This window comes from Macrosteles quadrilineatus, unplaced genomic scaffold, assembly GCF_028750875.1.
Source record: "Macrosteles quadrilineatus isolate MER2022 unplaced genomic scaffold, UCM_ALF_1.0 Scaffold_9__3_contigs__length_116548681, whole genome shotgun sequence".
Taxonomy (NCBI): domain Eukaryota; kingdom Metazoa; phylum Arthropoda; class Insecta; order Hemiptera; family Cicadellidae; genus Macrosteles; species Macrosteles quadrilineatus.
Window position 1 is genome coordinate 69,495,479 of NW_026542602.1, and position 117,142 is coordinate 69,612,620.

Sequence of the window (117,142 nt, forward strand, 5' to 3'; positions counted from 1 at the left end):
CTATAAAGATTAGTCATGTAAAGTAAGGTATTCTTTCTCTTAGAAAGAAATTATATTATGTCTTGTCAGGCTTTTTGCTTGTATCTGTGGCTAATGTTTAATACTGTATTTTGTAGTGTCAATTAATTACTAATCTCATTCAAGCTAAGCTCTTAAGTACCCATAGACAAGCAAGAAATATTTACTATTTTACCTTTGTTTATAGGTACCCAGTTTATTAAATTTGAAAAATCTAAGTTAACTCCTTGGTTGTATACAATTAAATAAAAGGATGAAATTGTATGATAGGTAAATCAAACAGATTTTAAAATTTAAAACATAAATTTATGAAAAAAGTGCTAACCCTACTAATGAGGAGTAGGTAAAAGCACTTTACTTTTATCCAAGTTTATGAGCCTTCCAGCTTGTTGATCAGTAGACTTTTATTTATGCTTCTTCATAAACTTTCAAAGGATGCACTAAAATATTTATGGTTTGGGTAAAGGTCTGTACTGAAAAAGATTTGTAGATTATGTTTATGGTTTTACTTTATATACCTATTTATTTATTATTTTGAGAAATTTTTTGTATATTTAAAAAACTACTAAAAGAGTGAATGTTCTATTGGCTTTTGTTACTATTTTGCACTATTGATGTATATTCCTAATGTATTTATTATTGGGAGCGAGATATCTAGTTCAGAGCTCGGGCTTTGGAGCCTAAGGTCCTGGGTTCAAATCCTGCCAATCGCCAGTGGATTTTATCTATGTATGATAATGCCGCAACCTAGGACTAGTCTGAAGTAATGTTATACAGTTCCGGGCTAGAACCTAGCGTCCTAGGTTGTGAAGGTGAGATATAAAAAAATGTTTTTACTATCATAAAATCATTAATTATTAAAGCTTGCACATTTTTAAACAATGTCTAATCTTCATAATCACATAACAACAAAAGGTACACAAATTACATAATACTAATAGAATGAGAACACATTAAAACGTATATAACAAACAATCTTTGTTCAGTCTGAAGTTAGACAGACTTATACTAATACTTAATCCTTAAGATTTTCCAAGAATCGACGGTAAAATATCAAGAAACGCTTCTAAAGACGCGCTTGTGCTTGTGTTAATCTACTTTTGTAACATATTTAATCTCATTATACCCAAGGGATGAGCCTTTCAAAAGCCAAGTGTTATGAAACCCTTTGTAAACCTAAAGAGCTTTTAGATTCTTGATTACGTACTTAACAAGTTTGTCAATTTAACACAAGTGTGTATCCTTTGTTGAAATTTTAATTATGAAACTTAGTAAATAGTATTATACCAGTACAATGTTATTATCATTTTGTTGATACTTTATGGTGTAAAGTTTTCTCTTAAGTGATAGTAGAAAAGTATTATTACCTAATAAAGAAAAACAGTGTAGTTTTTTTTTTATAAGCTGTTTATTTTCAGTAAAAATACCAATGAAGTACTCTTTGTTCTAAATGCATAACAGTATAGTTTTTAGCAGACAATTGTATTGAACTATATATTTAACATTCTCCCCTTTAAAACAGAGTGTCCCGGAACTCTCTACCAATATTTTAGGGCATTGTTCCTGAGAAAAAACATATCTAAAGATTATATTTAAATTGCCCTGAAATCCTTTGGTTATTCACACAGCCGCAACTTTGTTTTTCCACTTATTTTTTTTCTAAAAAGTGGTTATAGATACAAATTTGAAACTTTGCAAAAACATTTATGACAACTGACAACTAGACAAACCTACCAAAAAAATATGACAATTTGTCTAATTCATAAAACAAAATCACGGCTATTTAAAACATTTGTAAAATCAGTTTTTGAGTTATTTAAGAAACAAAATTTTAAACAGCCGCCATTTTGTTTTATGTATTTGAAAAATTTTCATAATTTTGTTAGCTTTGCCTAGTTGTCATAAATGTTTGTCCAAAGTTTCAATTTTGTTTCTTTAACTACTTAAATAAAATAATAATAAGTGAAAAAAATAAAAAGGCGGCGGTGAGAGTAACTGAGGACTTTCGGACAATCTAAACATGATATTTAGATATGTTTCTTACTCTTCTTGCATCTTACTGTATATTGAGAAATTGGGTTATTTGTTAACATTTTCAAAAATGAGTTTTGGGTGGAAATATCTGTTTTTGGTCTCCCTGAACCCAAAAAAGTGTTTTTTTTATGTCTGTCTGGGTATATGACACTGTTTATTTCTTAGCTGTTTTAGATTTTCTCCGCTGCAAACTTTTCTTTCCTGAAGAGCTTTGCTTTCTAGCTCGCTCAAGACTGACACTTTTCCTGCGGTCTAGGCTCTTCTTTCTCTCGAGAGACTTGCTTTTTGGCCTCTCATAACTCTTGCTCTTCCGTCTCTCTCTGCTTTTACTCTTAGGTTTTGCACTCTTTCTGCGGCTCTTGGACCTCCTGGGCCTTCGACTTTTTGATCTTCCTCGCTCTTGAACGCCTGCCTTGGCCTCTCCTGTGCCTAGGAGACAGAGTTGGATTTATGCTAATGAAAAACTAACTAAGAAGTCATAAATCAACTTACTTCAAAAATTGTCTTAAAGATCTTATAACTGCAATGTTTGAACATAAATGAATTTAAAACTTGTCAGCAGTTAATGAAAAATTATGAATTGTAACATGTACATTTATTACAGGACATAGGATGTAATAATAAAATGTGATCAAAGAGGACTTGGAGAGAAAATCTAAAGTCTCCATACACAACAAGACAAATCAAAAACAATAAAGAATAAAATTGGATTAAATTGGAAACAATAAAATTTGATGCAGAAATGGGTGCTGAGATTTCAGAAGTATGGGAGCACTATGTCAGGTAAGGGTCAACGGATCAGTGAGAAAATGAGAAGAGGCTGGAAACCTATTTGATGTAAGAAGCCATAGTTCTTTTTCATTGAACTTAAAAATATGGAAATATTCTTGTAACACGTATAACATAAGAAAATAGGGTGGTGGCCTCTTTTATCTTGTATTTGCCTGTCCACATGGGCCACAGCTGCCTGTGAATAGAATGTATATTCACCATAGCAATGAGTGAGCCGGTACAGTACAGTGGTAAATTGTACTGAAAAAAGTAGTGGAATACTGGGGAAACCAAAATCCAAACCAAGAACATCGCAGCCTTGGGCCCAAAGTCCAAGCGCTACTGACTGAGCTACCAACTCACAAAAAACTATTCTAAAGGAACAAGATGGATGAAATTTAACAGCAGTTTTAGCTCTAACTAAATATGGTATAAGAGTTTACCTGGTCCCACCAAAGTTTTGTTTTCCCTAAGCGACGCATCGTACATAAAGTCGCCGCAGAGTTCTCCTGAACAAAATTCTTCCCCACACTCTGCACAAGATACCAGCCTTGTTTCCAAAACTCCAGCTCTGTTCTTCATTTTACGAATGTAGTCTGAATCATTCACTTTCCTTTCCCGTTCTTCAGTTTGCAGTCTTAACTTTCCCAGTTCAACCAACCTACAAGAGACAGAGATAATTCAAATCATCAATAATTTGGTAATAATTACGCTTGCCTTGTTGTTGGTAAGGAAAACAATTTCAAGCTCTAAAACTATAAGAAAATTTATACAGTATGTAATTTGCTACTTATCCAACAAATGTGTGGCCGTGACCGATGGATGAACTTCAAAAAGAGTAATGATAACAACAATATATATTTTTGTTTTTATTTTCAAACGACTAGGCCTAATAGGATGTATTAGATTCTTTAATCAACCCTTTTTCACTGGATGGTGGAATGCAAAAGCCCGTCAAACATTTCTTATAAATGTAGAATGTTAAAGGACCTCTACCTGGTGAACAACTCCTCATCCTGCTTGTTCTTCGGTCGCAAGGTGGTCAACATTTTCCACTGGATGTTGACACAACTGAGATCTTCCAGCTTTACACCTCTCATCTCTGGAGGAACAGGATCAGCAAACTGATATTCTCTTGATGGCCGCAACTCTCGTTTGGGAGTCTTGAATGTGAAGTCCTTCTCTTTGATTTTAATTTCTTCTGGTTTTACCTGAATTGAATTTTTACATAGGCCTTGTACAAAGTTTTTTGAATTGACACTACTTAAAAAGATCTCAACACCTTGTATTGAAGCAATAGATGTATTACTTGAAGTAGCCGGGGATAGAAGAGAATAATCAGCGCTGGCTTTGGGTAGTATGGAGCCCAGTGCAACCAATCAGAGAGGGGGTTCCATACTACCAAAAAAGTAGTATCAGAACACAACAAAAATTTCAAGAAATAATTTTAGAGCCCCCTTTTTTTCATAAATGACATAATTAATGTTAAATTTATAGACATTTAAAATTGTTTTTGTATTTTACACCCAAAGGACAACTGGCTGGTTCAAGTCTATCTAGCCTTACACCTTAATGCCAAATTTCATTAAAATCGGACAAAAGTTACTCAAGTAAAAAAATCATTTTAGCAACACTGATTTAGGATAGCTAATTAAAAGGTTCACTAAAAAAAGTAACAAAATGAAGCTGAAAGGAGCATTTGTAATAAGCAGGCAAATGGAGTTTAATTAAGCCTTAATAGATCCCAGGGGACCAATTTTTATAACTATGTTGACATCCAATTCAAATCCTTAAGTGTTTCTGTTTCTTACAATCTTTACTTCTATGGTAAGCTATGTTATTTTATATCTAAGTTATTGATCAAATACAGTAGATCAACACGAGTATTTGTAACTAATAACCAATAACTAATATGCAAATCCAAAAATCAAAACTCTATTACCATTAACCTACTCTAGGACTTTTGAATGGTTTATGCTCATTGCACCTAATTCCTTCACTATGTATTTAACACGTTCGCTACCACAATTATATGGAATTTACGTTCGCATAGACCAGCGACGCAATTGTGCGTCGACTCGTTTCTCACAATAGACCACCGACGCATATTTGCGTCAGCTGGTCACATTGAAATGGACTAACGACGCACATTTGCGTCGGTATTCTAATGTTATTAAACAGCGTATTTCTTAGCAACGGTCTATTTTAAAACCCGGATTTTATCGTATCGGTCTAGAGGGATATCTGCCGCAAATGTGCGTCGCTTGGTCCGTGGATATGACGATTGGTTACGTCACACAACAGTTGGCAACATTGTTGTTTACATTGTGTATTCCGCGACATCACAGAACAGATGTAAACGTTATAACCTTTGCAGTTTTGGCTAGTGTTTAGTGGAGTTTCTTTAGTTGTTTGTGTAAAAGTTTGAAACAACCAAATTTACAACGACGCTTACGTGCGTCACCTGGTCTATTGAAACGAAAATGTAATATTTTTAACTGGATTTCGTTAAATAGACTGACCGACGCATATATGCGGCGTTTTAAAATTCGCTCTTAACGAATAATAAAAACAATATTTATTGCTTACTAATTCACTTAAGGTTATTATGAAGTCAATTAGTCCATTTAAACGATATTTCTCTTTTGGTCTGTCGGCAATGTTATTCCTATATCACTTGGTCTGTAAGCAACGTCATGATCATTCCTTTTAGTCTGTAAGAGTGACCGGACCGACGCAAATGTGCGTCGCTCGGTAGCGAACGTGTTAAATGCCTCCGCCGCAGCAAACCTGCAGACTAAGCAAATTTCTATTTCCTGATTGGATTTTGACAAAAAGGTTCCCCTAAAAAGTTAGGTTTACTCTGTATTTACAGGGAAGGTAAAGGTGTGTTTCTTTTTAATGTTTATAGCTTAGCATGAAATAAACCAATTTGAAAAATTACATCAAACTATGGGAAACCCCCATTTTTACCCAATAAAACCAATCCCGTAGTTCACATGCTGGTTCGCGTACTCATTAGAATGAATGTAGGTTTACACATTTTTAGTTTTTACGAAATTACCTACAATAATAACTAATAACTTAAAAAATTAGTTATCAACTTACTTTTTCTGGTCGTATTTTATATTCCGGTACTTTCTCCAACAGTCTTCTAAACTCCTCTTTTGTGTTCGCTGTAGCTTTCGACAAGTCGAGAACTTGAGCGGGTTCTTTCTTTTTGGTAAGAAAATCATCTAATTTTAAAGCCATGGTGAAATATAACACAATATAAAGTTGAAATGGCTTAAACAGTAGTTAACTAGATGGAAACATTATGAATGGTTTTTAAAAAATATTCTGGTAATTGTGAATTCAAAGTTCTATTGTACAACAGATTAAACAAAAATATCTTTGTTACATGGAAATATTGTTTCATCTTGATAAATTGAAACAAGTCTTTTTCCTTATAAATTTATAATGTATTTACATGCAATTATTTCAACTGCACCTGCTCAAAGAATCTCATCACTCTGTTTCCCCCGCAACCGAACTCCGTTTCCATGGAAAGTTTATAACTATCACCATAGCAACAATATCCTGTGATTGGCTCTAAATGACCCTAGTAACGATTTCCTGATGAATCATTGTTGTTTAAGAAATCCTTCATATTTTTAACAAATATATTTTCAACAACTAAAGGACAACACCATTTTTAAATTTTCAGCTAAACTAACTATGCATAATTCCTTCAATCTGGGAAATAAACTAGACATTTCTTTGAAAAAATATTTTAATATTATTAATATATTTTAAACAAATCATTACATCTCTAAAGGTTTTCAGATCAGGGTAGAATCAATCAACATCAATTAATTATTTAAACTTCATAGGATTCATATTCTATATGTTATTTTTTATTAAACTAACCATTGACTAATTACTTCAATTTCAGTTGAAACGGATCTGTTTGACTTTTTTGTACAAATAATAGGTTTTAAAACCATAACTAAGCGAAAAATAAGAAATGCTAACATTTTGTGTTCTGACAAGTATAAAATTCAAAATTTTTATTAAAAGTTTAATTTTATATTCATTGGGCAAGATTCACATCACACAATCATTAGAGTATTTTTAGTAATATAATTAGTTACCAGTAATTAATTTTTAAACGTATACGATGGCATGATACCACGTTTCTCCCAACTATTTACTAAAATAAATTCTATAACCAATATTTATAATTTAAAACAATAAAATATTAGCTTAGCTAGGCCAGTATGTAGTATTTGGTTTGGATTTATAAGTAATATAATTTAAATAAAGGCATAACCATAAATAGATATAAACAGACATAAATATATAACTTTAAATAACAATGAGTATAATAAGAAAGACAATTTCAACATAACGAAAATCACACAGCTATTACACAAAAATATTTTATTTAATTTTTATCATGCTGTATGCTTTTGTATAAAAAATGTATCAAAAACATTAAATATGAACTATAACTAATAAATTTCAAAAGAATGCTCGCATTATTTCATCTCCTATGAGCTGGAATGAAAAAATATTTTATCAAGATCTAAGGATAAACACAGTTTGTTAGGATAGAGAGAGAACTTTAGATTCTATTCTTCAGAGATTATTGAGGTAGTTGGTCATAATAGTCAAAACGATCTCCAGACTTGTAACCTCTTGAGGTCAACAGGGCTATCACCTGTAAAAAATTGAATTGAAGTATAAGTATATAAAACTAATAGGTAAACAGAAAAAATAATGAATGGAAGCTAATGATATGAAAAGTTATCCTTGGTCAGGCTTCACTTTAGGTAACAAGTAACACTGAAGAAAATTAAACTCCTTTTGATATTTTGAAATTTCAGATCTCAAAACTGGAAGAATATTAAATTTTAAAATAGAAACCTTCCAAAGTTTTGTGGTTTTTATACTTAAGATTCGTTTTTAACACATAACTAGTATCCACTAATGTTAATATCATAACATCCCATAAGACCTGCACTCCACAGGAAACATGGGAGTTGAGTATATGGTGATAGACAATTTTCATTTGTCTGAAACCTATTTCAACATTTAAATTTTTAATTCCTAATAAGAGAAGCCAATAACTGTGCAGTCCCCTTTTTAACCCCCCCCCCCCTCCCTTTTTTGGCTTTAATGGCAAGGGATTCATAACTTTGTTAAATAAAAAAGTAGCATTCTTCATTCTTATTATGGATCCAAAATGAATAATTTAAGGGATCTAACCAGAAGAGCTTTCTAATTTTAAGACAAGCTCGTCATAAATAATATCCAGAGTCGTCTCACTTGCTATAAACATAATATTGTATAATAAACTAGTATTTATGAGTCAATACAATAAAAAGTATTTACCTTCTGAGTTGTTTGCTCAACTGTCACCAGAGTCTTTGTACTTTTCATTGTGATGAAAGAAGATTTTGTTTCTTCATCTTGGACTTCATTAATAAGCTGAGAAACCATGTCAGTATCCACAGGTCCTAAAAATATATTTAATGAGAGTTGCTGACAGTGAACATTAATCAGGTATAAAATATAATGTACGATAAAATATTAACAGATTCAATAATAAAGAAGTATTAAGTTTATGTGAAGTGAACCATATTCCAAATTTGCGATTGTACTTCCAAATGTAAAATACAAGAAAACTGAACAACATATATTCTGTTGTGTATCTTGAAAGAGCTATTCACGCGCAGATTCACAAATAGAAACATGTTAGAAATTACTTATAAAGATGGACAGGTTTGTATTTTTAGTTCGAGACGGGATTTGACAAACTTTTTATTCCCTTCCAGAATTTCACGACAGGATAGGATTTCCCTCCAAATATTTTTCCTCTGGGCAAAAATGGTTTGTGTTAAAGTCAAGTAAACATTCTTGCAGATGAGGCCATCATTAACATGTACCATGTAGATAGGAGCATAAACATGAAAAATGTTGACTGCAGAAAAACTTATGGTGGTTTGGCGCCACAGACCCTTAGACCTACAGGCCCTTGAAAATGATCAAATCTTTACTTTGGAAATCTTAACCAGTTCAAAAATGGCTCAATAACCTACCTGGAGAATAATTGATGATGTCGAGGTCTGGGTTTTCATCAGCTAGGACTTTGAAGTACATCTCTCGAGCAGCTTTACCGACGCAGTAGTAGCCCATTGACTTGAATGGTTTGACAGCACACAGAGATGTTACATTGACAATGCAACGATGTCCGGAGGGGAAACTTCGTAGAAACTCTGCCGTTAGAGAGGTTACGTGGTACAGATTCAGGGAAAGATATCTAGAAAACATTTGTTTGCTTCAAAACTCAACTCTAGTTCTGGTTCTGCTACTTGGCTGGCTTGAATTGTGTTAATTTTATTAGCGATTTTGTTAAACTTTGTTACATTTAACTACCTATATCACTGAGTAGCTGTGTGGTGCTTGTCCAATAAACAGGTCACATATTTGATACTGAGAAAAGTTAGTTAGCTTTTTGGTGGTTTGAAAATTGCCTAGCTGCTATTGATCATTGGTTTTTTTAAGGTTACGGCTAAAGAATGGCTCAGGTAAAAATGCTATCATATTCTGTTTTAGTGCTCACTTGGCCAAAAAGGTAGTAAAAAATTGCAGGATCTGATAAAGATGTTAATAGTTTTCCTGCAAACTACGGAAATTGCTCAAAATTGACGTACCAGTTGGTCACGACCTATGGTTTGGGAACCTCTGCCTTGGTGTGTAACCAAATTACATATTTTTGCCATTACTCTACTTTAACTGCGACCTACAGTTTCATTCAGGTCTAGTTAAGTAAGACACAGCCAGTGTGTTAGGTTATCAAAATTAACTTAATTGTTTATCTGCAGCAAGTTCCTGATATTTTTTGTCTGAATTCATCACTAAGTTTGTAAGATGCCCTCTCCTGAGTTACAATTCTTTATGAAAACACCTTTCAAAATATCAAACCTATATTTTAGACTATCTTTTAGGTTTTAAGTACTTTTCAAAGAAGTTTGGTTTTCGCAGATCTTGAAAAATCCCCTAAAGAAGCACCAAGGTTATGCTGTTAACAGCAACATTAAGCCTATGTTGAAAAATATCTTTTCAAAGCATTTTTTCTATTTAAGAGAGAATTGGATAACTTGAAATGTTACATAACTGAAGATCGGAACAGTGAAGGCTCTACCGTAGCTAGATTCATTCTTTGAATTGCTTCCTACACATGTCAACACGGTTGGTTTTGATCTCAGAGGTGTGTAGTACTTTACCTGTTCCACTCATGATGGTCATCCATGTCCTTGCTAAGAGTGTTGGCTTTGCCTACAGACCCAGCGTTGTGTACAAGTAACTTCAGATCAAAACTCTCTCCAGCCCAGGCGTCGCTGTTGAGAATCGTCTTGTACAACTCGACATCTGGATCTCCCAGATCTACTGAATGGATCTAAAATAATATCACAAAATCAACATTGATCTGCAAACAGATGTAGTGTTATTGCAAGCCTATTAATGTATGTCAACAGCGTTTTAAATAAGGGTTTTTTTTCAAATAAAGGTTCTAGGCCAGGATCTTGTATTGTAGAATAAGGAGGGTAGCAGCTAACTAACCTTAAAATAAGTGCATGTAGCCCATAGAGCACATAGAAGATATATAAAACAGACAATTTTTCATTCCCAGGGGGGGGATTATCATCAGGGTGTCCACAAAAAATTTGTCATTAATTTCCATGACTTTCCATGACTATCCATGACCATTTACCATTGATTTCCATGACTCACGAACTTTACACGCAAATTATAATGTAACATACACACACAAATATAACTGCCTGGGCATGTTATTTTGCAGAAAATACTGAAATATGTAATAACAGATAACAATGGAGTACAATAGGTAAACAATGAACTAAAACAAACCGAAAACTCATAAAATAATACAACTGTAATAAATTGAATTGTCGAACATTTGTGAAAAATCCTGAAAAATGCTACAACAGTCCGGGTTACAGCTGACTAGAGCATTGAATGGTCCCCTCAAATCCATCCATAATTGGAAATTTCCATGACTTTCCATGACTTCTTGCCTATTTCCCTGACTTTCAATGACCAACATTTTTTTCCATGACTTTCCATGACTATCCCTGACTTTCCAGAATGTGGACACCCTGATCATGTATAGAGAAAGAAAGCCTTCGGAAGGAAGTCAATTGAAGTTGTATGGATTGACCCTTGGAAGTAGGCTTACATGGAAGCCGACTTGCCTACACAAATAGGTCTAGTTGAATTTTGTCATATGATTTTTTAAAGTTGAAACAACTTACTGAAAATGTAGTATGATGAACCCCTTATTCCGAACCCACGACATTGTTACCTTGAGCCCGAAGTCTGTGCAACCGACTCACCAAACCTAGCTATGTCTTTTAAATTATACCAATCCTGGATATTTTTCTCATACTACCTAGTTTCAAAGATTGTTCAAAAATAGTTACTAATGAATTATTGGAGCTCTTACATGAACAGTGACTTGAGGATTGGCAGATTTGATCAAACTGCGAGTTTGCTCAAGACCAGAAGTAGTACGAGCGAGCAGCACGAGGTGAGAGCCAGCTCCGAAGTTGCGAGCAAACTCAACAGCAAAGCAGCGGCCAATCCCTTGGCTAGCTCCCGTTAACAGACAAAATGTCTTCTGACCCCAAAACTGAGCTGGCATTTTGATTTATTCTGCAACAGAAGTAACCAAGTACGGTCAGTAATTGTTTGTAAATTTAGCCTTAGAATTGCTTATCAGTCATTCCAAGGCCAATCAGGGGCCTTCTGTAGTGCTATCGGTCATAAAATGGCCGATCCAGTATTTTACTTGTATTCAATATCACAGTTAACGAATTGAGTAAAATGGATGAAAAATTAAAGACGTTGGCTATCCTGTTAACTCGCCCGTAGCTCTGAATTTATTTTAAGATCCAGCCATTTCTTTGTTCACTGACTTGCGAATTCAAGATCAGCTGATGAGCCATTTTATAAACAAACATTTTTATGGGAATTTACAACTAACAATACTTGTTTCCAAAAAATAAGCTAGATAACAGTTCCTATAACATGTATATAATGACATCTATACATCATTTATCATGTATTTTTTACCTATAAAAATAAAGGATATCTTAGAATGAAGTTTTTGTTGTACAATTTATAAACAAATGTAATAAATTGTGGTAATATTACTACATATACAAATAATATTATATTTTCTGTTTCTTGCTGACACAAATTATGTACCAGTAGGTGGTACTAGTAGGCTACAAAGTATAAAATATAGCAGTATACAATGTAGTATTTCAATTATTTTGTCATTTTTTAACTGAACTAGGCAAACTAGGCAGTTCCTGGGTTATTTTTTACCTTTGGTACACGGTATTTATTTTTTTAACTTTACATACAAATGCCTATTATTTCAAATCTAGTCTTTTTACCATTCAAGGTTGCTATTTAACTATTTAAGTTTTAAATGATTATTGTAAGCCTATAAGTATAAAATAAGTACAAAACTATAAAATAAAATGATTATCATTTAATCATTATGTAATACATTGAACACTGAAAACGATAAATGATTTTTATATTTTAAATAGGCCTGGTTACCAAAAAGAAAATAATTTATAAACTTTAATGTATTTTTTTACTCTGAAAATTTAAATTTCCAAAAAATTGGTATTCCTAAAATGTAAAAAAGCAATAAGTTATGCCCAAACAAGTTCAATTTCAACCACATCCATAATCCCAGCACACTACAAGAGTACAAGATAATCAAGGTTACATAACCTCAAAATGTGCACCAACCTTAATTAGAAGTGTTGTAAGAAATAATAAGCATTAGAGCCTACTCAATATAGATTAAATGTACTTAAACCTTAACTAAATAACGTAAAATGAGTGAACATACCTAATTTCCTCTTTATCTACTTTAACCTAGCCCGGTGTGCTTGCAAGATCAACTAGTTAGATGGGGAATGTACTGACTATCCCATGCACAAACTGGTTGTAAACAATATTGACCACAAGAACACTAACACCAGCTATCATCATTATGTAACTCCTCAAACTGGTTTGAATAGCTGAGGTTGTAACTGGAAGACTACAGTGTAATAACCCAAGCACAAACGTTATTCGGATATTTTGGTAGATAGTTAAAAAACTGACTTGGCTTAAAATGTGTTTATGAAATTAAGTTTTTCTTCACTAAGTTAGTACCTATTTCGGCAATAATTGAAGATGCTCTTTTGTCAGTTTATTTCTCAGAAAGAAATACATATTTTAGTCAATTTAGTGACAGTGATAAATTTTGGTTGATTATTTGCCTGTAATAAATTCAGGTTAGACTTCTTTTATTTAGGCTACCTACTTTATTATTGGTTTAAAATCATTAAGTTGTTTGAAACATTATCCAAACCCGAATGCACTAAAAATATGATACAGAATGCCAGATGAATATTCCAATTAGGTTGTTACTAAATATTTCTCTTTTTTACAGGTTTTTTATTGACCAATTAACTGTTGCTAATCATAAACCAATCATAATTGAGGAAAAATGCTACATTTTTTATAGCTCCCTGAAATAATACCCAATATGTAAACTGGTTTTTATTTTTAATTTGAGATTACCTTACCATTACATTTAATATTAGCATAAATAATTGTTGTTAGATATTCTCATGATCAAATTTTTATAGATTGCTAGTAAATTTTTTTTTTTTTTTATTTTAACGAGGTGTTAGCCCCTCCTACGTACGGGAATTCAGTAGTCAATTAAAACCGTGTACAATTCAGATCAGCTAGTTTAGGTACACATATAAAGACAAAGTTTCTTGCAGTTTTAATGTGAAAAATCATCTTGTAAACAAATGTTGTGTGACCAAATATGTTTTTATTCCATCATAGGCCTATACGATATGCATTTTAAATCCGATAATTTTACAATAAAACAGCAATTCTGCAATTTTTACGATGTGAAAAGCGTTGAAGTGAGATTTTCAGCCGATTCGCACAGACGCACACTGATTATAAGTAGCCTACAGTAGAGAGAGTAATAGTCAATTGAGAAGTGTATAGACTTATAGCATAGACTAAGCAACACAAGTAGACTCCTCATCCCATTGTAAATTTTGAAGCTTGTTTTTTGCGTCTAGTTCATGTACGTCCACACTGATCGCTAGTGTAGACAACATTTTGTTTCTATTATTTTAGGGTTTTTTTCATAATTTGTGCTTTACTATTTGGTTATATAACTAGGAGACCAGTTATTAATTATGATTATATCGTTTTATTAAGTTAAATGAGGTTTTAAATGACTGCAATAACAAGAAACAAATTGTAAACAAAACATAACCTCTATAGTTGGACGTACAGAACTAACAATAAAATTGGCTTCAGCTATTCCATTAGGATGACTAATCTACTAAGGGAGTATGTTTTATCTATGCTTATAGTCAACTTCCATAGCATACCTGCCTCTTCCATAATTATTATCACCACAATACAACTACTATACACAATTTCCAGTAGGTCTGAATAGAAACGACCTAAAATAAAACGATAATATCCAATAAAATTCACAGTACACATAAATCGTCACACCTATACTTTATATCAATTTCAGTGCATTAATTGCTAAAAATAAATAAGTGTAAACAAAGAAAAGTAAAAACAATAACAGTTTGTTTTGAAACAGCTGTTTGGTTCAAATAACATTCATTTGAGAAAAAAAAAAAACTTACGATTACTAAAAGAACTGGTCACATGTAGCAGGAATATAAAAAGTAAACTCGCTAGTAAAGCTAATGACGTAATTGTTAATGTTTATTATCCATACCGTTATCAGTTCTATCCTTGATAATTACCCACCCTCATTGAATAAATGTAGGCCTACATCGTAATTTCCCATATTAGTTAATTTAAACTACAATATATTCATAGTTGATAAAAGTGATATTTTCACGTTTGGGGGCGCTGATAGGCACCCCCAAACTTAACCACAACTGAACACGATTTCATAAAAGGATGGTTTGTCTAATTGCAGTATCCTAGGTCAATGTTGACGTTGTGTTCAATCTATGTCATCCATCTGTTTATCTTTGTATAAAACCCGGCTGAGGTTGTGGTGGTAATTTAAAATCGTGATTCCTGATTATTCTTGATCTTTTTTTTATGACATTGATATTTCCGGGCCTAATCCAAACAAAGTTAAAGCAGACAAACATTAATTGTAAACAAAAAGCTACCACGAAGAATTAAAACATGTAAACATTGTTATTTTTCTATTCTTTCCTTGAAAAGTGGAGTAGTAAAATAATTTGCATTTATCTTTTTTATTAAGACTCGTGTACAGAGCCTCGATTTGTACTGTGGTTTAATTAATTTTGGTCTAAACTATTTTAAACTGTGGTCTAATTATCTCTACATTATTTCCTATATTCAATGACAAAATAAGAGTAAATAAAATAACCTCATAGTTCCATAGTTTATATTTAACCAGCTGTTAGTTAAAACAAATTATATTGCTCTAAAACAAATCGAAGATTACAAAGATTGCTTTAAAAAAATAATTTGAACATCCTAGTATTTTGGTATGTATAAATTAATCTGTCATCCTCTTACAGAAGAATTGAACGTATCAATGATTAGCATTACACATAGTATAAATAAGTCAACCCTAATTATGTCTTTAGCCTACATTTTTATCCAAATGATGAATTTGTGACACAAATGCTGAATGTTTACAGCTGTTATGTTAAGCAAATTATTTTATGCCAAAAGCTAGTTTAGAATCTTAGCGTCGGCTGCTAGACTTTAAAAAAATTAAAACTTAATTTCTAAAAAACTGGGACCCTAAACTAAATTTATGGCTTCGACATTCCCTAGTTCTCAAAACTATCTTTCTTTAAACACAAAAATCATGAAAATCCGTCTAGTGGTTGATTCAGAATATCGTGAAATAAAAAAACACTGTTTCGTTTTAATATTATAGATTGTTATTTCATAATGACAGAGTTGTAACTAAATCTAGGATGAAAGTAATTTTTTCAAAGTTTTTAGTGTATCACCATACTTATACTTTACGTAAGATGCCACCCACGTAAGATGTATAAGGAACAGAGATGTATGGAGGCAGTGTGTTGGGGAGGCCAAGTACCATTTAGGGTACCAGTGGCCACAGCAGTAAGTAAGTAAAAAAGCAAGGTAAGTGTGTCTATATTTTTTTTATGTAGCCTATCACATTTCTTTTTAGGGCACAAGTAAGATCCAATTTTTCAAAGGAATCAAATGTAATACGGTAGGCATATTGAAATTTCAAGAAAGAGCTTTTAAGACTTCTATTGTGTCAATTCATATAATGTACTTACAGCATAAGCCAGTTTACACTTTATTTCTTAGAAGCATGTTTTCCAATCAACAAACTCCCCAAAAACAGTTAGGGCCTACTCTAATTATTTTTCCGCTCAATCCCTGGCAAGCCATCAGGTCTACAGGGGCGTTATTGCGACCACTGGTAATCACATATTGTGAGGTTCAAAAGCAGAAAAATTTTTTGTATTTTTTCATAGTAATTTCTTATGAGATTTTAAACTTACCGGTACAGTTCTCCTCTGTTTTATCTTCTGAATTGTTCTCACAGCTGGCCTGAGCTAGATAATCTGCGTTCACCAGTTCAACAAGCTCCCCTACGGTGAGAGCTTGCTCCGGGTTCAACCACTTGCTTGATAGTCTGAGATTAGTTGGAGTATCAAGCTGAAGATCTTGGTCTGTGATCGAATAAGAGTCGCCAGAGATCAATCTGTACATGCATGAATCATTGCTTTCTTCCAAGGACTTCAACAGCTCTTTCCCTTCAGTTTTTTTATTCCCTTTGCCACTTTTGATTCTAGCCAACTTCTTTTCTGAAATCATTCCATTTCAATTTAATTAATGGTATAATAACTAAAAGTTACGTCATCTAGCAAGATCATTTGACCGGGTTAATTTGAGGTTTCTACCTGAACAAAAGAGAAGGTTTCATGTTATTGTTTGTTTACAAAACACCTGTTTGCAAGAATATAACAAAACTGGAATATTTTAACACAGTACAGGTGCCTATTTTACCTTACTATAACCACAGAGAAGTATGGTATATTGGAAACATTAAATGGTACACTTAAGTGGTGTCTAGAGCAAAGTCCAACACCGCTTCCCTCATGTACTACAACGCTCACGTGGAGGAAGACCCTGTACCCAGTGTGATAGGAATTTCCGCACAGTGCTTGCTGTGCGTACTCTTCCTTGCTCGCCAGAAGTATATTTCCGCCTCTTAATACCAGAGCTGAAAGCTCACGATTTAGTTCCTTTAGCTCAATAAAATTATTGACTCATTCTTTCTTACGTAACAAATATCGTTTGGTCATTGGTCCAAGAAAAATTAAGGCCAACACCATTTCAGGTTTGAGAGGATACCCAAAATAGGCCTACCTATTGAATGCTCGTAAAACTTTGATATCCAACTCCATCGTATTATCCAGGGATCTAATCAACCAATAAGAATAGGTAAAGTTAAACTTAGCTTACTGTAACCAAAATCCAAATTTTTAAGTAACCTAGCCTATCAAGCAATTGATAATTACAATGTAGTAGTAAGTTTGGCCAGATGTTATAAATATAGGCCTACTACTTAGACCTATGTTATGAAGGCTTAAGTCAGAAACCCGGATTTACCACTAGACTGACAAAGACCTGATTTAGGGACACATGCAAGAGGGGACTGCAGCAATATTGTAGCTACACATTATTCTTAGAATAAAAATTTAATTTTAAACAATCTAATCTGCCGCATTGCGACCAATGATGACGCTATCCAAGCTATCGCAGGAAATGTTCACAATTTCATGCCAATCGCTAGTAGGCCTAACCAAGATGATGTCCCCTGGATTGCAGGTTTATGATTTCACCGCATTTGCACGTGCCTACGATGCTGTCTCTTTGATTTCACCATGATGGCAGTTGAAGATGATGATGTCTCTTGATAATGGAGAATTCCAAGATTTCTCTAAGTGTTTGTGGGTGACGATGATGATGTCTCCTCGATCCCAGGAGATATTCTCCATTTTGACGCAAGTGTGGTTGGAAGCCTATGGCATTAGTTAGGGGATGTAATTGGGCTACCCTAAATCCAACAAAAGGCTACAGTTTGCTAACATTAGGTCTGTTTAATTTATTGCTAAGCGGCCATTTTATAGGGTAGGTAACTTAAGTTAACTTAGGTACACAGACACAGTTGGAGGTACAGACTCTAAGTTAGTCAATGTTAGACAAATGTTATTTCTGATTCAGTGTACAAGATACGGTTATAGCTTGGATATTAATAAATAAAAAATATGAGTGGCAGCCTATATGACATAGGCCTACTGCACAGCTACCAAATTCGATAGTAGTTTGACTAGGCCTAGGCCTGGCCCTTTCTTGATTCATCTTAAATCAGTGAGACTATCCTTTGGCAAGCCTAACTAGGGCTTTAAAACTATACAAATGAAATGGTAATGGAATAACCAACCACTTACCCAATGAAGCTAAGTATGCATCCGAGTCTGGCAATTTTTCAATAGTGTTTATTTCCGCAAAGTTATCTTCAAACTCTTCGGAGGTATTCTCCTGGACTTTTGTTGAACTACTCCAAGGATCACAGGAAGAATTCATAATATCTACTTTATCCAAGATTTAACATAACTTCGAATTTCAAACCACAAGATCAAAACCGATACTAGAACCGAATTGAGACGCAATAGTCAATTAATAAACATTAAACAACCACAAATCACAACATTATTGACATGTCTGTCTGTCTATGCTGTGTTACTTTGTTAAATAAAATCAAAGTCAGCTGTCAGCAATCAGCATCAGCAGGTTTAGTCAGCTGTTGAGCAAAGGCTGGCGAAACTTTCATGGTTTAGGAGGTTTAGGAGCCATGCCACCGCACGGTTGATTATAAAACTAAATTATGTACTATATAGTTCGGCCTAATGCTAAACCAATGCTGGAGGAGGTCGCTTTCTAAGCGGCCGAACTATAGTCGTTTTATTAAGACAAAATTACTTTGTTAGGAAATTCAAAGCATATTGAACCATCCAACTGTTTAATTGATTTAGTTTAAATGCAAAATGAGCTAGTTACAGTTTAAGAGTGGGCGGGCAGTAGCAGTCGGCCATATTGGATTGATGCCCCATAAGAACAATGTAATCTTTTGAACCATATAGCGCCGTTATTTTTTTACATAGAACTACGTTTGATGTGTCATTGGAAAGAGAATTCAATTCTACAGGGGGTTTGCTTTTTATTTTTTTGATTAAAGAAATATTAAAATAACTATAGCAAAAATATTCTTGTTTAAGTTTACAAATTTGTTGAGGATTTTCTAAAGGAATATTTGAAATTCGAAAAAGCAAACCCCCTACAAAATTTAATTATCTATCGAATAAAGTTTGTTTCAAGAAGATCCGACGTAAACTGTGCACGTGATATGGTTTAAGAAAATGCATGTTTTTGCTGCCCATCGCGGCGGTAATTCGGCGTAGTAGTCTGGCAGTTCTCCGTGAGATAGCAGCACGCTCGCGCATTTGGCGGGAGTTCAAATCAGGTTATTATGGCTCTACATTCATCATGCGCTGCTAATTTTATAGCTTTTTTTATTTAATGTGGAACAAATATTGTTACGAAATTATTGTTATGATTATTGTTGTCATAGTTATAGTTATTGAAAGAAAGGAAATGAACTGGGGACAGTAAGAAATGGTGTGGTGTTGAATACATTTTAAATTTGAATACAAGTATAAAATATGTTGTAAATTTATCAAATACTATTTCTTAGTTCAATACTGATATAAGTACAAAACCAACATGTGTACAATCAATATAAATGATATGCCAGAGCCTTCCTGTCCCACGCAATGATTGGAAATTAGATACAGTTTAGTAGAAATATAAAATCTTTTAATACAATATATACATTTAAGGCATTAAATTATATTCGTTTTATGTGATAACGGGCAAATTTCATAATTTAACTAATATTTACAGATGTATTTTTGAACGAATTAGTCTGCTGGTATAAAAAATTGTTCTGTTTATAAAATAAAATTTTAAATGCCTAAAATTCAATTAGGTCTACATAATTTATAATTATAAAATTAAACTGTCATAACCTATCCAAACTATAAACTATAACGATAATGAAGAAATCGAATCAAAAAGTTTGTGCCTCCGGAGGTTTCGAGCCGGTAACATCTAGATCGTTTCTCCGGTGCTCTAACCACTACACCACCGAGACAAGTTGTTATTAATAGGGAAGGAAATCTCCTAAACCTCTAGGTCGATCACAGCACAGATAGCCCCCTCCCACCTTGGCCGACGTCTCGGCCGTACACACTGTAACCACGAGACACATTGCACTCGCCCCACCCTTACACCTTGTATTTCTTACTTTCGCAAGTCACGTGATAATGTTGAAAAAACGTGCCAATTCCATCCCAGACATTATTGTGAACTGTGAGGTTATGTTCTAGGCTAGCAACCTATTTGGTCTGCTGTGTCCACAAGTCCAGTGACGTTTAGAGTTCCCTAGTAATAATTCGTAGTGCTACTTACTTACAAATGTAGAAAGTCATTTCGTGTGCTTCTTTTTATTTACGGGTGTGGTATTATAGGAAATAAAAAACGACCGTTGCGAAGAAAGGCGAAAAACAGAGGTGGTGAAAGGTTGGCTGAGTGGAGAGTATTGAGAGATTTTGGTGTTGTGGGAAGTAGAAAAAGAAAACTAAGGCCTCGGGTACGATACGAGCGGCGAGCGGTGAGCGGCAAGCGGCGAGCGGCAACCTGAGCGGCACGTGAGCGGCGGTGGTGGCTACGATACAAGCGGCACATTTATAACGCTCATCAAGTTTCCCAAGTTTTATGAGTTAGTTTAGTATAAAATGGTAAACTATGCTTACCTGCAAGACGTATTTCAACTTTTGTTGCTATCTGATAATTGTTTGCCTTTAAAGAAAAACTAAGTTTTTAGAAAAAAAACCTTAACCCAAATTTTTTCCCACACTTTTCTGGTGACTGAAGTGTTTTAATACTTCCTTGCTGGTCATTCCACAAACATTAACTGAACTGCATTTCACGTATCGACTCGTATCGCATGTTTGCTGCTGTTTCCCTGTCATTTTAGGCCGAACTGAAGCATGACTCACCTGAGCGGCGAGCGGCGTTTTCGCGAAAATCGGTTTTGACTTGGAACCATGAGCGGCGGTGAGCGGCACCGCTCAGCAACGCTCGCCGCATCGTGGCCACCCTCAACAAATATACAGTACACGCAACTAAATGAGACCCGATGTCAGAGCGGCGCCGCTCATGCCGCTCGCCGCTCGTATCGTACCCGGGGCCTTAGTAGTGATGTTGAGGAGCTGATTGCTGATGAGGCGATGAGCTGTGGGGAAGAGGATGGAAATTTGTTACCTCTAAAGGCCCGGCGCATATTGAGACGCAGTCGGAGCAGCGCAGCGTAGTGCCGCGCAGGACAGTCTTTTGTAAACCACATGTTCGCTAGGAAACGCGCATATTATGGCGCAGCGCAGGGCAGGGCAGTGCAGTCCCGCACGTGGACTACGCGCACTTGTGGTCGAGTCAGACCGCATTGCTCGCCTGCGCCGGGTTTACGCTTTACTAGTGTTTTGTGACGGATCTAGAGGATAATTAATAGAAATTGTGCATTTTAATCCAGTTTTTACGTTACCAGTCATAGTAAGTGTATAAATAGTAATTAATTACAAGAATTAAATCTGGGAGAAAATACGAAAATCACTAAACATTGCAAATTTTTTCGCCCTTTCTTTCTTGTTCTCTTGTGAAGAATTAACAATAAATTTAGATCAGCACCTGAATCTGACTCAAAACTCAAATCCTAATATTTAACAACATACAACAATACACAATAAACTGTATCACTCCTATACGAGAACTGCACGACACTGCTTCCCAATTTGCGATGTCAACTGTGCAACACAGACTTTTTGCCCAATTCCGCCCTGTGCTGTGCTGCACTGCCAGTATCGTGCCACACAGCTCAATACAATATGCGCCTGGGCTTTGTAGACAATTCCACGCTATCATCTGATCCTACTGACTGTTTGGGCAACTGTGATATTGCCGGTCGTAGAATAGTTGACATTAATTTGTTATTTAGTTGATCAATTTGTCCAACTAAACATGCGCCTCAATTCGGCTGTTCCCTCAGAAACCTGAAATTAGTTAGTGAAATAAAAAGAGGGCTTAGGAGTGGGTTTGTGTTTGATTGCAACATGTGCCACATCAAACAGACAATATGGAGTGAGCCTGGACCTCGGGGAAATGCAATGTCAATGGACATAAACAGTGCAGCAGTAGCCGGTTCTATTACCAATGGTGGAGGATTTGTCGCCTTAGAACGGCTCCTGTCTGCAATGAATGTTCGTGCCATGAACCGGAAAACGTATGACAAACATGAAGAACTAATTTCGAAAGGTTGGGAGGAAACTTGCCATTTGGACACCAAAAGGTCTAAAAACTGTAAAAATTGATCGGGGCGATGACTTTTGGGAAGTAAACATGAAAGAAAAACTTGAAACCTTTTATATGAAATGTTTACTTCCCGAACTTGTAAACTCACCTCACAATATTCATTTAGGCTAGGCCTATTCTATAACTGTTTAAAGTTAATAAGTTAACAAAGTTAAATAAAAATAAGTTAATAAGTTTAAAAAAAATATACGAATTACAAAAGGTGTTTTATTGAAACAAATGAACAAAGATGCAATGAAATTTAAAAGGCTTAACGTTATAATGAAAGGACTGACAACGGAGTGTGGGGGTTGAAATGAAAATGAAATAGAAGATAAGTTTTATAAGAAATTTTAAGTATTATAAGAAATGTTGATGTCCCACGTAGCAGAAAAACGAGAAAAAATTGTTTTAATATCAATTATAAACTTATATTAAAACTGTTATTAATATGAGTATAGTTGACAACCGGCAAAATTTAAAATATTTTAAAAATTGTTTTACAACTATATTGCAACAGTTTTACAACAATTTAAAAACTGTTTTGACAACAATTTTAAAATTGACTTTGCAACAAGTTGAAAATTGTTTTCACATAGGACCAGCCATCCCATGGGCATATCCTAAACACGAAATGATAAAGATTTTGTGTGAAATGCATATATATCAGTTGAGCATTTTGATTAAATAGTTCATAAAAACAAATTTTGAGAAAAAACTAGAATCAAAACTATCTTCCCCAGCGGGTCTTGAACCCGGGACCTCCAGACTGTGAATTCCTTACCTTAGCACTGAACTATCTGTGGTTGTTGATAATTTATGTTTTCAATCGGTCAAAGAGGAGCGGACAGTTGCAATGGTTGCAATAAATACTTTTGATAGGTACTATGATTATGTTTAGGCCTCAAGTTGTTGAATTGATTTGCTGAGAGTTGAGGAGGATACCGGTATTTGAATGTAGATGAATTAATTAACATTGCTGATGTTATTATAATTATTAAGATTAATTCATCTTCCCCCCTTAAATTGTTCAACTACAAAAAATTTGCTCAAATAACTAAAAAAAAATATTTGCATCATTATTATATGCTAAGCAGGTGTTCCATAACTGTATCTAGTATCACAACTATCACAATTAACGTCATCGGTAACTTATCACAAAAATCTGTAACTTATGCATTAAACAGATTGCAAATAACTTCATTTTGTGATGTTCTACAAGCCTAGTGTAAATGTTTCACAAATTGTATGTTTGTCAAGATTTGTTTTGGTTAGGCCTATGCCATCCACCATGATTGTAAAGTTGAACAGTATTTACGTTGGTAAGTTATTTAGAAAACTTGATCTTCAACTAATGTTTCCAACATGTGTTGGATCCGATTTACCTTTCATAATTACTTAACTTGTTTCATTTTTGAGTAATCCCAGAATTGATAATGTTACACCATGTACATATAACAGATCAATTTAATTAAATATTATTCACCCTGTTTTTGCTTATTTTTTATGAGCATTGTTCCACTATTTTTCTTTCGTACAACACTTTTTTACTCTTCGCATTTTTGTGCTAAACTTTCTCGTTTAGGAGCGGCATGATACAAAAAGTAGACCGGAAGTCATTTTTTCATAGGCTGTATCTCCTAAACTAGTGGGTTTATGGAATAAATATCACGAATAAAAAAGTTTTTACATTGCATGTTCTATCCGAAAACATGATAAACTATAGGGTTTTAATAAGAAATTTCAATTATTGCTTTAGAAAATTTTGTATGATCCTTGTTCCACTTCAAAACTTTTGTTTCAAAACTGATTATTTTCCCATAGCATTCTCTATGATATAAAATTGTAACAGGCTAAATAACCACCCTAGATAAACCCACTAACAACGAAGAGCAGTGAGCAAAATCGAGTGTTCTAAGTAAATAAGCGATGGAAGTGACTTTAGTGCACTACGTCACTCCGAGCAGGAGCAGGGTGGAATCGCCGTCGAGTCCACTGACACAGTTCGTTCATCGCCAGTGCTAATGCGGCGTTGCCTTACATTGCTTAGCGGCTGGCGAGGGTTCGGCAACACCGCGCCCGCGCCGTTAGTCACTTATCGATCGATACATGCCTGTGACGTCGAGACTGCCACGCACGTAGTTCAACAAATGTCCGCTCCACTCCACGCGCGCTAGTGTGCCAATTTCGGCCATTTCGGGATTTTGTTTTACTGGGACCCACTCTTAATATCTGTAAACGTGAATGCTCGGCTTAATTAGAAGCTGTCCAGAGGTTCAAGAGTTTATGGAGGCCCATGGCCCATCACCAAAATGACTTGAATTTGGAATAATGTTTTCTAAAAAAAGGCGATGGTGATGATGTCTTTACGATGCAGGGATGTTCAATATATCCCGCGATCATGGGGAGATTCGTCGCAATAGCGGGATTTGGATGATAATGTCTATATATATATCATCGTAGATATGTTCAACATGCATTGTATGCACCTTGCCATATTCTTGTCAGATGATGTCTTTGTCATTGCTGAGGATTCTCAAACTTTCACCGCAATAGCGGGTCCCAAGTAGCATAACAATATTGTTTCAATGTTGATGTCAACATTTAAACAACATTAACTCAATATTGCCCAAATATTGATCAACACGTGGTAACAATATTGTTAAAACGTTTTCGTGAAACAAAATACATTGTCTTGACAATGTTGTCTTAATATTTTTCAACATTGTTTCAACATTATATGGAAACATTAAGCCAATATTAAGACAATTTTGAAAAAAAAATCAGAAACAATCAAATAACAATATTTTTTAACATTACCTGCATTTTGGTTAATGTGTTTATAACATTGTTAAAATAGTTTTTGTATCAGCTGTATTATCCTGTCAATATTAAGCCAATATTAAAAAAATGTCCACAAATTAATTGTTAAACAATCTAAATTGGTATTCAAAATACTAATATAAATTACAAATCTAAAAAAACTCATTTTAAATTATACTTTATTGACTGACAACAGTAATACGCATATTAATATACTGTATTTTTTCTTGAATAACAGTAGGCTACGTTATTGCATAAATCTGCAAACAAGTATTTCTGTGTAGTATTGTTGACAAATAAAGGATACTGTATCTTGTTTATTTCAAAAAAAGGTAAAAATTAACATCACAATTTATAAAAAATATTGTTTATTCTTTCACAAGGTCGAAAATATACTTATATTTTTGAGAAGGTCAAATCAAAAACAGACCTAATGATAACAAATCAGCGAACAAAATATTCTTATAATATATCAAATCCATAAACAAAAGTTAATCACTTTCAAGATTTAATAGATCTTAATATCTGTATTTTGTTGTTGGTTCATATAATTTATTCTTTGTTAAATTTTCATATTTATTTACAAAATGTATTTATTGTTAAATCACACTCCATACTGTTGGTAATCCACAGAGCTGACACAAAAAAAATTAACATATTGGACATGTTAGTTGTAATGTCTAGCCTGACTGTAGCCATGCTATATAAATAACATGACAATTGTCAATGCATTTTTGTAATGTCCAATGACAAATAAATATTTCTGATTCTGATTCTGATTCTTTAAAAAATAAATAGCCTAATTGTACGCTCAATAGTCGTTGTTGAAAATTGTGTTTATATCTCCACTGACATCTCTTTAGGCCCAATTATCTTCCAATGTAACAGCATCCTTCCCTTGTCCAGTCCCTTGTACAGTCTACGTTTTGTCCATATTTTCATATTTATATTAGTGTCTATTAGGTGTTTTACAAATCTCGACCATTACATTTTAACCCTAATACCATAGACAAATAGAATGAAGACCAACAGCAGTGTTGCGGTAAGCATAAGTTCTGGCGTCCACCGCTTGGGATGCCGTGTAGTTAAGGCGCACACGCTACGTAACCAAACAACACTCCAAGGGGTGGATGCCGGAACTTATGCTAACTGCAGGTCTGCTGTTAGTCTATATTTAATTTTATTTGACTGTAATATTCCTGCTATATGTTTACATTCTTCGTCCTAATTAGCGAGTAATACAGTCACCTCTTCAATAATTTTATTGTAATATCTTAGGTTTCTTGTGTGTTGTGTGGAACGCCCTTTGGTTTGCCATAGTGCTCTCTTTCAAAATAATCAGTTTAAGGAAACAAAGGACAGGATAAGCTCATCCTATTTCACTATAGTGACACAAAAGTAAAGACTGGATATATTTCGAGGCTCTTCACTATAACAAGGTAACTCATTTTTGTCAAATTGAGATGAAATTTGGAATGAATGTGTAGGTCTTAATTGCTACACATGAATGAGTGTGCGAACCTGATATATCAGGGAATAGAAATAGGTGTTTGGAGTTTTGATTGTTTTAAAAATAGGTGTTTTCAGATTTCTTATATAACTATTCCCAGATTTCACCTTAACCATTGTATGGTCTTGTATTGTTGGTAAAATTTTGCGATTTTAATGGTATCATGCTATAACTATTACTGACATTTAACAAAAAATAGTGCTTACGAAATTTGCTAATGCATTTAGAAAAAGACGGTTTTTTAATTATTTAAATTAAAATTACTAAAGAAATGGCTGGATTTGTGGGAAAAAGGTCGTGAGCCTTTTAATTTGGATTAAAAATTGTCTATTAAACGACACTAATTAAAAAAAAAATAAATAAATGAAAAACAGCAAAAATGTCACGGTTTTTATGTAAAGTAAGGCAAAATGACGTGCAGCCTAGCCTACCGGCACCTTATTCTACCTCGTTTTACAACTAAAAATTGTGGTCTTACAAGTATTTTTATTTGTTTTTTTAATCTTTTTGTAGGTTAAAAGGAAATCCAAATGGTAAATAAAAGTGTTCTTGGTATTTTTTTCTTCATAAAATCAGTCATATCAATCATTTAAATTTAAAAAATAAACGCTGTCCTGTCACTAACCAAAGTGCGCCGCAGTTCTCCAAGTCGCCGCTAGGTGTCACTAGCCAAAGTGTGCCGTAGTTTGTCTAGTCACCGCTAGATGTCACCGAAACATAAAACATTGAAGTGTATTTATTTATTAGTAGTTTTAGACTATTGAAGAAAAATAAACCCATTAATGTTTTATTTTTGAAAACCCTTTTGGTTATCGATAAAAACTATAGGACAATTTCGCGATTTTATGCCATGGTAGTTAACTATAAATGATTTTAATCCGTCGACACTCGCAGGGATTTTTGAGTAGTTAGTACATGACTACCGCGCTTAACTATTTTACAATCACGAATTCATGGCTAGATAAAACATACAAACTATTTGAAAAGCCGAGAGTCGAGTCTTTAATATGAGACTGATGATTGGCTTATAAGTATAAACAACTAAATAAATAATTTAAGCTGCATGTGTTAAGTTAAGCTGGGCGAGAGGCCGTGAGTGTCAGTAGCACAAAGTATTCTATAAAGATGATATTTAATATTTGAAAAGCCGGAAGTCGCGTTTAAACTGATGATTGGCTTATAAGTTATAAGCCAATAAGTTATAACAAATTAAATATCTCAGTTTGGATTGGTGATTCGGTATTTTCTTTGAACCGAATTCCTTGGTGGTTGATGGTGGTATAATTTCAATAGTAATAACTAATGTAGTGTCCAACTGAGTTTTACGATTTCAGTACTTTTCCACCAATGTTTATTGCGTATTTTCCAACAACGACCCTCGCTCCTCTGAGGATGGGGAACAAAGGGAGACAATTGGAGGACAAAGGAATAACCGCTCTCATTACAACATCTGCCTGGTTTGACCTCACCCAAGGACCTTTGGAGCGCCGGGGTTCTGATACGGCTACCTAGAATTTTTTACGGTTGTCATAAAACAACAAGCAACTAGTAACACCATTAGTCAGTTACGTAAACCAAATCTGCCAGTAACTAAGCCAGTGCAACTGCATATCAGGACATGAATTGCTTGGACCTTGATAATTTCTAATTCAGCAACTTTGGGGGCTACAAAATGAATGTCCTTAATTTGTGGGCGTTTACTAAATCGTCCTGGCTAAAGAAACGCTTAGTTTTAAGCAACACGTTTACATCGTAGTTGACAATAAAATTAAAACGTTTCAATTGTTGCAAAAACAAAATTTTCTACATTTTCCCGCAAAATACTAAGACAAACATAAAACAGTGTAAACATATATTTCCTACTTTTGCTGAAAACAAAATTTCTGTTGAAAATAAAGAATATCTGTTCACAACATATAAACAAGTTTTAACAAAAAAACTACCATTCAATGAACAGTCTTTAAGATTGTTAAAATCTTGTTTAAAACACACGTTGAAAATCTATATGTTAATTAGACAAGCATTTTCTTTAAAACCTTTTTTATAAGCTCGTGTGCATCCCAAGGGAAATCTACGCATAATGTTAGAAATATATTTTCCTGTAGATGTGCAAAATCCCTTTAAAAATAAAATAGGCTCAAAATAAGCACTAAAAATAAATTTAAAACTTTGAAAAATTAGCATGGGCCTCATGGGTTGCTATGCTGTTGACAAAATAACAACGAAATATAAACAGAAAATCAAAACAAATAGAAGAAATTCCAATCACATGTTTTATTTATAGCGTAGTGAAAATAGAGAAGCCTGAACCATTGAATATTAATACACAATATCCAATAGTCAATGCCTTTACATATTTTTGGTCGAGTTTCAACAAAGCTACCCAAAGACACTTACTTCTCACTCACTGTTCATTCGTATTGGAGTTGTGAAACAATTGGGTTGTGTCTGTATTCTATAGCCCCGGGTTGTGTCCCCCTATGACAAAATGTTGAAACTGGCGATATTTATTTATATAGTTTTTACGATTTAAGGCCAAGCACCTAGCGAACATTTTCTTTATTGGCTGTCCCTTGGGTCCGCTCGGGTCAGTGACATGGAAGTCGTAGAGTGTTGAGATACTAAACATCCAACATCAATATAACATTACGTACGCTCGTTCTTGAAGCTCGTCTTCCTCGGGTGCCCAGCGCTTGACGAATCGCTGGAGCATGTCCTTGGTGTTTCCTGCAGCCTGTTGCCCGCGGCAGTGACGGTAGTGATCACCTGATCGCTCTGTCTAGTTCCAGAACACTGCTCTAATGCTCGGCCTTCGATTGACGAGAAATCCGCAAATTGAAGCATTTATCAGATGCCTTCCGTTAGCACGATAATTATAGGGACCTTTAGATAAACGCACTCCCTCTTAGAGTTTGTCATACTTATGAACCAACTAAATAATGGTAAAAACGGGTTTCTGGCCGGCAGGGTGTATTTTTGTAGTATTTTATTTATTTTAACGAATTTTAAGCAACGATAAATAGAACGTTCGATTTGTAAACTTCTGCTTGACCTGCGATGTTATCACAAATCAAAAGTTATTTAATTATTTTTCAGGCATATACTACATAAAAATTTCACGGTGACTCGATTTCTGTTTGATTTAATTTACCAAGGTGTGAATTAGAGTATGCAAGCCCGGAGAATTTTGTACTGTTTAATACATATAACATTTTCTTTCAATGGACGTTAATTAGACTTTTATCCGTAGCAAAATTAATGAAAAGGAAATATAAAATGATAGTGCAGGAAGTTTATTAGGATAATTATGTAAGTAAATACTAAATAAATTAAAATACCTGAATAATGTGTTTGAATTTTCTTTGGACTTTTGAATTTTTTTTTTTGGACAAAAATAAATTGAAAATTTGTTGTCCACGAGAAAATTAAGTATGAGAATCATCTCAATTTGCTAATCAAAATGGGATAGGCCCTCCTCAATGTCTTATACACAAAAAACTATTTTATTGCACCTAATGAAATAATACTTATTTGCACGTAAGTTTTACTGTTCGAAATGAATATAACAATTCCTTTTTGACGACAAAGTAAGACCAATTGTACAAGTAGTTTTGTTGTTCAATGTCAACAGAGGGTGCACAATGCTGCGAGGTCAATTTCCTCAGACTTTTGTTGAGGCAGTACAGAATAGACGGACGTGAAGTGTCCACGCTCTACTTGACGAATTAAAGGTCAAGTTGTAAGGACACTGTACATGTGAATACGAAATCTGAGTTGTGCTCAACAGAGCAGAATCTATATCAGATGGTCGAAACTTAAACACCTTGGAGCTTTTTTTTTTCGTTATTTTACCTTTGCATTTTAATCTTATGTGTAAAGACAATATGCAAAATCGCATGAAAAAATTAGATAATATTACTATTAACGACTTAAGGAGGAATTTTTCCAAACAACAATCTCTTGATTTAAATTTGTTGACCAAATACTACATCACTAGCGCGCAAAGTGACTCTTTTTGACCCGAGCTCAAGTTTTAAGACCAATGGTTGAAAAGATACGTTTTCCCGTTCGATGAACTATATTTTTCGTCACATTGCAACATTAATTAACAAAATGAGTTAGAAAACGAAAATGGTTTTCATGTAAAATAGATTACTTCTAAAACGACTTCCAGCTTGTTTAGAATTCTGGTAATAGTGGTAATGCAAACAAACAGCTGTTTAGTAAGCGATTCAATCATTTCGTCTACTGTATTACGATTTTGCTAACACTATATCGAATGATTGGCAAGCATGTGTCAATATGATACATCCGATGTAATCAATCGATGGATAATTTCGATACATGTGATGATTGCTTACAATCAAAGTTTACAGCTGTTTTGACTTTACTCCATAGGGAGTAAACGTGATACTTTACACCCGCAACACACGTATTAAAATGGCTGTTTTTCCATATTGTTTCCATTTACGTTTAGTAAAATTACGAATAATTGCCGTTTTGTTTAATATGACTAAGAAATGTTTAAAATTATTAAGTTTTAATTTAAATCTATATGGTCTATATGAAAAAATTTACATATAGACACACTTTTTTTTACACCCTTTTCTTTGGAAGGTTAAGGGTGTTAAAAAATGTCGAAAGGAATTTCTAGGTTATAACAGGTGTGACTAAACCAGCATTGCATTGTTAACAACCTTGGCGTAGAAGGATTAGTTATTTGACGACCGATAAAACAATGGTAAATAAACATTGTGTTTAATTTTTTCTACAATTTCCCCTCGCCACCATGGGTCTTGAAGCAGGGGCGGCAAGAGTAATTCTCACGAAGCCCAGATTTTATGGTCCACTCCCCCCAGGTTTACCCTATAATAATACTATGACCGTAATATTTATTGATTGAAGGTGAACGTACACATTGCAGGATTTGAGTTTTGTTTGTTTTAAGAAGAAGTTAGTTACGTTAAAATCATAAAAAGTTTACTTTTGGATGCGGATTTGATAATATTTTATCAGCTCTCGAGTATGTTACGAGGGGTGCTGACAGTGGTTACCATTTTAATTTCACAATTCTCTTAAAGTTTTGAGCTTTCAAGCAGTTCACTGACGTCTACGCAACAAAAATTCATCTTAAGAAAAATAAACAAAAAGAAGACAAAAAGAAAGACAGGTATGTGAGGGAGGTAGGCCTAAATGGGTTGTGAGCACGTTAAATCCATCTGTTTATTGACATGAATTGAACAAATTGTAATGATAAGCATGTTTTTTCTCAATTACACTCTCAAAGCAAACAGCCTACCATAATAATCTAAATTCCCACAACAATCTTATTTTGCAAAATATGGCTCATTTGATAATTCAAACCCTGTTATTAAGCTGGAAAAGGTGTCAACGCCGTTCACCTTTTTGGGTTCTTCGGCCCAAAGTTTGAAGGACAAAAACGTTTGAAAAAGATCGAGTTTTAAATAGTTCTGGCTTTCGAGCTCGTCCAAGGAACCAATATACAAATTGAAGAACTCACTCGTTGGTTGACAAACTCAAACACTTTTCTCAAAAATCTGTAGTGCGGAAGATTAAAATTTTGAACAGAACTCACCTATCAGCTGTTTCACACCCCGAGTTCATTGTTCTGGTTCCAATCACAATCCTACTGACCAGTGGCCATCCTGTAATCCTGCGGATGGTTACCCAAGGCCCGGAGCCTTGTCCCCTTTCGTCCCTTCCTCCCTTCGCGGTGAAAGCCCGGGTGATCTGGTTGCCGGTAGAGGCCAAGGCCATTCCTCCTCTATCATTTCTTGATTAATCGCTCGTTGTCCAATTGCTTTCCGAGGCGATCCGGTCGTTTTTATCATAGGAAACGCACATGTGAGAGATTGTTTCAAGGCGCGAACGCACGTTTTGGACGCGTGCGGGGTTGCAATGTTGCAAGGATCTTTTGGGATCCTAGCAGCGACAAGATTACATACTCTTTGAAGGTTGGTGTTGCTAGAGGCTAGAGGTTTCCATAAGGGCAATTACTTCAACAGTTAAGGGTGCTAGCATCAAAATTGCTTAGATGTAACACCACCATGTCCTAGTCACACTGTTGAAAGGAATTCCCCAAGATGTTAGAGTTTAAACAGAAGTACTACTAGAGGTTTCACCAACCAGTTGAGGTCCAACCGGAGTGATTCAATGGGATTCCAAGAACCTATTAGGGGTTTCTCTGGTAGGGGTACAGTTGCATTTCTGCATTTGCATTTGCATTTCCCGACATGTTGGGGTTCTATCAGGAGTTGTTGTGAGAACAAAAATCCGAATCATTGAAACCTCCTAGCCTCTGATTTTGGGGTAGTATTAATATTGTACTTAATACACTTAATACTTTCATTGAAATGGCGACAGGTATATTAAGCCAATTATGAATGGAGATGAGTGTAGGATGAGTGGCGCGATCTTGTAGTCTTGTTAGTGACTAAGGCCGACATATTCCCAAGGCCCCACTAGAAAAGCAGGCCATGCTGCAGGATCCATGACGTCACACTAGTGGATTGATTTTATTGATAAATTCATTGCCATCACAATTCCCATAGGTTTTAGGCTGTTTGTAAGATTTTAATGGCAAGAGTTTAGTACAACCATTGACTAAGGAAACCCACCACTGTGACGTAGTGTTGCGCTACCCGCACTGCAGCATAGTAACAGCTGTTAATGAATAGCCCATACAGCTAATGGCAACTAAGGAACCTACAGTTTATATTTGAATCCGAACCAGTACTGCGGATAGTCGTAGTACTCACCCGTGCGGACGTTAATCCACACCAGGGAGTATCGCATCCACAGTGCATGCCTATAAATATACACAATTCGTGACCTCCTAATAGTTGGATTACAGGACGATGCCACCGTACTATTTTTGATTACCGGAAACATATTTTGTTAGGTCTATCGTTTTAAGAACCATAGTCTTTAAACCGGATACTGAGCGACACATTTTGTATTTAGTGCTCATTTGAAAACTAAATCTGTATTTATAAAAGAGGAAATTGGTATATATATTTGAACGCTATGGACGCTATTAATTGTTTGAATGTTTTCAAAAAATATGCAATTACTAATTATTCCGAGCGGCTGATACAGGCGGAAGAATTTAGAAAGAAGGAATCAAGATCAGAAACGTCCAGTCAAGGCTGGCAAGAACAGCTTGTTAACATCAATTAAAATCAACCGTACTTTGTATTTAGCGTGTCTATTAAGCCCTTGATCGTGATGTAAATTCATTTTGTAAATAAATTCGGTTTTTTATAAGCAGTTTGTTGGTCCAATATTATTGAAATATCACGAACAAAAAAAAAATAAGATAAATGATTAATAAAACATTTCCCAGTGATTGGCTGTAATATTTGTTTATCATTTTTGAAAATTATATTTTAAACGGAGGCAGGACGTTGTATTATTTGAACTAATTAAATGAACTAGTTTTTATCATGTAATATCATATTTCAATTTTAGGTAATATCCTTATTTACTAAGGTCTAGTGAAATATAAAATATTACTTAATATTCACACCCCTTTTAGGCCCTACATGACCACCACATAATTTTATATGATACGTCCAACCAATACGTCATCGTATATTGTAAACTTGAACTACTAATTTTAGCCAGAAATACATAGAAGTAGGGTAACCTATAACAAATTATTTGTGATAATTACGCAAGTAAAACTTCCCGGACAAAAACAAGTAAAAGTAACAGGTACAAACAAATGAATACAAACTTGCCACACTATTATAATGTTTATTTACTATTGTTTTATCGGTCGTTGAATAGCTAATTTTTTCAAGGTTGCTGTGAACAATGCAATAATGAAAAGTAACACCTGGAACCTCTAGAAATTCCTCACATAAGATGAAGCAGAGGTTATAGTAGAACTACGTTAATAATTTGCTAAGGTAAACAGGTTATGCACTTTTAACTTCTTTTTGAAATTTTAACTTAAAACAACTTTTTATAGTTGTTTATGACGATTTAAGCTAACAAATTTTACAATAAGTAACCTTGGAGTTCCTGGTTTACTGTGGAATATCTTTTACAGTTCGACAATAACCCCTATAAATAGGGTATAGTTGATAGTTTGGGCCAGAAGATTAGTAATACGTTATCGTCTGTATCATGATCATACACAGGAGACACGATTTGAGTTACAAGATTCAAATTGAAATTCCTGTAAACCAAACGACAAAAAAGTTGGATACTTTGTTGTTTTCGTAAATTGGCGCGTTTGAATGGAACGCGATGTGGCCTAGCGATAACGGTAAAATAAAAATACAGTATGTTATGTCTGAGTAGCCTTTGTTCAGGATAGAACCTGCAACCTTTCAACTGCTGTTCGAGCGCTATAAGCAATCACCTACGACTTAGAAACGCTAAAAAAACACGACATACGGCCTATATTTTCGAGCACACACACACATCAACCCGATTATTGTAGAGGAAGGTGAACGTATTAGCATATACTGTACTAACACAAGTAGACTTATCATCCCATTAACACGAGTTCATGTCCGGTGACACTGGATCGCTAGTGTCCACGAAATTTTGTTTCTATTACTTTTATTTAGGGTTAATTTCTTGATGCTTTACTGTTTGTATATCGTTTTATTTGGTTAAACGAGGTTTTAAATGACTGAAATGACAAGAAACAAATTGTAAAAAAAGACAACCTCTACAGTGCAACGAACGCAACAAAAAAATTGTCTTCTGCATAACTCAATAGGGAATCTACTTAAGAGAGTATCTATGGTATTAGGTAATGCCAATGCGTAAGACTCTAAAACTAAACTTCGCGAATATTGTTCACAGATTGTGTATTTAATTCTAAACTAAGGGATGAAAAAATTTGGACCTGATGAGTTGATCAACTATCCTCGCTAATTGTCGGCAGTGTAGTGGGAGGGTCGGCCTTGCTACGGGAGGTATACCCCGGTATCGACGACAGGGACACTCCAGTCCTATCCGCGCCACCATGCCCGCCGCTGCAGATCTACTCCTGGTCCCGCCTGTACACCGGGAGATGGCTGCCGTGAGGGGCGCCGTGGGAGCCACCAAGGGCGCCGTGGGTGCCACCAAGGAAGCTGTGGCGAAGTACCACAGCCAGCCGGACCGCCAGCGCCACCAGGCCTTCATACAGGTGGATAAAACAGTTTTAATATTAATAAATACCCTCGCCGCAGCAAACCTGCAGACTAAGCGAATTTCCATTTGACTGACTGGATTTACACTGAAATGTCTACTTAAAAATATAACATTTATTCCCTATTTAAATAGAATTAGTTTAACAAGTACTTAGGTTTACTGCATCAGGGAGGGTAAAACTGTAATTTTTTGTAAAATGTTAATAGTTAGTAAGAAATAAAAACATTTTCCAAATTTGATCAAAATATGTTCATAAACAAGCAAACTACAACAGTTTACTTATTCTCCATAAGAATAACATGGGAATTTTAAATTTACAATTTTTTGGAATTTTCTCCGTAACCATTAGGCGCATAATAACGCTTCAATATACTAAATTATTTGTTTTTTTAAGCTCTACAAAATGGTTTGAAAAGAAATTGTGAAATTTTATGTTTTTAGGGTCAAAAATGGGAAAAACCTATTTTTACCCCATAAAACCCCCCATAAACCCCCGTTCCCATAGTCCGATCATGCTGGTTTGCGAACTCATTCAAGTTTATCCCGAATTACACCTTCAAACCAAATATTATCAAAATCGGACAAAAATTACTCAAGTTATCGTGCGGATGGACACACACACACACACACATATATATATATATATAGATATATAAAAATTTGAACGAATGGTGTTTTTGGCCTCTGGGGACATCAAAATGAAAAAGTAAATCGGTCCCGGGCTTAGGTCTTACCATGAGACCTACGGTAATAGCTACTTCCCTGGAAATTCGCTAATAAAACATTGTAGTGTTAGGGGCTAACAAAATTGATCGTCAAGAACTTATACATCACAGAAAACAGAGATGACAAGTGGGCATGTCTAAACAATTATTATATGTCAGTAAAAGTTAAGTCAATAACTACAGGGTATATTTTATAGTTACATGGGTGTATTTGGTTTGGTTAGAGTATGATCTGGCTGATTATAAGTATAAGATATTTAAATAAAGAGTGTCAGGAATATCATACATACTTTCTACCATTTCTACATGGGAAAGGGCTGGGATAAACAAATTTTATTTATGGGACAAATCATAAAAGTTGCAATAGCTTTTGAACAGCAATTTTTAAAACATTGGGGTTTATTTATTTTGTGGTAAGTTGAGAGAACTATATCATACTGAATTTTAATAAAAAACGTTCGTGCCATTTTCGTGGAAATTCAATTTTCCGTTATCTTATGGTGTTTTATTTCCATCTGCCTGATTGGATTTACACTAAAATGCCTCCTAAAATATCACAGTTATTCCCAATTTAAATAGAATTAGTTTAACGAGTACTTAGCTTTGCTGCAACAGGGAGGGTAAAAAAGTGTTTTTTTTAGTAAAATGTAAATAGTTTAGTAGGAAATAAATGTGTTTTCCAAATTCGATCAAAATATGTTGATAAACAAGCAAATTACAACAGTTGACTTATTCTCCTTAAGAATAACATGGGAATTTTAAATTTAAAATTTTTTGTAAATTTTTCCGTAAGACGGAAAAATGCCTGGTTATATTTATTACTACCAAATTTAATCTAAATTGAAAAGCAGGTTTAGTCTGTTGCTCTGCACAACCCCACACATAGAAATCACTTCGAAAACCACCTTTTAAAAACGTATATTATACGCCCAAAACCTCAAACTCAAAAATGCTGACGTAAATAATAATTTTTCCAAGAAACTAGGTATAGAAAGAGAAAACACAAATTGATGTCTCGGCAAAGATTGTTGGTTACTATCACATCAATTACCTACATCCCCCCCCCAAAAAAACAGAAAAAACTGCAGTTATAATATAAGTTATTTGCTGTTGATGTAACCAGAAAAAAAACATTTTATTATAACTTTTGTCAAGTCAATGGTATAAACAAGACAAATGAACAATGAACAATAAACAGAACAGTAGGTATGAATAATTACTAGTCTATATATTTGTGCTGGTATGGAAGTAAAAACTTAGTTTATGCTTGAACTAGCCAATATAATTCTAAGACCAATAAAAACATTTATATTTTCCGACTGACTTGGCAACCTCAGTAAAAAGTTGAAATTGAACTCAAGTTTAATAACGTCAACGACAGGAAAGCCACGGTCCCTTTGTGAAGTATTTATAATGCAGAGTTTCCATATAGCCTATCAGTACTTCATTTTCCCACTCCAGGGTATATTTTTGTAGTGTTGTCCACAATCGCAAAAAAAGTTTTGACGTAAAAGAGATCAGGGGTTGTAAAAGGGATTGTTATTGCAAAAATACTTTACAGAAAATGTTCAAAGTTTACATTTCCTATACAGGAGGCAGTGAACGTGATGCTGGACGAGGCGGTGTTTTCTCTGGACCGACAGAGTCCCGTGCTACGCTGGACTGATCCTGACAAACTCCTGGACATCCTGGACCTGGACCTGGACAAGTCTCCCCTCACCCACGACCGACTCCTGGGCCTAGTCAAGGATACCATCAAGTACAGTGTCAAGACTGGTCATCCATACTTCATGAACCAGCTGTTTTCTGGGTGAGGTTATGCTGGAGTCAGTTGGTAGTTTAAGTTTTGTGTTTGATTATTGAGGTTCTTTTACTTAAGATAACATTGAAAAAAATGTCGTGACCCTATACACTGTAAGTAGTTTTTTTTAACTATTTTTAGACCAGAAAGTAGTTTTTTACAGAAATAGTTCGGTAAACTCAACCGGTCAGTGCTAATGCTGTTGACGACGGTCCACAGTGCACAGAGTTGGTAAACTCGTCCAACGCAACCATGCAAATTTTGCAGCTTATTGCCTACTATATAGGGTGAATAAAAAGTCAAGAAGCCCCTCTCTATTTTGCTAAGTGAATATACAGAGATATCCTTTTGGTGGTCATGCAATCTTAGCAGGAAGTTTCATTTTAGGATTTTACAATTTTTGAGTGTCCCCCCAAAAAGGGGGAATCGGGGGGCAACTCAAAAATTTTAAATGTAAATCCCCATCAAGTGACCATTCAGACATAGGATGTTTCATTATTATTATTTACTTTGGTTGTACAGTTTTGGTTGTTGAAAATTAAAACAGTTGACAAAACAAAAACAAACATTTGTTTGTTTACGTCGCAAAATCCAAAAATTATAGTAAACATTACTTTCGCATAGTAAACATTCTTTTGTCGTAGTAAACAATGTAATGATGAATTTTCGCAGGTGATAAACATGTAGGCTAACGAAAACAGGTTATTTCACAGTAGTGTAGCGACATAAATATTACGTGAGTTTTGTACACCTAAGACAGTTTTTTTTTTATTACAGTAATAACAATCACTACTCATTATTTCTAAGAAGAGTGGTTATGTTTTCATTTATAACCTCTCAGTACCACCTTTAACTTGTATAAAATAGTCAATGGTACCACTGACAGTGATGCAACAAACCATGTACCAAACACGCACCACTCATTTACAACAATTAAATTATTTGGTATAAACAGCTGATTAGTTATAACGTTCGAAGTATTACAACAGTACGTCTCAATCCTTAACCCTCATTGGTTTATTACTCGTGTTATTAAGTAAAACAATGCTTTAAAAATGGTCGTAGGTAAACAAACATAAGAAATAATGATCAGTTGATCAGCTGGTACAACAATGAATTAATGAATCGTGAATTAATTTTCATCTGTACGGAGGCGAGGCATTGACACGTTTTACAGATGCTCGCTTATCTTTAAATTCTGATGTTTTGTAAAATCTTTGGTAGAGTACCATACAATCGTATTTTTGTTTATTTTTACAGGTGCATTATATTTCAATGTTAGGGCGCTTTCAGAGTTTGTAACAATCTATTAAAAATATGTGCAATTACCAAACACCTAATCAAGGATTTCGTTTTGTGAGCGGGCTTGTTTTCTTATTGCAATAGCGACGCTATGTTACCCCCTGTTGTCACCAAGTAACCCTTTTCTTGTAAGTTTAAGTTAGACTACCATATTTTCGAAGACTTTGTGCCTCCATTGTAAAGTCTACGTAACGTGGTCATTAAGAGTCATTAATCCTCTTCAACCTGGACGGTGTGAAGATAAGTCGTACTAAACATGTGACAGTGACAAAAAACATTTAGAATTTATAATGTTATTTTCTTTCTATTTTTACATTAGTTTCAGACTTAGGTCTATCATAGTGTTGCAGGCTAATTAAGGAACCACCTTCACACAGTAATTAATTGATTAAAATCAATATACAGGCTAAATAATTTAAAATTGTTTCACGGATGGGTGGAGTAAGTTTAACCATATTACAAATCAGACGAAATTATCTCATGGTCACTTCCAGCCCAATATATAACCATACCTTCAACCTGATTATCGTAACCCTAACCTAGTGTATCTTCCACAGCGTCGACCCCTACGGCCTAGTAGGCCAATGGCTAACGGACGCTCTCAACCCCAGCGTCTACACGTACGAGGTGTCCCCCGTCTTCACACTGATGGAGGAGAAAGTCCTGGCGGAGATGAGGAGGATCGTCGGCTGGACCCAGGGTGACGGCATCTTCTGCCCCGGAGGTTCCATGGCCAACGGGTACGCCATCAGCTGCGCCCGCTACCACGCCCTGCCCCAAGTCAAGGTAAGCTGTTTTATTTTACTACGAACGGTATTTGACGTTTTAGGTATGACTGGTTCTAGGTCTTGTTTGATTAATTTTTTTTTGGCTAGGATTCGGTAAATGGTTGCTTGCTTTGGAGATAAAAGTTGATGTTTGGAAAACCTTGAGGTGAGTTTGCTATTGTTGCCAACTTGGTGACGTTTTTTCGGGTATTTGTAAAAAAATTTGCTTGATATCAAAACAAAAAGGGCGTGGGAATCGTGGGTGGAATTTCCTTTTTCTGCCGCTTCTTTCTTTGTACTTCCAACCTTTTATACTGTACCACTGTACGTTATGTTTTGTTGTTGTTTGCTTATCCCCTGGCAATCGACCTGTTGGCAACATCAAGATTATTTGGAACAATCTGACACATGTGGCTAAAAAAACGTAACATTGTTAAGTACCTACTGATTTAGGCAGATGACTCTTTAAATACAAAATAATAATAATAATAAAATACAAAATGTATCGGTCTGAAACAACAATTTAACATCAATTAACAATTTTCAGGCTTGTGTTATTTTTTAGAACGGTTTTGGAGTGACTTGTTTTGTGTTATGTTTACAGTTGTAAAACATGTTTTACACTTAACAAAACTTCTCATCATTTACGATGTCAAAACAAAAATTATAACAATTAAATATTTACATGTATGTAAAGAACTAATTAAATGAGAACGCCTTCGCAAAGGAAACGCAGCAACGACGCGCTCCTGTATTGCGGGTATTGCATTGACTTTCTGCAGGCGGTTTTAAAGCCTCGTTCACACGGGGCGAGTTTACACGCTACTCGCCGGCGTGTAAGAAGCCGGCGAGTTGGCGAGTGTGCTTGTAGTCGTTCACACGATGCTTTTTCCACTCGCTCAGTAGCTGGCTTGAACCAAATCCTCCACCATCTTTGAATAACACGCGCACAAGCACAAGCAACTGTGTTCACACTGGGCTACTTTACACGCCTACTTGCTCAAAAGCTGGCGAGTTGGCATGTAAAGTAGCGGCAGCGTCAACTTTTTCCAGAGCTTTTTTACAAGCAGCTTTTGAGCGAGTACGTCGTTCACACTGAGCTATTTTACTAGCTGCGTGTAAAAAAGCCGGCGTGTAGCTTGTAAACTCGCCCCGTGTGAACGGGGCTTAACTGTATGTTTTTATAATCTCGTCTCGTAGAATAAAATTAAAAATTTCCCGAAAATTTCGAAACCAGTCCATCTCTAATTATAATAAAATAGACCCTAATTAACTGTGTCATTGTATGAATCAGTTGCACAATGGATTTCGATTTGGAAATTTCTAACAGACGTTTTATGATACATAATATACATTTTAAAATTTTCATTTTGCGATTTTCAGAGTCAGGGACTCCACGGTTTGCCCAGACTAGTCGTGTATACCTCAGAGGACGCTCACTACTCCATAAAGAAGCTGGCTACACTGCAGGGTCTGGGATCTGACAACGTCTACCTGATCAGGACCGACTCCAGGGGTCGCATGGATGTCAACGACTTGCGTGCTCAGATACAACGGACCATACAGGAGGGGGCCAAGCCCTTCATGGTGTCTGCTACTGCTGGTAGGTCGGATAATACTATCTGTCACAGAGAAGTAAGCTACAGAGGAAATGTGCACTTTAAGAAGTTTAGCTCTATAGTCGCTGATGTCTAGTAATAGTAAAAACTCGGATACTACCACCCTTGCCTTCATCTGCTACACGGTCAAGGAAGACTCGGTGCTCTGTGTGATACGAATTTCCTTCCAGTGCTCACCACTCTGGCTGTTCCTTGCTCGACAACAGTATATAATTCAGACACAACATGCTAGAGCTGAAAACGCTCGGTGGTCCCATAAGCAATAAGTTTCCTCTGTACCTTACTTCTCTGTGTAGCAATAAACGCCAAAACGCAAATTGATTTAATTGTTGTGGCGCACAACAAACAAGCCTGAATCCTGTGGAATCCATTTACAGTAGTATATTTTAAACACGCTGTGCAAACTAACAACTATTTAGTAACCATAAATAATTTTAAAATTATCCAATAGACTGCAAGTTTTAAAAGGGGGTTGGGGTGAGAGAAGCTCAAGGGGGAGAATTGGGGATTTTTGGGAAAGTACACATCTAAAAAAATCCAGCTTTCCTTTAATTACTTCCAACACAAAACCTATATTGACTGGACTAGTTGGTGACTGTTGGGAACCCGGGACTCGAGGACCAAAGTCCTGCGCTCTACACTCTCCTATTTGTTGGTAGCATAAAAGCATCATGCACCTGTGTCGTAGGTACCACCGTGCTAGGAGCCTTCGACCCGCTACCGGAGATCGCTGATGTGTGTGAAGCCAACGGACTATGGCTACATGTAGACGCAGCTTGGGGCGGTGGTGCTTTGATGTCACCTAGACATCGTCACCTACTCAACGGCATACACAGGTAACTTGGTACAACATGTAGACACGGAACAGCAATGTTAGTAAAGTCAGGCTGTATTGATATTGGAACAAATAACATAGAGATAACTTAGGAGTTGGCATGAAACATGAACTAAGCCATTGATAAATACCCCCGCAGTACTCCTGCAGACTACGCAAATTTCAATTCGTCTGATTGGATTTTTTTTTGTTTTACGCCATTGGCATTTTTACTCTAAAGAAAATGTAACGTCTAATCGAACCCGTCTCTCCTACACAGAAGTCCGAGATGCTAACCACTAGGCTAGAAACACTCTCTTAACAAAAAATATTCATATTTATCCGCTACATAAATAACATTAGATTTAACAAGTACAGTATTTAGTTTTGCTGCCACGGGGAAGGGGAAACATTTACTTTTCTCCACAAGAATATTATGGGAATTTAGAATGTACAGGTTTTTGGGATTTTCTTTGTTAACTTGAACCCTAAAACGCTTCAATGTACCGTTTTTTTAATCTCTACGTTGGTTTTATTGTAAAATTTGGCATTTTTACGTTTGAAGGGTAAAAACTCGAATGGTAATAATGTATCCTAACATTATTTAATTAAGAAAGAAAAATCCTCATTAAAATCCTTTGGTGTATTTTACTCTTACTTCTTAACTCGAGGAAGGAAAGTCCTTGGGAAGTGAAGTAAGAAGGTTGACTTTTTATCCTAAAAACATTGTTAGAGCGCATTCTATGGTCGTTAATTATAAGGAACAGTCTCTGACAAAGAATACCGGTATGCAATTAAGTAACCAGTTACTTTCACCCTTTAAGGTCAAAGCCACACTCTTTGAATGCCTTTGCCCTTGGATCAGGTTCTGGTTTTTGCAGTTGCTAATCGGAAACTGAACAAAAATTGCTCAATTATGTAATTACCATTTTGGTTATGGGTTCTGGGTAACTTTTCTTTGGTTTGGCTCTTAAATATTGTGGTTTATATACAAAAAAAATTTTTCTTTGTATATAAACAAACATTTTTTACTAATAAATAGTTATCTTCAGATCCCTAGTTTTTTTTTTAACATGGTTTGGTATTTTTTACATCTTGCTACTATTTGAAAACAATTTTTGGTCTATTTCACAGTAAAGGTTTAGGGACGATAACGTCAAAACCAGTCACTGATATCAAAACTGAGCAAAAAGAAGATTTAACATTTTATCAGTCTATAAACTTATATTAACATTTATAAATAAACGGATCAGCAGACCGACACATAATTTCTCCCATTAGCTTTTTGGTAATTCTTATCATGCATGGGTAAGTGGTGGAAGTGACAACCATATTTTATACATAAAATAAAAAAAAAAGAAATAAAAAAAAATTCAATAACTTCTGAAGTGTAATGTTTACAGCTTTGGGGGTTCTACCATTTTGTTTTGAGATTAAAGGACATATCATATTAAATGTTGAATAAAATCGTTTGAGCCGTTATTTTAAAATTCCAATTTCTCCGTAATTTTCCGGGGTCTTATGGGAAAATCACCATTGAAAATAAAAGTAAAAAATATGAAAAAACCCGCAAGGAGAGACCATAGATACCTAGTACCTATATACCAAATTTCGTGAAATCGGACCACAGGAATAGTCAAAAGCTCAGTACAAACCATAGACAAAAAGAATTAAATATAGACCGTCAGCTGTGCTGCGGTTACCATTGGTTCTGGCGCACACCGCTGGGATCGCCACGGTAGTTACAGCATACGCGCTACGTAAACTACAGCGGTGTGCGCCGGAACTTATGGTAACCATGGTAACCGCAGCACGGCTGACAGTCTATATTTCATTCTTTTTGTCTATGGTACAAACACATAAATCACTTCAAAAACCATTTGATTTTTTGGGGGGTTCAGAGCAGAGGGACCCAAAAACGGACATTTCCACCCAAAAATCTAACTCAAAAATTTTGAAAAAACAATTCTTTCTCCATATACAATGTCTGGAGAAAGTAGAAATAAACAGGGATTTTTTCCTCAAGTAAACTTAACGCTCTTATCTAACAAATATATGTTAAATTTGTATCTTACAACTCCAAACATTTGAGACAATAACCGTGACTAATTTATCACGACGTTCAGGGCTGACTCGGTGACCTGGAACCCACACAAGCTGTTGACAGCTCCTCAACAATGTTCTACGTTCCTGACCAGACACACAGACCTGCTCGGCCCCTGCCACTCTGCCTGCGCCACCTACCTGTTCCAACAGGACAAGTTCTACGACACCCGGTACGACACTGGTGACAAGCACGTCCAGTGTGGCCGCCGCGCTGACGTACTCAAGTTCTGGTTCATGTGGAAAGCTAAGGTAAGGATATTATCTCTGGCTATGGACAGAGTTATATAAAACCTTGTAAAATTGAGCAAACAGCAGGGTACGGATGTAGGCTAAATAATTGATGTACTATACACCAAACATTTAGCCAGTTTAAACTAACTGAAAGTTTATTTATCATAAACTTCTTTATATTTTATGTCTCGTAAAATAGTTATCATACACAGTAACAAAAACTATGCAAGGAAATAGAGTTTTAGACTTGTGAGTAGTTCATTCAACTATAATCTAACAGTCAACGGTATAAAATCTATTCAGAGTGATTAATTCATAAAACTGATAACCTTTGAAGAGAACAAAGCGAATTCAGTATGAGGTTAACAAGTCATTACTGCACTTCATTTTTTGGCATCATAATCGTTACTTGTCTCAGGTGCTCCTCCATTTTAACCTGCCTTCTAATCGGATTCCCACTCCACATTTGGTAGAACAATTTAAGTTGTTCCTTCTAATGATATAATTTTTTTGGTCTCCTGCTTAACCCCATCTGTGTCTTTGAAAAGTTGTCTAATTTTAAACCATAGAAGAGACAACACCGCAACACCACTTTCGAATACCATTTGGTTTTGTGCCAATGAACTGATCTAAAATCATACGATCATGAAAAACTATACTTTGTCCAAATGTCAATTTAATTGACAAACCAGCTGACTGACGTGTGCAATTATGAAGTGTTTGGTACCCACTGATTGACTCAAGCCGCAACTGTTACAGGGCACAGATGGGCTGGCAGCTCACATAGACACAGTGTTTGACAACGCAGCATTCTTCACTGAACAGATCCGCCACAGACCTGGGTTCAAGTTGGTCCTGGATCAGCCTGAGTGCACTAACGTAACCTTCTGGTACATCCCTCCCAGTCTACGTGGCCAGGAGAACCAGCCAGACTACAACCAACGCCTTCACAAGGTAGAGGAATTCCCACAAAGATAGATAGGGTAATATAGTTGGAATCTATATCTACTAGAGGTTTTTAAACTGGAATTTTAGTGAGTATAGCTGGCTTACCTGAATGGGGAAGAGTCCAAACTGGTAAGTTAACTAGAAACACAATACTTTACACTATGACTATACACAAAATTAAATACTTCACTCCTTCACTGTCACTGACAGCATTTGCCATTAAAGAAGAGGGAATTTTTCAAGGATATAAATATTTATCTTTGGACTTTGACTTTAATAAATGAATGTGGGAACATGGTTTTTATTGTATACTGAGAGCTGAAGAAAGAATTTCATGTTGTCTAAAAAAAAAGTGTGCAATCGAAACTCACATGTCGATGTAATAAAAACACTTTAAAGAGTTGTGAGACACAACTCGACAACTAAATAACAAAAAGTGGGAATCTATGATCAAAAGGAACATGATTTCTAATTGCATCGTAACGTTTTCTTTGTTTCGCGCTTACAAACTTCTTGCTTCACATTTCAAAACGAGATTGGTTAGTGTTCAAAGTCTCAAGAACCAAATGAATATGCTAAGGTAAACTATATAATGCATATTTAATGATAAGTGAAACCCTTGTGTTATGAGACCCTTGTTACTTTGTATAATATTTACGAGGTATAAAGAAATCTAAACTTTGTAATATTTTCATTTTAGATCAATGATTTCCTATTCCTCTACGATTGAAAGTACACCATCACCACTTTAATTTTCACTAGGGATGGTCAAGTCTTGAAATTTTCGGGAAATTTAAAATCTCGTTACACGAGACGAGATTTCTTTTTGGCCGAGATTTTTATCGAGACGAGAATAAAAAAAAAATTAAAAACGTGTTTTAGTTAGAAAATATAAATAAAATTAGAAGCTTCAACATTTAAAGTTCAGAAGTTTATTTACAATTCCACTCAAGACTGAGACATAAACATGACTGATATTGTTTACCTCCAACTAACATATGATACATTTAACATATGATAATATGTGAATATAACATTATAATACATCTTTCCCCTTTAAAAAACAGCAAACAAATTTGAAAGATTTAACTAAAAATAATAACCAACCAAACTTTTCCCTTCTTTTGAGACCATTATATTGTATTCTGAAATCTTGATGGTAGCTTGATTTCCCTACGAGGTCTTAGTTGTACTTGCTCGTCTTGCCTTGGAACTGACTGGGAATTGTTTTGTTGAGTGAGTGATGGTTTCAGATGGCGGCGATTTCTTCTTAATGTAGCCCCGTTATCACCTTCTACCCAGTAACTTCTTGGAGTTGGTCCTTGGTTAACAACCTTTCCTTGCTCCCACCTTCCTTCATTTCTGAAGACAACTCTTTCGTTATTTCTTACAACCCTTAAGTCTTTGGCTGACCGATCATAATATTTTTTCTGCAGCTGTTGTCTTGTATTTAACCTGTCTTGTACTCCATCATTCAGCGTTGGTTTCAGCAGTTCCTCGGTAACAGGGATCGTTGTCTTACACCTGCGTTGAAACATCAGCTGAGCTGGAGAATATCCCAGATGCTTAACGGGCATGTTCCTAAGCTCCAATAAAGCCATTTTCAAATCCTTATTGTCATACTGTACTTTCCTTATCAACTCTTTGGCCATTCCAACTGCCCTTTCAGCAAGCCCATTTGATTGTGCATAGCCTGGACTGCGTGTCACAATTTCAAAATTCCATTCACGGGCAAATTCCCTCATTTGGGCACTGTTGTAAGGGACATTATCCGCTACCATTATATCAGGAGGGCCAAATCTACTGAAGATGTCTTTGCATGCTGATATTACAGACGTTGCTGATTTACATGGCATTTTAACCAGCTCCAACCAGTTTGAGTAAGCATCCATCATGACTAAGTACACATTTCCTCCATATGAAAATATGTCACATCCGATACGCTCCCATGGTCTGGTAGGTGTAGGATACGGCATAAGGGTTTCCTTTGCATTACTCCTGGAAAACCTTTCACATATCCTGCAACGAGCCACAAAACTTTCAATGTCTGTAGCCATTCGTGGCCAATAAAGTATTTGTCGAGCCCTAGCTTTGCACTTTTCAATTCCTCCATGCGCGATGTGGATTCGCTGAAGCATGTCCTGTCGTAGCTGTCGTGGCACAATCAGTTTGTGATTTAAAAACAATAAACCATCTTCTTCAGATACCATATGTCTTTGGTTCCAATAGTGGCGTACTATCTCTGGGGTGTCTTGCTTCCTTTCTGGCCATACTTCTTTGCAGTATCTCTTCACGATAGCAGTTTCTTGGTCCTCTTCAGTGTAACGCTGGAATAATTTCTTCTTCTCTTCAGTCATAGGCAATGAACTTGTTAAACTGTGTACTTGAAATTCTGAAGACACTGTCATTTCTGTGCATTTTAATGCTGCTCTTGACAACGTATCAGCAATAAGTTGGCTACTACCAGGTAAGTACTTTACTTCCAGATCATAATTCAAACACCTTAGTCTCATTTTCTGTAGCCGACCTGGTACCACGTGCAAATCTTGTTGAAAAATATTTACAAGCGGCTTGTGGTCAGTCTGAATTGTTACTTTATAGCCATAAATAAACCTGTGAAACTTCTCAACAGCAAAAACTATAGCTAGAGTTTCCTTTTCGATTTGCGAATATCTCTTCTCTGTATCAGTCAATGAACGGGACATGAAAGCCACTGGCTGCCCACTCTGCAACAAACAACATCCTAGGCCATCTTGAGAAGCGTCTGTTTGTATTTCAAGAGGTCTTCGAGAGTCAAAGTATACCAAAACTGGTTCACTGGAAATTAATGTCTTGATAATCTTCAGAGCATCTTCATGCTCTACGGTCCATAAGAAGTCCACATCCTTTCTTGTCAAATGTCTGAGGGGTGCAGTGATTTTTGCTAAATTTGGTATGAACCTCGATAAATACTTTAGCATGCCCAATAACCGCATTACCCCTTTCTTGTCCGTGGGTGGGTCCATTTCAACTATGGCCTTTACATAATCTGGGTCGGGTTGGATTCCTGCAGCCGATACTATGTGTCCCAGATACTTAACTTCGCTCTTCTTAAATTGCATCTTGTTTGGATTAAACTTGATTCCAAGTTTAAGGGCTGTGTCCAAAACTCTCTTTAAATTTTCATCATGCTCTTCCGATGTCGTTCCTCCTACAATAATATCATCATGTACTATGTTAACTCCCTTCAGGTTTCCAAAGCATTTGTAGTTATTTTTCTGGCACAATTCTGGACCCGAACAGATTCCAAAAGGAAATCTACAAAATTGGTATCTCCCAAATGGGGTACTGACTGTACACAGTTCTCGACTCTCCTCATCTAAAACAATTTGAAAAAACCCATCCTTAAGATCCAAAACAGTAAAATATTTGTAACCACTCAATGTTACCAGAATATCATCAGGGTGTGGCATTAGAAAGTGCTCTCTCATTACCACCTTGTTCAATGGCATCGGATCTATGCAGAGTCTCAAAGACTTATCGGGTTTTTCCACGATCACCAGAGGATTGACCCATGCTGTAGGTTTGTCAACTTTTCGAATCACCCCAGTTTCCTCAAGTTGGTCCAACTTTTCCTTTAGTTTTTCCTGTAAACTGTAAGGTACTCTCCGTGATTGTCGAATTTGTGGGATAGCACCCTCCTTAAGCTGAATATGATGAGTGCTTGGAAACTGTCCCAATCCTTCAAAAGCTGTCTTGTAGCCGGTTAAAACATCGTCCTTATCCTTAAAATTCAAACATATCGATGACACTCTCTTAATGAGTCCTAAATTGACACAATCGTTTAGTCCTAAAATTGGCAGTTCATGTTCGACATTCACTACAGCAAAATTCACATCTGCAGTTACACCTGTAATTGTTTTACATTGTAACTTTACAAGACCTAGTGGTTTGATTTTGAATTTTTCATCTCCCCAGGCTGAGAGTACATAAGAACTACGTTTTACGTGTGTAATGTTCATTTTCCGTACATAACTAGCAGGTAAAATACTGATCTCTGCACCTGTATCTAGTTTAAATTTAACTTGTGTACCACCAACAGTCAAGTTTTCTGTCCACGATTTTTCACTTTGACCTTTCACTCCACTAATGTTTAAGCTTACCGAGCCTAAACTAACATCGCTCACACAAGAGTCTTCATCGTGTTGTTCCTCGTTTGTAACAGCATGAGATTTTATAGTTTTGCTCCTACAAACCTTTGCAAAATGATTTTTACCATCACATTTCGAGCATGTTTTGCCATATGCAGGACATTTACCCCGTACATGTTTGTAGCCGCAAAAGCTACATAGATCATTCTGTTTTTCTTTTGCAGCACTCCGCGAAAGTTCTTGATATGGCACATTATTAACAACACATACACTGTATGGATCCGACTTAATACCCGTAAGCTTGGTTTCATTTTGCTCTACAATAGTCCTACATTGATCCTTGCTACTCTCTACAATCATACAGAAATCAATAGCTTTTTTCAAGTCAAGTTTTGTATCTCTTAATAGACGCTCTTGAGTACTTTTATCTCTTATACCTAAGACAATTCTATCTCTAATCATATTGTCAGGTTCAAGAAACTCGCATGATTTAGCTGCTATTTTTAACTGCATAACAAACTTACTGAAGTCTTGACCTTCTTCCTGCTTCATTCTATAGAATTTAAACCGCTCAAATATGACATTTTTCAGAGGACAACAGTAAGATTCAAACTTATCAAGTACGCAATCAAAACTATCTTTGTCATTATCTTCAAATTTAAAAGTATTATATACATCTAGGCCATCATCGCCTAACAGATTAAGCAGCTGCGCAATCTTAACTTCATCTTTAAGTTTCTTACCATGACCAGTTGCTATTAAGTACAGTTCAAACTTCTGACGAAATCTTTTCCAATTTTCACTCACATTTCCTTCAAAACTCATAGGTTCAGGCAACCTAAACAATCCAGATACTTCCATTATTTCTTCTAGGTTTCAAAATACACCTGACACCATGTTTTAGTTAGAAAATATAAATAAAATTAGAAGCTTCAACATTTAAAGTTCAGAAGTTTATTTACAATTCCACTCAAGACTGAGACATAAACATGACTGATATTGTTTACCTCCAACTAACATATGATACATTTAACATATGATAATATGTGAATATAACATTATAATACAGAAAGTCAATGCAATACCCGCAATACAGGGGCGTGTTGTAGTTGCTTTTCCTTTGCGAAGGCGTTCTTATTTAATTAATTCTTTAAATGTAAATATTACTTTAATTATTTTAATAATATTACTTTAACATTTGAGAAGTTTTGTTAAGTTCAAGCAGTGTGAGGAATGTTTTATTGTACTATAAAAAGTCAAAACAAGTAACTATCTTATAAAAATTAATATTGCTTTTATTTTATGATTTATTTTATTTTAGGATAAGTTGAACTCTATCCTAACTGATATCATTTTTAATAAGTAGGCATTTTTAATAAGTTAGGCGTGATTAATAAAAAAATGTTATGCTGATGTTTTTTAATAAAAGATTCGATTGTAAATATTTTTGCCTATTATCATTATTTTTGTATTTAAACAGTCATCTAACAATGTTACAAAATCAGGTAAAAATTTTGAACGTGCATTTCCCGTTGTGTATGAGAAGGGAAATCCCGTCTCGATCTCGTCTCAAAATTTTATGAGAAATAAAAAATCTCGTCTCGTCTCGTCTCGAACTAAAAATCCAATCTCGTCCATCCCTAATTTTCACCATACAACATTTTATTACATAGCTAGATTTACAAAACCAGAGGATGAAAAACACTATCACTGTTCAGTGGAATTTGTCAGTAACTGAAAGCAAGAGCATAAGGTAATGTAAATAAATGTTTTTTATAGATTGATCTTAAATATCTCACAATTTTGTTCCAGGTGGCTCCAAAAATCAAAGAGCGCATGATGCGAGAAGGTACAATGATGATCACCTATCAACCTCTCAAAGATCTACCAAACTTTTTCCGTCTCGTCATCCAGAACTCCGGATTGGACCATGCGGATATGAGCTTCGTGATCCAGGAAATCGAAAGATTAGGAGCAGACCTCTAACTTTAATCTCACTATTTATAATATTTATTGCTAGCATAGTTCAACATTGTGATAATATAGTTAGGCTTTTGAGCATTTCATAATTCTGTATTTATTACCAACAAGCTTAATTATCAAGAATAAAAGTTTGAACAGTCCTTGGTTGTCTTTTGAATCATCCTTTCTAATTTACTGCACTTGCAGGTGTTAGGTGGTAAATGAAAGATACCCCCGCCACAGCAAACTAAGCAAATTTACATTTGCCTGATTGGATTTAACTAAATGTCTCCTTAAAAAATTAAAATATCACATTTATTCCCTATTTAAATAGCACCAGTTTAATGAGTACTTTGGTTTGCTGCAAGAGGGAGGGTAAAAAGCTGTTTTTTTTGTTAAATGTTAATAGGAAATGAATGCATTTTCCAAATTTGATCAAAATATGCTCGTAAACAAGCAAACTACAACAGTTTACAATGTTCTCCATAAGAATAGCATGGAAATTTTTTATTTAAACTTTTTAAAATATTTTCTCTGTAGCCCCTAGGCGCATGATAACGCTTCAATTAGACCTCCTATATTACTTGTTTTTTTAAGCTCTACAAAATGATTTGAGAAGAAGTTGCTAGATTTTATTTATTTTTGGGTCAAAAATAGGAAAAATAAATTTTTCCCCATAAAACCCCCTATAATCCCCTGATCCCATAGTCCGATCATGCTAGTTCGCGAACTCGTTTGAACTGATTGTTGAAAGTTATCTTAAATATGGCGTAGACTACATTTATCCTGAAATACATTTGACTGAATTTGATTAGAATTTGGAGTTGTTTATTTTCCAAATTCAGAACCTTTAAAAAAACAAAATAATGATGTAGTTAAAAGTAAGGTGGTAAAAAATCAACACAAAACAGTCAGATTTTCACAAGTCTATCCAGTGAAATCAAATATATTTCAATGTAAAAATGTTTCAAAACCATTAATTTTCAATAAAAGTTACACAAATATCAACCTGTATAATGATATGAAATTACTGAGACAGTACGGTACAAAATACTGATTCCAGTTAACCAACAACATAATAATCTATCTGTGATCTTCAGAAAAAAAGTACTGAAAAAAAACTTTTCTCACATTAATCCGTTATATTATATGATTGATGTACTTTAATTACATATACTTTTAATAAAACTGTAAAGTGAACTTAAAAAGTACTAACTTAGGGGCTTTGTCAAATAAAAGTCACAAAATGTCACATTACACCGCAACGCTTACGATCACATGAGTTGTTTCACGGCAGTGGCGGCTTTAGAGAACCCGTTCTTCTCGAGTAGTTGAGCCAAACTCTGATGCGTCATGTCCACATCTTCCTCCGACCTCAGCTGCAGCACGTACTTAGCTCTGGCTACATCTGTCTTGGCGGACTCTTCAATGTACTGGATCTGGAGAAAACAAAATCTGTTAAAAGTAAGGTTGGTCCGCATTATGACTCTCTAACTAAAAAAAAATAAAAATACCCCTGCCGCAGCAAACAAAGCGAACTTCCATTAACCTGGTTGGATTTTCAGTAAATATTCCCAATTGTAAAATATAGGCCTATTTTATATTTGAATATAAAATGTGTTTTTTAGTAAAATGTTAATAGTTGAGTATAAAATAAATAAGATTGCAAAACATGATCATTATATCTATAAACAATAAACATGCAAACTAAAACGGTTTACTACCCTTAAGATTACCATAGGAATTTTAAATTTGCAGTTTTATGAATTTTTTTCTTTCTCCTTAACCATTTAACGTACAACAACCCTTCAATATACCAAATTGTTTATATTTAAGCTTACAAAATTGACTAAAAAGTAAATATAAGATTTAGTTTTTAATCAATTAAACATTAAGAGACACCGATATTGTAGCTGTAGGAGAGGCAAAAAAAAAGCAGAAGGTCATGTAATGTGGGTCAGCCATCTTGAGGAGAAATGAGGAGAGCTTATTGAAGATGGTACTAAGGGGAAGGAGACCAGTAGGAAGACCAAAGGTGGTGGGATCAGTCCAGAAGGATATGGAAAAGATGAGACTAGTAGAGGAAGATTCAGAGGACCGAGAGAATTAATAACGTGTTAGCGAAGCTAAGTACCAGCTTGGATACAAGTGGCCATGGCAGTAAGTATATTAAGAAAAATGGGAAAATCCATTTTTACCCAAAAAAACCCTGTTCCCAAAAACAATAAGATTCATTGTCAAATCTTTGGTTCGGTTGTAAATGGCTGTAAGAAGGGTGTTCTATAAAGTAAGTACAAAAAAACTTAAACAAAATTGAGAATAACATTAATTGTTGTTGTTCAAAAACGCCTTGTTAGCGATAGTGCCCATAAGCTGCTGTCAAGTATAAACCGTATTGAGAGTAGATTTTTCAGCTATTAACAAATATTTAACCAAACAAAAATGGTAAATATTATCAAGAAATAAAAGATAATTATTTGCACTGTGGAAAACACTACACTTTCATTATGATAATTGGTTCAAAAAGTCCAGAGTGACAGCGATCACATGGTTTAAAACAGTGTCCAACATGATGATTTTGTAACCTTGGTTTTTATGTCACCTTGAAAAGAGTAAAAATAACTAGTAGTGGGTGAGACCTTTGTTAGATTTAGGCGAATAAGAAATTTGGCAGAAACCCAAGGTAAACAGCCTAACAAAAACTTTCACTTAAACATACATACAAAGATACCTCCAACTTCTCTTGAAGGTCTAGGGGTTACGTAATGTTATATCACACACTGCATTTATAAGCTAAGAGTGAGCTCCAAAGTTTAAACATCCCCAATGCAGCCAACCTGTAGGCTAATAAAATTTCTATTTACAATACCAGGTTTGATTTTCACTAAAATATTCTATTAAAATTGTAATTTTTTGTCCTAGAATGCTAGTCACGATCCTGGGATTGTTTTTCACATTACTTCAGGCTAGACCTAGGGGTTGCGGCATTATTATTTAGATAAAATCCATTGGTGATTTGGCGGGATTTGAACACGGGACCTTGGGGACACGCTCCAACCACTAGACCAGCTCGCTTCCCAACTTAAAATTAAGTATCACAATCATATACTACTATTGAATAACATAAATTTTAAAGCGAACTTGGGTTGGTTGCAGTCGGGGAGGTAATAAAGTTTTTCTTTTATTGAAATTTGAAATGTAAATAGTTTAGCATAAATTTGATCAAAACATATACCGTACCTAATAGCATTTTAAATACCGGTACAGATTTAAAATAAGGTATATAATAAAATCGAAACAAAACCATTTTCACTTTGATATTTAACAAAGAAGTATTGCAGGAATAGCAAGAAGAAAACAATCTACTGATGTATATAAATTTGAAAAAGGAAAGGTACCAACCGAGTCTTTGAATCCCAATTTCTCAGCCATCTCGGCCCACTGGGTGTTGATAGTTTGGGCAACGAGGTCAAACACTTCAGGCTTCACTTTACACTTCGAAGCACTTCCTTGTATATCTGTAGCTTCTTGCTCTTCACTGTTCACTGGAATGAACAAGCAATACATATTAATAAACAATTACTACACGCATAACAAATACAGATAACTTAGGTACCACTAGAGCTTTACAAATGCATTCATATTATTTGCCTCCTAGATTGAAAATTGGTACTGTACAAAATATAAAGGTTCTTTGTAATCAATTCTTGTAATCATGGGAAACCACAAGAACTAACGGTAAAAGTTCTTTCACCCATTTATTTTGTATAGTTAAAACCTCAATTTCTTTTTCTTTTTTCCCATACAGATCAGCCAAGCTCACAACTGTACCATCAAGACTGACCCCTTCACACTAACTTGTATCCTTCTGAACTCAACTCATTCTGTACTTTGCCTTCTTATGGGACATCTTTATAATAGTACACCCACCATTGATCTCTTTCAGCATATTCTTCTATATTATATTGCCCAGCCAACCTTGGCCTATTCCTATTATTTTTGCTTTTATTCATGTGATTACATTACATTCTTGGTATGGGGTGTGTAATTCTCTATTTCCCTGTTAAATTACACTTTATCATTTTATGGACCCAATATTTTACCAAAAACATATTTTTCAATACATGAACATGAGTGGGGAGGGGGTCAATCTTAAATAAATGGTATCAGCAAACTGACATACTTTCTCCCATTAGCTTGACAACAACCCTTATTAAAGGTAAGCGAAGCGGTAAGAGTTACTACGATATTTTATGGGCAAAATCACAAAAGTTGCATAAACTTTTGAACCGTAATCAATTTTACAGCATTGGTGATTGTACCATTTAGTTAAGATGAAATAAAAAGCACCATGACAAACTAGATTTTTATAAAAATTGTTTGTGCGCTTTTTGTGACAATCCAATTTTACTGTTACTCTCTTGGTCATCACCAGTGAAAATTAAAATGAATATAAAAGTTATAAAAACCTATGAACACCATGGATTAGTTAGTACCCACCAAATTTAATCAAAATCGGACCACAGGTGATTCGTAGCTCTGTACACATCCACACACACATACATCACATCGAAAACCACTTTAACGGTTTCATGGAGACTAAAAAAGGATATTCCCATCGAAAACTCTAACCTCAAACATTTTTATGAAACAGAAAGAACATTAGATTGATGAAAACAACAAAACATAATTAGAAAATGTTATAAAACACAAACATACTTTCATCTCTCTTGAGCAGTTCATCTTCTTCTTCAGCGTCCCCCTCTCCTTCAGCTTCCCCTTCAGCATCTCCGTCAGCCTCGGCATCAGCCTCAGCTTCAGGTTCGACCTCAGTTTCGTTGACGTCCATGGCGGTGGCATCCGCACCCTCAAGGCCTTCCTGAGTCTTCATCTCTCCACCGGGAAGAATCTAGGAGAATAAAACGGTTTTTTATAAATCATCTACCAAAGGCAGTCGGGTTGTTTCTAGCTAAAACATATGCTGAACAATCACAAAATCACTTAATCCTCTAAAACTGACAACTTTTATAGTGCTGTGGTTTAAAAAGCTATTTCAAATATTTTTTTTAGTACATTGAGCCGCCTTAACTATATTTTAAACATAGAAGTCTTTGGCACAATTCTGTGACAAAGTCATTTTATTGTTTCCCTCAATCTGAAACTTATTTTTCATGATGGAATAATAAAATCCTCTGAGCCTCTGGATACTCTGAGCTATACAGTGATTTATATTACCATGTTGCTTTTAAAACAATCCTATGTAGTTTCCACAGCTGTTTCATGCTTCGGTCGGGACTCACCCTCAGCCGGCACCACGTGTTTAGTTACTGTCTGGTCCACCAGTACAAAATTTTTTGTTTTGTGTTAATTTACTTATTTTTTTAACTTTTGACGAACTCCACCACGAGGAATATTTAAATGAAATTCTAAATGACTACTTGACATTTTTCGACCTGATGTGCTCCATTTGAAGCATGAAACAGCTGTAGTCCTGACAAACTATAAATGGCTCGTTTTGGCAGTAACAATGTAATATAAACTACTATATACTTATTTTCGTACAATATTTTTACGGGTATAACAAACAAATTCTATTGTAATTAGTGCATTTTCATCACAAAATTTATTTATTTACAATACAATGATTTCAACCAAACTTACCATAAGAAATTCCGGGAGTAAGGAAGGGTATGATTGTCCACATAAGTCAATGAAAGAGGTATTAAGGGATTCAAGGAAATGAGGAGCTGAATATCTTGCCTGGAAAAATGCAAAAGCTAAGCTAAATAAAACAAAAATTTCATGATGTAATTGAATATCAGCTATTGAATATAGGTCGCATCATATTTCTTAAGGCCGTATAATATTCCTTACCTATAACTAATACTAATCCTAATAGCAACAAGCTTGTTATGATCATTTAATTTTGAAATAGTGAGACTAGTAATCTGTTTAAAGGTGTCTACCAAAATTTTACTGTAGTTTAATCCATTGTCAAGTTTGGTAAATTTTAGGTTTCTTTTAGTCAAAAAGAAACCATATTCATGCTTATTTTACATTATTGTGAATCGATGTAAATTCACCCGTTTCAGATCGTGATACATTTCCACGACTTAGAAACATAAGTCCCTTTAAAATAACACTGAATATGAGAAGATGCACTCATGTTACGTACAATTGGCCTTTCCTTGGCAATCTTCTTGATCATAGCCTCCAGGTACTCAGGTAACTTGTTGATAGGGTTGTTGCTGTGAGTGAAGAAGTGTGTGGACTGAAGAGCAAGCAGCCTCAACGCTCGCCAACCAAAGTTCCCGTCATTTACCACTCTGCGATTAAAACATAAAAATTATAGCTAACAAATTTTAAAAACCAACAGCACTACTTTTGATTAACACCTTGCCTACCAAAAGTCAGCCTCCTCCGTACCAGTGACCTTGCGTCACTTGATAGTATGTGTAATTTAATATTTTAACAGTACAACAATGAGAGAAAAATATACATAGTCTTTCTTTATGAAAGTGAAATTGCAACACTTCTTCTGACTTTTGATGATCGATTCTCAATACCGATACCAACGAAAAGTATCGGTGGTATCTAGAATCGGCATGGAGAATCGAGACATCCCTAGTTTTATCATTGAAGCATGGTATTTGGATTTACGGTAAAATAAAATCTTAATAGTTTGACACGGGCTGAGATGACATGACGTATCGGTAGCAGCCACAGCCAAGGTAAAAAACTAGAGCCTTTTTACTGTTTTTGTGTATGCTCAAAACTTTAACGATCCCATTAATTTATATTTTTTTCTGACCTACAAAGTGAAAAGTATTTGAATATTACTAAATATTTTATATAGTCGAAGTCAAAGAATGTACAGGAGATGTAAGTGTGTTTATTTTTGTAAAGTATTCATATACTGTTCATTTCATTTATTTGCTTTATCTCGTGTTTTAAAGACTCCCTGTGTGTAAATGTCCAATGTACTCCCTATAGTTCGACATATGGATAGATCGACACCCCCTTGTTCCATAAAGTGTCAAAACAAGGTTCTACTTTTCCATCACTGTCTAAAATAAATTTTTTAAATAAGAATGTACTTTAGATGAAAATCTTGGAACCAAAAAATGTAAAATTGACGCTTACTTATACTGTTCTTCCACCATGGCTGAGGGATCAAACTGTTCGATGGCCTCCTTGAAATACTCCTCCAAGGACATGAGGAAGTTTCTTTCAGGAGCTCTACATGCCTCAAGGTTGTCTGTATTGTAGTTCCACAGCTTAGTGAGTTCCGGACTGCAAAGGTAAAAAAATACACTTAATATGATGGACAGATGACGAAAAGCAAAGAAATGTGACAAAATTATTTGAACAGCATATTCTAAAACTGTACGGGGTTTTTAACTTACTAGCCTAACTCTACTCTTGATCACAGATAAAAGAACGTAGAATGTGAAAGAATGTGTACACAGTCATAACACTTTAGGGGTGGTCATTAAATGCTTAAATTACATCGGAGATTTATTGCTTTTTGCTTTTCATACAGAAAAATATATATTTACATTAACTAAAGTATTTTTTTTTAGTCTATCTCAGATAAGTAAGGTACAGAGGAAACATTCATTAGTACACTTAAATGGTATCTAGCACTAGTCGCTTGTTAAGTCCAACACTGCTTCCCTCAACCTTATCTAATACAACGCTCACGGTGGAAGAAGACCCTGTGCTCTGTGCGATAAGAATGTCCACACAGTTCCCGACGCTCAGGCTATTCCTTGCTCGTCAAAAGTATATTTCTGACACAGCATACTAGAGTTGAAAGCACAAGGTCACTGCATAACTTCATATTTTTTTGTGGTGTTTCCGGACCAATTGATTGACAAATAAATAATACCCCCGCCGCAGCAAACCTGCCGACTAAGCGAATTTCCATTTGTCAGAATTGATTTTCAGTTAAATATATTTTAATAACATTAGGTTTAACGAGTACCTAGGTTTGCTGCTACAAGGAAACTAATAAAGTGTGTTTTTGAGTACTATCTAATTTTCTCCGTTACTAATAATCGAACAAAAATACTTTTATATACTAAATTATTTGTTTTTTTAAGCTCTTTAAAAAGGTATAAAGAGAAATCGGGAAATTTTGTGTTTTGAGGGTCAAAAGTGAGAAAAACCAATTTTTACCCCATAAAACCCCCCGTTCCCATGGTCCGATCGTGCTGGTTCGCGAACTCATTCAAGTTTATCCCGCTTTACACCTTTAAACCAAATTTCATCAAAATCGGACAAAAATTACTCAAGTTATCGCGTTCACGGACGTATATATATATATATATAAGTCTATATATATATATATATATATACATATATAAAAATTTGAACGAATGGTGTTTTTGGCCTCTGGGGACATCGAAATGAAAAAGTAAATCGGTCCCGGGTCTAGGTCTTACCGTGCCACCTACGGTAATAGCTACTTCCCTATAGGGAAATTCGCTAAAAGGTTAAAATACCTGATTGTCGCCTTGTGGTCCAAAGTATTGTCCTAGTGGATTATGTACATTTCGGCGCGAGCGCCATCGTCGGATCCGTATAAGAACTATTAACTAAACTTCCCTGAAGAGGTGCGTAAAAATTCCACAACACAAAACACACATGACATCATTTTTGATGCAATCTTTTATTTATTCGTCACTGCATAACGACGATCTATAAGCAAGTTTCCTCGTTTTCTGTGGTATTCCTCCTTAATCAAATCATTAAAGTATGCCTTAGTGTTGGAGGATACCTGGATAATTCATTTAGCCTATAAAAACTGTATAAAAAACTTGACTTGCTCAAAAGTTGGATACAAACATTGCCCACTAATTAAGATCCACCACACTTAGACTTTCATTCTAATTACTCACTGTCCCATGTAGAATCTTTTTTGTGCAGTTGCATCCCTGATGATGTCTCCTAGACGTTTCCTTCGTCTTCTAATTGGTTTCCGTTCCTCTTCAAATTCGTCAACAGGAGCGACAGGCTTCTGAAGTTCTGGACACCCGTCGTTCTTCCAGTTGTTCCAGAACTCTTCTCGCTAGAAGTACATGTTTACGTTTGTGTTAAAATCAACAAATGTAATCTATTGTAAATTAATACTTATATTCACAGACTGTCCTAAACAAACATATTCTTTGAAAAGTAAAAGGCTATTGCATTGTTTTGCCTTGGACACAAGTTTTGAACTCAATTGAAATGCACAAGTTGCGCATGTGAGTCCCTTCATCAAATACTAATAGCTTGTATAACACATTTAAATTCACCTGTTACGACCAATAAGTCCTTCTTAAAACATTAGCGCACAAAGGACAAAGCCTTTGCTTTTACATGGTTCAACAAAATTTGTATGTGGAATTCACATGGTCAAAACAAGTGTCTGGTTGGGAGGGTCAGCCTTTAAAGTTAAATTGCCAATGGACACTACATCAACTTTTAAAGTTCTTAGAACAGAGAAGATGCGCTCTAAGCGCATAATTTGTAAGGGAGGTTTAGATGTTATTGTGATGATGAAGATATACAAAATCAATACCGCTAGAATGTGCTGAATTGTCCTAGCAAACTCTTCACCATCAGGAGGCGTGTCCTTCAGTAGGCTGTACACCTTCTCAGACGTCTCCTTCACCCATTCACCTTCATTGACCTTCAACTCTTGATTATCACTGGAAAAAAGATAACAGCAATGTCACCAATGAAGTTCTACAGAATGTGAAGAGTGGCCCACAAAGAGGGTGCTATTTTTCAATTAACATACCAGACGTATTGAATAAGTTACACTACAAACATAAACTGTACAGTTGTTATAAATACTTATGTAATAAAATCAGTATTATTTGATTCTGATAATAGTTTTAGTCATTTTGATAAAATACATAGACAGCGGTGGGAGGAACAGTGATATTTTATGGGGAAAATGACAAAAAGTTTAAATAATTTGCATTTCAATAACAGTATTGGGGGATGCACCCTTTTGTTTCTAGTGAAAAACAATTGTCATTTGAGTAGTTTTTGTGAAAATCTGTTACTTTATGGATTTTTATGGAAAAACACAATTAAAAATAAAAATTGCCAAAAAATGAATACACACACAGACACAACTTAGAAAACCACATTCGGGTTCAGGAGGATCCAAAACGGATATCCCCCCCCACCCCTACAACTCAAACTTAAATCTTTTGATGAAAACAATACTTTCTCCGTATACTTTCTGAAGGTGGAGAAAGTGAAAATTTACAATTGACAGACACATTACATCTACTCCAAATCAGGATTGTTTTATACGGACTTATAAGACAAACTTATCTCTCTTGAAAGCATTGTGGAGGACAATTAATACGACATGTCAATCAATCCCCAAAGCATCCAGTTTTATCAGTTTTAAACTTATCGCTCAAAATGTCTAAATGTATAAATTCACCTACCCACATCAGTGAGAATCTCAAACGCTCATTAAAGTATTGACAAGTTTCACAGAGTTCAATAACTCACAGAAAATACACAACGTACCTTTTAAATTTAACAGTGGCGTTCAGGTATTGAAACAGTATTAGGAACTGGACGAGCACATATCTGCGGAAGTTCACATCACTCAGTTGCAACTCTAGCAGCTTGATGTTAGTGAGGAACTTGGCGAAGTAGTGCTCCCTGTTGATGGTCTCGGAAACCATACTGTCTGCGGAGACTAGCTTTTGCTGAACGCCTTCCAGCTTGAAACTCTTGAACGCTTGTAGAACGTTCTCTGTATGCTGCAATGTAAGAGTTTCTTTATTTGTGTCACTGGTTGGTATATCCTTAATTTATTATGTCATGAAGAAAAATTTTTAATTTCTGATTTTATACATAAGCTCAAATACAGTGGAAAGGTAACAATGTTAACTATTAAGGAACGCGGCAGCGTTCCGCCCCGCCAAGTCCCCCAGCGGTACACAGCTGCTGCAGTGTATATATATACTTGACGTGACAAAGTGGCTTTTTCACTCGTCTATAGCTCTGAAGAAACAAAAGCTATTAAAATAATTGTTCATCTATTGGATAGGGGCACTCATCCTCAACAAAATAAAAAAAAGAATTTAAAAAACTGTTGTGTTTGAGCCAAGAAAAACTAGTTTGAAAATTCACAAATTTTCCGTGTTCTCCTTCTCCTCCTTCTCCTTCTCCTTGAATGTTGACGGACCTACAGCCCAAACCACTGGCTCAATTTTAATGTTCTTTATGTTGTTTGAAAGCCCTTAACGTGTAGATGTGCCTTTTGAGGGTCTCAAGTCGGTGAGTTGAACCATAAACCCTTGGCAAGCCCTCAAAGTACGATTTTGGCCCATTTAAATAACATGGGATTAAAATCAAAACAAAAGAAGGACCAGCTGCGATTAAATCTCAATTAATTTAAATGTTAGAGAAATTCATAGGAACAGCTGAAAAATTATTTTAAAACTTTCATAAAGTATTTTTTCAGGTATACCGAATGATTTGAACTACTTACTATATAAAATTACTTAGAGCAGTGATATTCCCCGATACTTTCCATTGAAAAATGCAGTGTACCGATGGTACACTGGTACAGCAGTTCGTCATTTTTAACAGTTTAATACTACTTATCAAAACATATGAAACCTAGTAACTTGAAACTTAGTACTAGTACTAAGGTTTGTTTTATGTTTTGATACACTAAAACAAATAAAAGAATCGGGAAAGTCACTTTACGTATGTTAAACCAGCAATTAAAATGTAAATATAGGATTAATTAGTTTTTCAATATTCGTTTTGCCTTATGCTATTTCCAACAAACCTAAACTGTTTGATTACATTTTTACTTCTATAATAAGGGCTCAATTTACACTAGTCTTTAGATATACGGGTTTAATTATCAGAACACTTATGTAACACCAACGCATTTTATGTTGTTCAAGATGAACATTGCTGAATTTACAGCCCCAGACACAGAACCTATATTAATGGATGATGACTAGATTATACAGTTTCAAAGTGTGTGTTTAGTTTAAAATAAACATATTCTTGACAAAATCATAAATAGAAACAACCACCCTGTTGACTATACGTTTAACACATGTTTTCAAAAACTTCCAACGTAGCAATTTTTGTTAAATAGTAATTTTGGTAGGTGTGTCAAAAAGTTTTTAATTGGTTTATAGCAGATAAGACCAAAAAATGTAGAATTTAGTTCTACACAAACAATATTATTGAAATGAAATGAGATGTAGTTGTGCCGTGGTCTATATATTTCACCCAAACTATTTATAACCATTTTTAATTACCAGCTGTAAATAAAAAAAATTTGATGTCTTGTTTATTTTTACAAAAAGAGCAGCATTGTTTATGTTTAGTGAAGAGATCTAGTTCAAGAACATTGAGATGATTGAGAACATTTCTTAGGATCATTTGGTAAGATACCACGTCCATGTTTTAATTGCATTTACTTTCTTTCTAATCTAACATCAGTATGCCTTCTAAAGAAAGACTGGCAAGAAAAAGAAAACAAGAATGGTATTTAGAAAACGCCCCTGCTATAAAAAAAAGAAAAACAGAAGAAGCTAGCATACAATCCACTAATAAGAGTTCTACTTCTAAAGCTTGGTACCTTGAACATGTTAAAGGAGAAAAATCCAAAGCCAGAAAACGTTATCTAGCTAATATTGAAACTGAGAGGTTAAGAAAAAGTGTGCAGTACAGTGCTAATCCTGAACCTCACAGAGCTAGGTTGCGGCAGCAATATTCTGCTAATCCTGAGCCACACAAGGCTAGGAAGCGTCAGCAGTATTCTACTGATCCTGAGCCACACAAGACTAGAGTGCGTCAGCAGTATTCTACTGATCCTGAGCCACACAAGGCTAGGAAGCGTCAGCAGTATTCTACTGATCCTGAGCCACACAAGACTAGGAAGCGTCAGCAGTATTCTACTGATCCTGAGCCACACAAGGCTAGAGTGCGTCAGAAATACTCTACTGATCCAGAATATTATAAAGCTAAACAACGTTTAAACTACGGTGCAAAACAAGAAATGAAACAATCTAATCGCAGGAGACGTTACAAAGTACTTTGTGCAAAACACCCTGGCCACTTTCGCTTGCGATATAAACTTAAGGTTTTTCACGAAAGGGTGCGAAAGTGTGCAGCCTATCAAAGCAGACGCTTTTTTTTTAGAAATAGATCTGATGGGAAAAGAAAATCATTACAAAATGCAAAAAGGAAAATTAAAAAAACTGTTGCAGCTTCACATATTTTCTTGGGGAAAATAAATTGTGAGAAAATAGCCAGACTTATAGCAAAGAAAATACTTGAGCAAGGTTATACCAAAAGGTTGCTAAGGGCTAAAGAGCTCTTGAAATGGGTGTTGCATGCTTATAAAAATTACAAAAACAATTTCCTTAAGCTATTTGTTAGCCTGCAAAATCGTGCTAAAGAGTCTCTTGCTAAGCTATCTGCAACAAGCACGTTTGAAGACAATGTTGAGGCGTTGTGTGGGCACAGTCTTCATGTTTCCACGTCGGAGCCTTATTTGTGGGAGTTTACGTATAGAGTGTTTCCTGGTAAACAAATAACTGTTGGTAATGAGCCCAGCACAGCTCATAGTTCTCCAAAGAAACAGTGGAAATGCAACTCAGATATGTGCTTCATTGAGCCTGACCACTTAGAGCAACTTAAATCTCTTTACAATGAAATAGTTGCCAGCTCTCTCACTAAAGGTTCTAAGCTTATTGTCAGCATGGGAGAGCACTCATGTCAAAGTGGTGTATCATCTCGTGTAGGTGTTCATCCTCACTCTTTGGACTGTTACTCAGGAGCATGTGTTTCGAAACTTCCTTTTCTGAGAACAATCTATCCTCACTTTCCTGCAATTCGTAGTCTTGTCTCCAAAATTTACCGACTGTTGAAAATAACTAAGAAGATTATGCTAATTAAAAATGGTATTCTTAACGTGCAGGTGAACGTGTTGTTTTCGATAGAAAGGGAATTTAAAGAGCAAACAAAAGCCTTTCTTACAGATGACACAAGTGAAAGCAAGGTCCCTGAATCTGAGTCTCAGTTGTTCGAAAAATATCAAAAAGCATTTGAGGCATTGGAGAAGCGTTCTTCTGAAACCCCAGTGTTTCCCTGTGTCTCATGCGATAAGTTGTTTAGTAAGCAGCAAGTAAGCCTTTTGAAAAACCTAAAAAATCAAATTGTAGGACACATATGGAAAAGAATAAAAGACATAAAGAAAGAAGAGTGCAAAACAGGATGGATTTGTCGGGGCTGCCTCGAAAAACTAAGGAAAGGTCAGATGCCTCCTACTTGCATTCTTAACGATCTCTATGTTTGTGCGCAGCCGAAAGAGCTAACTTGCCTTAACAGTTATGAAAAAGTTTTAATTCAGAGAGCCAAAGCATTTCAGGTTGTTACAAAAATGAACACAGTTGGGAAAAGAACAAGTCGAGCTCAGCAACAAATTTCTAAAGTCGTTGGAAGAAGTTTTCATTTGCCACTACCCCTTCAAGAAACCCTGCAAAAATTGCCCAAACCAAGTGACCCTCTGAATCCAAACCACGAGCTGTACGTTTTGGTCAGAGGGGTACCGACCAAAGCAAAGAAAGTTTGGCAAATGTTGGTTAGTGTGGATAAGGTACACGCAGCCTTAATTTTCTTAAAGAAAAACAACGCTCATTATGGTAGCATCGTACTACCTACAGATCCAGAAGGACTCTTCAACCTTAATGATGACACAAATTTGTTTCAATCTACCCATCAAAACGAACTGCCACCTCAGGAAATACTACATAGACGTGCTATATTAACTCAGGTAACTCACGAGGAATGGGATTCAGAAGAGTCTCACTATACAATCCACGCTCTTCATGAGTCAAAATCTTATAGTGATGACACCGAGCTCTATAAGATGCTGAAAGTGAATGAACCTCCGATTAGTCATGAAAACAAAGAGATTGACGTGCTTTGTTTCCCTGATTTGTATCCCGAAGGTAAATTTGGCCAGTTTCATTCCAGAGAAACTAAACTCTCTTCTGCTGAATTTATCAAATGTCGGTTGCTTTCAAAGCATTCTCAGTTCAGACTGAATCAGCAGTACCTTTTTTATTTGCTGCACGATGCAAACCTTCGGCAGTTAAGACAAGGAGTATTCCACAAGCTCAACGTCACTGGATTCAGTGGCTCTCTTAGTGCTAGAGACTGTTTGAACAACCTTGCATCGGGAGAATTAGAGGGGAACCTGACATCAGTATTCTCCAAACTCAGGAACACTAGCCAGTACTGGATACAGCCTAGAAATGATGTCAATTGCATGGCTCAGCATTATGGACCAGCTACATGGTTTTTAACCATAAGCCCAAGCGATTGGAACTGGGATGACATGGCATTGTTCATTAGGGAAGTTAACCGGAGTGTTCCAGGCGCAGAAAAAAAACAAACTAGTGAACTTGTGGCTATGGATCCTATCAGTGCGTCACGGTTTATCCATATAAAGTTCAAGGCAATGTTGGATTTTATTGTCTCTGATGCTGCTCCTTTAGGAAAAGTAAGTCACTACTTCTACAGGCGAGAATACCAAAGCAGAGGTCTCCAACATTTCCATCTTCTTCTGTGGGTAGAAAATGCTCCTGTAATGGGGACGTCCAGCAACGCAGAAGTAGCCGACTTTATCCTTAAGTACATTACTTGCAAGGTTCCAAATGCATCCGTTTCACCTACTCTCAACAACAGAGTTACAAGTTACCAAATGCATCACCACAACTCGTACTGTATGCGGACAAAGAAAACCAAAACCGGGTTTCGTAAGGCTTGTCGTTTCGGGTTCCCCCGGCCAATCACAGGGAATCTTGTTCTGCGTGACGTTGTCGAGTCTGTAGCTGGCAGAAAAGCTCTCAAGTCTAAGTCACGTCTTTATGACCTACCCAGAACACCAAGCGAGAGCTTTGTCAATGACTACAACCCGGCCGTGTTGCTAGCTTGGAATGGAAACGTGGACATCCAGTATGTAGGCGAAAGCACTTCTATCCTACATTGGTATGTCACAAAGTACACTACCAAAAGTGAACAAAGTCATGCTGGCCAAGTTTTTACAGAGATTAATTCTACAAAATCATTAGCTAGTAGACTGTTTAACGTTGGCCTTAGAGCTTTAAACAACCGTGAGTGTGGTTCTTTAGAAGCTAGTGACACACTGTTGGGCATTCCATTGTACGGCACGGACCCGGAGACAACAATAAGATGGTTGGATGTAGGCATGACCAGACGCAAAAGACTACAAAAAATCGACAAGATACGAAGTATGGACCCAAGTTCAACGAACATATTCTACGAGTCGTGGGTTGATGACCACTACCCAACTAGACCAGACGAACTAGAAGATATGAACTTATACGACTTTGTGAGATGGTACGATATAGCTGCTCAACCACCTAAAGGCGACCGTGAAGTGCATAAGTTGAATTCAGGCAAATTCCTCACTAAAAGAGTCAGACCATGCTTACTGAATCACTATAAGTACAGCCCCACTCAGGATCCTGAAAAATACTACCATGCATTACTTCTTATGTTTCTTTGTTGGAGATCTACTGATGAGCTGAAAGAGTCTCATGAAACATACACAGATGCTTTTATGGCCAAGCGGACACTTCTCACTCAAGCCTTCAACTATGACAAACGTTTAAAAGACATTATTGCGGCATCGGAGAATGCAAGAGACAAAATTCAAAACCGAGTTGAAGAGATCAATGCAGAAGAAGGAGAGGTTGCTGATCCATCCAATATAGCCTTTCAGCCCTTTAATGAACCTGTCCCCGCATCCCAGCCTGTCAGGGACAGCAATTGGTCGCCGAATGACGAGCCGTTTGAGAAAAAATACCAAAAACTCAATGACGACCAAAAGAGAGTGTTTGATTATGTCAAACGAGTTGTTGCAAACTCTGATGGGACAGATAAATTTCTCAGACATTTTGTAAGTGGTGTGGGAGGTACTGGTAAGAGTTTTCTCATAAAAACTATCAGCTCTTGGACTAAAAAATGTCTTCAAGCCTCTACATCAATATCAGCTCCCACAGGACTAAGTGCTTACAACATCAATGGTTCTACGATCTACAAAGTGTTTCAGCTGCCAGTTGAGCATGGAAAAACTCCAAAGTACAAAGCTCTTACTGATGATGTTTTAAAAATGTTGAGATCCAACCTGAAAGATGTGGTGCTCTTCATAATAGACGAAGTGTCCATGGTCTACAATCTAACATTGATGTACATAAATCTCAGATTGTGTGAAATATTCAACACCTCAGACCAAAGTAACGGCTGGTTTGGTAAAAAACATATACTGCTCTTTGGAGACCTTTTACAACTTCCACCAGTACACGAAGACTCCCCATTCATTGAACTTGACAGTAGCAAACTTAGTTCTTTTGTTGGCTCTCTGTCTTGTGTTAACATCTGGTCTGAACAGTTCTCTTATGATGAACTTACTACAAACATGCGACAAGCTCAAGATTCTAAGTTTGCTGATGTGTTAAGCAAAGTCAGAGTAGGCAATATGACCGTTGAGGACATCCGTCTAATTGAAAGCAAGAAAATACATCTTAATGGAAAAACTGCTTGTGAAAACCTTTCTCTATTAGGAGATTACTTGTCTGCTTTACCCAACAATTCTGTGTGTCTTTGTTCAACTGGTTACCAATGCTCCATAATAAATGATGAAATGGTCAATAGAATAAGTGGTCCTGTCGTTAACTTGGTTGCAAAAGACTCAGTTGACTGTCTACCTCGTCAACAAAACAAAGTTAAAAAGATACTGTCCTCTTACAACTCTGACTGCAGCAGAACGGCTGGTATGGAGAAAATTATTCCTATTAAGGTTGGTGCTAAAGTTATGTTGCTTAGAAACATTGACGTCACTGTGGGGCTAGTTAACTCCGCCATTGGAACAGTAACGGGGTTGAGGTTTAATACAGACAATTCTGATGACGTAGACTCAGTGACAATTAACTTTGATTGTGGCATTACCCATCACCTACAGCGAGTAAACGTCAAGTTTCAAGTTATGGATAACGCATTTGTGTATCGAGAGCAATTCCCGATATCGATGTCCTACGCGGTTACAATTCACAAATGCCAGGGCCTCAGCTTAAATAGCGTAATAATTGATATTGGGGAGTCCATATTTACATGTGGCCAATCATATGTTGCCTTGTCACGAGTGACTTCATTAGAAGGGCTTCATCTTATTAACTTTAACCCAAGAGATGTGAAGCCTCAGAAATCCGCCATTCTCGAATACAACAGACTAAGGCAGAAGTACAGGTCTGACCTTCCACTTTACAACACAAGTTGTGACTCCTCTTCGGCTCCTTATGTGAGAGACAGGAAGTGGTGCCAGACCAAAAATGTCGAAAAAGTGCAGGATGAGAGTACAAAACCGGTACCCTCTGCAAAGACTACCGGAAGATCGAGAGTTCAGTCAACTTTAGCATTAAGAGGGTTTGAGAACAATGATCGTGTGTCTTGTTATGCGAATGTTGCAGTTCAGATACTGTATTCTGTTCCGTACATCAGAGAGATAATAAAGAACTCTGAACTAATTTGTCCTGAGTTAAAACAACATCTTCATGATTACGAAGTTTCTCCCTCGGAGGTTGTTTTAGATACAGTGGTTATAAGAAATCTCCCTAACAACAATACATATACCCTGACAGAGCAGCAAGACTGTGCTTTGTTCTTGCTGGACTTATTGGAGACAAACAAGGGCATTATAGAAGCCATCTCATACAGCACGGTGAAAACCACAAAATGCCAGCACTGTCATTACACATTCACAGGGCAAGAAGAGACAGACAATATAATCAGAATCCCCGTGGTGGCTGGTAAGGTAACGCTAAAAAATCTTTTAAGCCTTACGATAAACAACTGGGAGCCCTTGTTAGATTATGTGTGCAGTAATGATGAATGCGGCCAACGAGGATCGAGCCTGGGCAAGGTACACGTTACAAAGTCAAACCGCTGTGTTATCTTACAATTTTTAATCTTTGACAACAACCTACAAAAGATAACCGCAACAAACATAGTAGGAGTCCCAAGTGCTCAAGTGACTATAGGTAATAAAACATATAGACCTACAGCAGCAATTTTTCATCACGGAGATGCAATATCACGAGGGCATTACACTTGTACCATAAAGACATCTTCAGGTTGGACAACAGCCAATGATGAACAAATATCAAATCAAAGATGGCCCATTGGTTCAAAGAATTTGTACATGCTGTTATTAACAGAACAGTAGAAGCAGCAGTTATTACTTTGTTACAACAGTAAAAGATATCGAACATATTCTACGAGTCGTGGGTTGATGACCACTACCTAACTAGACCAGACGAACTAGAAGATATGAACTTATACGACTTTGTGAGATGGTACGATATAGCTGCTCAACCACCTAAAGGCGACCGTGAAGTGCATAAGTTGAATTCAGGCAAATTCCTCACTAAAAGAGTCAGACCATGCTTACTGAATCACTATAAGTACAGCCCCACTCAGGATCCTGAAAAATACTACCATGCATTACTTCTTATGTTTCTTTGTTGGAGATCAACTGATGAGCTGAAAGAGTCTCATGAAACATACACAGATGCTTTTATGGCCAAGCGGACACTTCTCACTCAAGCCTTCAACTATGACAAACGTTTAAAAGACATTATTGCGGCATCGGAGAATGCAAGAGACAAAATTCAAAACCGAGTTGAAGAGATCAATGCAGAAGAAGGAGAGGTTGCTGATCCATCCAATATAGCCTTTCAGCCCTTTAATGAACCTGTCCCCGCATCCCAGCCTGTCAGGGACAGCAATTGGTCGCCGAATGACGAGCCGTTTGAGAAAAAATACCAAAAACTCAATGACGACCAAAAGAGAGTGTTTGATTATGTCAAACGAGTTGTTGCAAACTCTGATGGGACAGATAAATTTCTCAGACATTTTGTAAGTGGTGTGGGAGGTACTGGTAAGAGTTTTCTCATAAAAACTATCAGCTCTTGGACTAAAAAATGTCTTCAAGCCTCTACATCAATATCAGCTCCCACAGGACTAAGTGCTTACAACATCAATGGTTCTACGATCTACAAAGTGTTTCAGCTGCCAGTTGAGCATGGAAAAACTCCAAAGTACAAAGCTCTTACTGATGATGTTTTAAAAATGTTGAGATCCAACCTGAAAGATGTGGTGCTCTTCATAATAGACGAAGTGTCCATGGTCTCCAATCTAACATTGATGTACATAAATCTCAGATTGTGTGAAATATTCAACACCTCAGACCAAAGTAACGGCTGGTTTGGTAAAAAACATATACTGCTCTTTGGAGACCTTTTACAACTTCCACCAGTACACGAAGACTCCCCATTCATTGAACTTGACAGTAGCAAACTTAGTTCTTTTGTTGGCTCTCTGTCTTGTGTTAACATCTGGTCTGAACAGTTCTCTTATGATGAACTTACTACAAACATGCGACAAGCTCAAGATTCTAAGTTTGCTGATGTGTTAAGCAAAGTCAGAGTAGGCAATATGACCGTTGAGGACATCCGTCTAATTGAAAGCAAGAAAATACATCTTAATGGAAAAACTGCTTGTGAAAACCTTTCTCTATTAGGAGATTACTTGTCTGCTTTACCCAACAATTCTGTGTGTCTTTGTTCAACTGGTTACCAATGCTCCATAATAAATGATGAAATGGTCAATAGAATAAGTGGTCCTGTTGCAACATTTGCAACAGTCCTTGTTTGTAAGTGGTCCTTGTTTGCAACTTGGTTGCAAAAGACTCAGTTGACTGTCTACCTCGTCAACAAAACAAAGTTAAAAAGATACTGTCCTCTTACAACTCTGACTGCAGCAGAACGGCTGGTATGGAGAAAATTATTCCTATTAAGGTTGGTGCTAAAGTTATGTTGCTTAGAAACATTGACGTCACTGTGGGGCTAGTTAACTCCGCCATTGGAACAGTAACGGGGTTGAGGTTTAATACAGACAATTCTGATGACGTAGACTCAGTGACAATTAACTTTGATTGTGGCATTACCCATCACCTACAGCGAGTAAACGTCAAGTTTCAAGTTATGGATAACGCATTTGTGTATCGAGAGCAATTCCCGATATCGATGTCCTACGCGGTTACAATTCACAAATGCCAGGGCCTCAGCTTAAATAGCGTAATAATTGATATTGGGGAGTCCATATTTACATGTGGCCAATCATATGTTGCCTTGTCACGAGTGACTTCATTAGAAGGGCTTCATCTTATTAACTTTAACCCAAGAGATGTGAAGCCTCAGAAATCCGCCATTCTCGAATACAACAGACTAAGGCAGAAGTACAGGTCTGACCTTCCACTTTACAACACAAGTTGTGACTCCTCTTCGGCTCCTTATGTGAGAGACAGGAAGTGGTGCCAGACCAAAAATGTCAAAAAAGTGCAGGATGAGAGTACAAAACCGGTACCCTCTGCAAAGACTACCGGAAGATCGAGAGTTCAGTCAACTTTAGCATTAAAATTTATTTATTTTTTTTCAGAGAAAAGAGTATTTTTATTTGAACGGTTAATTTTCTACAAAAATAAATAAAATCTAACAAAAAACCACTAAGTGGTAACACTTCCCCCGCCAAGTCAGCAACCCAAAAAAGATAATAAATCATTACTTTTTCCGCCAAGAAAAACAATGTAATGTATGTAAGTTTGGCAACTTGGCGGCAGACTTTTGCTTGTTTTTTTTTTCATTAAAGTTACGTTCGTGGATAATTTCACAAATCAACTTCTCTAATTAATTAGTCCAACTAAGTATAATAATTTCGAGGTAATCAGTAAATATAAAACCATCACTATTATGATTTTATGAAATGTGACACAAATAAGGTCAAATTTTGTAAAATAAGCTCTCATCTAGCAATGTACTATTGGGAGAGATACTTGCTCAATGAAACTAATTTTATGGTATTTTTTAAAGTGATCAAGCAAAAGTCTGCCGCCAAGTGGCCAAACTTACATACATTACATTGTTTTACTTGGCGGAAAAAGTAATGATTTATTATCTTTTTTGGGTTGCTGACTTGGCGGGGGAAGTGTTACCACTTAGTGGTTTTTTGTTAGATTTTAATTATGTACAGTGGGCTTAAAAATGAAATCTAAAAAAAAAATCAAAATGGCTTAAAAGGTTATTCAATCAAAACTCATTTAATGTTTGACAATTTAACTTGTTAAAAAAGATTATGTTCTAAAAACTTAAAATGTTTGTTCAGAAGATGCCACATAAACACAAGTTAAAATGACATTTAATGAAATATTTTCCATAAAATTATGTTCTGAAATAACAGCTGATACCTTTATATGATATAAGATATAAGTAACTTATTCGTATAGATTTAAGTAATTTTTAACCATAAGAAAAATATGTATTTCTTACTTACACTTGTAAAAGTTTTCCAGTGAAGTTTACTGTAGATCAAAATTGGATTTCGGAAAAAGTTTTGGAGGGACCAGAACTTAGTGTAGAGGTTGAAGTCAATTTTCATCCTAAAACAAACATTCATTTGCCTGATATTGAGAATATTTTTTAGAATTTTTTTAACAAATTCATTCACAAGTATTCACTTTTTACTTTCTCCCTATACCATAGTATGTGGAGAAAGTATTGTTTTCGTCAAAATTTTCGAGTTTGAGTTTTGAGTGGATATATTCGTTTTGGGTCCCCCTGGACCCAAAAAAGTGGTTTTCGAAGTGATGTCTGTGTGTGTGTGTGTGTGTGTGTGTGTGTGTGTCTGTGTGTCTGTGTGTGTGTCTGTGTGTCTGGATGTGTACAGAGCTAGGGACTACACCTGTGGTCCGATTTCGATGACATTTGGTATGTAGGTTCTAATCCATGGTATCTCCAGGCGTTTTTTTCATTTTTTTGAAATTTTGATTTTTAATGGGGATTTTCCCATAAAAACCCATAAAAAACCTGAAAAATCGGATTTTCTCGAAAATGGCCCGAACGATTTTGATAAAAATTTAGTATGTTGTAGCCCTTTAAATTCTGAACAAAATGGTACAAATCCCATTTCTGTAAAAATTACGGTTCAAAAGTTATGGTAAATTATGTTATTTTCCCATAAAACCCAATAAAATAACGAAAAATAGGATTTTAGAAAAAAATCCGGTTTTATTTTAACATAGTATGTTATGGTCCTTAAAGTTTTGATAGTTTTTTCATTTTTAAAAAATTTTAATTTTTAATGGGAATTTTCCCATAAAACCCCATAAAATAACAGAAAAATAGGATTTTCCCAAAAACGGCCCGAACGATTTTGATAAAAAATTTGTATGTTATAGTCCTTAATATTCTGAACAAAATGGTACAAATCCCATTTCTGTAAAAATTATGGTTCACAATTATGTTATTTCCCCATAAAAACCCCATAAAATAACGGAAAAATCAGATTTTCACAAAAATGGCCCGAACGATTTTGAAAAAAATTTGTATGTAGTCCTTTGAATTCTGAACAAAATCGTACGAATTACATTTCCGTATATTTACTTTCACCGCTTACACATGATAAAGGTTGTTGACAAACTTATGGGAGAAAGTATGTGTCAGAATGCTGATACCGTTTATTAACCCTCCCAGTGTTACTTGACGAAAATTCGGCAAGCACCACACTTTGTATAGTGTTACTTGCCGATTTTTCGACAAGCAGACATCGTTTACGGCGAAGGCTCTATAACTGACTGAATCGGATTGAACTGGATCGAGTTAGGTATCGTTCTTTCCGTTACATTCTAAGCTGTCTCCAGATGTCTGTCTCTAAGCGCTATTCATTTTAGTTCTGAAAATATTGTAGCAGACAGCTGACGTGCGTGTATTTGTAAACAGCTAGGTTCCCCCGGACCGATGACTGATGTGTTTTATTACGTTTATCATTGTTTTAGTGTTAAAAATCAAAAGTAGTGATATACGTGGTGCATTATAAGAAGATTTAAGTGGTTTTGAAGTGCTGGTTGATGATCCTGAAGAAGTAGGTAGTGATATTGATGTAAATTATCAGCCAGATTCCTAGCTATGGTTAGGCTATGCATTCTTAGCTAAACGCTATGTACTGAAATCAGTTTTTTGCCCATAACTTATTTATTTGCAAATATACTTCCTTATATTATTATATATTTGTAATCCTCATAAAATTTAGAACAAAGTGGCTATTTTCAAATATTTATAGGCCTATAATTTATACAATTTCATTAGGCGCGAACTTATTTTTTTTTTGAAAATTTTCGAAATTATATTTTTTTTACCTAAAAAATTTTTTTTTTTGAAAAAATGTTCCTTATGTTTTATATATAATATTGAAGCCCATGATTTTCCAAACAAAATGGTATATAGAACATTAGAATTAACATTGTTTTAAGCTTCTCAGATCCGTTTTAATAAAACCTTGCAAATGCGCCAAAAATAGGTGGACATTAAGGCCTAAACTATGGACACTTGGAGGGTTAAAATTATTCTCATTTTCTCACCGTAAGCACCCATTCATATGCTTTGTATACCTCCAATCTGAGAGTTCCGGCTCATTCAATTACCTTCTTTGAAAAAACATCTAACTTAAAATGCTATCACACTATTCAATTCCCTCCCTCTTCAAATCAAGTCCACATCCCACCCTTCAAAAGGCACTTAGTCATTTTTTGCAGATAAAGGCTACAAAAGTGTCTGAGTGCATTTCCTGTTGATGGAAGTCCTGATGAATTCCAGTATTAGTTTACAATTAACACGTTAGTTTAATAGATTGTCTGATTAAAGTTGGTTGACTAAGCTAATGCATGTATATATTGTCAATTTGGCTAAATAAACGAGTTATTGACATACAACAAAAAAATGTTACTAACATAGTTAGCTAGTTAATGACTTGTTAAAAGAAAAAAATCAAAATCGTTTGAGAATGAGGAAATCTACAATCATGGGAAACCGGGAAGAGTATGAGGCTGAAGGTTATGAGGATTGTTACACTGTGTTTACAGACAAGTAAGAAAATGCGATCTCATGTTTAGCAATAGAACAAAATACAGTGCTCTGTATTGCCAAATAATTATTGTTTTGCATTTTATACAGTATTTGAAACAAACAAGTAACTGTTTCTAAATAGGAATAACAATGTAGCCTTACTTTTGATCTTCAACTTCCCTAATTGAATCATCCAATCCCTCGTCCTCTCTAAAATCAGCATTTTCTTCACCTTCAAATTCTGTGATATTGTCAATGTTGAATTCACTTACGATGTTAAGGCCTGAAAAAATACAGGATTCTTTAAAGCAATCCGAATATTTTATCAGCAAATTTTAATGTTATGGAGTCTGATTAATGTAATTTTCAATTTAAAAAATGTTACGTGTTACGTGAAAAATATTTGATTTAAATGATAATGCATTTTATTTACCCCCCCTGAATTTTTTAGAATTACTGTGATGTTGTGAAAAAAATAAGCGTAAAAAGTACTGTATTTTTTATTTAGGCAAGCTCTAGGTTCTGTAAAAAAAAATGTCTATAGCCTTGTATCAGGTTGAAGTTAAAACACTGCAAGTTATGAATGAATAAAATGAGTGTTGAAAAACCAACATATATGTCAATATTTTATGCTTACCAGAACGTTCTGAAAAAGGGAAAAACTTGGCCAGGAAAAGGAGAATTCGTCCACAGAAGACGGTGTTTTGTGATCGAGAGAGTCGACGAAGAAGATCTGAAACATTACCACAACTAATAACTATACTTGAAAAATAAACACTTGCTTTGAAAAATAACAAAACAATGTTAGAAGTTATTGTTGGGGTGGTGAAAAAGTGTTTGTTCAGTTATTATTAATTATTTTCTTCCCTAAAAATTAAAATGCAAAATAGCGCTCTTGAAAGTTTTTTTTACTATAGTTTAAAATTGATTGTTTTTTTTTTTTTTACTCAATTGGTATTTTATATTCACAGCAACAACTGGGCCCTGTTTCATAAAACTACTAGTCTAGTATTTACTAGTCCATAGACTAGTAATACTAGTGTATTTTACAAGTCTACGTTTCAAAAACCTACTAGTGTAAAATACTAGTTACAAGTGTAGGGACTAGTATTACTAGTGGTTTTTACTAGTGTAGACAGCAATGTGTTTCATAAAGTTTTACTCTTGTAAATTACACTGGTAAATACTTGCCATTTTCTAACAACCTCTCTACACCCGTATTATTTGAAGTAGACTAGTATTTTTTGGAAAGAGAGTTATTTCATTACTCACATCATTAAAAAAATGAATTATTAAGTTCTTTTTGCAAGTGCAAATTGGCTCACGTTTGCAATTTAAGATAATTTATTTTTGTAAAAAAATACAACCGACTTCAAACGCTCTAAAAAGAATGAAATAATTTCAATAAAGTAAACTTTTGTATTAGGCTTTCAAGCTCACGTATTTTAAGTCGGCGCGGCTCTATGATGATTTTTGATACAAAATTTAAAGAGGGTGTCCATATTGCAGGTGACTATCTATAACTAAAGGTGTTAATCTGCATGTATTTTTCATAGTTATGCGTTTAGTGTTATTTTATTACCGTAATCAGAGATCGGCATTAGTGGTATTAACGAGTATCTTTAAAAAGATTATAACGCATTTAAATGTTTCTAACTTGGAAAAGTAACGTTTTAATACTAAACTAGCTTCTTTTCCCTATCATAATATCAAACTAAATTATTTTCCTATTCATATAGAACATTTGTGATTTGCAGTTTGAGCCGCGCCGACTTGAAATACGTGAGCTTGCCTAATACAAAAGTTTACTTTATTGAAATTATTTCATTCTTTTTAGAGCGTTTGAAGTCGGTTGTATTTTTTTACAAAAATAAATTATTTCATGATTTTTAGTGACTGTATAATTTTTTATGTACTTGAGGTTTTTTAAAAAGCAAAACTGTTTGAAACAATCAAAAGTTCCACAGAACAATCATTATTTTAAAATTGCTTGAGTCACCTGTTCAGGTTACATAATCAATGGGTATGAAAATACACATTTTTAGATATTCCTTAAGAAAGAAAGAGTTGTCCATTACATTAGGCCTAATGAAACACTAATTGTCTTTTTTAGATACATTGAAATGTCAGACATCATTGTTTCCTGCAATCGGTGTACTTCTACATTATAAAAAGAAATACAGTAACGTCTCAAGCCTTTTGGAACAATATGAAAGTTATTCCTCAGCTACCAGCACAAAAAAATCTCTCAAAAGTGGAAAATTGGTCGTTAACACGTATAGTACCTTTGGAAAATATTATATGAAAGATTGGTTCAGCTAAAAGTGGTGCAAGCCATGTAGGTGGTTTTGTTTGATCAAGATATAGCCTAGTCGAAATTGCAAATCATCTTCCTCTAGGACTTTCCGAAGCAGGCATAATAGTATTGATATGATATAGTAACTGGGTAGAGAATATCAATAAACATTCCACATTTGCAAATGCATGTTTAGTACCTAATTAAAATATTTAACACTTTTAAGACAATTGACGATTATGCACTGTCACTTCTTAGGTTGTGTAAGGAATAATTGCATTTAATTTATATTTAGACCTGTTTTACCAATGCTTTGGTTTTCACAAAACACCTTTATTTGTCAATATCATACAGCTATTCACTGAAACATACATGTTTTTGTAAGTCAGAATATTCAATACTAAAAACAGAATTACTGTATACACAAATCAGGTCAAACGTTAAAATACATTTTTTATAGTAACCAAAACAAAATGCATTTTTCTCAATGTAATTCATTTAGGCTCCATGGCAAGAAATAGTTTATTGATCAATATGAAGCAACTGTTTCATGAAGAATTGTCTGTAGCTTCATTTAAATGGTTTCAACTAACAGCTGTAGGAATGTTATTATTATTTATTGCCTTCTCTGCACAAATGTAAACAATCTGCACAAATGTAAACAAAATAAATGTTGAATATTTAAGGTTTTCAGAATTTTTCACCGAAACAAATATTATACTTAAACATAATATATAAGGTACCAAATAGAAACCCTCCTGGTTATTTTAGTGGTGGAACCACACTGATCGGTAAAAGAATCACAGAGAAATTGGTGAACATACATAGAAAAAAAAAACATCGCCACAAACAAATTGAGAACCTCCTCCTTTTGTTGGTAGTGGGGAAGTCGGTTAATAAAAATAGATCTGTGAGTGCTAAAATGATAATTATTTGATATAAATTACAATCAATAAATGTGGCGTAGTACAAAATGAGATAAATAAAATTTTATAATGTATGTACAATCACCCTATTAGAATCTATCTATATATTAATAGGCAAGCATGTTTCTTTAAAACCTTTTTTCTCAGGTCGTGTGCATCGCAGAGAAAATCTACGCATACTGTTGGAAAGATATTTTCCTGTAGATGTGCAGAATGCCTCTAAAAATTAAAATAGGCTAACAAATAAGCACAAAAAATTAATTTGAAAACTTCAAAAAATTAACATGGAGCATATGGGTTGCCATGATGGTGACGAAATAACAACAAAATGTAAACAGAAAATCAAAACAAATGGAAGAAATTCAAATCACATGTGTTATTTACAGTGTGGGGAGAAAATAGAGAAGTCTGTACATTAATTATTTTTGGTCGAGTTTCGACCACAGGACGACCACTAGTTAATTATAATTATAAGTTATCAATTTCTGTGAAATTTTAGTCTAATTTTACTTGAGTTCAATTTCATGGTTATATAAACTATTAGCTATCACACAGAAAATATGTTTAAGCTTTGAGAGAAACCAAATTAAAACCGCATACCGTATTGCATACAAAGATGTAACAAATGTATCCAACATTGCAACATTAATATGATTATTTTACACCCAAGGCTCTTGGTTTTATTTAAAGACATTTGAATAGGAAATAATAGTAAGACACTTTTAAAGAGGAGTTGCATTGTATTTTTTGAGGTGCTTATTATTTGCTTCCCTAAATAGCTAAAACCCTGTGATGTACTTACAATTTTGTAGGCCTATATTTGATTTTTGGGCGTTGAACTGAACTGCTTATCATAAAAACATTACTTTTAATCCATTTTCGTATTCTGAATTTGTTATTCAAAGTAATAACAAAATTAGATGTTGATCATGTTTTTTTAATGTAAAAATATGTAAAAGTTTAATTAATGGAATAAAAAGTATAATGAGTGGCACGGATTTGAACCGGGGACCAACCACATGACTAGCGACAACTCTACCTCTGAGCTACGCCCTGCCGTAGCGATTATGCCATGTTTTACTATAGCTGAAAACCTACTTCTCCATTGCTTGTAACGGCGTTGCAATTATTTGTTACATCAATAAACGTTTAGGCTTATTATTCATGGTTTGTAGACTCAAAATTAGAAATCACCAAATGGTTTTTAACCCAAATATCCTTATGCATTCGAATATTTGAAAACATAGGTAAGGGTACTTGAAACCGTTCCAATAAACAAAATGTCCTTAGACGATTTAATTACATTCAAAATTTGAGATTTCTTTTCTTTACTCATAGCAAGCTTAATTTTAAATATCAGACTAAAACAAAAACTAGCCTATACAAATCACAGCGAATGCGGCAACAACAGATCAATTTCCACCCAACTGCTGAGCGCCGCAACTAGGCCTACAAAACCGGCTACTACAATCACCGTGTTGGTTGCAGCGACGCGACGCCGCGCCGCGCCGGCGCGTTGGCGGGCTCATTGATGAACATAAATAATAGCGGTTTGATAAATAATGTGTGATTGTTTTACTTATGTGTCTATATAGTTATTAATTAAAAGAAAATACTGCGTTTCTACAACTATTTACTTTTTGTATCAAATGAAAACAAAATTAAAACCCTTTATAAAGGGTTTGAAAACCCGTGATTGAGGTTAGAAATTTGTTTTGAAAGTTTACCTTGTAAAGTTGGTCACGTGACTAGTAGTTTTGGTCACGTGACTAGTAAAATACACTAGTATTTACTAGTGGTATAAAAACGTTTATGAAACACAAATTAGTAGGACAGGTAAATACGGGACTAGTATTTACTAGACTAGTAATTACTAGACTAGTATTTTTATGAAACAGGGCCCTGGTGAAAAAAATTTCATTTTTTTAAGTCAAGAAAGAAAAAAATGTGTAAACACTTGATATTCCTTATTATTTGATGGCTACAGTATTGTAACTTAATAATAATCATCTAGCAACATTTGATTTGAAAACAATAGTCTGGTAAAAAACCCAAACAGCACAATTCATTCATCAAAATTTGCACTTTGATTTCAGCCGGCCTAAGTTCATAGAAAAAAGTATATTTTTAAACTTAGTAGTAAAAGTATATTAATGTACACTAGTAGGATTGTTATGTTTTAAAAAAGTTCAATTATTAACTGTTTCATAAGTATGACTTCAACAATACTGATTTTATATATTTTTGCAGTTTATCCTCTTGACATGCCAAAACAAATTTAACATCACCTACTAATTCTTAGCTTTACAAACATTTAATTCAAGACATACACCAAACTCACCGTTGCACATCCTCAGCAAGTTATTCTTGCAAGCGGCAAAAAACACGTCCTCTTTCCAAATAGCGACGTTGTCTTCTACGAAGGTAAACAGCTGTTCACACTGGTCCAGCGTGAGACAGTCGAACAGGTCTCCGAGTAGAATGACAGGCATGCCTCCCGACGCCATGTCGGCCTGGCTAGCCTCCACGCAGCGCTTGACGAACCTCTCCCATAGAGAGATTGGCTGAGGTTTACCCAGCAGCACAATCAGGTAATCTCGAAAACCTTGATCTACCGCTGCCTTCTTCTCTATTACAGGACTGAAAAAATACTTTGATCAGTATTTTAGTAGTGACAGCCGCACAGACAAACAGGTAGACACCACCTCAATATAGTATAGATAAATGAATATGATGGGTCATTTGTTTGATTAAACTTCAAATACCCAGAGAGCTTTATTGGTATTTTTTCATTCAATTCTGGTCCCAGTCATAGCCTCCTCTAACTCAAGGCCAAGGCGAACATTGTGGTAATGTCACATTCCCCGGCCTATTGCCATGGTAATAACAGCGGTGACAAACATGTAAACATAAACATTGAGCAATTGAGCATTGAGGATTTGTAACGCTAGCTACAGCGGTTTCAGTAGGCCCGGACTTGGGGGTTGCTACTTTTGTCTTGCCATTGAGGAGGCGATGCAAGGACCAGAAGAACCTTGCCCTTCAGATTCAAGGATTAATTTGCTTCTTTTTTGACGTTCATAGCCTGATAAATTTACCACTTAAGACTTCAATACTCACTCCTCAAATTGGTTGAATAATCCCACTACAGGATCCAAGTCATTGCGAAACATGCTCGACCTAACTGCCATCTGAAATCAAGATTTTCATTAGTTTTCACTATTAACATTTTTGTTGAAACATGTGTAACATATCGCCTAACTTTCCTCTGAAACTAAGATGAAGCTTGTCTACATAGTATCTCCACACAGGGGTAAGTAAACAAATCATAAAATCAAATACCCCCGTAGCAGCAAACCTGCAGACTAAGCAAAATTTCCAATTTGCCTGGTAGTCGGATTTATTCCCTATTTAAATAATATTAGGGGTTTTTTATGAGTATTCAGGTTTGCTGCTACAAGGAATGTATTTGTGTGTGTTTTTAGTGAAAAAAAAACAATAGCTTACAACAATTTACTTATTCTTCATAATAATAAAATAAGAATTTTAAAATTTGCATTTTTATGTTTTCTTGGTAATTGAGCGTAGGCTACAGCAACCACTACAATAACCAAATTATTTGTTTTTTAAGTTCTACAAAATGGTTTTGAAATAAATCGCAAAGTTTTATGTTTTGTAGGTCAAAAATGAAAAAAAAACTTTTACCCCCAGGTTTGAACCAATAGTGTATTTTTTAAGCGTTAGTGCTCTCATAGTTACCATCCTCATATATGGTAAGTTCGTTACAAACGGCTGAAGAGAGGATGTGTGTGCGATCTCTAGAAAATCTAAACACAGCTGTCTTGTTAATATTTTAAAATTTGAATTTAAATGATTAGATAGGGAGAGACAAATAATCAGTCCTGCAGGAGTGGAGCAATCTCATATTATAAATTACTGGAATGATGATTTCTTTGCAGTTTTCACTGGAGAATTGGTTTTTCTGCATAACACAAGCGAGGCATGGTATGGCTTCAATGACTTACTCATTTTCTGCATTGAATTTAGGCCTACAAAGGGAGATTTTTTAAACAAATAGGCATACATTTATTGTATTTATTTTTTATTCAGATTCTATTTGTAAACACTATAGTAAGTTAGTACATTGTAGAATAGGGTCTAACTAAATATAAAAGCTATACAAAAATATTGATAGAAATTTATGAGAAATTCAGCTCCAGGACAAAGGAAATAAAACTCTTTTTCATAATAACTTATCCGATATGTAAAGCCAATAGGTAAGAAACCTTGTACCATTGTCTTATTTTAGTTTTCATTTTTTTAGCTATAACTTAGTTGACTGACGTTTTCCAGCAATGTAACCACATTTTATGGAAATAAAAATTCTTGATTCTTGCCAAATTGTTATAAATTTGTTTGAAAATTAGTTATTTTATCACTTCTATTTTTGATTTAGGCCTATTTCTTTCTTGCTTCTAATTTTCATAGTTGTTAATTTTGCAAAAATAACTCCTTGAAGTTAAAATATATGCACTTTTGAATATATGTGATGTGGAAAGCGAAAAAGGACCTCTTGTCGGGAATTTTTGATTTTGAGTTATATTATAAATATTTGAATTCCTTATTAAATTCTGAATCGCTTGGTACCATACATTTACGATTATTTTTAAAAGTCATAGGACTTTGAAATTTTGTTATGAAAAAGGGTCATTTTGAGTAAAACTATTTTGAAAATTTCAAATATGCATAGAAAAGTTTTATTTGTATTTAAAAAAGATTTTGGTATCAAAAGAAAGCTTATACTGTCCTCTTTGGAGGCAAAACCAATTTTTGTCTTAACTCACAGTAGTTTTAATTTAAATAATTGTTTTATCTAAGCATGTCGTAAAAATCACATTTCAGAAAAGGGATCTCTTGTCGGCCCAATGTTATTTGTCCATAAGATAAAAAAAGGTACCTCTTGTCGGGACTGCAAAATTTGTGAGATATTTTGTTCTCCGTAAACTGAACTTTGTTGTAGTTCTCTAAATTTCCAATAGAATCCAGGACAATTCATTTTTTGGACTAAACTCTGTTTATAAAGTGAATATTAGATATGGGACCTCTTGTCGTTGTGGCGAAATAACGTTGAGGTACAAGAGGTGCCTTTTCTCAGACTGTGCAGAGGCTAACAAAATAATTTATTTTGACCTTTTAAAACATCTTCAATTTGATATTTTAACCGATACTGTTCTGTTCTATGTTAAATGAGGTATAACAATCGATAAAAACCCAAATTTTGATATTTTCAACCTTAATTAGGCCCTACTTATATCGGCCGTACTGAAAATTTTGCATCACCGAAAACAGGTCCCATTTCGCTCTCCTCACCACATATAATGTTCTAATCCTAAAAAGTTGTTACAATATTCTTATAATGTAATGACACAATTATGTAATTAATAATGTAATATAATATTGATTCATAATTTAATTCCCAACAGTAATATTCAAATATGACTTCACACTAAAAACAAAAATTAATCTGCGTAGTAAGAGCTCATTGACATTGCAGTAGTTTGGAATAAAAACAGAGTCAGCACAAAAACACAATTATTATCAGTCAATTAAGAAGGAAAACAACCTCATGCAATGTTGCAATGACTCAACTTATTACAAAATGAAGGTTCTCTTCCATGACCCTGAATCCACGAGGCAAGTGCCTAGATAGCACATTTACACGCAATCTTACATTGTCTTATAAATCCTGATTAGCAAATCTAATACTCTATTGACACTGAACAAGTTCAACTTCAAATTGTAATCAAAGTTGTGTCACAGGTGTTTAAAAAGTAAAGTCTCCTTTCTAGTGCAAATGGAATAAGCTGTTTCAAAAGCGATTTTGAAAAACAAGGGAAATAAACAAAATGTAAAATAAGCTATATCAGACTGAAACGTACTTTCTCCCATTAGCTTGTCAACCAACCTTATAAGCCTAATGGGTAAGAGGTGGGATTAACTATTTTATGAGTAACATTTTTGAATTGTAATTACAAAGAAATTATTGGTGGTATCATTTTGTTTAGGGTCTAGAAATAACCAAAACATAAAAAAATTAAATCCTAATCAAAATTGTTCAAGTCATTTTTTGTCTGATTGTGTAGTCTATAGCTATGTACAAACCCAGACAAACATACATACATAACTTTTTTTTACCTTGTCAAGGGGGGGGGGTTAATGGGGGTACTGTATTCCACACCAGGAGGGGGTCTGGGGGTTCTCCCCCGTAAAATTTGCTATTTTAAAAGCCATTCTAGCATCTTTAACTGTTTCCAAAAACATTAATTACATTTTTATGACAAAATGTATGTTTTATATTTTATAATTCCAAGGTCCAATGGAGGGTTTAGCCCTTATAGCACCCCCTTGGAAGTAATATTATCTAAACAATGTGATGGCTTTGATTGCATTTTCCTCCCATAGAAGGAAGGGATACTTTGGCAAATTACATTCCAAGTATGAGTTTCTGTGATCAATTTGAAAACTTAATTTAATTAATTTAAAAGTTAATTCCATGAATTTTTCTTATTAAGAAAACCTTTTTCAAGTAATCTATTATCCGACAGTAGGAAATGTTTAAAACCATTCCCTCAAAAAACTAAATAAGCCGTAGGTTACACTCCTTGTAAGTGTATTATTTTATAATTGCAATTTAACAAAAAATTGTACTCAAATATTAGAACTGAGACACTACAGATTTTTTTGTAATATTTATTGGTAATGTTGGAATAAATGGTATTTTACACTTTGATCATCTTTCATATAAGTTTATGAAATGAAATTTGGTTTATAAATATTAAAGTCCCCCCACATAGTTACAGATCCGAATCTTGATTCTACAGATGGTTTACAGATGAATTCGACTAGACATCAATGGGTCACCAAACTTGTTTATAAAGATGAGGTCATTAAACCTCAGATGTCAGCATTATCAAATAACAGGTGTGGCTAACATAACTGTTTCTAACCTAATCTAATCTTGACATGACATGAACCAGGCAGTGAAAAACTATGTTTGTTCTTCAATCATGTCTCTTGGTTAATCTTTTAAATCATAGCCTATTACTTTAGTTTATCTTTCAGGTAATGGCCAACTTTGGAAAGCCTTAATCAAAAATTTAGGGATTTAAACCTTTAATTAACTGAACCAATTCAAAACTATATTCTCAAATATCCCACTGAATCAAAAGACAGTGCATTATATCAAGACCTCTTTTTTATGCACACATGGGCGCAAGAGGTTTTAGGTTTTTTGGGGGGCACAGGTAAGAGAAAAATTCTCTAACAGAAGGAGGGAGGGGGTACAATTACCTCCTTGAAACATAGAATGTCACATGCAAAACACAGACCTGCCTCATAATTGAAAGGGAAATATTCAAGTTCACTAAATGCCAATTTCTTCAGCACATACGCTAACTATAATGAAATATTTTCAACTCAAATAAATAAATCTTCGAAAGAGCATTCAATAGACATTTGTTGTTGTAACAAATTGTTTCACCAAGTGCGGTGTCAATTTTGGTTTAGCCTTTAGCTTGAGAGACTTAGGGTACACAAGAAAGGAAAAGGATAGAAACTTTTCCCACATAGCACAGAATATTTATTTGATATCAAATAAACGTTCAATATATCAAACTATGTCAAATCAAAAATTTGATATTTATTTGATATTCATTTAATGTTCAAAATGTCAAAGTCAAACAATGTCAAACTTTGAATATTTATTGTATCTTCATAATATCAAAGTCAAATAACATCAAATTTAGAATATTAAATGAATATTCTAAATGTTAAAAATTTGATTTTCTCTTTGAAAATTTCCAAATTAAAGTTTTGAATTTTTTTAGATTTAACTTTTAAATTTTTTTAGAGTAAAGAATTAGTCCCCAGCCTACAGTTTGTAACATGGAGGTCGGAGGTCAATTATCTCAAAATAATTAATAATAGGAAGGAACACTGAACACTGTAATTTTTAATTAATTGATGATGGATTTTGACTTTTCGCGGGGGGGTGGGGAGTTGTTGCAACATCTGATATTTTTCTGAATGTAGGCTTACTACACATTTCAAGAAGAGTGAATAGGAAACACAGCTTTTTTAAAAGTTTTGTTTATTAATAAAAAAGTAAAACTTAAAGATTGGCCTTATCATTTTATTTTTACTAGTGAATTAAACCAAAAGTAAATTTAATTTTTTTAAAGTGTAATATAACTCTAAAAATATGTTAAGTATATGGTTTGAGCTTGACTTGGGCCATTCGTATGAAAGGCACCAACTTAATTCTAACCTAACTCAGCAACTCAGCTCAGCAAACAAAACAAAACATTACAACACAAATTACAAAATCCGTCGCGCGACCAGTGGTGGCCAGTTTACTCACTGTGTTGATTTATTTATTAACCAACAAATTGCCCATTTTGAGGGAAAGTACACGATTTATTTTAAATTTACCTATGACAACTAACTTGTTGAGTAGGCTACACAAGTAGTGAAAATAAACCATGGAAGCAACAAGAGCATCAAGAACAAGACATAACCTCAAATCAGTTGAATTAAGTGTTTTGATCTTTTGTTTAGTGTGTGTCACTGTTAGGAGTTGTTATTTTTGTGACTGGGTATTGGCATAACCTACACCGAACATCTTTTCACGTTTTGATCCTTTGGAGCATGTAAGTATAAAAGTCACTATACCTAGTAACATTTTTAAGTAGACGTATTTTAGGCCTTGGCCTTACCAAGCCCTAAGTTACTGTATAAATTAAATTGGCCAACTTATCATTCCTAATGCCTTAAGTATAAATAAATAAATCTGAAACCTCTAAATAGACAATCAGTTTTAGAGGAAGTATTTTTATGCATACAAATTAGGCCTAGGCATAAGCTACTAAGTTAGGCGACTTGCTTAGTTCTTACTGAACCAGTAGTTTATTTAGCTTAGGGCAACTTCCGGATGAAAATAGTGTTCAATATATAGGCTAGTAAGTAGGACTAACTTACTGGTTTAAGTTACAAGGCAAATGGAATACCATTTGTTAATTTTGAAATATTACTAAGTTATGGGGGTTATATTTTACGTCAGTCACTAACTTAAGTTTAGGTAAATTCACCATCAAGAATAAGTTAACTTAATTTAGGCTAGTCTAGGCCTAACTTATTCTACCTCAACCAGGTTACAATTACCGGTATTATAAAAGAAATAGCCTAGCCTATTTGAAATCCATTTTCATTTTAAACTGAATTGGGGTACACTTCCGTATCTGTTGTCAAAAACAACTGAATGAATATATAACGATCGATATTTTCATTCGGTTGTTTTTGACAACAGTTAAGGAAAGTCTACCCCTGTATTGTCTCTTAGTCTTTTGTATTTTAGTTGTTGTCTGCTTCCTTTACCAACCAAAGATTAGGCCTAACTAATCTTAATAGACATTTAGGCCAGAGAAAGGTATGCATGAATTTAACTAAAAGTAGTTTTCTCTCCATTGTTTCAGTTGATAACTCTGCAGCTTTGGTGGAAGTTATTATTTGGTAGCAGTGAATAATTGACCTACCAATTCTCCCGAGTGACAAAGTGGCTGTCTAGCAGCCTGTAGGCTGGGAAGGAGGAATAAATTTTTCTTTTGCAATCTGCATCTGAGGCCAGCTATCTTGCGTAAGTTTTTTTTTGTTTATTTACAATCAGACATTAATAATAGGTAGACTTACATATATTTCAATTAGGTTTTCTCAAAGTATTTCTTTTTTGCCATAACGGGTACAGTTCCGCAGAGAACCTGCGATATATTATCGGATGAATAACATTATATATCAATAATTATCCGATTCAATACATCGTTCCCTATGTTTTTTCACTATGTAAACATCAAATTGAGTTATGATTTGCAGATTTGGTGATCTGGTTTTGCAATATTAATATCGAATCGGATATATATACCGTCCGATAATATATTGCAGGTTCTCTTGGGAACTGTAGGTAAGTTAGGCCCTACCGCCAAAACACAACCTAATTCATGATAGGTAAACCTATTGGGTATTAACGTAGCCTAAGGTTCATCACACAGTTAAGAGAGTTTCTCTTTTTTGTGACCCACTTATATAGGAAGTCTCTGATTTAACTTACACTAAATAAATATTCCGGCAGTGCTAACTTATGTAAAAGAAAACTGTATTAGTTGAATTTTTTTTAAACGCACACATAGGCCTATACACACACCAATCTACATCCGACCGTTGCACTCATTTCAGTCAGTGCTCACCCCAATATTTGTCCGTTTAAGTGACTGAGGATTACTTTTACCACTACCTAGGTAAAAAATTTCAATTTTCAGATTTAGATTTAGCTTTAACAAGGCTACTCAAAAGAAGCAAAGACCATCAAAATATAAAACTGATTTCACTAACAATTTAATATGTGTACCTAGTTGTAGGCTATCCTGGGTGCTGATCAGGAAAATGAAAGTATACAAATTCTAGTGCTAATACTAATCTCTTATTATACAGAGGCAGTACCGGTACGCAAGAACACTAGGATCATGGTGTAGTGGAAAATATGTTGTTGCTACTATAATCAAGAATTGGCTTCGCCCAGCAAAGTTTAGGATTGATGCAAGGTAAATTTATTGTGTTATTTATAATTTAGGTTAAAGAAAAGATTGCTTATCTAATTACCTAATATAGAACTTAAATTTTATTATAATTAACAGAGTAGGCCTACATCTAACTACTGTGATGTTTTCTTTTACAATTGTGAATTTTCAGTGACAGGCTATGCAAATGAGCAAAACTTAACCCTCCGAGTGTTATTTGTCGAAATTTCGACACATAACTCACTTTGTGTAGTGTTTTGTGTCGAAATTTCGACTCACAAACACTGTTTACGGCGAAGGCTCTATGACTGACAAAATCGGATTGAACTGGATCGAGTTAGGTATCGTTTTATTTGGTAGATTCTAAGCTTTCTCCCGAGGTCTGTCTCTAAGCGCTTTTTTTCTCGAGCCGATCATAATTGTAGCAGACAGCTGACGTGCGTATTTGTAAACAGCTTGGTTAACCTCGCACCGATGACTGATGTGTTTTATTACGTTTATCATTGTTTTAGTGTTAAAAATCAAAAGTAGTGATATACGTGGTGCATTATAATAAGATTTAAGTGATTTTGAAGGGCTGGTTGATGATCCTGAAGAAGTAGGTAGTGATATTGATGTAAATTATCAGCCAGATTCCTAGCTATGGTAGGGCTATGCATTCTTAGCTAAACGCTATGTAGGCCTACTGAAATCTGTTTTTTGCCCATAACCTATTTATTTGCAAATCTACTTCCCTATATTATTATATATTTGTAATCCTCATAAAATTTAGAACAAAGCGGCTATTTTCAAATATTTATAGGCCTATAATTTATACAATTTCATTGAGCGCAAATTTATTTTTTTTTTACCTAAAAATTTTTTTTGAAACAAATGTTCCTTATGTTTTATGTATAATATTGAAGCCCATGATTTTCCAAACAAAATGGTATACAGAACAGTATAATTAACATTGTTTTTAAGTTTCTCAGATCCGTTTTAATAAAACCTTGCAAATGCGCAAAAAATAGGCAAACATTAAGGCCAAAACTAGGGACACTCGGAGGGTTAATTTGCGGTTGTATCCATCTCTTTTTTCTTTATTGGTAAGAACTCAATGCCTTATCGATAAATTTAATTATAAGGTACAGTTATAGTAAAAAAATAGGTCTTTAAAGTGTCTAACCAAGGGGTCTCCAACCTACAGCCTGCGGGCTACATCCGGCCCTCGTGCAGTTTTATTCCAGCCAGCAGAAAGCCAGCATACGTTTTTGAAAATTATTATTTTTTATAGCAAACACCAATGATATTCTCCCACGATTGCGTATACACGTGTGGTCATGTGGTCTCAGCTATACCGTGATCATCTCCCGTGATCTCGCCAAGACTCATGAGCATATTATACTGCAGTCTCGACGGTGCCGTGATTGTCTTTTGCAATCCCAGCAACACCCGTCATTGTTGACCGTGATTTCCTTGAGGTGTAAAAAGAGAACGTTGTCAATGAATGCAGGCTCAGCCATGGGATATTTATTTACCTCGCGGCTCATACCATAATTAAGAGCAATTAACTGTCTTTTCCCCATTCAACAAAATTTGTGTACAATTCCCTGTCTCCAAGTTGACAGGCTAACGTATTTAAATAGGAACATATTAAATGTCTCTCACTTGCTAAATTTTTCTCAATAGGCCTAGGGGAATATTAGCAGTAGTCAAGTAGCGGCAGATTAATTTAAATATATATATTTTAAATTGATCCTAATTGGCAGAACTACAAATTGAAATCTTAAACTAGCTGACATTTTAAGTGTCAAATTATATAGCCTATTCTCACTAAAAATCATTGCACTTTTTGTCAAAGATTTAGCTTAGAATGCGATTACTTCTTAACTGCACATCTTTCGTTAGAATTAGAGGCATTTATAATTTTATTTTATGAACAGAACTATATTTTAGATTATTAAAAAATGGAAACTGATGTAGTTTACTTGTTTATGGATAGATTTTGATAAAATTTGGCAAACTTATTTACTTTATCCTATACTATTGACGTATGCTCAAAAAAACTTTTTACCTTCTCCATAGCAGCAAACCTAAGCTCTTGTTAAATCTAATCTTCATTCGATTTTTATCTTGTATATTTTTTATATTATCAGCAAGTTAGGTTAGCTTATGACAGTTTAATTTTATAATAGAATGCTCTCATTTCGTCCGTAGTACACCTTAATTCCATTTTTTTATTATCAGTAAGTTTGGTTAATTATGTTAGGTTATGACAGTTTAATTTTATAATAGAATGCTCTCATTTCGTCGGTATCACAATAAGCCTCTAACAGCATCTGTGACAAACAACAACTACAATCGCATCGATAGTAGATGATGTTGTGATTCGATAGAGTAACGAACAGTTAACATAAGTCGCTAAATCGGTGGCGTTTTTAGACGAAAAAGTGCTCACCGAGGAAAAAAAGGTTGGAGACCCCTTGTCTAACATATTATATTTTATCTATAGCTGTCTTAGAAAATAACTCTGTTGAACCTCTTTTACAGGAACAAGAGAAAAATCAAGAAAGCCATTTGGGAGATGAAGAAGACCAGAATTAATTTTTTTTGTAAATTGTACATATCTTTTTATATTTGTATTTAAATAATTTTTAATTAAACTTATTTGATCATACATACAACATTTTTTCTATAAAATGTTTTCCTTGAATGCAATTTTGTTTTAAACCAATATGTTTTGTGATATTTTTATTAATTGGATTATTGGAAATTTACTCCTCTTGTCAAAATAGCATATTTTTAAATACACTTTGAATCCAACCAAATTAACATTTAAGGATATTTTTGATAATAGAGATGAAAGAATGGTCAATTTAAAATGCTTTGTCAAATAAGAAAAATATATATATATATATATATAACTTATATCTATATTTACATTTTTGGGTAACCCAAGAACTCTAACAAACTACCTATAACTTCAGAATAATAAGTGAAATCAAGGTAAGAACAGTGGTCTGAACTGCTATTGTTTTAATCACCATAAAATTTGAAATGTGAAAAAATGCAACCTCATTCTTATAAACATATTTTACCAATAAATTTATAAGACACTTATTTTATATTCAATTTAATATTTATTTAATGTCAAATTAAGCGAGGTTGAACCTAAATTGACCATTTATTTGATATCAAATGAATGTTCGCGAATATCAATTTAATATTCGAATGTCAAAAATGTTATATCAATATTTATCACTATCATATTTAAAATGTGAATGTAAATTCAATCATATTCTCTTTATCATATTTTACCAATAAATTTATGAATGTCAAATTTTACATTTATTAGATATTCAAATTGAATATTCATTTGACGTAAAATTGAGTGACGTTTGAACCTAAATTGAACGTTTATTTGATATCAAATGAATGTTCGCGAATATCAATTTGATATTCAAATATCAAAAATTTGATAGCTATTTGATATCAAATAAATATTCGGTGCTATGTGGGTTTCTAGTTAGATGCAATACATGTTCAAACTGGAATTATTTGACTGCCTGAGCAGTCGCTTGTGCACAATCCCATGTAAAATTGCTGACAGTTTCCTTTCCGGTCTATGCAGCCCAAACTTTAATCTTGTGCCAACTACTATGTATTATTTGTCTCTCCAGTAAGTTGAAGTTTCTTTTAGTGGGTGAAGTTAAAAATAGAGTTTTGAAAATTCAAACAAGCTTTGAAGCAAAGTAGATGGATACAATTCCGCAAATTTGAGCTAAAAAAACAACTGAGCCAATATTGGCAGCCGTTCAAAGATTCAAAATTGCAAATTCAAGTAATCTTTGAACGGCTGTTATTTTTTACTTATTTATACATACATTTAAGATTTTCTTCTGACTACGGTACTAGCAGGCCATCCCCATGAGGAGGTAGCACATCGCTGAATAATCTGTTGAAATTATTTTAACGCTCTGTAACTATGTTTCAAGTTTTGTAGCTCTATCTGTATTACTTTTTGAAATATTTAACTGTTTTGGAACCTTTTACCCCCATGTTAAATAATGAATTTAAAATTCAAATTTAAGTACCAGTAATCAACCGATTGATAATGAATAATGTGTTGAAATTATTTTAAGGTGACACAGTACTCCCTATCCCGCCCATGTTAAAATGACAGTTTTTAGGTACACATAACTTTTACAAATATTAACCTATCAACTTGAAATTTTTGTACTAAGTTTAATACATTATTACCAACAATAATATGAAGGAAAAAAGTTTTTGAGCAAAATTAAATTGTTAGTATGATTTTAAAAATTTTATAAAATATTTATTAATTTTTTACCATAAAATATTTTTTTATTTCAAAGGTTTTTGGTTGTCATGGAAACTGATTCATATTATTGTTCCTTATCATATGAGGGACACACACGCCAATTTTTATTGAAATTGGATTATAATTGTGGAAGAAAAGTGTACCTGACTAAAAACCACTTGGACTTTCGGAAAACGACAAAAGTACCGTACCCCCTGTCACGGGTAGTACAGTAGAGTCCCGCAAACTCGGCGTAATGTGGACTGTAAGGGTGCCGAGTTTGTGAAATGCCGGGTTATCGGGAACTAGGGTTAAAAACAAGAACAATACAATTTTTAATCTTATTAACTACTTCTTTTATAATATTAGTAGGATTACAAGTTAGTATTAAGTCATCAGATATAGTAAAACAAATCATTTGTACGAGCTGAGAATGATTTGACTTGAGCTGGCTTGAGTTCATGTTTAACTCAGACTCAAAAAATCACCAATTTTCTGAGCCAGGTGATGGCCGAGTTATCCAGACTGCCGGGTTATCGAGCGCCGAGTTTGCGGGACTCTACTGTAGTAGGACCCTTGGGCATGCTAAAGTAAGAGTGTATAAAAGTCGCTGTATAGCTTAAAATAAATTTTTCTTCCATAATATTTGGTATGTACGTGTTCAGGAAAGTGTGTTCTACAAAACTAAATAATAAAAAATTTTTTAAAAATTTAATATTTGACAGCGTACCCTCTGCGTCTTGATTAGTTGTAGGACCTTGGACATCCTAAATTAGTCTGCAATAGTTTATTAAAGTAGCTGAAAATAAAAAAAAAAATTTCTTCCTTAATTTTTATCATCTACGTGTTCAAAAAAGTCTGTTCTACAAAACTAAATAATTAAAAAAAAAAATTTTAAATTTTTATATTTGAGTACTGTGTTACCTTAACGCTCTGTAACTATGTGCAAAGTTTTGTAGCTCTATCTGTATTAGGCCTACTTTTTGAAATATTTAACTGTTTTGAGACCTTTTACCCCCATGTTAAATAATGAATTTTAAAATCAAATTTAAGTACCAGTAATCAACCGATTGATTAACAATAGGGGCAAAGCCGAGACAATTAGTTTAGTGCAAGATACACACTAATACTACACCCTGATTGCAAAACTCATTTCAAAACAGCATCTGCAGCAAAATTTAACACAAAGATTACAACAATCATAAACAAATAAACCCGATTCATTGAAATGTCTAATCTACCCTCCAAAAATTATATAATCGACACGAGACTGATTTGATAGCCAACACATGTCACCCTTGACCCAGACGCAACTGATAAATTTTAAGTCGTAATTGTGGGAGAAAATGGTTGATAACACTCGTAAGGTTCCCATCAATTGCGCACACAATTACATGGTCGCTGCGTAAATCAAGTTGCATAATTTGCAAAATAGAAATATCACCTTTAACAAGTTCAGTTGTTATTGAACTTGTCCTACTGACCTGAATATGCTGACGTAAACTACTTGTACTGAACAATACAGTTCAAAACTCAGAAGTTAAAATAACCACGTGTAAGCAATAAATTTCAAGATTGTCTGTTGGTTTCAAGGAGTGTTGGCTGGCGATAGACCACTTGATTTTGATTTATAGTTAGTGCTTGTAAAACCTTGTTAAAGGTTTTTAGGACAAGAAGTGATTTTAGACTTTTAAAAAGAGAGTTCTTGTATGAAGTAGATTAGTCCCTTTAATTTTATCTATCTTAGTCAATATTTCATGATTTCTTAAAGTTTTGCAAAGAGTAATTAATTATTACAAACACTTGCAGCCAAAAAGTGTTTTATGACTTATTAAACAGCCTACATAATTTTAGAATCACCAAAAATTCTATAAAGTAGGCCTAAATTTCTAAGTATACTGAGTCAATTAAATATTGATTAACTAAAGAGTTACACGAGAAATACTTTAATTTTCCAAAACTGACAATACATATTTAACGAAGCTAATATTAATAAAAGTATTCTGTTAACACGTTGGGTGCTGATGACGGGAATTCCCGCAATTGCTTAACATTGAAATAAATGCAACTTTTATGTTCAAACATGTCGACCGCACGAATAGTGTTAACTTTCAGTGTCCATACATGACTGGTTAAACTACAAAACTGGATCATGTGAAGTAGTTTTAGGTTGATGACACATTCATGTACACTTGTTGTATGTATTGAATAAAGATTGATTGATTGATTGATTGATTGATTGGATTCGTTGTGACTGCCACATCATCAGGTTCATATTCTTCTACGATTCGTAATGCACTTAAAATTCAAAGACACATTGACAGGACACAAGAAAAAAAACTTTATGCTTAGTCTACTACATTAACTAAAACAACATGGTGGTGTGTGCGTGCAAATTACGTATATTCTTTTTAAGTGTATGACGAATTGTAGAAGAGGATGAACCTGATGATGAAGCATTCGCCACGAAACATGTAGTTTTTACCGGACACCCAATATTATTAAGTAACAGAATACTTTTATTAGTACCTAAAAATAGGCCTAATCAATATCCTCAAGTAGACAATGAATTCTGAAAGCTAATATAAAAGTCTGGAGTAATTAATGAAAACTAGTTTTTCAAAACCTCAGCTACATGGGACAAAAAATAAACAGTTATTCACAGTAAAAAACATTAATTTATTTATCTTTGGTTTACAGTTAAAAAGACCTGAAGTAGCTAACAGCTAGCTGTAAAAGTTCTTAACATACACTACAACTCTATAAATATCTGAAAAATAAAACTACAAGAACTTAAATATAACACAGCTAGTTAACGAGGTAAGGTACATTACTAGATCACAATACGTTTGACATGAGTAGGCCTACACTAGTACAAACAATACAATTATCATGTTCGTTAACTAAAACTAACGTACACCAATCCAACATATTATAAAATTAGTAGACAAAATAAGTTAACACAATCAAAACTGGAATAGCCTAATCAGGACATGGTGTCAATAATAAGAAAGACAAAAAAAGTGTTTCAATAATATTCCGGTGGAGTCATAATAACTTTGAAAATACAGTTTTGTTCAGGTTACAATTACGAGTGTCAGTGGAAAACTGATTAAGGACAGAAAATAAATTAAAATGTATGACCAACCTTTCCTTGGCAAAGTTCCCTATTACCTAAAAAAAGTTTCCTATTACAAAGTTTCAAGTAAAGAGACAAATAAAATATACTAAATAATTTTTTGTTTCAAGATTTTTGCAGTTCATTGTTTGAACTTTGAACTCCTAGAAATTGTTGTTCAAAAAATTTACGTTAAAAATTAAAATGAGTTAAAATTTACTTTTGTACAGCTAAAATAAGTTATACATTGTTTACACACATTTGTTGAAATAAAAAGGTAGCCTACTGCTCTTTTACAATAGGCTAGTTTAACCTTTTTCAGTGTTGATTTTCAGAAACAAAAAAATACTCTTCACATCCACCATACTCATGGAATAGAAAAAATGACATAGGTATCTGCATTTATATATGGATATGAATACCCTATTTTAAATGGAATCTACTAAAACTTTCTATGAGACCTTATTTAAAAAATATATATCTTATCAGAGATTTAGCTATAGTAGGCCTACAGTAAAAATATGTTTTGACCCAAAAAAAATTAGCACAACCGGGGAATTTGGTACAGATGTTGGGTGTACCTTCCTTTTGAACATACTAAAAGTCCCCTAAAATTGAAGCTGTGCTACGGCCGCCATATTGGAAAATGGCGGCATATTTCTGTATTTTTCGCTATAGTCACTTTATTATTAGAGATACAGGAAAAAGCTAAATATACAAAATGTAGGTAATCTAAAAATACACATTTTTTGTATTTACCATCTTTCTCTAAACCCAACGGTTTTTGAGTTATTTGTTATTAAGTATATTTAGTTTTTTCTATTTATCAAAAATAGGCGAAACACATGGAAATGACCGTTACTTTCAAGGATTATGATAATTTATCCTATTTAGTTAAATAGTGTGATACTATAAAATCGAAAAATTTAAGCTTATTTTATGAGTAAAACAACTCCGCCACAGCAAACCTGCAGACTCAGCAAATTTCCATTTGATTGGATGTTTTATTAAAAAATGTATATAAATAAAATTAGGTTCAAACAGGTACCTAGGTTTGCTGCTACAGGTAGGTTATTATAGTGTTTTTTTTTAAATATCAATACCTTACTATAAAATAACTAATTTTCCAAGTTTGATCAAAATATATCTATAAACAAGCAAACTGCAACAGTTAACTAATTCATAAGAATAGCATGGGAGTTTTAAATTTACAATAAACAAATTTGAGTATACAAATTTTGGTTGTGTTTACTAAAAAGATGGCGATTATTCGTCACGATTAGAATATTAACCAAATGGGTTTTCAAAAGAACTGTCATCTACCATATTTTGTAAAGTACGCAATAGTCATATTAATATTTTATCTTATTTTTTATCCATTTAATAGTTAACATTTTAGTATTTTGATGGCACCACCACACTAACTAACTATACTTGACATCCCATTGTAAATTTGGAAGGGTGTTTTTCGTGTCTCGTTCATGTTGGTGACTAATTAAGCATGGTATAGTTAGTTTTATTTATCAAAAATCGGTGGCACCCATCGCAATCGACGGTTACTTTCAAGGTTTACGACAATTATTCATCCCACTTAGTTGATATCAGAGTGATAGTGGTAGTGCCATCAAAATATTAAAATGTTAATTTATTAAATGGGTAAAAATGAGTATAAAATATTAATATGACTATTGCGTAGTTTACAAAATATGGTTGATTTCCTCACTCCATACAATATTTCCGATACTTGGTATCGCCATATTTTTAGTAAACACAACCAAAATTTGAATATTTAAATTTGTAAATTGTAAATCTAAGCTACCATGCTATTATTATGAATTAGTTAACTGTTGCAGTTTGTTTGTTTATAGATTTATTATGATCAAACTTGGAAAATTAATTATTTTATACTAAGTTATTGATATTTTACTAAAAAAAAAACACACTATAATAACCTACCTGTAGCAGCAAACCTAGGTACCTGTTGAATCTGATTTTATTTAAATACAATTAATAAAACATCCAATCAAAAGGAAATTTGCTGAGTCTGCAGGTTTGCTTTGGCAGAGTTGTTTTACTCATAAAATAAGCTTAAATTTTAAGATTTTATAGTATCACACTATTTAACTAAATAGGATAAATTATCATAATCCTTGAAAGTAACGGTCAATTTCCATGTGTTTCGCCTATTTTTGATAAATAGAAAAAACTAAATATACTTAATAACAAATAACTCAAAAACCGTTGGGTTTAGAGAAAGATGGTAAATACAAAAAATGTGTATTTTTAGATGACCTACATTTTGTATATTTAGCTTTTTCCTGTATCTCTAATAATAAAGTGACTATAGCGAAAAATACAGAAATATGCCGCCATTTTCCAATATGGCGGCCGTAGCACAGCTTCAATTTTAGGGGACTTTTAGTATGTTCAAAAGGAAGGTACACCCAACATCTGTACCAAATTCCCTGGTTGTGCTAATTTTTTTTAGGTTTATGGAATTTTTCTCTTATTTTTACTGCACTACTAGGCCAACCTACCTTTTTTTGTAACAATGGTTTGTTTGAAAATAAAGTTAGGTACTAACTACAAGATATATCATCAGGATTCCTGTTACAATATACCCTAGGGTAAAAGTTTCAGCAAGATAGGATTAAGAAAAAGCTTTTTCATCACTTCCTGATAGTGAAGTTTCACATAAAATATTAACTGACATGAAAATTTCTTTAAAAAAATTGTCACAAACTAAATCTCTACATTATATGGATGAAGCATTGCAGCAGCATTTAAGTCTTGATTTAAATAAATACAAATCACATAAGGGTTTGACATGTTTTAAAAACAAAAGTTGCTTTCACAAATCTACATTGCAACCTTCTAAATGTGCAATTATTCATAAACTCTTAATACAAATTGCAGTAAAGATAATAATTTTAACTTAATGTTAACAATTTAGCAGTAATCCTATGCTCAAAACAAATTGTGCTCATTCCTACGGGCCTGGTATGGGAATACCAATTATAATCAAACAAATTGGTATATTGCATTGTATTTAATGGGCCCATAATTGCCTCAGGTGTAGGATGAGTGAAAATGTCTTAGCACATTAAAAGATGTTTGCCAACGTAATACAGATTTGCAAACAAAATTAATTTAGTTAATCAAAATTAGAAATAGTGTAAGATTTTAAAAGGCCAATTGAAAAGTTAAAGGCACTAGACGATGCACTACCTAAACATGTTTCTTATGACTGAGCCGATGGAGGGCGTTGAAGGGCCAGAACTCACGTGAACGATCTCGTGCAGGAAAGGTTGACAGTCGTCATAGTTCATATCAAATATAAGGCACATGTCGGGTTGACTGGGTACATCCGGCATGTACTGACACCGGTTCATCAACTCCGTAATAAACATTATCTTCTCCGTCAACAGTTCACCCATCTTCTCCCTGCCTAGTTGTTGTTCACATTTGTTGTTCAACTGTATAAGATCCAAATGCACATTCCACACTTCCCACGGAACACACTCCGACGGAAAAGGCCAAGTGGATCGCTTCTTTCTGAAGAACTTGAGTGAAATCTCGCCCGAACTTTTTCCGTCCGCACTTCGCAATTCCTCGGAAAACTCGGACACTTTGCGCTTGATGTTGCGGTCCAAGCTTGGAGACGAACATCTCACGTAGGTCAAGTCTATAAAGTCACAGTCAACGTCCGTATACCCCACAGTCCCTTCCAGGTATTTTCCACTCTCTTGGTATTGGAACTTTCCAAATGTCCGATAGAACAAGACCGTATGAAATATACTGGCGACGGCCTCCTCCACCTGATAACCCTCCAACGCCAGCTCCAATGTCTGCGACTGAGCGTTCATCTTCACTTCAGATATGCTGCACAAACATGCAAACAGCTATGAAACTGGTAATTCAAACAAAGCCCATATTTTGCAATGATAAAGAAACGTTTGGAAAATGCAAGCGGTTTTTATATTTACGGTACTGTGCATGTATAACACTTAGTTTTACACGAGTCATACCCTAAGTTATTTCCTATATCATTTATTTATGACAACTTTCATTCATTTTTACACTAAAAATCTGGCTAGATTATTATAGCCTACTCAAAATCCATGTTTAATCCCAAAATCATGTGATAAAGCCTATGGATTATCAAACATGTGAAAACTATGTGAATCTATTGTTCTCTCTTAGCTATCAACACTAAAAACTCTTATCTATTTAGGGCAGCCATTATTGAACACTTCAATTCACTCACAATCAATACAGGAAGTTAATTTTGCACAGTAGACCAGCTATAATGGTTATCTAAATAGCAAATTTATAAATAGATTATGTTTAGTCATATTGATGCTACTAGGCAATGTAAACAAGTTAATTTAACAAGGAAAATAATTATGAGGGTGTGAGGGCCTATAGGTTCAATCACATAAAACTGCTAAATTATAACATTTCATTAAAGCTTTATCTTCAAACAATAAGTTAACTTAAAGCATAGGCCTACTTATATTGCAAAATAGCAGTTTTTGAGTGCCATTTTGGGATGAATAGGCTAATCCGTTGCAAACCTTCAATGGAAATTTGTATCCACCACCTTTTAACAAATACAATAGGCTAACTTATTACTTGTAGTTGACCTAGTAAGTTTCAGTACGCCTACTTGTGTTGCCTTACACCTGTTTATTCTCGATCATGTCCGAAGTGCGAATATGCACCGAATATGGCATATTGTCGATAATCCGAATATGCCAGGACCATTTATTTAGAACCCAAGCTCAAGGACAGCTGGGCTTAATTTCGAACCATGAAAAAACTAAATAAAGAATACACTTTTCTCAGGATTCAACCAGTGACCTTTCAAAACAATGGCCGATTTTCAACAATAGTTAAGTCCACAGATGCTATTATCGCCGTATTCACAGATGAGATGATTGGGTTTTCTTAATAACTTAAATTATAATTTTACTAAAGTAAATGGATGGAAAAGTTAGAACTTTGTAATCTGAAGACTAATGCAGGATTGGCGACAGTGAAGGGGGAAAAAAAATGTGGAGAGCCGTATTTATGTGGTTAGCAGCCGTATTTTTCCACAAAACGATTCTGCTAGCAATAGATTTTTTAAGGCGTGCGCACTACTTATTGCCAGGTTCACACCAATTAAGTTTATTATCAGCAAGTTTGGTTAAGTTACATTAACAGTTTCATTATTTCCTAGTTAATAAAGCGGAGCCTACACTATAGGCCTACAGATTCTTAACTGGGCTATGGTAATATCAATTAAAACTAACTTAACTTAGGCCTATCGAAATAAAAATATGGATATTTTTTACTGTAAGTTATAACTTAGGCCTATCAATTATAAAATTTAACTGTCATAACTTAACCTTAGTAACCAGACTTGCAAATAGGCGTACACTAAGTTAATAAAAAAATGGAATGAAGGTTACCAATCAAATAAATATTTGCGATCGATACAGTAGACCCCCTCTTATCCAGACTCCTCGGGACCGAGGCCAGTCCAGATGAACGGTTTTTACCGTTAGGCCCAAACCAATGTCCCCAAAAACTTGTTAAAACGTAGGCTGCTGTTTAAATGCATAACATAAGTTTCTGCATAGGCCTACAGTATTTGACTTCAAGGAGAGCATTTTATTTGGAAACGTAATCACTAGTCTTAAATCTTTCCCACGAGAACAGTCGTTACAGTACCACCCACCTCATGTCTAGGCTATCTAGTCTGGTTAAACCAATGTGCTGATAAAAATTGTCCGGTTAAGAAAAGGGACGTAATTTCTGCCGAGTGTAGGCTAAGTTAACTTAAGTTACTTAGTCCGGTTAAACCGTTGTCCAGTTAAAAGGTGTAATTAAGAGGGAGTCTAGTGTAGCGTAACCGTAACCCAGTTAAGAAACTGTACCCCGACATAAAGGCTAGGCTAAAGTTGCTCCTAAGTTAGCCCAAGTTCCAGGCTTAGGCTAAATAAAAAATCACAAATGCCATAGGCCTAACTTAAAATACAGCTGAAATAACTTAAACGTTTTAATAACCAGGCCTAAGTTAGGCCTTATTATAAGGTACAGTAGCTACAAATGAATTAAACAGACTTTACTAGGGCCTAGGCCCTAGGCCTAATTGCGTATTAAAGCTAGCCTAACTTAGCCTAGCCTAGGACTAACTTAGTTAAACAGTCATAATTTAGTGACTTACCGTGAATTCACCTCTCATCATTTCAAAAGAATGAGATTTCGACATTATTGAATCAGATGTGAACTTATTTCTGTGAAGAATTTTCTTTTCTTCCGTCTACGAAATCATCACAGAACGCCACGAACAAAGTTAATTAGACCTAAAATTAATATGCGATTGACTCCTCTTTGTTATTTCATACCAAGATTCTTTTCGAGCACTATTTATTAATTAATATTGATTCCTTACACTTTATATACAGGATCAAATTAGTAAACAAAAGTTAATGAGATGAAATTGACAAAGCAATGAAAATGAAATGTTATAAACTCTTTCCCACTCCAGCTTTCCTTTACCAGGCTGAAGATAGCTGACGTTCCATCTGACGGCCTGTTTTTTTGCCCATTTGATTTATGACAGGCCGAGTGGTAACTGGATGGAATTCAAAATATAGTAGACCTCCATGTGGATACCTTTGGAAATGTAGTTTGCTATTTTATATTTTGATTAAAATAAACATTATTAATTTCATCGGTTAGACCACGTTGTATGTATGTATCTGTAAAACTGATGTACGTTTTCGTGTTAAATATGTACCGGTAAATTGTTTAGGACTACTTCACTTCTACATAATAATTCAGATATTATTATTTATATTAGAAACTTATGGGAGAAAGTATGTGTCACAATGCTGATACCGTTTATTATTTATATTAGAAATGATGAAATACATTTGGTATTCAAAAGAATCCAGGTCCCAGGTAGAGTAGGGAGTAGAAATTGCAATGCGCCCTAAGCCTAAGTGGAATGTAAAGATTCAAAACATCCAACTCGAGATGCATACCACTTAGGTGAACGCTGAACTCCCAAAACATATGAGTAAGAATTTACATGGAAAGGTGGATGGCTTTATTGAAATTCACCCAGAACTGAAAATTAGCTTGAACATAAATTATAAACGTACACCTCCCACTAACTAAAATATTATTTAGCATTCTTAATTTTGGTATTTTAAGTCGATACGGGTATTGTTTTTGGCTACCAGTAAATAAGTAAAAAAAAATGTATTACAATTATTATTGTATGTAAATTACATTATGATTATTATTACATTATGTGTGACATTATTATTATATGTAAAAGAATTTATGTATTAAATAACAAACAATGGTACCAATATGTGACTATCACAATATTATAGATATCAGTGTTTACTACTGATATATATTATCAAAACCCTTGACACTTTCCAGAAAGTTGATTTATCAAGCGTTGAAAATTAGGTTTTGACTCGTGATCCGACATGTGCGGGTCTCGGGATCTGCGAGTTAAAAAGGTGTCATTTTCGATTAGTTATTACGCAAGAACAAACAATGGTACCAATATGTGACTATCACATAATTATAGATATCAGTGTTTACTACTGATATATATTATCAAAACTCTTGACACTTTCCAGAAAGTTGATTTATGAAGCGATGAAAATTAGGTTTTGGCTCGTGATCCGACATGTGCGGGTCTCGGGATCTGCGAGTTAAAGTTGTCATTTTCGATTTGTTATTACGTAAGGACAAACAATGGTACCAATATGTGACTATCACACAATTATAGATATCAGTGTTTAATACTGTTATATATAATCAAAACTCTTGACACTTTCCAGGAAGTTGATTTATCAAGCGTTGAAAATAGGTTTTAGCCGGCGATACGGCATGTGCGGGTTTTGGGATCTGCGAGTTAAAAAGTTGTCATTTTCGATTTGTTATTACGTAAGAACAAACAATGGTACCAATATGTGACTATCACACAATTGTAGATATCAGTGTTTACTACGGATATATATTATCAAAACTCTTGACACTTTCCAGAAAGTTGATTTATCAAGCGTTGAAAATTAGGATTTGGCTCGTGATCCGACATGTGCGGGTCTCAGGATCTGCGAGTTAAAAAGTTGTCATTTTCGATTTGTTGTTACGTAAGAACAAACAACGGTACCAATATGTGACTATCACACAATTGTAGATATCAGTGTTTACTACTGATATATATAATCAAAACTCTTGACACTTTCCAGGAAGTTGATTTATCAATCGTTGAAAATAGGTTTTAGCCGGCGATACGGCATGTGCGGGTCTCGGGATCTGCGAGTTAAAAAGTTGTCATTTTCGATTAGATATTACGCAAGAACAAACAATGGTACCAATATGTGACTATCACACAATTATAGATATCAGTGTTTAATACTGTTATATATAATCAAAACTCTTGACACTTTCCAGGAAGTTGATTTATCAAGCGTTGAAAATAGGTTTTAGCCGGCGATACGGCATGTGCGGGTTTTGGGATCTGCGAGTTAAAAAGTTGTCATTTTCGATTTGTTATTACGTAAGAACAAACAATGGTACCAATATGTGACTATCACACAATTGTAGATATCAGTGTTTACTACGGATATATATTATCAAAACTCTTGACACTTTCCAGAAAGTTGATTTATCAAGCGTTGAAAATTAGGATTTGGCTCGTGATCCGACATGTGCGGGTCTCAGGATCTGCGAGTTAAAAAGTTGTCATTTTCGATTTGTTGTTACGTAAGAACAAACAATGGTACCAATATGTGACTATCACACAATTGTAGATATCAGTGTTTACTACTGATATATATAATCAAAACTCTTGACACTTTCCAGGAAGTTGATTTATCAATCGTTGAAAATAGGTTTTAGCCGGCGATACGGCATGTGCGGGTCTCGGGATCTGCGAGTTAAAAAGTTGTCATTTTCGATTAGATATTACGCAAGAACAAACAATGGTACCAATATGTGACTATCACACAAGATATCAGTGTTTAATACTGTTATATATAATAAAAACTCTTGACACTTTCCAGAAAGTTGATTTATCAAGCGTTGAAAATAGGTTTTAGCTGGGTATAGGGCATGTGCGGGTCTCGGGATCTGCGAGTTAAAAAGTTGTCATTTTCGATTAGTTATTACGCAAGAACAAACAATGGTACCAATATGTGACTATCACACAATTATAGATATCAGTGTTTACTACTGATATATATTATCAAAACTCTTGACACTTTCCAGAAAGTTGATTTATGAAGCGATGAAAATTAGGTTTTGGCTCGTGATCCGGCATGTGCGGGTTTTGGGATCTGCGAGTTAAAAAGTTGTCATTTTCGATTAGTTATTACGTAAGAACAAACAATGGTACCAATATGTGACTATCACACAATTGTAGATATCAGTGTTTACTACGGATATATATTATCAAAACTCTTGACACTTTCCAGAAAGTTGATTTATGAAGCGATGAAAATTAGGTTTTGGCTCGTGATCCGGCATGTGCGGGTTTTGGGATCTGCGAGTTAAAAAGTTGTCATTTTCGATTAGTTATTACGTAAGAACAAACAATGGTACCAATATGTGACTATGACACAATTGTAGATATCAGTGTTTACTACGGATATATATTATCAAAACTCTTGACACTTTCCAGAAAGTTGATTTATCAATCGTTGAAAATAGGTTTTAGCCGGCGATACGGCATGTGCGGGTCTCGGGATCTGCGAGTTAAAAAGTTGTCATTTTCGATTAGTTATTACGTAAGAACAAACAATGGTACCAATATGTGACTATCACACAATTGTAGATATCAGTGTTTACTACTGATATATATAATCAAAACTCTTGACACTTTCCAGGAAGTTGATTTATCAATCGTTGAAAATAGGTTTTAGCCGGCGATACGGCATGTGCGGGTCTCGGGATCTGCGAGTTAAAAAGTTGTCATTTTCGATTAGTTATTACGTAAGAACAAACAATGGTACCAATATGTGACTATCACACAATTGTAGATATCAGTGTTTAATACTGTTATATATAATCAAAACGCTTGACACTTTCCAGAAAGCTGATTTATCAAGCGTTGAAAATTAGGTTTTGGCTCGTGATCCGACACGTGCGGGTCTCGGGATCTGCTAGTTAAAAAGTTGTCATTTTCGATTAGATATTACGCAAGAACAAACAATGGTACCAATATGTGACTATCACACAATTATAGATATCAGTGTTTAATACTGTTATATATAATCAAAACGCTTGACACTTTCCAGGAAGTTGATTTATCAATCGTTGAAAATAGGTTTTAGCCGGCGATACGGCATGTGCGGGTCTCGGGATCTGCGAGTTAAAAAGTTGTCATTTTCGATTAGTTATTACGTAAGAACAAACAATGGTACCAATATGTGACTATCACACAATTATAGATATCAGTGTTTAATACTGTTATATATAATAAAAACTCTTGACACTTTCCAGAAAGTTGATTTATCAAGCGTTGAAAATTAGGTTTTGACTCGTGATCCGAAATGTGCGGGTCTCGGGAGCTGCGAGTTAAAAAGTTGTCATTTTCGATTAGTTATTGTAACAAATCGGAAATGACAACTTTTTAACTCGCAGCTCCCGAGACCCGCACATGTCGGATCACGAGCCAAATCCTAATTTTCAACGCTTGACAAATCAATTTTCTGGAAAGTGTCAAGAGTTTTGATAATATATATCAGTAGTAAACACTGATATCTCCAATTGTGTGATAGTCACATATTGGTACCATTGTTTGTTCTTACGTAATAACAAATCGAAAATGGCAACTTTTTAACTCGCAGATCCCGAGACCCGCACATGTCGGATCACGAGCCTAAACCTAATTTTCGACGCTTGACAAATCAATTTTCTGGAAAGTGTCAAGAGTTTTGATTATATATATCAGTAGTAAACACTGATATCTACAATTGTGTGATAGTCACATATTGGTACCATTGTTTTTTCTTACGTAATAACAAATCGAAAATGACAACTTTTTAACTCGCAGATCCCGAGACCCGCACATGTCGGATCACGAGCCAAATCCTAATTTTCAACGCTTGATAAATCAACTTTCTGGAAAGTGTCAAGAGTTTTCATAATATATATCAGTAGTAAATACTGATATCTCCAATTGTGTGATAGTCACATATTGGTACCATTGTTTTTTCTTACGTAATAACAAATCGAAAATGACAACTTTTTAACTCGCAGATCCCGAGACCCGCACATGCCGTATCGCCGGCTAAAACCTATTTTCAACGCTTGATAAATCAACTTCCTGGAAAGTGTCAAGAGTTTTGATAATATATATCAGTAGTAAACACTGATATCTTCAATTGTGTGATAGTCACATATTGGTACCATTGTTTGTTCTTACGTAATAACAAATCGAAAATGGCAACTTTTTAACTCGCAGATCCCGAGACCCGCGCATGTCGGGTCACGAGCCTAAACCTAATTTTCGACGCTTGACAAATCAATTTTCTGGAAAGTGTCAAGAGTTTTGATAATATATATCAGTAGTAAACACTGATATCTACAATTGTGTGATAGTCACATATTGGTACCATTGTTTGTTCTTACGTAATAACAAATCGAAAATGACAACTTTTTAACTCGCAGATCCCGAGACCCCCACATGTCGGATTACGAGCCAAAACCTAATTTTCGACGCTTGACAAATCAATTTTCTGGAAAGTGTCAAGAGTTTTGATTATATATATCAGTAGTAAACACTGATATCTACAATTGTGTGATAGTCACATATTGGTACCATTGTTTTTTCTTACGTAATAACAAATCGGAAATGACAACTTTTTAACTCGCAGCTCCCGAGACCCGCACATGTCGGATCACGAGCCAAATCCTTATTTTCAACGCTTGACAAATCAATTTTCTGGAAAGTGTCAAGAGTTTTGATAATATATATCAGTAGTAAACACTGATATCTCCAATTGTGTGATAGTCACATATTGGTACCATTGTTTGTTCTTACGTAATAACAAATCGAAAATGGCAACTTTTTAACTCGCAGATCCCGAGACCCGCACATGTCGGATCACGAGCCTAAACCTAATTTTCGACGCTTGACAAATCAATTTTCTGGAAAGTGTCAAGAGTTTTGATTATATATATCAGTAGTAAACACTGATATCTACAATTGTGTGATAGTCACATATTGGTACCATTGTTTTTTCTTACGTAATAACAAATCGAAAATGACAACTTTTTAACTCGCAGATCCCGAGACCCGCACATGCCGTATCGCCGGCTAAAACCTATTTTCAACGCTTGATAAATCAACTTCCTGGAAAGTGTCAAGAGTTTTGATAATATATATCAGTAGTAAACACTGATATCTACAATTGTGTGATAGTCACATATTGGTACCATTGTTTTTTCTTACGTAATAACAAATCGGAAATGACAACTTTTTAACTCGCAGCTCCCGAGACCCGCACATGTCGGATCACGAGCCAAATCCTAATTTTCAACGCTTGACAAATCAATTTTCTGGAAAGTGTCAAGAGTTTTGATAATATATATCAGTAGTAAACACTGATATCTCCAATTGTGTGATAGTCACATATTGGTACCATTGTTTGTTCTTACGTAATAACAAATCGAAAATGGCAACTTTTTAACTCGCAGATCCCGAGACCCGCACATGTCGGATCACGAGCCTAAACCTAATTTTCGACGCTTGACAAATCAATTTTCTGGAAAGTGTCAAGAGTTTTGATTATATATATCAGTAGTAAACACTGATATCTACAATTGTGTGATAGTCACATATTGGTACCATTGTTTTTTCTTACGTAATAACAAATCGAAAATGACAACTTTTTAACTCGCAGATCCCGAGACCCGCACATGCCGTATCGCCGGCTAAAACCTATTTTCAACGCTTGATAAATCAACTTCCTGGAAAGTGTCAAGAGTTTTGATAATATATATCAGTAGTAAACACTGATATATCTAATTGTGTGATAGTCACATATCAACAAATCGAAACTGATAGATTTAAAAGTGTAAAATGGTAAAGTGAAAGCAGCTAGTCCAGTTGATCTGGCATTAGAATTTTTCACGAAACTCCGAAGTCTTGTACATTAAAATTAAGTGTTTGTCTATGACTTTTGTACTGAATAGGCTAGTTATTAATAACTTTTCCAATAAGTCTGTTTAAGTTATTGTAAGACAAACATTTTTCGGGTCAATATTATCACCAGTCTACTCACACTAAGACTGAACCATGGACAGAACCAGGACCAAGCACTGGTCTGTTGTAAGTTGAAGCGAGTGTTCCTATTGTTCCCTCCTGACAGTTTTATGACCTAGCATTCGTCAGATGCTCGACAGCTAACTTCAGCCTGGTCTTTCCTTTATGTTTTTTTTGTCAATAGTCCATCGTCATATGTTGGTTTATGTTCTTCTTCTTCTCTCTTCAATTCCTCTTATTTTCTTCTTATCCAAAGTCTCAAACCCCTAAACCAAAAGCACTACATTAAGCATTGATATTAAAACTTGGCATTGATTTATACTACAAGTACTGTGTGACTGTAACTGACACTTTTCCTGAAACCAATCCCCAGTAATTTTGATTTTTATCCCGTTTTAGGTACTTTATCCCGCATAATTAAAAAAAAATCCCATATTCGTTGTACAAATTACCCATCTTCCCATGAAATTACCCTTTTGTCTCGATGTTTAAGCGACTTTTTCCCCCCACCCAAAACCCCGGATTCCCACTCTGTCCCCTAGTGAGTAGGAATAATGGCTGATAACAAAAACCCTGTTGTCTCGATGTTTTAGCGAGTTTAATTATTTTAGCGAGTAAGGAAGCCTCGGCGACAAAAAAGTTATTTAAGCGAGTTGTAGTATTGATGTCAAAGAACAGTTTAAGAACGTTTTTAAGTTTAAAATGTTTATTTATATATTTATCTGTTATTCATCATACATTTTTCCTATTAAATATCTATTTATTGAATTGTATAACTGCATATTTATTTATTAATTTAAGATTATAACTATCGTTACTAATCATTTTTGTAATGGTCTTTAGACGTTGGAATGGAAATAAAATAAAAAAATACTCTTTGGTAATACTGTAATCACTTACTTAAATTTATCAATTGTTGCTCTCTGCTTGTGATCATAAGCAACCCACGGAATATACTACATAGCACACGGTAAGAAAGTAAGTATTAATGTATGTCTGATAAATAACTAGGTTGCCATAAAGATGCTTCCCCAACAATTCGCCACCTTGGCGTTTTGACTACTTATGCCCCCCCCCCAAGACAAAACCCCATCACAAAAATACCCGATGTGTCGGGTACGCCACTCCCATCAAACCGGTCACCAAGCCCCCAAAGCAATGTATTGAGCTCCTCATCACATCACTCACACTCTACACGGATTTCTTATCACCCAGACAGCACACTTTATCCCAGGGACATCCCATAGTAGTCCCATATGTCCTGAGAATGTCTCGGGATATGTGCGCTATCCTCAGGATATCCCGCAAAATCCCGGGACGAGTACGAAATCCACAGGATATCCTACAATATACCGTAATGTCCCGGGATTTGTAAGTTAACCTCAGGATATCCTGAAAAGTCCCGGGATATGTACGAATGCCATAGGATATCCCAGAATGTACCATGACATCCCGGGACATGTACAAAATACACTGGATATCCTGTAATGTCCCGTAATGTCCCGGTAACAAACTGAAGAAAAAAAATACTACCACTGATGAAATGTACAGTATATCTAAATTTAAATGTTCAACAAGGCCAATATATAATAATTTGTTTTTTTCACTAGTGCTTTCAGAAACTTGGTTTCCATCTTCAGGCTGTGTTTACACTAGTACAAAAAGTAAATATTTACTTAATAAATTAATTTCAAACAAAGTTAAAACAGATGATTTAAAGGATATTGGAAAAATAAAAAATAATATTAGAAAAATTAATCTTTTGAGTTTTGGATATGTTACAGTGTTGTTCTTGATGTAATTATTTTCAGTAATTCCGAATTTATAATTGGGCCGTCTTCATTATTTAACAAATAATTTTGGTCTGTTTTTTATTCTAAAAATAAGATTCCCACGCATTAAGATGTTGAGGTTTTATAATTTATTTTAAAAGTTTAAGGTTTCCCAGATTGAAAATATGTCTTGTTAATACTATGGCTAGCAAGGGTTGACTTTACTTTACTGACATATTATACTACCACTGAGTTCAGGAAAACTAGAGTTCTATCATAGTTGTGTGAAATGTGAATTTAATTCTATCTTTAAATTAATAAAACAACCAAAAACTAATTTTAATCATATAACAATCAATTATTACAGTGCTAATCTAATGGTGATTAAATAATCTATATTCAAATACCAGTATCCTCTCCAACTACCAGAAAAACAATTCAACTACTTGAGGTCTAAACAGATTAACAGAATCATATATAGCCTATACTGTAGTATCAAAAATATTTTAAGTATTGCGACCATTGCAACTGTCGGCTACTCTTTAACCACTTGAAAACACCCATAATCAACAAGCGCAGATAGCTCAGGAGGTAAGGTAAGAGGCTCACAAGGTGAAGGTACCAGGTTCGAAACCCGACTGGGCCAAAAACTTTTTTCTCGTTTTTTTCTTCAAAATTTGTGTTTATTAACTATTTAATCAATTTACTAAACTTATAATTAAGCTTTTCATACTAAATCTATATTATTTTGTGTTTTTTATGTTCAGGCCCAGACCACACTTTATCCCAGGGACATCCCATAGTAGTCCCATATGTCCTGAGAATGTCCTGAGGACTACCCTGGGATGACCTCGGATGTCCCACGGATATGCGTGTGAGCTTATCCGTAGGACATCCCCGGGCGGGGACATTAGGCATTCCTGTGGATATCCTGTGATATCCCAAGTTGACCATAGGACCACTATGGGATATCTTGCATATCCTGTCGCAATATCCGTGGGATGTCCTGAGGAGAAAGTGTGCTGTCTGGGCAGTTACTTTCTCTATAGAATCGACCCCTTATTACGCCCCCTATGGTATAGGGGGGATACCATAGTATATATATGGAGAAAGTATTGTTTTCTTCAAAATTTTCGAGTTAGAGTTTTGAGTGGATATCCGTTTCGGGTCCCCCTGGAATCAAAAAAGTAGTTTTCAAAGTGATGTCTGAATGAATGAATGAATGAATTATGAATTTATTCCACCACATATATAAAAATTACACAACCAAATGTACAAAAAGAAAAAAGTTCTTTATGCAAAACTAAACTAACTAACTATAACTAATTAACTATATACATGCGTAAAAGGTTGTTCCTATCTAATTAGTTCTGGAATTAGCAGACATAGGCTGTGCCTGTGCGTCTGCTAAGTTGCTATAAAGATTATGAAGTTAAAGTGGCGCAATTTAGTTTTATTATTTTGTATGAGTGAAAAATAAAATTAAATGAAAAGTAAAATTAAATGAAAAATTAAATGAAAAATTAAATGAATTTCAGCAGTTAAGTAATACTGACTGAGTTATGTAATTAGTGACAGTACTCTACACGAAAAGAACATGCAATAAATATCAATATAAGCGTCGGAGAGAGAGCGGCTAGGGTGTGCTGTCAATGTCGAGGTCAAAGTCAAGTCAATGGTCAAGTGAGTCAAGTCAATGGTCAAGTCAAAGGTCGCGGGCCGATTCCGTCGCGCCGGTAAGATGAAGTAATAATAAGATCAGCTTCGTCCGTATTTAAATTAAGTAGCCATTCTTTAACAAGACGTTTAAAAGAGACAATAGATGTGGCGTCAAATAAATTTAATTCAGAATAGTATTTACAAAAATTTCGAAACACTATGTGAGATATATAAAAAGAATTTGTTGTTGAAAAAGTGTTGTATACCTGAAGTGTAGTAATGTGGACTTGAGATGAGTATCTTGTGTTATGAGAATGTGAGGTTTCATTAAATATTCTAGTGCAATTCTTGAAAATGTTAATTAGTAAACATTTGATATATAGTTTGCGAACTGTAAGAATTGATGTTTCCTTAAATAGGGCGTCTGACGGAAATCGTTTAGATTTACCAAAACCAATCTTTAAAAGTGACCTATGAGCAATATTTAGAGGTTCCAGCAAACTTTTAAAACATCCTCCCCAGGCTATAATCCCAAATGAGAGCAAGGATTGGACGTAAGCAAAGTAGGCAATTTTAATTTCTTTTAAGGTTAGAATTCCATTCATTTGTCTAAAGGCAAACATGTATTTCCTGACCTTACTCCTTACACTTTGAATATGTTCAGCCCACTTCAGCCGACGGTCGAAAATTACACCCAAGTATTTATATGAAGCTACCTCTTCAATAGCTTCGCAATTACAAGACAAGTTAAGGAAATCACTACAAGAATGAATTGTTAGGTTTTGTAAATTATAATCTGTGGTTTTACTAATAGAAATAGGCATAAATTTTGTTTTTGATATGTTTAGGGAAAGAATATTTTGGTCTAACCATTTTTTTATAACCATTAGATCATGTTGCGCTTTTTCTCGCACCTCGGGCCACGACTTCCCCTCCAGGAAAATTAGTGTATCGTCAGCAAACAAAAATAACTTTCCAAAAATATTGATTCTCGATATATTATTAATATATATTAAGAAAAGAATAGGCCCTAAATTACTACCCTGGACCACCCCATAATCGACAGGCATAGGATCACTGTCTGTACCATAAATTGTAACAAATTGAGCTCTGTTTGAAAGATAACTCTTGAACCATTCCAAAGCACTGCCGCAAACTCCAATTGTTTTTAACTTGTTGAGAAGTTTTAAACGATCTACAGAATCAAATGCTTTTTTAAGGTCAAGAAAAATTAATATAGAACGTTTTTTGTTGGAAATGGTATCGTACAACTCTTTGTTTACATCAAAAAGAATATCTGAAATATTTTTGTCGTGACGGAAACCGTACTGATGCTCACTGAGAATGTTATTAGAATGAAGGTAAGCAACCAACTGATCTTTGACAGCCTTTTCAATTATCTTAGTAAAAATACTCAACAATGAGATTGGGCGAAAATTGTTTTTATTAGTAATTTCGTTGGATTTATATAATGGAAAGACTTTAGCCAATTTGTAACAATCAGGAAAAGTTCCTGAAGTTATGCTTAAATTAACAATGTGTAAAAGTGGAAAACAGAGGATATGAAAGTTTGCTTTAAGGACATCGGCCGATATACCATCGTAACCAGGCGCGGAACCACCCCGCAGGCCGCAGACGTAGCGTTGTAAGTCATGTGCAGTGATCGGTTGAAGCGTAAACGTCGTGTCGAGTTGATAGTCACAGTCGTCAACCAATAGGGCCCCACTTGGGTCTAGTTTACTGGCCAGTGAGCTACCGACGTTAGAGAAAAAAAATATTGAAATCCTCTG

At 34.8% G+C, this 117,142-nt stretch overlaps 3 protein-coding genes and 1 long non-coding RNA gene across 5 annotated transcripts; 2 read left to right on the top strand and 2 right to left on the bottom strand.

The window, feature by feature from the left end:
• Nucleotides 1–6,655: 6,655 nt before the first annotated feature.
• Nucleotides 6,656–18,676, bottom strand: LOC129002871 (sepiapterin reductase-like). 2 transcript variants are annotated; one of them, XM_054430974.1, is made up of 7 exons: nt 18,405–18,676; nt 16,449–16,754; nt 11,336–11,544; nt 10,095–10,267; nt 8,907–9,127; nt 8,200–8,324; nt 6,658–7,525 (listed from the first exon to the last, which is right to left on the bottom strand). In XM_054430974.1, the coding sequence occupies exons 3-7, from the start codon at nt 11,531–11,533 to the stop codon at nt 7,451–7,453; spliced, it is 792 nt and encodes a 263-aa protein (XP_054286949.1). In that variant the 5' UTR covers nt 11,534–11,544; nt 16,449–16,754; nt 18,405–18,676; the 3' UTR covers nt 6,658–7,450. The 2 variants fall into 2 exon arrangements, with proteins under 2 accessions (XP_054286950.1, XP_054286949.1); XM_054430975.1 differs by lacking the exons at nt 16,449–16,754; nt 18,405–18,676 and adding an exon at nt 12,764–12,850 and having other exon boundaries at nt 6,656–7,525.
• Nucleotides 18,677–35,756: 17,080 nt separating this feature from the next.
• LOC129004117 (cysteine sulfinic acid decarboxylase-like) lies at nt 35,757–52,495 on the top strand. Its single transcript, XM_054432551.1, has 8 exons — nt 35,757–35,924; nt 38,247–38,464; nt 40,315–40,543; nt 41,908–42,127; nt 42,832–42,979; nt 45,084–45,312; nt 46,054–46,248; nt 52,185–52,495. The coding sequence occupies exons 1-8, from the start codon at nt 35,760–35,762 to the stop codon at nt 52,356–52,358; spliced, it is 1,578 nt and encodes a 525-aa protein (XP_054288526.1). The 5' UTR covers nt 35,757–35,759; the 3' UTR covers nt 52,359–52,495.
• A 750-nt stretch (nt 52,496–53,245) lies between these two features.
• LOC129002042 (THO complex subunit 1-like) lies at nt 53,246–105,165 on the bottom strand. Its single transcript, XM_054429554.1, has 14 exons — nt 104,848–105,165; nt 83,711–83,781; nt 82,932–83,230; nt 78,006–78,101; nt 77,531–77,651; nt 74,802–74,907; nt 62,874–63,112; nt 61,900–62,029; nt 61,238–61,407; nt 59,478–59,627; nt 58,510–58,660; nt 57,054–57,243; nt 55,737–55,879; nt 53,246–53,773 (listed from the first exon to the last, which is right to left on the bottom strand). Exons 1-14 carry the CDS (start codon nt 104,890–104,892, stop codon nt 53,609–53,611), a joined length of 2,076 nt encoding a protein of 691 aa, XP_054285529.1. The 5' UTR covers nt 104,893–105,165; the 3' UTR covers nt 53,246–53,608.
• Nucleotides 88,905–93,821, top strand: LOC129002043 (uncharacterized). The gene is made up of 4 exons (XR_008491528.1): nt 88,905–89,298; nt 90,121–90,281; nt 91,130–91,239; nt 93,745–93,821. It is a non-coding gene; the product is annotated as an uncharacterized LOC129002043 (long non-coding RNA).
• Nucleotides 105,166–117,142: the final 11,977 nt, after the last annotated feature.

What these genes read in the sequence shown, in the direction of transcription:
- LOC129004117 (XM_054432551.1), top strand. Translation starts at nt 35,760, where the DNA reads ATGCCCGCCGCTGCAGATCTACTCCTGGTCCCGCCTGTACACCGGGAG. An exon ending in GCCACCAGGCCTTCATACAG is followed by an intron (nt 35,925 to 38,246) that starts GTGGATAAAACA and finishes TTTCCTATACAG; the next exon opens with GAGGCAGTGAACGTGATGCT. An exon ending in CTACTCAACGGCATACACAG is followed by an intron (nt 42,980 to 45,083) that starts GTAACTTGGTAC and finishes CACGACGTTCAG; the next exon opens with GGCTGACTCGGTGACCTGGA.
- LOC129002871 (XM_054430975.1), bottom strand. Translation starts at nt 11,533, where the DNA reads ATGCCAGCTCAGTTTTGGGGTCAGAAGACATTTTGTCTGTTAACGGGA. An exon ending in GACCATCATGAGTGGAACAG is followed by an intron (nt 9,128 to 10,094) that starts GTAAAGTACTAC and finishes AATGTTTTCTAG; the next exon opens with ATATCTTTCCCTGAATCTGT. An exon ending in CATCATCAATTATTCTCCAG is followed by an intron (nt 8,325 to 8,906) that starts GTAGGTTATTGA and finishes ATATATTTTTAG; the next exon opens with GACCTGTGGATACTGACATG.
- LOC129002042 (XM_054429554.1), bottom strand. Translation starts at nt 104,892, where the DNA reads ATGTCGAAATCTCATTCTTTTGAAATGATGAGAGGTGAATTCACG. An exon ending in GCCACTGTTAAATTTAAAAG is followed by an intron (nt 62,030 to 62,873) that starts GTACGTTGTGTA and finishes TCTTTTTTCCAG; the next exon opens with TGATAATCAAGAGTTGAAGG. An exon ending in AATTGGGATTCAAAGACTCG is followed by an intron (nt 53,774 to 55,736) that starts GTTGGTACCTTT and finishes TGTTTTCTCCAG; the next exon opens with ATCCAGTACATTGAAGAGTC.